Source organism: Kogia breviceps, chromosome 2, assembly GCF_026419965.1.
Source record: "Kogia breviceps isolate mKogBre1 chromosome 2, mKogBre1 haplotype 1, whole genome shotgun sequence".
NCBI lineage: Eukaryota > Metazoa > Chordata > Mammalia > Artiodactyla > Physeteridae > Kogia > Kogia breviceps.
In genome coordinates this window covers 4269812-4391707 of record NC_081311.1, presented here as the reverse complement: position 1 = coordinate 4391707, position 121896 = coordinate 4269812, and the positions used below count along the sequence as shown (strand labels likewise).

The 121896-nt window shown below is 46.5% G+C and overlaps 1 protein-coding gene and 1 long non-coding RNA gene across 2 annotated transcripts; one reads left to right on the top strand and one right to left on the bottom strand.

Moving 5' to 3' along the window:
• Positions 1-1922: 1922 nt before the first annotated feature.
• On the bottom strand, positions 1923-28130 carry MKI67 (marker of proliferation Ki-67). The gene is made up of 14 exons (XM_059052231.2): positions 28039-28130; positions 24960-25038; positions 24753-24868; positions 21828-21894; positions 19874-19919; positions 18355-19425; positions 16896-17071; positions 13652-13973; positions 13444-13562; positions 13165-13336; positions 11166-11321; positions 4633-9989; positions 3289-3732; positions 1923-2018 (listed from the first exon to the last, which is right to left on the bottom strand). The coding sequence occupies exons 1-14, from the start codon at positions 28128-28130 to the stop codon at positions 1953-1955; spliced, it is 8283 nt and encodes a 2760-aa protein (XP_058908214.1). The 3' UTR covers positions 1923-1952.
• A 13219-nt stretch (positions 28131-41349) lies between these two features.
• LOC136793676 (uncharacterized) lies at positions 41350-60418 on the top strand. Its single transcript, XR_010839287.1, has 3 exons — positions 41350-41591; positions 46196-46432; positions 59733-60418. It is a non-coding gene; the product is annotated as an uncharacterized lncRNA (long non-coding RNA).
• Positions 60419-121896: the final 61478 nt, after the last annotated feature.

Sequence of the window (121896 nt, the reverse complement as noted above, 5' to 3'; positions counted from 1 at the left end):
CTTGCTTGAATGACCTTTTCTAATCCAGCACCTACAACCCTAGAAAATAAAACCACTCTTCTGCTCTTGAAATACTGTACTTACGAAGGCGAGAAAATATGCTGATATATTTCAGTGAGATTTTTAGAATTGAACCCTAAGAGCTTTTTAATTAATTTTTATCCCATTCCCCCGGCACACAGCTAATTGAAAATTTTCTATATGTAAGGTTCATAATTACTACTAAATGTGAAGTGCTGGCAGGACAGCGTAACCGTAGAAAATCCGTTTCACCATTTCTTGAGTCCTGCCTAGACCTAAATGGCACACGCAGGACTCGCACCCTCAGAGTGCCTTTTCTAATGCGGGCTGCGCTCCCTCAAACACTCTCCCTTCTGCTCGCCGGAACCCCACCCCTCTTCCTGGCCCAGCTCTCTGAATGTCCCCCTCCCCGCTTCATCCTCAACCCTCCTGCCTCCACGTCACTCACCCTCCCTGAAGATTTCACACAACACTGCCTAAAACTGTATTATAGCCGCCAAAATAGCAAAAGCAAATACCACGGACTCAGCAGACACGCCTGGATTCACGTATTCGTTCAGCAAACATTTATTATTACGTGCACCTGGCTCCACGCCCGACACGGGGGGGGTCACAGGCGCAGACAGACAGGGTCACCAACGTTACAGTTCACACTCTAGGGCACAGCGACCTTTTCTTATCTTCCATCCTTACCTCCACCTGGCCAGGTAGGTGAACGGGGAGGACTCCATACAGGTGACTGGAGGGAAGGTGGGCTCACTTCTGATTTAGGGAACGCAAAGGCACAGGAGGACAAAGCAGAGCAAAGCAGGGCAGCAGTGATGACGGGCGGCTCGGAGACTGAAGGGAGACGGAAGTCCAGGCTTGAAATGAGACGTAGGAGCCACGGGCTCACAGGTAAGTGACTCAGAAATGGGGGGGAAAAGAGCCTCATGCTCGGTGGCTGTCAGAAGTGGCCATGCTCTTGGGGGAAACGTTTGGGTCTGTGTTGCTCTCTGTCCAAGGTGACCTGCTGGGGACTAAGTCAGGCCAACAGGTGTGGCCAGACAAAACACAGGTGAGAGCAGATTTGCAGAAAGCTCAGAATATGTAAATGACGTGAAAGCTCAGAGGGGTGCTACAGTTTGGAATTGAGGGGCGCCCTGGCCAATGGCCCAAAGACTGAGTGGGGGGGCTGCCTTCCCAGATGAAAGCAGTCCTAGCTTAGACAAAGATACTTAACGTGAAAAAGGCAAGCCACCCGTCATTCCTCAAAGAATCATCGTTACCCTGAAAATGGCATCGCAAACTGTCCTCCGAATCACACATTTGTTCCCTTAAGTGGTCGGGACACCAAGGAGAGTTCAGTCCTGTGCAGGTGACCCACAGCCCTAGTGCCTGGGCCCGAGGTCTCCCCAGTGTAAAGGTATCTCTTGTAACTTTCATTTTCCTCTTCCTATACCCACTCTTTCATATTTCCAGAGTGCCTGCCTGGGGTTGGGGATGCAGGATAGAAGCCCCGCCTTTCACATTTGGATGGAGGGTGTATGTACACGAAGGACACAGACACACACAGAAACATTTACAACACAGCATGGCAAGTGCCTGAGCCCACGGCCAATGGGGGTTGACCGTGGAAGTCACAAACTCCAGGGCTTCACCTCGCCGAGTTGAAGGTCACACCTGGCAAACCCTCCCCCTCCCCTGCCCCCCCCCACCCAAGTTTAAAATTTTTTTTTCAGTTTAGGAGACACAGCAGTGTCCTTCATAACCTCCACATGGGGGTTTTGAATAAACTATTCAGAGTCAGAAAATTCCAAGCTTTCTTCCCTTAAACCTGCCCTCCCCTCCAGACAGCACTATTTACAGCATTCACTTTAAAATGTACGGCAAATATTGTACTGCAACTTATCGATAATTTATTACACGTTTTTCCCTTTTAAACTTCTTGGCTATTTATCGTCACCGTCTCGATGACTTCTGGTTCTTATTTTCTTGACATCCACATTGTCATTTTCCTGTTTGGGAACAAAAATATAACTCTTAAGTAATTTAAAAGAACAATTTTTGTAACCGACTCTGCAAAAACCCCGGTCCTTTCTAGGTGTGATGCAGGCCTTTAGTCCTAGAAAATTAATCTTGAGGTTGGAAATAAACTTTAAGATAGAGCCTGTAAAAGTTGCCTTAAGCTGTTTTTACTATTTAATTTTTTAAAGTTAAATATTGTGTCCTTTGATAGAAAGGTTTGTAAGCTATTTTTAAGTTAATACATCATAAAAAGAGAAAGAAAATTTCCACACATTTTCACTCATTTTCATAAATACCACTCAGAAAAAGTGAATTCAAATGTGTTATCAGGCTGAAATCTTTTTTTTCTTTTATACACAAAGACAATTATTTAAGACCTTTATTAACAGGTGCTTGCAGTTGGTTGACTGTTTTGAAACAAATCAAGCTGTAAACTTTTATTACAAATGAAACATGAGGTTCTTTAAAATCTCAACTTGACCAGATGTGAAACAAATTAAAAACCAGAAGACCCAAAAGGTTTCGGCCTGGTTTTTTTCTCAGGCCAAAATCTTTTGGGCCTTCTAAACAACTGAGGTGTTAGAAGGGGACCACCCCTCACTAGGACGTGAGCGTGAGCGGAGAGCACATTTGGGATGCCACATCTGGGACGGGACAAAGGACACCAGACTGCCTCCCGGATGGGAGCTCTTAACGGTACTACCCCCCTAAACACACCTCCACGTGCTCTTCCTCCCAGCCTTCCAAAGGGACGCCTTGGAAATCAGGCGTTACCCCTCTGGAGGTTTCACTCAGTCTCTAACCAGAGACTGAAGACAGCAGCGTGGAATCTTAATACAAGGTAGGCAATGAGCAGTCAGAAAATACTAACTGGATAAATCCCTTTTTCTTCCTTTTTTACAAATTTCTGGCCACGGCAAGCAGGATCTTAGTTCCCCGACCAGCGACTGAACCCGAGCCCCCTGCAGTGGAAGCTGGAGTCTTAACCAATGGACCGCCAGGGACGTCCCATCCCTTGTTTTTCCTGAATGATGACTTTATAATGTGAATTTACTATTCAAAGTGGAATTCCCAAGCCAGATACACCTGAATATAGAGCCACAAAACGTGGCTGAGATTCATGCCTCTTACGTTAGTCTAACGGGGAGCTGGCGGCGTGTTATTACATATCATGTGTTCTTTCTGCTCTAGCAATATGGGGCAAAAATTATACTGAAATATTCTATGCACTTAAAAAAAGAGAAACAGGAAATTACTTGCCTTTTGAAGGCTGTTGGCACATCTCCTGGCACCCCGGGTTACTCTCTGCTCGGATTCACTCTCCGAAGGGTTTCCTCGAGGGCGGAGAGTAATCTTTCTGGATCTCAAACCCTTGAAGTCTGAATATTCCGTTGCTTCTTTCTCTTCCTGCTTCTTCACGGGGATTTCCACCCTTTCCTGCCTTGCTGTCTCCTCTGTTGCATCAGGCAAAGGCTTCTGATTCTGCTTCCCGGATCTCAAGTGCCCCCTTCTCTCTTGACCTTTGCCCCCAGAGGTAGGATTCTCAGCTCCATCTTCTGGGCTTTGTAGCTTCATCTCTTGGGAGGTCTTCATGGACTTCTTTTCACTTCTCTTTATTTTCTTCTTTCCTGCTGATATAAGACCCCCAGGTCTTTGCTCCTCTATATTGGTTTTAGTGGGGCGCCTGGTACGCAGGGACATTCCCTAAAAAAATTCAAAAGACAATTCACAAAACGTCAAGAATGAGGAATACAAACCTTAAAACTCAACACGGAGAAAATCATTTGAAAGTGAGCTCAAAAGGGGAATTAATTGGAAAATTTTCCATTGGTTCATTTTCTAAGATGCCAATAATCGAATCACGTCAAGGAGTGCCTGTCACTTTGTTCCAATGGAGAAGTCACCATTTCTACTGGTAAACTGTAAGTAAGGGATTCGGTATAAATTCCAATCACAATGTCTGAATGTCATATATGTCAGTCTGATTATACCAGGTGTTAAAAGGGTATTGCAGGAGAACGCCCCGTTACTCAGGTAGTAAAGGAATTCCTAACCCTTTAACAATCATCGATAGAGCAGGACAGGAAAATCTCAATTTCTGGAATCGAATTTACAAGCTTCTCTATCTGACAACCCTGACAGTTACGCTCTTCCCAGGACACACGCCCCGTGTAAACAACAAGTGTCTAATTGTTTAAATGCTGACGCAGATACTACTTCTCCCCAACACACTCCAGGTCTGGATGTGTCTGGAACGAGGCGGGGCTGAACTGCCCCCTTTTTCTCCGCACGAAGTTCCGCACTTTGGAAGGTGAACACACAACTCAGTCACTTCCTGAGAAGTTCTTGGCAAAACGTGTAACGATAATTTTGACCAGTTATTTTCCCAAATTAGCCTGTTCTCTCTAGAAATCCCCAAAGGATGCTTTACGAAGGTCCGCAGTTACTCACTGTGTTGAATGTGGACCCCGCGGGGAAAGGGTACCCACACCTACGTTTGGGTTATGTACAACTTATAGCCAACGTTATAGCAGAATGGGGAGCATCCCCCCAAGATGACGCGGTACGATTGCATCACACGATTGCATCACACGATTACATCACCTTCTTTGGAGCGTGCCCGTCTTCTCCTTGTGGATCCGTAGCTTTAGTTTTCATGTCACTGTTGGGCAGGTTTCCCTCAGGTTTAGTCCTTTGTGCCAGAATCCTCACACTTCTCTTCTTCACTCCCAAGGGTTTGGGGGGCTCCTGTCTCTCCCTGGGGGCTGTCCTCTGCTTCTTCTGGAGGGGCTTCTCTTCCTCAGGGTCCCGTGCAGCCATCGTAGGGCATAGCCTCTTCCTTCCCACAACCCTTGCATCTTCTCCCAGTTTCCTCTTGGGGGGCGGGGAGATGCAGCTTTCACCTGGTGATTTTACAGGGTCTCTGCTGCCCACAAGGTCTCCCGTGAACCTTACTTTAGGGGCCCTGAGGACTCTTTGGGATACTTCTACAGGTCTTCTTCTGTCTGCTGCTTGCTTTGGGGCTCTCTTAACTCCAGAAGCATCGTTTCCCAGTTCCCTGGCCTGACCTGGCTTTTGGAAGAGCTCCTTGAAACTGGCCGGATCTTCCAGGGGTGGGGCCTTTGCCTTAAATGTTCTTAGCCGATTCTTGACGCCAATTACATTCTCTGCCGAGTCCAGGTTCTGCCTTGAAGTTTCCTTAAACACTTTGATATTGTTCTCATCACCTACTGGTTCTCTGTGCGTGGTTTCCCCTGCTGTTTGGATGGGCTCTCTGAGTACTGAGGGCTCTTCTAGGTCTACTTTTCCCAGTGGTGACTTGAGTCGCCTCTTTCTACTTGCTGGCCTGGGCACTGGTCCAGCTGGTGGAGACTGGCAGGGCACTGGAGCGATATTAACGTCACTCACCGGTTCCTTGGCCTGACCTGGCTTTTGGAAGAGCTCCTTGAAACTGCCCGAGTCTTCCAGGGGTTGGGTCTTTTCCTTAAATTTTCTTAGCCGACACTTGATGCCCATTACATTTTCTGCAGGGTTGAGTTTCTGCCTTGAAGTTTCCTTAAACGCTTTGCCGTCTTTTTCATCACATACAGGCTCTCTCTGCATATCCCCTGGTGTCTGTGTGGGCTTCCTGGGCGCTGAGGGCTCTTCTGCATCCACTTTCCCCGGTGGTGACTTGAGGCGCCTCTTTCTACTTGCTGGCCTGGGGACTGGTCCGGCTGGTGGAGACTGGCAGGGCACTGGAGCGATATTAATGTCACTCACCGGTTCCTTGGCCTGACCTGGCTTTTGGAAGAGCTCCTTGCAACTGCCCGAGTCTTCCAGGGGTTGAGCCTTTTCCTTAAACTTTCTTAGCCGACTCTTGACGCCAATTACATTTTCTGCTGAGACCAGTTTCTGCCTTAAAGTCTCCTTAAACACTTCGATGTCATTTTCATCACCTACAGGCTCTCCATGTGTGTGCCTGGCTCCCCCTGGTGTCTGTGTGGGCTTCCTGGGCGCTGAGGGCTCTTCTGCATCCACTTTCCCCGGTGGTGACTTGAGCCGTCCCTTTCTACCTGTTCGCCTGGTGACTGGTTCTACTGCTGGAGATTTATAGGGTATCGTGGTGGTTTTCTCATCAGTCATTGGTTGCTTTGCATGATCTGGGGTTTGGAAGAGCTCTTTGAAGCCAGCCAGGTCTTCCAGGGGTGGGGCCTTTTCCTTGGGTGTCCTTGGATGCCACTTGCTTCCAGTTACATTTTCTGCAGGGCCCAGCTTTTCTCCTGGAGTTTCCTGAGACACTGCAATGCCTCTGTCACCACCCTGTGGTTCTCTGTGTGAGTGTGTGGTTTCCCCTGGTGTTTGTTGAGGCTTCCTGAGAGCCGAGACATCTTGCTGCACAGCCACTTTCTGGGAAGGGGTCTTGAGACGTCCCTTTCTACTTGGTGTGTTGACTGGTTCTAGTTGTGGAGACTGGCAGAGCATTTTGAAGATTCTGTCAGCAGTCATTGGTTCCACTGTGTGATCTGGGGTTTGGAAGAGCTCTTTGAAGCCAACCAGGTCTTCCAGCGGTGGGGCCTTTTCCTTGGGTGTTCTTGGATGCCACTTGCTTCCAGTTACATTTTCTGCAGGGCCCAGCTTTTCTCCTGGAGTTTCCTGAGACACTGCAATGCCTCTGTCACCACCCTCTGGTTCTTTGTCTGAGTGCCTGGCTCCCCCTGGTGTCTGTGTGGGCTTCCTGAGAGCCAAGACATCTTCCTGCACAGCCACTTTCTGGGAAGGTGTCTTGAGCCGTCTCTTGCTACTTGTCGGCATGTTGACTGCTTCTGCTGGTGGAGATTTATAGGGTATTGTGGTAGGTTTGTCATCAGTCATTGGTTGCTTTGCATGATCTGGGGTTTGGAAGAGCTCTTTGAAGCCAGCCAGGTCTTCCAGGGGTGGGGCCTTTTTCCTGGGTGTTCTTGGCCGCCACTTGCTTCCAGTTCCATTTTCTGCAGGGTCCAGTTTCTCTCCTGGAGTCTCCTGAGACAATGCAATGCCTCTGTCACCACCCTCTGGTTCTCTGTGTGAGTGTGTGGTTTCCCCTGGTGTTTGTTGAGGCTTCCTGAGAGCCGAGACATCTTGCTGCACAGCCACTTTCTGGGAAGGTGTCTTGAGACGTCCCTTTCTACTTGGTGTGTTGACTGGTTCTATTGCTGGAGATTTATAGGGTATTGTGGTGGTTTTCTCATCAGTCATTGGTTGCTTTGCATGATCTGGGGTTTGGAAGAGCTCTTTGAAGCCAGCCAGGTCTTCCAGGGGTGGGGCCTTTCCCTTGGGTGTCCTTGGCCGCCTCTTACTTCCAGCTACATTTTCTGATGAGTCCAGTTTCTGATTTGGAGTTTCCTGAAACAATTTGATGCTTTTATCATCATCTACTGGTTCTCCCTCTGAGTGCCTAGTTTCCCCTGGTGACTGCGTCGTTCTGCATGCTGAGAGCTCTTTCTCTGTATCCACTTTCCCCAGAGGGGTCTTGAGCCATCTCTTCGTATTGGTTGGTGTGAAAATTAGCTGTGGTTGGGAGGACATGCAGAGCATTTGGGGAGTTTTGACAACAGCCCTCGGTTCCTTGGCATGATCTGGGGTTCGGAAGAGCTCTTTGAAACCTGCCAGGTCTTCTAGAGATTGGACCTTTTCCTTGGGTGTTCTTGGCAGCCTCTTGCTTCCATTTACATTTTCTGCTGAGTCCGGTTTCTGCTTTGGAGTTTCCTTAGATGATTTGATGTTTTTATCACCATCCGCTGGTTCTCTGTCTGAGTGCCTGGCTCCCCCTGGTGTCTGTGTGGACTTCCTGGGCACTGAGGGCTCTTCTGCATCCACTTTCCCCGGTGGTGACTTGAGCCGTCCCTTTCTACCTGTTCGCCTGGTGACTGGTTCTACTGCTGGAGACTTATAGGTTATCGTGGTGGTTTTCTCATCAGTCATTTGTCCCTTTGCATGATCTGGGGTTTGGAAGAGCTCTTTGAAGCCAGCCAGGTCTTCCAGGGGTGGGGCCTTTTCCTTGGGTGTCCTTGGATGCCACTTGCTTCCAGTTACATTTTCTGCAGGGTCCAGTTTCTCTCCTGGAGTTTCCTGAGACACTGCAATGCCTCTGTCACCACCCTGTGGTTCTCTGTGTGAGTGTGTGGTTTCCCCTGGTGTATGTTGAGGCTTCCTGGGAGCCGAGACATCTTGCTGCACAGCCACTTTCTGGGAAGGGGTCTTGAGACGTCCCTTTCTACTTGGTGTGTTGACTGGTTCTAGTTGTGGAGACTGGCAGAGCATTTTGAAGATTCTGTCATCAGTCATTGGTTCCACTGTGTGATCTGGGGTTTGGAAGAGCTCTTTGAAGCCAACCAGGTCTTCCAGCAGTGGGGCCTTTTCCTTGGGTGTTCTTGGATGCCACTTGCTTCCAGTTACATTTTCTGCAGGGCCCAGCTTTTCTCCTGGAGTTTCCTGAGACACTGCAATGCCTCTGTCACCACCCTCTGGTTCTTTGTCTGAGTGCCTGGCTCCCCCTGGTGTCTGTGTGGGCTTTCTGAGAGCCGAGACATCTTCCTGCACAGCCACTTTCTGGGAAGGTGTCTTGAGCCGTCTCTTGCTACTTGTCGGCATGTTGACTGCTTCTGCTGGTGGAGATTTATAGGGTATTGTGGTAGGTTTGTCATCAGTCATTGGTTGCTTTGCATGATCTGGGGTTTGGAAGAGCTCTTTGAAGCCAGCCAGGTCTTCCAGGGGTGGGGCCTTTTTCCTGGGTGTTCTTGGCCGCCACTTGCTTCCAGTTCCATTTTCTGCAGGGTCCAGTTTCTCTCCTGGAGTCTCCTGAGACAATGCAATGCCTCTGTCACCACCCTCTGGTTCTCTGTGTGAGTGTGTGGTTTCCCCTGGTGTTTGTTGAGGCTTCCTGAGAGCCGAGACATCTTGCTGCACAGCCACTTTCTGGGAAGGTGTCTTGAGACGTCCCTTTCTACTTGGTGTGTTGACTGGTTCTATTGCTGGAGATTTATAGGGTATTGTGGTGGTTTTCTCATCAGTCATTGGTTGCTTTGCATGATCTGGGGTTTGGAAGAGCTCTTTGAAGCCAGCCAGGTCTTCCAGAGGCGGGGCCTTTCCCTTGGGTGTCCTTGGCCGCCTCTTACTTCCAGCTACATTTTCTGATGAGTCCAGTTTCTGATTTGGAGTTTCCTTAAACAATTTGATGCTTTTGTCATCACCTGGCTCTCTGTGCATGGGCATGGTTTTCCCTGGTGTCTGTGTGAGTTTTCCGAGGGCTGAGGCATCTTCTACATCCACTTTCCAGGAAGGTGTCTTGAGCTGTGTGTTTGTCCTGGTGGACGTGCCGACTGTTCCTGATCTGGGAGATTTACAGTGCATTTCTGTGGCTTTGTTCTCTGCGTCCACTGCTTCCTTGGGATGAGCTGGGGCCTGCAGGAGACGTGGGATGTCCACCTGGTCTTCCTCAGGCTCTGTCTCCTGCAAGCTCTCAAGGGCGGTCGGGTCTGCTGTTATTTCACACCTCAGCTCTGAAGCAATTCTCGATCTCCTCAGAGCTAACATCTTTTTGGAATTTTCTTTTGAGTCCATGTTTTTTGTACATGTTTCACTTCCCTTCATGTCTCCCTCCAGCTTCTGCTCTGGTTGTGGTGCTTTCCTCAGACATCTTCCCAAGACGTTCTCAAGAGTGTCAGGTTTGGGGCCTTCGTTTTTACACTCTACACCTGGTGTCTGTGAGCTTCTGAGCTCCATGGACCTTCTAAACTCGTTTGCACTTGATGTTGTCTTTGGTGTCGTTGCCTCAGACGCTGGAGTTTTCATCTCAGCACCTGTTGTTTTATACACGTTCTTAGGAGTTTTCATAATACTTTCATTTATTTTAATACACTGGCGTCTTAAGGCAGGGCTTGCAGAACTTTGATCAGACAGCTCTTTTGGTGCATCTTGAGCCCCGGGGGCCACATTCTGTCCTATGAGAGATTAAAACATGCATGATGAGTATATTCTATGCACTGTGCACCAACGTGGTATTTTAGCCTGACGAGGTATTTAAGAGCCAATAAACCAGCCTTCCCGTCCATCTCAGCATGCGAGGCTGCCTACGTGGCCATAAATCTGCCTGACGCGCACCACACACAATTAAGAACAATGTTTCTGGGTGACACAGAGTGGGGTCATGCATAGGCAGTGGTAAGGGTCTGTGGGGGATCAGATAAAAGAAAACCATTCCTTAGGCTGCCAGCCAGGTCTCAGTGAGCTGAGCACACACATTTTTTTCATCAAATGGGAGAAACAGCTGTTTCATCTGCTGGACCACCAATGCAATAATATGGATTATATTTCATATGCTAAGGGTCCATGTTACACAGGAGACATCAGTTCTTTAGCGAGAGGAAGCATCTTGAGTGTAGCATGCTGTCCCCTCTATGACAGAAACTCGGTGACCAGTGTAAATGAGAGAGAGACAGACTCACATCTCACTCTCATCCTGCGGCAGGTGCCCAACCAGAGATTAACAGGAGTACCTGTGCGGTGCACACCTGCTGCCTTTCTCTTTGGTAACTGACAGCACTCTCACATTTGAGTAATTTACATATAAGTATGATGAGAGATCATTACACTTGCCTTCTTGTCAGCCTCTTTACTTATGCTAAATGAAGAAGGCCACGGGGCTTCCCTGGTGGCGCAGTGGTTGACAGTCCGCCTGCCGATGCAGGGGACACGGGTTCGCGCCCCGGTCCGGGAGGATCCCACGTGCCGCGGAGCGGCTGGGCCCGTGAGCCATGGCTGCTGAGCCTGCGCGTCTGGAGACTGTGCTCCGCAACGGGAGAGGCCACACCACTGAGAGGCCCGCATACCACACACACACACACAAAAAGAAGGCCACGTGTACACACGCAGTTTACGGTTAGTTAGTGAAACTATTTAAAAGGCATGCCTTTTCATGCAAGTCTCTGAAAGACAGTGCTAGTTCAGCTGCTGATAGAAACCTCCCCTAAGAACAATGGAACAGGGAAGCGGGACATGGTACTTTATCAGGAATATCTGTCGTAGAGAAATAATACAGTAGCTGTTGTGAAAAAAGAAGACCATCTACAGTTTCCACTGAAAAGATCAAAGTGCCAGGGGAGAAAAAGGAAACCAACCAGAATTTTCTGAAGCGCACAGCAGAGGTTTTTCTCCTGAATGAGGTACTGGAAGCTCTTTTCCAAGCAAATCCTCTGAATTGGAAAAAGTGGAGGGACACAGGTTCATCCTTTGTGGTTTCTCTTTCACTGGAGTCTTGAACATTTCAGGCAGCCCTGTTACATGAAAATAGTGGAAAAACAGTTAACAGACTGCTCATACCCGCAAACAAGCCCACCTGTCCTCACGTACAACAGAGGGAATGTCGGAAGGCAAACAACAGACCACTCCCTAGAGCTTCTGGGAGACAGGGTCTCACAGGAGAGGTTGATGCATCAGCTGTGAACCCATTTTTTGAAGAGGGCAATGGGAAGTTAGACTCATATATGGCCTGTTCTCCGGCCTTCCTCTTGGAAAGAAAACGGAATGAAGGAAGTCGATGTCCACCCTCTTCTAGAGTAAACCCCAGCTGTGAGCACTGGCCAGAGGACAGAGGCTGCCCTTCAGGGCCCCTCTCCATGCACCCCAAAATCTAGGGCCCTCATGCTCCTTCGATAAGTCCTAGGTTATGCACTACAAGGGTTTACGTACCAATAAAATGTCCAAATTTTAAAAGTGAGATAGGACTGCCCATTTTTACTATTGTCAAGTAATAATATCACCATCTTTTCATTTTAACACCAAAAGGTAGTACTAACATAATCTCAGAAAACAAACAAGCAAACCCATCCAGTTCTCTAAAGGGAAGATTTAAGTTTCTCAAACTCTCATTCTCCTCCTGTTCTCCTTACTTTTCTCTCTCATTCTGACATCAGGGGACCAAAACGCTCTCTCAGTCTGGCAGCCGTCTGCAAATTGTGTTTGGGAAGCCTGTTCTGGAGGCACCCAAGCCAGGCAACCCACTTAAAAAGCTCATTCCTCCGCCACAGTTCAGGCCTTACTTAAAATATCCAAGATTTAATATTTCATCACATATTAATGTTTTGTCATAAAAGTACTCACACTGAGGGGTGGCCTTTGTGGAATGCCTAGAAAAATGTTTTGAAGGAAGGCTGAGAAAACTTACCATCCCAGGTACTATTTAAACTTCTATTTCTTATAAATACTTTTGAGAATTTATCTTCAATGCTTTGTAACATATATAGTAGTACACTCACATGTGTGCATAGTTTACAAGGATACACAGATACACGTATATCTGCGTACCGGGGTGTATAAGCTCAAATTGTTTTTTACTCACGGAGCATATGCTATCAGAACTCTGGCTATCACTGTGCTATGTTTTTAAAGTTTGCTTTTAAAAAGCTAAATATGTTGATGCAAATGTGATTCTCGTTGGAGGGTACCTTGCATGGGTTTTATAAGTGGTACAACAATTCTCCCATCTTAAGATCTGCCAGGAGATAAAAACAAGATTCCACCTAATGGATTCAAGTGTCACCTCCCTCCAGAAGTGCTCAGAATGGAAACCACTGGTCAAATGATGTAGCAGAAAATCCGCAACCCAGGGTCCTGCCGTGGTCCTAATCCACTACAAGTGTCAGCAGCTCACATCACACTTTTACTGAAAATAGCAATACTGGCTCAACTATGAATGGCTCAAAGAAGTCTTTGTTTCACGAACCAGCTAAGCTACATGGAAGGAAAGGAAATCTTGAAGAAGCAAAATACCACTCAAACCAATTGCTCCAACTCTGGCAATTATAAGAGCAAGGCTGCTTTCTTCACCATAGAGCTGCTGCCAACGTCGTACACCTGCACTGCTCTCCCAGGTAAAGATGTGCATTTCCTGCCATACCTGCTTCCTACAGGCCACGTGACCCCAAATCGTCAAGGACCTGGCCTTGTTCTCCAATCCAGCACCCTCTTCCTTGAATACCATGACCCTCCGAGTTGACTTGATTGTTTATCCTCCTGTCCCATGCACAGCAGATAAACAAATGTGATACCCACCCATGTGGACCCACACAGGAGGATGAAAGGGTTCCGATTCCTAAGAGCCATGGCTGTGGCTTTTACCTGAAAGATCTTCACTAAAGTCCACTGGTTTGTTGACCATGAAGTTGTTCAGCATCCTGTAGGGCCGAGCTGGCCCGTTCACTTTCTCGACGTGAGCTTTCCCTATTATTATGGTACAGGGAGAGTTTGCGTGGCCTGTGCTAAATTGATTGTGAACGATGCCAGTCAGCTTCTGGAAAACAATCAGGAAATCACCAAAGCGTCAAAGCCTCAATCCACACTTAATGTATCCCTTAATCATATTATGTGTCAAAGAGCAGTTCATATTGGAACACCTACCTTCGGAGTATTGGTTCTTCTTTGCCGTTTGCTCAGGGGTCTTGGAGGGCCACGTTTAACAGCTTTGGTCTGGGTCTGCTTGGTACCGAGTTTTACCACGTCTGCCCACGATTTTGCCACTGTCACAGGGAAAAGATGTTGAGACTTCTCAAAACCGGCACTAATGAGAAAATCAACCTTGAAACTTATCTGCTGATACAACACTAACCAACTAAATTGGCCTCAGATGCGCCACTCCTTCTCTTGGAATAAATCATCTGTAAGAGGCCATGCTGGTTTCGATCTACGGAAGCTCTCTTGGAGGGCAGGCTGCCACTCTTTCTCCCTCCTCTCTTGGGAATATCTGTCTGATGTGGAGATTTGCTCTCGCTGGCGATGGAAGACGCCTTGGATAACCTACGGCACCGGCCGGGTGCGTGTGGAGAAGTGGGAGCGGCGTTAGGAGCTGGAGATCTCACGAGTGCATTCTGTGCAGTCACTTCCAGACAGACGTCTGAAGAGTCTTCCTTCCCTGATGGCTGAGGCTGCTCCTGACAAGATTTAAATGTGCATAAGAAACCTTACCACAAAGATAACTTCTCTGTAGGTTCAAGATGGCGGAGTAGAAGGACGTGCGCTCACTCCCTCTTGCGCGAGCACCGGAATCACAACTAACTGCTGAACAGTCATCGACAGGAAGACACTGGAACTCACCAGAAAAGACACCCCACATCCAAAGGCAAAGGAGAAGCCACAGTGACACGGCAGGAGGGGCGCAATCACAATAAAATCAAATCCCACAACCGCTGGGTGGGTGACTCACAAACTGGAGAACGCTTATACCACAGAAGTCCACCCACTGGAGTGAAGGTTCTGAGCCCCACGCCAGGCTTCCCAACCTGGGGGTCTGGCAACGGGAGGAGGAATTCCTAGAGAATCAGACTTTGAAGACTAGCGGGATTTGATTGCAGGACTTCGACAGGACTGAGGGAAACAGAGACTCCACTCTTGGAGGGCACACACAAAGTAGTGTGCGCATCGGGACCCAGAGGAAGGAGTAGTGACCCCACAGGAGGCTGAACCAGACCTACCTGCTAGTGTTAGAGGGTCTCCTGCAGAGGAGGGGGGCGGGCTGTAGCTCACCATTGGGACGAGGACGCTGGAAGCAGAAGTTCTGGGAAGTACTCCTTGGCATGAGCCCTCCCAGAGTCCTCCATTAGCCCCACCAAAGAGCCAGGTAGGATCCAGTGTTGGGTCGCCTCAGGCCAAACAACCAACAGGGAGGGAAACCAGCCCCACCCATCAGCAGACAAGTGGATTAAAGTTTTACCGAGCTCTGCCCACCAGAGCAACAGTCAGCTCTACCCACCACCCGTCCCTCCCATCAGGAAACTTGCACACGCCTCTCAGATAGCCTCATCCACCAGAGGGCAGACGGCAGAAGCAAGAAGAACTACAGTCCTGCAGCCTGCGGAACAAAAACAACATTCACAGAAAGATAGACAAAATGAAAAGGCAGAGGACTATGTACCAGATGAAGGAATAAGATAAAACCCCAGAAAAACAACTAAATGAAGTGGAGATAGGCAACCTTCCAGAAAAGGAATTCAGAATAATGACAGAGAAGATGATCCAGGACCTCGGAAAAAGAATGAAGGCAAACACCAAGAAGATGCAAGAAATGTTTAACAAAGACCTAGAAGATTTAAAGAACAAACAAACAGAGATGAACAATACAATAACTGAAATGAAAAATACACTAGAAGGAATCAATAGCAGAATAAGTGAGGCAGAAGAACGGATAAGTGACCTGGAAGACAGAATGGTGGAATTCACTGCCGTGGAACAGACTAAAGAAAAAAGAATGAAAAGAAATGAAGACAGCCTAAGAGACCTCTGGGACAACATTAAACACAACAACATTCGCACTATAGGGTCCCAGAAGGAGAAGAGAGAGAGAAAAGATCAGAGAAAATATTTGAAGAGATTATAGTCGAAAACTTCCCTAAACTAACATGGGAAAGGAAATAGCCACCCAAGACCAGGAAGCACAGAGAGTCCCATACAGGATAAACCCAAAAGGAGAAACATGCAGAGACACATAGTAATCAAACTGGCAAAAATTAAAGACAAAGAAAAATTACTGAAAGCAACAAGGGAAAAACGGCAAATAACATACAAGGGAACTCCCTTAAGGTTAACAGCTGATTTCTCAGCAGAAACTCTACAGGCTAGAAGGGAGTGGCATGACATATTTAAAGTGATGAAAGGGAAGAACCTACAACCAAGATTACTCTACTTGGCAAGGATCTCATCCGGATTCGACAGAGAAATCAAAAGCTTTAAAGACAAGCAAAAGCTAAGAGAATTCAGCACCACCAGGCTTTCTATTTATTTTATATTGGAGTATAGGTGATTAACAATGTTGTGTTAGTGTCAGGTGTACAGCAAAGTGATTCAGTGATACATGTACATGCGTCTATTCTTTTTCAAATTCTTTTCCCATTTAGGTTATTACAGAATATTGAGCAGAGTTCCCTGTGCTAGACAGCAGGTCCTTGTGGGTTATCTATTTTAAAAATAGCCATGTGTATGTGTCAATCCCAAACTGTTTAAATCTGGAAGCACCAAACAGTTCAACCAGTGTCGGTCAAGTATATGGTAGAGACGGGAGTCTACCTCTCTTACTTAAAAAAAAAAAAATGGGGGGGGGGGGAAAGCACCAAACAAATCTTAATTGGGATATTTCAGGTGGAAAGATGAAAGGAACTTCCTCATGAATGAGGCTCTTATCTAAGTCCAAGGAAACTCCATCCATGGGAATGTAACCACCTTTGATCTGCATGGAAAGACAGCCAGCCACTCACTTCCGGGGGAGCCCATATAAAAGGGAAGGAAAGGAGACGTACCTCACACGCCTGTTAGTGTGAAAGGAAATTAAAGACTTCCCAGGCCCTCTGATGAAGGCGAGCTGTGGCCCAACACCTGTCTAGAGATCTAAGATCACAGCCTAGGGTAGGTGATGAAAAATTGTAAAGAGCTGTTCATGAAAATCCTGGGTGTGCTGCCATCCAAGATTTTTCTTTTCACCTTGTAATTCTAAAAGGGAAAAACACCAAAACCTTACGGTTCTGTGTCATGATGCCTCCAGATTCTTTCCAAACGTATTTACTATAATCCTAGCATGACCACCCGGCCCTGCAAGTGTGGTCAGCAGGAGGCCTCTGCAGAGAAGGAAAGTCCTGAGGACCCACCTGCGCTCAGTCACCCTCGGGCCGTGGTTAGGAACCCAGGTGCTCATTTCCCAACACCCACATGAATGAGCTCTCATAGAGACTTTTATATTTTTACTTTGTTATCAGAGAGCAAAAGGTGTTCATTGTCATTCTACTAGTGTGAGGGGTTGGAAAGAATGTGGACCAAGGATGGGAGCTGTCATCAGACCCGAAGGGGGCACCAGTGGGTAAACTCACCTTGATGATTTTCTTCAGGACGGTTGGCGTGTGGGTGACCAGAGACCGTCTTTGCTTTGGTGTCTCTCCTCTTTTGAGAGGTGTGTTAGGAGGTAAGTTTTCATCGAATAATTCAGGTCTCAGGCGACCACCAAAGGAGACCCGCCTCCTCTTCAGGGATACCCCATCCATCTTATCTAGAAGAATGGGTACAGACGCAGAGAGGGCAAAGGAGAACCGTACCATAGGTGTGACTTATTTCCATTTACCATTAAAGACAAACTTACTGTAAATTCACTGAAACCTGGCACCTCACACACCTTTACTCTCTTGTGATGCTGACGAAGGTGACGCTGCTTCAAGAGCTCAGGAAGGACCCAGGACAAACCACTAAATGCCAAGTCCCAACCTGACAGCACAAGGACTTTCTTTAAACATTGACAAGTCCTGTGTGGACAGAGCTTAACAAAGGGAGTGGCCTGGAGCAGTGGCTCCCACTTTGGAGCAGGGGGGCGATGGGGCTGAGGCTTCAGCAGGGGCCTGAGAAAGCTTTTCCAAGAGACTCACACTTGGGTCTCACTCAGACCTACCCAGTGTGTAGAATTCGAGCTGGAAACTTCTCCTGGTGATATTTATTGACAGATGGGCAATTCATGCGTCCCAAGCCCCACTATCCATCTTTGCGAGCCACTTGTCAACATAAACCCTGCCTAAGTGAGGCGCCCCGTTTGTAAGACTTGTGGGGACTCCGTGACTGATGTGCGTGGGTCCCCTGCCCCGGGGGCTCCCTGCAGAAGCAGAGCTGACAGCAGGGCACAGCATCAGAACACCTGGGGGCCCCCGAGGAGCGTGGGAGGCCCTGGAGCTACCACGCCTCCTCCACGGGTCACATCCCTGCCACCCACGGGGTGCCATTAGGTTACTGGTTTCCCCACTGGCAAAAGGAAGAGAACAGAACTGTCCCGTGGGCCCTCCTGCTGCCAGAATAGAGGATGGGAAATGAGTGTCTGAAAGGCACGTAAAAGAACACCTGGCACGTAAACCCATGGGGATGGGGCAGGTGTGTTCTAAGCCACCCCACATGTAAAGATTTCCAAGGGATTTCCACTGACTTATTCTAGAGGATCAAACTCATAGGATAAAAGAGCTTATAGTTCAGAATTAAACTCCTGTGAAAAGCAATTATGCTTATGCTTATTCTCCTTTGTTTTGTGATAGAGAGAAGAATCAAATGTTTTTGGACCACCTTTTCTCCTTAGACCCCCCGCTAATTCTTCCCTAATAAGCAGCACTTGTTCTGGTTGGTTGGTTATCTGAGTCTTCACGCAAATCTGCGAGTAGATGATGAAGATGTGCCCTTATGTGCCTCACAGAGCTAATCATTTGTGAATGAAGGAAGGTCCCACTAATTCATACCTAGACATAAGGTAGGTGTAAATCTGGGGTGGGGGGGGATAAATTTACAGTTAAATAAACTTACTCGTGGAATCGCCGAAGCTGCTGCCATCAGCCGAGCTAAGACGGGGTGACCCAGGGCACACCGGATCAGCTGCCACGCCCAGCTTCTCAGGCTTGTTGAGAAAATGGCTTTGAATCTTCCTTTCAGCTTGAGGGACCAACGGAGCTGAAACTGTCTGATGCAGAATCTCTGTTTCTGTTGTCAGATCGTCAACACTTGTAGGAATCCTCTTCCTCTTTCTAGGGCAAAGTTTTTCTGGTGTATTTCCAAAACTCTCAACTCTAATGGGCGTCTGAATTCTAGGTAAGAACTTGTGAGGCGGCAACGTTTTACTCTCTGCCCCGGAGCCTTCACTTTGACCTAGGTTCAGGGATGCACCACCAGCGACGACACTCAGGTCTTCACTCCACGGACTCCGTGAGGGACTTTGTTGTGAAGAGCGTACAGGGGTCGTGGTTTTCAGCGTCTCTCTCTCTGTGCAGAAGACGCTGGGGCTCCTGGTCTCCTTGGGGGTCTGAAATGGCTCATCACTGCTCTTTCCCTCAGTCGGGCTACTTCCTCGTTCTCCGGAAACAGCGTCTGCCTTAATTTGGGGGCTTTGGCCCGATGTTGGTCTGCATTTAAGTGAGACCAGAGTCTCACTCTGTAAACCACCAGTGCTTTCTCTTTCTGTTGTGCAATGACTCTGTGATCCCGATTTTCTGCGATTCTGTAGAACACTGACTTTTCCTGATTTCACGTCTAACTCCACCTTCATTGACTCATAAAGCTTCCGAAAGGGAGACTCATTTGGGTCACTCCACTTAAGACGCTTTATAGAGGAAGACGCCTTCAATTCTGCATTACGGCTCCCGAATGTTACACTGGAATCTTCTAGAGAATCCCCAGCAGTGGGAGTTGTTGCATTTCTGCCGTTATCTCCAAGAAGTTCTGAGGAATGAATGCTGTTAGGTGTTTTCCCAGCAACAGGATCTTCTGAGCCACCCGAGACAATACCATCTCCTGTGACATCCTTCCCACGCACCACAGGCCTTCCTGAAGCAGCTTCCTCCGTGAGTTTTGAACGGGCACTGGCATCTTGAACTTTTCCATCTTGACAGTGAGTTATGAAATAAGAAGCAGAAATTCGAGATTTTCTCAATGATTAATTAACATGGGCAAGATTCACATTTTAAAATTATTTCAAATTATCTTAAAAACCTAGCTTTTCACTTAGCCTACAAACTTCTTAACGTCCAAAATGTATTATAATGGTATTCTGGTACTAGTTCCATGATGAAAATAAATAAATCACTGTAGCCTCCTACACCTCCTATAACCAACAGGAGACGTCCAATGCTATCAGTCTGGTCAGAATTAGGGGGACAACTGAGCATGACAATTCATCTCTACATGGACCCTCCAACAAGCCTATGGCACCCATACATCGCTTGTGAGAAAAGTTAACTCACGTGTCTGCCTACGTCTGTCCCTTCCTTGCCACAAAGCTACATAGAGAACAGATCTTACAGGATCCCAGACAAAACCAAAATCTACTAACCAGGGTTGGAAGGGAAGCTAGATCTTGAGACCCGACGCGAAGGCTCCTGGGAATTGGCAGATAAGAACAGCAATTTAGATGCCTTTTCAAATACCGACAGTCGTATTTACTAAAATGTTCTTCCTGTTCATGACCTTCTCTACCCAACTGTTCTTAGAGAACTTTCAGAGACTTGGAGAAACGAGCCCAAGACATTGGGCTGGTACTCATAACACAAGCATTTCTCAGTTGATTTTTTTAAAAATATAGTAATAGAATAAGAAACAAACTTGAAGATTAAAATTGCTTAAATTGAACCTCAGTGACTTTTTATAACTTCCTTGAACTTCTGTGAAAGAAGAATCAAAGCTAAAAGTAAACGTCATCCACACTCAGTATCTGGGAACCTACCACGGGCACAGAATTATTGACTTTACACTGTTTTATCAAAAGCTGGCTACAGGACCCATGGGTGAAGTGGGGCTCCACTTAGCATGTGTGCTCGTTGCTGGCAGATACTAAGGGTTTATCTGAAAGCCCAGAAGTTAAGGCAAAAGCAAAAACAGTGCACCCAGAGGCCCTGTGCCCTCAGAGCACGGGGCTGGGGTGCAGCCCTCCTGCTGGGCCACCTTCACATTCCTTCCCAGGCAGCTTTTTAGAGGGTGAGGAACAACTGCAGAATAACACAGCTGTAAGATATAAAAGTCCACTATTATTTCAAAGGAGGAAAAATAATATCCTCTGAATTATTGGGGGGGGAAATCACAAAATATATCCAAAGGCAAATACTTTAACTTCTTTCTTTAACGCATTTCCGATATCTTGGTATTGAATACGCTGCTTCTCAAACTTCCCACGTGAGGGCTCGGTTTCTAACTTCCAGTCTGAAGTTGACAAAAGGAATCATATGACTGAACAATAAAAATGAATTAAAATTTAAAAATGTGTGCAAAATACAAGCCCATATTTTTTGTACTATAATATCCAATAGCCATAAAAATCACTGTCAAATAACATGTTCTAAGTATTCAACTTCAATATTAACATTATCACAATGCAGATAACGAACAGCTCATAGACCATTGGGACCTCTTATCTAACCCATAGTGCAGCTTTTTGGTTGGTTTCCTTATGCCTACTAACAAGTTAGAAGCGGCGTTGGCCGGTGGGTGGGATACCTCAAAAGCTAGCTTTCCCCCGAAGCTAATGAGCAGGGTTGACATTAAAGTTAGTCCTCTGGGGAAGCAAGGGCACATGGCAGGAGCAGGGAACTTCAAATGCAGAGCCCACCGCTGATTTCAGGAGTATCTGTGCTAAGACTCTTAAGCCAGGGAATTCCAACCTGGTCAGAAGAGAATAGCTTGAGTAGCTTCATAAAAAGTAAGAAGGATAAGAAGTCTCAGGATTAACCCAGAACCTTCTAAGTCCTACTAAATCTCCCAGGATGGGCCCAGACTGCATTTTAATAAGGTGGGGGCCATTTGGAATATGTTTTCTCCACTGCTAGACACAGGGCAGTAACTCTCCTCCAGTGTCGTGGGTCATCTGTCTGTCAAAACTGGGAAGCATCCTTGGTACCTACAACTCTGATGTGATTATTTTGGATAAATAAAGCCCGATGAGTACAAAGGGACAAAAACTGAGCCGCCAGATCATGTGGTTCTGGAATCTGAGTTCTGCGTCAGGGTTGCCCTAACCAAAGGTTTGCAAAATCATATTGTGAGATACTTTAGGAGACCTTGGGCCCAAAGTGTAACACCTAGTACTCTCATTTTGAATAAAAGAGGAAGGATAGTTTAAATTATCTTAATATATCTAAGTTCAACTTGTTTTACTACCTTAGCGACATTTTCCTACTATAACTGGTAAGTCGTTCTCCCTTGTGAGAAATCAGTGTCCAAGTGCATATAAATGATTTCATATCATCATGCAAAGGAATCAGAGCCCAAAGTTCCATAATATATCCCCCCATCACCTGTTCCCATCTTTGTCCTGGAAATCCAGGTGACTTGCTTCCATTCTGATGACTTTCATTTTCATACCTGAAGTGCACAGAATGACAGGCACATATTCAGATTAAAGATTTGTAACCAATGCAAAAACTTCCACATCTGACTAATGTCCAAGGAGCAAGGAACAAAGATCAGGTTTTATTCAAGATATTACCTTATTCATGGAAAGAAATTAGGAAAGTGTTTTTACGCTAAAAACTTAGGTAAATTGGTTTCTTTTGGAACACCACGGTCAGAGGTTGGGACCAGATTAAATTTCTGAACCCTGACTAGTCTGTAAGATTCAACAACTTCCCCGAGCACCTCCTGTGTTGGAACCAACTGCACAAGAGAGCAAAACCTGGTGTCTGCTAGTTTTAGTTCGTGGAAATCATCTGATGGCTTGGAAGGTCAACCAAGAAGCTGGGTGGCATCTGACACCTTTATCACTCTGTGATGTCATTCACTGCAGGGTAACCACAGAGCTATACTTTAAGATCACTATGATCTTTTCAGCTTCCCACTTACTCCATCTGTATCTGGACAAGGACAGGCATATTTTAGGAAGACGCAGAGATATTTAGCAAGAGACATGGTCGTTCTAACAGACCTCAGGTATCCATTCACAGAAACTTTTATAACACGTACTGAACTCGGGTACCTCGGTGAGACAGCCTGATTCGAATTTAGATGCCACCTAAGTAAGCTCTGAAGCAGCCAAAGCGTCTGGAATTGTTTCTCATGGTACCAGAGTTCTGAATCAAGCCCTTCTTCCCATGACCCATGTCCTAGTCTTTGTTGGAGGTATTTTGTCATCTCAACTAATCTTAATTTGAGCAGCCTCTCATTTGGGGGACATACTTCTGTTCTCCATTCCTCATCAAATATTTCCTACCTAGGAATAATATTTATTTCTCTATCTAATAAAAAATACCCTTTAAAAATGAAGGCAAATTCACAAAAAGCACAGAAGAAGAAACGACCAGGATATTCAAATTAGAAAATATCTATGTAATACAAATGAAGGCAGTTACGAAGATGGAGTTCCATTTGGTAGAATGTGTGCCTACAAGAGACACAATTTAGAGTCAAAGACACAAATAGGATGAAAGGATAATGACGGGAAAAGATATACCATGCAAATAGTAACCAGAAGAGAGGTGGAGAGGCTGTACCAATACCAGACAAAATAGACTGGAAGATAAAAATTACTCACAGAGACACTGCACATTTTATAATGATAAAAGGGTCAATCCATCAAGATCAACCAGTTATAGACAAAAGTGCACCTAACTGCTGGTTCCAAAAGATCCTCTAAAACCTTAAGGATTATGAAAGTTGAAAGCAATGTGATTTAAAAAAAAAAAACCAAACTATAGTATGAAATCTCTCATCAAAAGCATTACTAAAGGTACAGGACATTTCAGAATGATACATGATAGAGCTTCATCCGCCAAGAGGAGACCATTCTTAATTTAAACCCATAGTATGGCCTCAAAATATCGGAAGCAAAAGCTGACAAAGTTAAAAAACAAAAAGAAAAAAAAAAAATCTTCAATGCGTGATTTCAGCTTACCTGTCCAGGTAACTAAGAATCAGGGGAAAAATTTACTAGGATTCTAGAGTCAGGAATTTGAATCTGATGGACCTACACAGATAGAGCACCCCACCCAGCAGCTGTGGAAAACACAGTTTTTCCAAACACCCAGGACAGATTAGTAAAAATTTAACCATATCTGATCATAAAAAGCAAGCTCTGACTCATTTCAGAAACTGGAAATTCCTCAAATGTCCATCCAGAATGAATAAATTGTGTATAAATGTGTATGTAACTGGGGATATTATTTCAGTGAAATCCTTAGGCAGTGAGAAGGAACAAACTGGGATGAATCTATCCATCCCATCCATGCTATGAATCCCACAACCATAAAAGCAGAACTCAGTTACTAATTTATGGGGTTTAATAAAGGCAGACAAAAGCATAGCGGTTAGAGATGCATGCTTAGGTAGTAGAACTCTAAAGAATTCCATGCTATCAGAAAAGCTGCATTAGCGGTTTACTTGGTGCAGGGAAGAAGTAATGATCAGAAGATGCATGAAAGAAACTTCCGGAAATGCTCTGTTTATGACTTGGGTGGTGTATTAGTTCTATAACAAAACGCCACACCCTGGGTGCCTTAAACAAGAGAAATTTATTTTCTCCCAGTTCCAGAGGCTGGAAGTCCAAGATCAAGGTGTCCGCACGGCTGGCTTCCTTGGGGCCTCTCTCCTTGGCTCCGGCCGCCCTCTGCTGCCTCTTCCCATGGTCACCCCTCTGGACACCTGCTCCCCTGGCTTCTGTGTCCTAATCTCCTCTTCTTATAAGGACACCACTCGGATTGAATTAGGACCCAGCCTAATGGCCTCATTTTAACTTTATCATCTCTTTCAAGGTCCTATTTCCAAAGACAGACACGTTCCGGGGAGCTGGGGGGGCCAGGACTTCAACTTGGGAATTTAGGGAGAGCACAATTCGGTCCGTGACAGGTGATAATCACAAAACTGGTCACTTCATGGTAAGTTGGGTCACACGTCTCGTTTTGTAACTTTCTCTATGAGTGTATTTTACTTTACAATGAAAAAAGTAAGATGAATGCAGTTTCACAACACTTGCAACCAAATGACACTTCTTTAGGACCTGGCCACCTTGGCATGGTTACCTGCTCTCAAATCTTTGAGCTGGAGCACACAATAAACCTCCCCTGCCATTCCTTCTAGATCCACGTGAATTTAGATGAAGACTGTATTGGGAATGTCAACCTCAAACATGTCGACATTCACCCGCATTAGAGAAGGATCACTGATGAACTGTGAGGCTAGTTTTTGGTGAATCAGGAGGTCTATTTATTTGTGGCCCATTTCTTACCTACCTGAAAGATCGATCAACGACAGTTATCACATCTCCATGTTTTAGCTGTACCGGTTTATCAAAAGTAGATCCATTTACTTGTGTTGGGTTTGTGGAACTGAAATTAAACAATATTGCCTATAAGTAGAAAAGAGAGGGAAACCTGTAAACTAACAAATGGATAAAAAGTGAAAAGTTTTAAAAAACAGACTTCCAAAAACCCACTCACCTCCTGCTCATTGATTTCAATTTTGCAGTGTTGTTTGGACACTACAGGAAGCTGAATACGAATGTCACACTCGATACCCCTTAATTCAAAAGAATAAAGACTTTTTAGGTTGCTGTAATTTAAGAAACTTACATCAGTGATTCAAAATAAAACAGCATCTGACTCTATTTTTGATCTGTAAATGTAAAGACTTTATAAAGGAAAGACAAACTGGGCAATGTAAATGATCTTTGCATTTTGCCCACAATTTTTATAAGTATTGTTATCAGCAACTATTTTAAATCATTAAAACTTAGAGTACTTAAGATAATTATAATGGAAAATATTCGAATACAAAATTGAATTGCCTTTCACTAAAATATCTATGCTTACAAGATCCAACTAAAGGAGTACTTTACATCAGTTTGGAGAATATTTATTGTTTGTACTCTGTGCTTTTTTTTTTTTTTTCTATATAAAAGGTTTATGTATGTTTATTGGTAATGCTATGCATGTTTAAAGGTTTAATCATCACCAGAAATGCTGTTATTTCATGCTAGGACCTCTCCGTGTCTCAAGTTTCCTCATATACAAAGAGGACTCCATCGGCAAACATATCATGGTGTTCTTCAGAAAATTAAATGTTACTCAGTCTGTCATTTGCTTGGCACACAGTAAATGCTCATAACTTGTGAGCTTTTTATTGTTTTAAAACTATATTGTTGGGACTTCCCTGGTGGTGCAGTGGTTAAGAATCCGCCTGCCGATGCAGGGGACATGGGTTCGATCCCTGGTCCGGGAAGATCCCACATGCCGCGGAGCAACTAAGCCCGTGCACCACAACTACTGAGCCTGCGCTCTAGAGCCCGCGAGTCACAACTACTGAGCCGACGAGCCACAACCACTGAAGCCCGCGCACCTAGAGCCCGTGCTCCGCAACAAGAGAAGCCACCGCAATGAGAAGCCCGAGCACCACAACGAAGAGTAGCCCCCGCTCGCCGCAACTAGCGGAAGCCCGTGCGCAGCAACGAAGACCCAACGCAGCCAAAAATAAATAAATAAATAAATAAACTACACTATTAACTGACAGAGTCACAAGCCTCCTATCATTACAGACATTAATCTACAAGCAACAACACATTATATAGATGCAACCTGTCTCTTTACAGAAAACTAACATCAGCAGGAAGCAGCTGAAGGGAGAATTCCCAAACCCACACAGAAACTAATCAAAGACGTCCTTAACAAGGCTCTTTGGGTCTCTGGTGTTCCTGTTACCATCCTGTGGTTTTACACGTTTGAGCAGACTGTATGCCTCCTCTGTACTCAATACGAAACTCTGGAGTCTAAGAATATCCCTTCCTACCTGTATCATGACCAAACACTTACGAGTGGGTTTCTGGATTATAAAATCTCGTATAAAAATACACTTAATCAGGCTTCCCTGGTGGCACAGTGGTTGAGAGTCCGCCTGCCGATGCAGGGGACACGGGTTCGGGCCCCGGTCCGGGAAGATCCCACATGCCGCGGAGCGGCTGGGCCCGTGAGCCGTGGCCGCTGAGCCTGCGCGTCCGGAGCCTGTGCTCCGCAACGGGAGAGGCCACAGCAGTGAGAGGCCTGCGTACCGCAAAAAAAAAAAAAAAAAAAAACCACTTAATCACTACAGTATAATAACAGAATTACTGCTATTTGGTACCAAAATGTTTTTTGTTTTTCCCTTTTGAAGAGAGTGGAAGCTATGGAAAGTGAACAGCTACTTTAAGCCAAAGAAGAGAATATGATTTTTAGGTATCAGAACATCCCAGCAAGAGAGAGAAAAAGACTATCTCGTTAGAACTGAGAATCTGTTTGGCAGGAGACTGCCATCAGGAATCACTATAGATCAATAGTTCTTAACCTTGGTGCTGCTGACATCGGAGGCCAGCTAGTTCTCTACAGTGGGAGCTGTCCTGTGTATTGTAGGGTGCTTGCCAGCAACCCCGACCTGTTCCCTGACCCCAGGAGTGTGTGCCTCCCACACTGTGACATGAAAAAAATGTCTCCAGACTTTGCCAAATAGCTCCTGGGGGGCAATACGGCTCTCAGTTGATAACCACTGTTGCATGCTGATTCCAAACTCAATTTTCCAGCTGATGTTATGACTGATGTTATTGCCAGAGTGCTAAATAGCGATCACCTCTCATATGCCAGGCCCCATACCAGACACCGAGTAATTATTAACTTGACAGTCCCTGTCCTTGGGGAGCTCAGTAGTGAGACAGACAAACCACAGCCTCATCACCATGTGTGGGGTTAGGAAAGACAAGAGCAGGGCTCAGTAAAGGCTTCTTCTCAGGTAACAGGGATCCTGTCTCTGAAAGTTGGAAAGCAATCAGTCACGTAGGAGGGTAGAGAAATTCCAGAGATGAAAGTTTGAACTGGCTAAAAGCACCAAGGTGAGAAAGAGCTTGAAGTGTGGTGGAACATGGCAGGAGTGGGGCTGGTAGGAGGATGGGGTGTGGGTAGAAGGGGGTCAGGGTTCCACCACACAGGGTTCCACAGCGGGGTAGCTTATCCATCACATGTTAGAAAAGGAGAGGGGGTGTGATTAATGGTGCCTGTTACACGGGGACCTGAGTTACTGCCATCACCAACACCAAAGCAACGAAAGAGAAGTTCTCAAAACACAATCAGAAGGACTTTCCTTCCCATTTCCATTTTTCCAAAAAGACGAACAAGCCATACACAGATTCCTTGCTTCATTTGTTCAATAATATTCCCCAGCAGCCAAGGAATGCCCAGTTTGGAGAGATTTCAGATGAACACAGTGACTGTCTAAAGACAGTCTGAAGTGAAGCAGGATTTGAGAATCCTTTACATTTTTCTCCAGTTATATTTTTATCAAATCAATTTAAAACTTTTTGTTTGACTGACAAAACACAACTATGTAAACACTGTCTTCGAATTCTATTTCATAATAAACAACCAGTAGCATTGACAATACATAGGAAGTCCTGAGCAAACCCTAGAGCTGTGCATCTCGTCTGTTAATCTCTGGTTAGTTAGTATTGAGGGTTTTAAGCTAAATTGTCTAAATTGTCCGCGGGTGGGCAGGGCTCACCTTCCAAACAAGCAGGTGTGAAGGCTCAGTGGAAAGTGGGGGCCGTCGACCCCGCTCCTTTTGATGGTAACAAGGCGTCTTGTAGGACCCATTTTCTAAACAGGAATTTTGACTATAATCCTGAAGGTCAGGCATCAAAAGGTTTGCTGAAGCAGACTTACAAGCAATCCTTTGACTGCACTTTTACACGCCACTGAACAAAATAACAAAAATAAAACACACAGGGGGTGAGGGTTATTCTAAAGCAAAGAGCTAAGAAGTTACTTGTAAGTGACCAACTGGGGTCGCGTGTACTATTCACCGCTGCCCCTGCCGCCCCGACCCACGCCTTACCTGACCCCGGTGGAAGCCCCAGCCAGGCCCGGGGCTGCCTCCACCACCCAGAGCCCCCCCAGAGACCTGCGTGCAGGACGCCGCCCGCCAGGCTCTTGGCTCCCGGGAGTTCCCACCGAGACCCCACGCCAGAGCCCAGGACGAGCCGGGCCAAGGCCGCGCTCCGGCGCTGGTCTCCGCATAGCCCCGAGGGGTCCACGCGGCCTCCGGCCCTGCCGGCCGCCCCCGCCCCCGAAGCTCCCCGGCCGCAGCTCACCCAGGACGAGTCTCCCGGGGCGACACCAGTGGTTCCACCGCTCGTCGGCGAGCAACCCGAGTCCGCACCGGGAGGGGCCGGCGACGCGTCCACCTCCGCTGCAGGGACCGGGCCTCAGTCCTCCGGCCCGCCCCCGACCTTCGCCGTGGCCCCAGTCCCCGCTCCCCCCGCCCTGGCCCTCGCCCTCGCCGGTGGCCCGCTGGCCCTGCCCAGAGACGTCCCGGAGGTGCCCGGCGTTAGCTGCTCTGGCGCGGAAACCCGCTGCCGCGCCCTCCAGATTCAAACGATAACAGCGATTCAAATTTGGCGCTAAGCGCTGCGATTGGGCGCAACGAAGAGGAGGCAGGCCAATGGGAATGGAGGGGGCGGAGCAAGAGGGGACGGGCTCCGCGGGGCGGGGCGGACGGACTCGGCCGGGCTGGCTCAGGTGTATCCGCGGAAGACGCCCACCTGAGGGTCTTCAACTTCCACTGCACCGACGGGACTGAAATGCAACAGGGTCCCCCCGCCGCGAAACCCTTCTTGCCTTCTTTTCTCTAAGGACCAAATACAACTGTACGGTTAAGAGTGGTACATAATATGTTACTAATTGCTGGAAGGTTTACAATTTTTAAAATCTCCTGTATCTCCCTAAAAATAACCAATTGTTGTAAGCAATTTCTTGTGTCTTTTCCCAGTTACACATGCATTATTCTCTTGTAAAAACGCACGAAGACTATCATAATATACACATTGCTCTGTACTTTGTATTCGCTGCTTCACAAACTCCGAGGATATTAATATTGACTACGTCTTCTTTCTTTCTTTCTTTTTGATGACGGCAAAGTATTCGGCTTTAGAAACCATAATTTATTTAATCTCTGCTATTACCATACATATAGGTTTACAAAGTTTTCCTTTTAGAAAAAATTCTTTAATTAATAAACCTGATGCACTGCAAAATGGATGAATTGTAAAATAATTAGCCACAGGATTCCTCCATGTGCGTGATGGGACAGGCGGAGGGGAGAGCTTCTGCAGGCCCTCGTGGTACGAAGTGAATTGGGGATGTCCGCCCTCCAGCTCACTCCACACCTTTGGAGCTTGGCTTTCCTTGGTCGGGAGCTGCTGTTCTGGGGACCCGAGGGTCTCTTTGATCCTCGCAGGAGATCCATGAGCTCAAAGCCACCTTTGTAATAACAGACGGTCCTTGCCCTTTTCACTCATTTCTCGTGCGTGGAGGGTGGCATTTCTCTTGTGCAGAGCAGATGTGAGAATCCAGCTGTCTTTTACTAAATCAGGTATCACAGAGATTTGCTGATACCTGATTTAGTAAAATATATATTTTATATAAAATAATGCTCTTTTCACTAATTTGTTTTGTATAATAGAGGTATTTTTCATTAAAAAAGATGTTTCTATGTGAAACATGAAATGGGTTCAGCATTGCTTTAAAATGAATTGGTAAACGAAATTTTAAAAAATATTCAGTTAATAACCTACATAAACAAAAACTCTTAGTGGTCCTCAGTGATTTTTAACAGCGAAAAGGGACCCTGAGACCAAAAAGTTGGAGCCTTTCTATTCCCGAGATACAGCGCAGAGATAGACTGCCTACAGCAATGTGGGAAAGCACCTAGAAAAACAACGTGAATGTGTCGGATTCCCAACTCCTAATCCTCTGTGACAAAGCTGATGTGGGTTGGGTAGTGTAGATGCCTGGATACTATTAGCCTTCTGGGGGATTCGTTTCATTCCCTCACTTTTACACTATCAAAGAAAGCTCATCCCCGATCAACCCCGTAAAATGCTACTTTGTCACTCTAATTACTGCTTGTTATCAGGGACTGTTCTGTGACTCTGTCGGGGCAGCCTAATTAGAACGAGGAGGTGCTAGATTCCCTGTCAAATAATCTTTCAAGCCCTCCGCCACACATACGTTCGGTTCTCCAGAGAGAGCAGGGAATTAAAGGAAAGACTTCGGGGACTTCCGAAGTGGGGCGCTTTGATCTGTGGGAGGAGCCCTCTTTAAACTGTTGATGACACGCTTGAGCAGCGGTGTTCTCTGCTGAATTGGAGGCTTGGCCCACAGCCTAAGTTTCCATTAAAGCCCAAGTCTCACCGCTGGGAGGAGCATCCGGGTTTGCAGGGCTGGCGTCTATCTGCACCAGGGCGCCTCTCCAGCACAATCAGCTTTGAACAGGAAGCGGAATAAGGACGCTGTAGTTAAAGCACTGCCAACCCCGATGGGCAGGAAAGGGCTTTCCAGGGAGTCTGTAGACCTGAGGCGTTTTCAGGGAATTCACTTTCAGACCCTCACAGTCCACCCCGCACTCGTGCCCCACATCGATCAGCCCGAGAAAGTGTCTGGGGGTAGGGGAGGGGTGGTGTCCCTGCCCCTGGACCGCGTCTCCTGGCCAGCCCCCCTCCCACTCTCACCTGCCAGAAACTCACTACTGGGCATTGCCCTGCACCCAATAAAGGGAAATTTCAGCAATTCCCTTAAAATCCACGCCCATGCGCCCAATTAGAGCGTGCACTTATAATCAATTGAGTATATGTTTAATAAATGTTTATCACATTTGAGACATTTGTGTTGTTTGGTCATCTCTGTTCCAATAAATAGTATCTTTTGTAATCCCGGACACCTGGTCCTCCTGGGGTGTAGAGGAGGGGCGAGGAAGGAGGCACAGGGCCCGGACTTCCAGATGCCCCTCCTGGACTGTCCCACCTCCCCACCTCCCCCCACAAGCTCAGTCTATCCAGGCAGGGTCTCATCCTGGCACCCCCAGAACCGCAAGGGGCAGGTGCTCCGTCCAAGTCCAGGGCACGTCTCGGGGCCCAGCCCCACACCCTGGCCCCGGGACCCTTGGGCGGGCGGCTGCAGGTAGGGGTCTCGGAGTTCATCAGCAGCGTCCGTAGACTCGCAACTTCATTCCCCCTCCCCGTCTCTCGCTCACCCTACTCCTCGACCAGCCCTTAAAGTGTGGGTCTGGGATGAGAAAGGAGGCCCAGGGGTGGGGCTGGGGTCCTTCTGGAATGGATCGGGCGAGCTCCTCCCTCACGTTGGTCACTCGCCCTGCTGAGACCCTGGAGGTCCCTAGACGTCTGGTCAGTGTCAGCTCCAGCCCCCATGCCCAGGCGCTGACCTGGTCCAGGGCACCTGCCTGGCTCCAACCTCCATCTCTGAAGCTGGACTTGCTTCCTGGGGCCCTAAACCGGGGTTCTCCTGGGCTCCCTGCTTAGGATCCCAATGCCCCCTCTCCCCAGTCAGAAGCAGGACTCCCCGGCCATTCCCCTTGACCAGCATTCCACAGGTGCAGTGACCAGGTGGTCTGTGGGGTTGCCCCTCCCTGAATTCCTAGCTTCTGTCCTCACTAGGTCCCCTGGGCCTTCCTTCCCAGCTCCCCTGGAAGGCTAACTCCACGTAGGTCCAAGCACACATGAGACCAACACCTCGCCCTCTAAATTCCCTCATAGCTTTTCTATTCTCTTAGTCCCAACTCTGAAGGTGATGTGATACAATCTTGCTGACCTCTGGGACATCAGCTCAGGACCCACTGTAGAGGACCAGATCACAGTAGACGGAATGAGCTGTTGCAAACACACACTAGATCATGTGACTTCCTGTGTCACATCCTCCAGAGGTGGCTAATTGCCTTCAGAATTGAATACAAACTCCTGCCAGGACCTATGAGGCCACATGTGACCTGGCCCTCTGCCTCCTTGGTCAGTTTGATCCCACCCCACTTCCTGCTCAAGCCACCTGAGTTCTTCCTTCCCCATAGGTGCCCAGATCCTTCTAGCCTCAGGGCTGTTGATTCTGCACGTCCTCCCCAGGAACTCTTCCCTGGGGGAGGAAGGGGAGGTGGGCTTTGCAGACAGGATGAACCACAACTAGAACAGGTAAAGAGCCCACCTGGAGAGGAGTCAACCTGGATGTTCCCTGACCAGTGAAGGCCTTCTCCAGCCAACCCTATGTGCCCTTCACCTACCCTGTGTGCCCACACACGACTTAACAGCCTGGAGAAAGGGGGAACAAGGACATTGATTTCTACTCTCTGAATTTAGAAAAAGAAACTGGGACAGAACGTGGCATCAGAAAACATGGGAAAAAAACAAATACCGTATGCTAACACATACATATGGAATCTAAAAAAAAAAAAATGGTTCTGATGAACCTAGGGGCAGGACAGGAATAAAGACGCAGACGTAGAAAATGGACTTGAGGACACGGGGAGGGGAAAGGGTAAGCTGGGACGAAGTGAGAGAGTGGCATGGACTTATTATATACACTACCAAATGTAAAATAGATAGCTAGTGGGAAGCAGCCGCATAGCACAGGGAGATCAGCTCGGTGCTCTGTGACCATCTAGAGGGATGGGATAGGGAGGGTGGGAGGGAGACACAAGAGGGAGGGGATATGGGGATATATATATAGGTATAGCTGATTCACTTTGTTATACAGCAGAAACTAACACAACATTGTAAAGCACTTATACTTCAATAAGCTAAAAAAAGAAAACATGAAAGAAATTTTGGAAAACATTTTAAAATTTAAGATGCTAATGGTATATGTTGTCATTATAGACCATTTGGAAAGTATACAATGTAGAAGGAAGAAAAAGTTACCCCAAAATGCACGTGCGCACACACACACACACACACACACACACACACACACAGACGCAGTCATATTTTTGTCCATCTACTGTTTATTTTGCATAATAAACATTACATATCTGTGTATACACACACCACTTTATTTCCTATGCTTTCATTTAGCATTATAACATAAGCATTTTCTCATTCACTTTTGGTGAATATCACTTTGTTAACTTTATTTCCCTGTGTTTGAACATTTAAGGTTTTCCCTAGCATTTTTTTATTATAAATAATGTGCTGATGACCATCGTGGCAAAAACCTTGTTTTGGCATAACTGATTATGTTCTTAGTTTAGATCTCCCCAAACCTAGCTTCTGGACTGAATAATATTTGTTCCTTATCATCTAACTGCTTGCTTTTCAAAGGCTTGTAACAATTTTTCTACTCAGTGAAATATTTGAGAATGCTTATTTTACCACCAGTTCTGTGCATTCACATTTTAAATTCTCTGCTAATTTGATTAGCCAAGGATGGAATATTGCTTCAATTTTAATTTATTTTATTTTATTCTTTTAAACTTCTAATTTTTAAATTGTTATTGGCATAGAATTGATTTACGATGTTGTGTTAGTTTCAGGTGTACACATATATATTCTGTTTTAGATTCTTTTCCATCATAGGTTATTATAAGATATTGAGTATAATTCCCTCTGCTATGCAGTAGGTCCTCGTTACTTATCTAGTTTTCAGTTTGAATTTTTAAATTACTGGTAAGGTTAAACACTGTTCTTTACCTTTCTAAAACTTTTCCTCTTTTTTACTTTGGGGCAACAGTCTTTTTGTGCCATTTCCCTAAGTCTCTTTAATGTCTCTGAGTTTTCCTTGTCAACTTATTTAACAAATATATAAATCCTTGTTCAGCAGAGTTAGCAGAATTGTAAAAGTCAGTCATAAAGCCAAAGAATATTTAAAGCCACTTGTCGGATTCCTTGGATAAACGTGTGTAAAGAATAAAACTTGCCAACTCTCTGAGAACATTCTACGTATGGCTGATATACGTGGTGGGGGGTAAGGAACAGATAGGCTCAAAAAAGCTATCTTCAAAGATGACCCAAAAGTCCACAGTGAAACTTCCAGAGTAGGTTAGTTGAGTGTAAAATGGGAAAATAAAACTAAAATAAGATTAGAAAGGACGTGGGGTCCTTGATCCCTGGATTCCTCGAAAGGACATTGTTTTCCATGGTCTCTGTCCAGGAATGGCTTCACTTCAAGTTGGAGCGCTGGCACATCCACAGGGAGATGACGGTGCAGGGCTCTACCAGCATATCGAGATCCCCAAAAGATGCTGAGTGAAATCACTGCTTCAAGGGGGAACTGACATAGAAGGACACAATTTTATTGGAGAAGGTTATGACCTCTAGGTGTATGATATGTGAGTAGTTGAACTAGATAGGTAATTGATAATCTCTTATAAAAGATTATTCCTTCCATTGTCAAAGATTTGAGTCACTAACAATTTGAACCTTTCAATTCTGGGGTCTTCATAATTCTTGGACTCCCAGGCCAGACGGTGCCCCTGGAGAGAATCTCACAGACCCTCTTTCCTGGAGGTGAGGGGTGTGTCTTTATTGAAACTCTCCTGGAACCACTTTTCAGTATGTGGTTCTTGCAAAATGAAAGGAAAGATCTATGAGTTTAAGTTTAGATATTTGAGTTGCTTGAGAACAGAATTTCAGTACTCTAATAATTAGTTCAGACCAATTTCTATCCTATAGTAATTGTGGGTTTTTTTTTACTGTAATAAAATCTTTAGAGATGATCAATGATTATTTATATGTAGTTATTAGAAGATTATAGAATTCTAGGTGTATATCTATCATTGAGAAAGCCCTAAATAAAATTTTGCCTTTGAAACATTGGAAATTTCTGAGTAGGGAAAGGTAATTTTCCTTGAGATCGACTCTTTCTCTTTTGCCAGTTTTAAAAAAATGTCCTTTACATATGTCCACTCATAAAGGAAGTTTTGCTGTGTAATGTATTGAAGAGCGGGTGATTGGTAAGGTTGAAATATTTACTTTACAAAGACAGCACACTGACAAGCAACCAGGTTTCCAGACTCAACGTTTCCCGCTGGGTGATAGACTCCAACTTGAGCAGGACAGGGACGCTAGGTACAAAGGAGAGAGAGGAACCCTATACAAACCAGTGCATCAAGCAACCTGAAGAAAGTACAGGCCAATTTGGAACACTTACTGCTAAGAATAGAATAGGGACCCCTAGAAATTTGAAGCTAAAAAGTTATGAGTCCTAACCTCCTATATTAATACTGTAGGAAAACGCTGTCACCTAAGTAATAAAGAAATGAATCGCAATGGAATGTCCTAGACACTCATCACAACAAAAGGGAGAACAGTGAGGAGAATAATTTCCCTAGAGAACACGGAAAGCATGACGGGAAGAGACAGGTTTACAAAGAGGCCTTCAAGTATAGAGGCTACAGAAAACTTGTCTTAAACATCCTTACTTGGGGTGATCAAGCTTCAGATAACCAAAAACTGAAGATACCTTTACTAAGTTTCAGTGTTGAATATTAAATATAAATGTTCAGTGCAGAACTAAGGCTACGTGATGGTTTTAAGCAAAAGAATATCTTTTGTAGAGGGTATAAGCTCCGATGATGTAGAGCTAACACAACTAATAGCGACTGGGGTGGGGTAGAGGTGAGGGTATATGGAAAAGAAAATAAGGTCTCTGATTGCCTTCTAGGTATGAACTGGGAGTAAAAGAATATTACTTCAAATTAAATATTGTGTCAGAGAAGGTTTTAGCTAATTATCAAGAAGGCTCATATTAAGAAACCAATGGGCTCAAAAAGAAGGGACAAAGATATTATACAAAGCTGTTAGTGTAAGTATAGCCATTAGACCATAGCTACAAATACTCTGAAATATCTAAACATACAGAAAAGAGAGACAGAGAATACAGATAACATAGTGAAAGAGTACACAGCTATATCAATATATATTTTAAGATATAACAAGATTGGTATCAAATACATCAATTGATTCAATAGCTTTCAGTGACCTATCCAAACAAAAAGATTTTAATATTTATGTAAACTGCTATGGAGTAATTGCCTCCAAATATTATCAAGTGCAAAAGGTAAAGTGGGAAAAGTTGCATATAGCATGCTACGTTTATCACAAAAAAATGGGCTTATGAATATATATGCATATTTGCTCTTATTAAAATGAAACAATATACATATAGTTTACATATGTATATATACATATATAATATATATATTATATACATAATATACATATAATGTGAAATACATATAATGTAAAAATGGAGGTGGGAACACAGGGAGAAAAGCTAGATGTCTCTGAACTTTCCTTCTTTGATAGATTTGACTCTTGAATCACATTAATATTTATATAAATATAAAACCAATTGAATCAAAGGTATAGAAAACCCTGAAAGTAGAAATTAAAGTGAAACTAACATTCAGGCAGCAACAGAGCCGCACAAAGAGCAATACTTTGAAGTCATTTAAAACACAATAATTGAATGGTGCATCCCCTGATAGCCATTCCCCGAGGAGATAAATGAACTGAAAAATAATACCAAGCAGTTTTCAATAATTGCATTGGTAGTAATATTGATATCATTATTCTGAACTTATTATAATGGGAGAACGCAAATAGGTAATTACGTATCACTAGAGAGTTTTTCAGCCTCAGAAAAAAGGATATAAATATGAAATCAAACAGTGAAGTGTTCTGTGGATACCCTGCCAAGAAGGCACCCTCCCCTCGAGTTTGATCTGTGTGTAGGGACTGATGGTGTCGCCTCCATCCCCCAGAGGGTATGAAAGTCTCACGACTCAGACAACTAAGGTCTCCGGAGGAGCAGGGCAGGCCTCTCACCAGGTCTGAAATGGCTTGCTAGTGTGAGTAAAAGAACCTGGCTGGGGTTTTACTGTGGTCAGGAGGCGGGGCCGGCATTCCGGTAAGCTGGTGGAGGTGGCGGGGGCTTGCTGGTTTGAAGCAGGGAGCATCTGGACCTTCTTATCGGCTCGCTCAGACGTAGGCTCAGGCAGGGCAGGCGGGGGAGGGGAGGGAGGCGAGGGATGAGGCTTAAAAGCTGTCAGCAGTCCAACATCAAACAGCAGAGTTGGATTCCTTGTTACAGTAAGTAGGTTTTGAATTAGGAATGGCAGTATGAATTCATGGTATATATTTCTTTTAAAATGTGAAAGAGAAGACATATTTCCCGATATAGTCCCAGAAAGACCTAGAACTTACCCAATAGTCATGAGTGTCCTTACTTCCTAGATTGTGGTCTCTCAGTACTGTTTCCTACTAAAAAAAACCAAGTTTCCCTATAGAAATGGTAAATCCTGTATCAGGTGCAAGAACTGAGCAGGATGACCCTAGAATGACTTGTCACACTAAAAAGCAAGGATGGGGATGGGGCTTCACTCGTGGCGCAGTGGTGAAGAATCCGCCTGCCAATGTAGGGGACACGGGTTCGAGCCCTGGTCCGGGAAGATCCCACGTGCCCACAGCAACTAAGCCCATGCGTCACAACTACTGAGCCTGCGCTCTAAAGCCCGCGAGCCACAATTACTGAAGCCTGTGCACTTAGAGCCCGTGCTCCGCAACAAGAGAAGCCACCACAGTGAGAAGCCTGCGCACCGCAACGAAGAGTAGCCCCAGCTCGATGCAACTAGAGAAAGCCCGTGCACAGCAACGAAGACCCAGTACAGCCAAAAATAAATAAATAAAATAAACAAGTAAAAAGCAAGGATGCCTCTCAGAGACTACTGGGGTCACGTCTAAAGGACCCAGGAGCTGCTGTGAAGAGGCCCCCTGTGTCCCAAGTGGGGAAACTTTGATCTTCAGCTAAAAAAATATTGAATAACTGCAGGGACTTGAAATGCACAAAATATATTTAAATTCTTCAAGTTCACAATGATTCCTTCAAAAAAAAAAAAAAAAAAAAAGAAAGAAAAGAAACTCACTGGACACCTTCACCTTCAAAAGATAAAAGGAAACCCGTCCAGTCTGGCAAAGCAAGGGAGAAGGTCAAGCTTTCATCTGCCTTTTTCTTCCAGGAGCTGTGCCTCAGTGCAGTTGATGAGGGAGTTTCTCTTTATAGATGCATTCAGTAAGTGACGGGAGAAGGGAAGTTGTAAAAGAATGTCACCATTCTGCAACTCCTTCATGAAAAAATAAATCCAGGCAATGATCATCAAAGGCTACTCACATCACAAAGGAGACTGAGCAGTGAATGCAAGCAGAGAGCAGTACATACACCTGGACCTCCGAGTGGTCTGCGAAGAAATCAGCTGGAATGGGATTTGGCCTCCATATGGAAATACCAGTGTCTGGGACACGCGAGGGAGAGGAGCAAGTAAGAGGCGGAGGTAGAATCCAGATGTGGGCAAGTCTGTAGGACAAGGAACTGCTTTCTTCAGTATACTGCAAGGAACAACAAAAACAAAACAAAACAACAACAACAAAAAGAGGGCAAAGGAAGCTATTTAAAGGAACAGATGAGAAGGTCTTGGACTACAACCATGAGGAAGTAAACTGGTTTTGGACTCACCCTCGCACTTCAAACAATCGTAAAATGGCACAAGATATGTAAGGCACTGTCTGCGGGAACTGGGCCACAGCCGGCTCCGGCTGCCATCCTTGAGAGAAGAAACCCCGCAATTTGAGCCATGCGTCTCCCGGCCCCGATTTCTGTGCGGGTGCAGGGAGGAGAGACCGAGTGGAGAGGAGGCATCTCCCCTTGCCGTGGGAGCGGAGACTGGAGATTGGGCTGCTGAGAAAGACAGGTTTGGTGGGCGTGATGCTGCAAGAGGAGGGGCTGTGTGCAGAAGGTCAGGCACGCGAACACCTCGGCTGAGGGTCCTTAGCCAGGGGCTGGGCTTCCCAAGTCCCGGGCAAGACTCTGCAAGGCCTGGCAGTCGTTGGAAAAATAAATCTGTCCACCTAGATTTCTATATCCAAGGAAAATACCCTGTTTAAAAAAAGGGTAAAATAAAGACATTTTCAGATAAGTAGGAACCTAGAGAACTAGAACTCATTCCCCAAACACCAGGAAGTGCAATTTAAAGCTACACGGAGATACACCGTTACACACTCACCAGAAGGGTTAAAATTAAAAAGACAGAGAACAGCAAATGCAGGGGAGGCTGCAGAGCACGTGGGGTTCTCAGACATTGCTGTGGGCATGTGAGTGGTGTGACCAGGTTGGAAAGTCTCAGACAGATACTTATGAAGTCAAATATACATCTTTCCCATGATCCAGCAATTCCACTCCAAGGCATTTGCCAAAGAGAAATGAAAGCATATTACCACAAAAGGACTTGTGTGAGCAGCTATATCCAAAACCTGGGAACAATGCAAATATCCATCAACAGGGTATGTCCTAAGAGGCTATGTTACAGTATAAGCTGTGTTATATTTACACGGTGAAATATGGCAAAGGAATAAAACAGAATGAAGTCCTGGTACATAGGACATTGTGACTGAACCTCGAAGAACGTATTACATTGGGTGAAAGAAGTTAGACACAGATGGGTACATGTGGCCTGCCCACTTATTTGATTTTCTAGAACGGCAAAACTCCTCTATGATAACAGAAGTACAATCAGTGGTTTCTGGTGGGCTGCGTGGTAGCAGGCTGGATTGCAAGGGGGCAGGAGGGGACTTTCAGGGGTGATGGAAAGTTTTACATTTGGATTGATATATTGATCACGCAAGTGTTTATATTTGACCAAACTCTGAGAACTATACACTTGAGATCTGTATGGTTTTTGGTATGTGAAAAATTTTACCTGAATTCAAAAAGCATTTTAAAATAGGAACATATGTATATGTATAACTGATTCACTTTGTCGTAAAGCAGAAACTAACACACCATTGTAAAGCAATTATACTCCAATAAAGATGTTAAAAAAATGCTTCTCAAGGAAGTTGAAAAATTCAGAAAGATGTAACAAGATTACCCATCGAGGTGCAGATTACGATAAAGAAAAATTCAAAAAAACCTTAAATATCTGTCATTAGGAACTAACTAAATATATATTTATACAATGGAACCCATAAAGCTATTAACAATGACTACATAAGTCTTTACTTACTGCATAGAAAGATGTCTATGATATTCTAAGTGCAGAGCTTCAAAACAATATACAAAGTATGATTTCATTTTTTCGGACTGTTGTTTCTCTCCATATACGAACATGATTGTGAAGACTGATATGAAGTCAGCCTGTTTTATAAAAGTGTAAGAAACACTGGTAAACATTTAATTAAACATTAATAAAGCTCTCATTATATGCTCTAAAAAAATAAAAAATAAAAAAATAAAATCAAACGAAAGCAATTCATGGGACTTTTTGGAATTGATTTGGAAAAATCCACTGTTAAGGACACATCCATGAGGCAGTGGAGAAACTGGGGCACTGAATGAGTATTTGATGATATTAAGGAAATATTTTTGGTGTGATAATAGTATTATTATTCTGACAAAGGTATTGTTATGTTAGAAGAGTCCTGACTTAAGAGAGATACACACTACCTATTTATGGAGGAAGAAACAGGATATCTGGGATTTACTTCAAAATAAATCAGTGGAGATGAGAGGTGGAAATGTCCTGGGGGTATGGGTGACACCAGATGCCCACGTACAACAATTATTGAAGCTGGGTGATAGGTACAGGGGGTTCGTTATGTTACTCTTACTGCCTCTCTGTATGTGAGGCCGGGGCCTGGACTTGCCTCCTGGGACCTCGCAGCCTCAGGCCAGCTGCGTCCCCAGCCGGCCTCCTGCGCAGCCCCGCCCCGCGCAGCCCCGCCCCGCGCAGCCCCGCCCCGCGCAGCCCCGCCCCGCGCAGCCCCGCCCCGCGCGCAGCCCCGCCCCGCGCGCAGCCCCGCCCCGCGCGCAGCCCCGCCCCGCGCCCATCCCTTCAAGAAGTTTCTGTTAAAATGTTTAAAGTACAGTAATTGCTAGCATTTCAAACAAAAATTCAGCTTTGGGGCTTTTCTTGAAAGCAAAAAAAAGGAAAAAAGCAGTCCACCCGCATCAGGCCCAGTCGCCTTCCGCCATCTGCTGGAGCCGAGTGACCGGAGCGCCACTGGTCCGAGGCGCTTCTGTTTGTCCCACCCGGAAGCGGAGGGGACCCGCCGGCCCAAGCCCACGCGGCCCCCGGAGCGCGAAGGCTGGGGCCGCAGCGCCACCTGGCGACGCAGCGGGACCACTGCGCCCTCCGGGTAGAAACGCAGGCTCCGGTGCGGGAGCGCGGCGAGGGCAGCGCAGGTGCAGAGCCGCGGCGCTGGGACTGGCGCAAAACCACCGGTAAGGCCGCTGTGACGAGACTTTGGAGGGAAGACAGTTCCATGCTTCCGGCTAGCGTTTGTGCTGAGGTCATTGCACTTCTCAGAGTTGTGCTGACCCAGGGGCATGTAGACCCCGCAACCTGTGCCAACGCGTGGGTTGCGCTGTATCGCCCGGCAAGGGTGGGCCCCGGAGACCCAGAGGGTCCAGGCTGCTCGGCTTCCTGGAATCACGGATCCTTCTCAAAACAAACCCAAACTAAGTGCTGCCGGAATAGGACTGATGGGGATGTAAACCGTCATCGACTGAAAAGCTCTGAATTCAGTTAAGTGCAAGTCTGTTCCAAAATACGATGGGAGAAATGGCTTTAACTGTCTCATGAAGCCTTTGGATCAGGATTGCAACACGGAGCTAATTCTTTTGACTCATTTACAACTGCTGTAATAATAACTTACTGTCTGAAAACTTTAACCTTTTTGGATAAATTTACTAACTTGGAAACTTCAGACATGTTGGCACAATTAGCCATTATGTGTTTGAGGCATTTATTGTGTCCACTGAATGTCAGGCAGTGTGTTAAAAGGATGAATATGACATTCCATGTTGTCAATAGGCACCCAGCCTGCGGGGGAAAAATACCCGAGAGACTTACTGATAGGGTATGATGGGTGTGACACTTGCTATAGCGTATCCTGAATATTATTTATAGGAGTAGAATAGTGCGCCATCTAGAGGAAGATCTCAGTAGTCAGTCTTAGCATTAACCACCCCAAAGATGTCAGTCACATTGGGATATGGATAGGAATGAACCCCATTCTGGTTAAGTGCCACTTCTATGCTGTTGGGAATGTTCTTCAGGTAAACTTTGGAGAGAGATTGAAGTGAGAGAGGTGTGCGGGAGGTTAGAATCTATTTTCCTGAGCTTACTGCGTGGAGTGTTGAGTTAGTTAACATGATAATAATTTTTATCGAGGGTCCATCCCATGTCAGGTGCTCTGCTAAGCACTGCAGGTTTCTCCTCTGCCCTAGATACTCTGGTTATTCCCTGCAGCAGCAGGGCAGGACTGTATGAGGTCCTGGGGTGCAAAATTTAAGGAAGTGCTTGTGTTAGCCAACGCAAGTTCCCGTGCCCGATGCCCAGTGAGGTCAAACAAACCGAAGCATCGGGGTTTGGAGCAGAGAAAGGTTTATTGCAGGGCCATGCAAGGACACAGGTGGCTCGTGCCCCCAAAGCCCCAAGATCCTTGAAGGGTTTCAGCAAAGCGCTTTTAAAGGCAAGGTGAGGCAGGGAGGGGGTGTGGTTGGTTGTTGCAGATTTCTTGGTGTCGGAATCCTTTGTTCTTACAGCTGTTCAGGGAGGTCAGGTCACGATGTTCCTGTAAACCTGCAACAAGACAAATGCTATCCTCTGTTCTGCAACTTTTTATCTCTATATGAATGGACTCTTAAAGGTCAGAGCCCTGAGAATAGGTTATCCTGTATATTTCAGGCTATAGACAACATTCTTGTACAATAGGTGCAGAGCCAGCATGGCTAAGCACGGGCAACAGAGCACAAAGTTTAAAGTAAAAGGAACAGATCCAACATGGAGTCAGAGTGGTTCTTCCCTTATTGTACTTTTGCTCTCGGAGGCTGACCCTCCACTTGCGTGACCCTGAGAGCCCCTCCTTAAATTCAGTGCCCCCCCCCACGGCCCACTGCAGCCACGTGTGCCTCTCTCATCTGGCCCTGGTTCCCATTTTCTGAATAAGGAAACAGAGAGGTTGATAATGCTTCTGCGATCACACAGCTTGGATGTTTCTGAGGTGGAACATGAATCCTATGGCTTTGTGTGACTCTGGTGTCCTTACACTTAACACCTAGGTTATGTGGTTTCTTCCTGTGGCTCTAGGAATCCCTGGCCTTTTTTTTTTTTTTTTTTTTTGCGGTACGCGGGCCTCACACGGTTGTGGCCTCTCCCGTTGCGGAGCACAGGCTCCGACGTGCAGGCTCAGCGGCCATGGCTCACGGGCCTAGTCTCTCCGCGGCATGTGGGATCTTCCCGGACCGGGGCACGAACCTGTGTCCCGTGCATCGGCAGGCGGACTCTCAACCACTGCGTCACCAGGGAAGCCCTGGCCATTTTTTAAAAAGGTATCTCCACTGTTAGCAGCTTTACTTGATTACAAAGCAGTGGAGAAGGGCTCTGGCGTTCACCTCAGTGGGGAGCCTTGGGGGCCTGAGCTGTGAGTCCCTGCTTGGATGGGAACGGTGGCTTGGGACTTAGGTGCCATAGGCAAATGGCCACCTTAGGGCTGAGTGTACAACCTGACAGGTGAAGATGTTGCTGAAATTTGGCCTCTGTACTCCAGTGCCGGATTAAATCTCAGACACAGAGTTTTGGGTGAAGTAGAAGGAAGTAGCTTTATTGCTTTGCCGGGCATAGGGGGCCACGGCGGGGCTAATGCCTTTAAGACTGTGTCCCATGCTGGAGGGGGGCAGTGAGGAGTCTTATCGTGTTCAAGGAGCAGGGCGTGGTCAGCTCGGGCACTTTCTTCTGATTGGCTGGTGGTGAGGTCATGGAGAGTCACCATCATCCACCTTCTTGTTCCAACCGGTCTGGGGTCTGCGTGCTTGTGGGTGGCATCCAGTTAACTTCTTCCGCCTGGAGGGGGCTTCAGTATCTGCAAAACAGCTCAAAGGACATGGCTCAGAGTAGTATCTATAGTCCTTGAGGAAGAACTACAGGTCCTTGACTTCGTTTAATGGCTAAAGTATTATTATGTTGTCTTGCTTGACTGTTTTCCTTTCTTTCTGCATTTTTTCACTTCTCTGATTACATTTATTCTTTAAGTAAAGGTTTTTTTTTACAGACAAAAGGCAGGCGGACGACAGGAGTGGGGGTCTGTTCTGGAAAGGCCTCACAGGGTCCTGTGTGGTCACAAAGGCTTCTGCAGCTGCCATGGATGGGCCTGGTTGTGTACAGCAAGCCCGCCCTGTGGGGAACCGGCCCTCACTCTTCTCTCACCACCCCACCGAGACCACACGTGCCACTTGGCACTTGTCACAGACTGAAGCTCTATTTTGCATTGTCACTTAATACAAACACTGATGCTGATCGTGTTGGAAGCCGTAGCAGTGTCTCCCATCTGTTGTGAGCCGGCCAGAACACTCCCCTGTTTCCTGTGCTATCTCGTTATGCTTTGTGACAATCTCGTGGGAGAAGAATCATCCCCATTTGGGATAAAGAAGATGTGGTACATGTATACAATGGAATATTAGTCAGCCAGAAAAAAGAATGAAATAATGCCATTTGCAGCAACATGGATGGAGCCAGAGATTATCATACTGAGTGAAGTAAGTCAGGCAGAGAAAGACACATACCGTATGATATCGCTTATATGTGGAATATAAAATGACACAAATGAACTTATGTACGAAACAGAAATAGACTCACAGACATAGAGAACGGACTTGTGGTTGTTGGGGGTGGGATGGAGGAGGGATGGATTGGGAGTTTGGGATTAGCAGGTGCAAACTATTATATAGAGAATGGATAAACAACTAGGTCCTACTGTAGAGCACAGCAACCTATATTCAATATCCTGTGATAAACCCCAGCGGAGAAGAACTTAAGAAAAGAATCATACCTATTTGACAGATGGGGATCTGAGGCTCAGAGGGTGAAGTGACTTGGTCCGTGGCACACGAGTGGTCTGTGTCAGAGCAGGTGACACTCAGGTCTTTGTGTGACTCCACTGCTCCCGACACCCTCTCTGCAGCCTCTCTGTGTGTAAGGGACTCTCTCTTCACGCACTACTAAGTGAAGCAGGTGGCCGCTGCCTCACTTGCTTTCTGTGCTGAGGATGGTGCTCTTCTAAGGCCTGTTCAAAGAGTGCGGACTAAGTGGTGAGGGGTGTGGAAAGACCCAAAGGAAGTGCTGAGATACCCATGCTGCCGGCGAGTGAGATTAGGACCAAAAGCAGAAGCAGAGCCTCCGGCACCAGGGCTGTGCTGTCTGTCCTGGGGTCCACCTGCCTCCGAGCAGACTCAGGGAAACCTGCTCTTTCATTGACGGGACGTGGGCACCTAGAAACTCAGAACAGCTCACTTGGTACTTGTTTTAAAAATAACCTCATTCTTAAAATTTTGGAAATATTATTTTTTCATTAGCAATGTCTGCTTGTAATTGGATATTTATTCCAATGAGAAATACTGACCAGGTTCACTTCTAAAATGTTACAAAAGTGATACACGTTCAGTTTTTTTCTCACATTCTGCATAATACCCATTAAGTCTTCTCTGGGCATGAAAATGCATCTTCACGGACCAGCAGTGGCTTTGGAGAGATGGGGACCTGGGTGCCATCTTTCCTCACCCCTTGTCGCTGTGGTGACAGCTTTCACAGGAGAGCAATAATAATACTGACTTCGGGGGTTTATTTTGAGAATGACATGAGATAAGATGTGTGAAATGGCTGTTATGGGCTGAATCGTGTCCCCCCAGATTCCTATGTTGATGGAGTTCTAACTCCCGGTACCTCAGAATGTGATTGTATTTGAAGATAAGGTCTTTAAAGAGATAATTTATGTTAAAATGAAGTTACTAGGGTGGGTCCTAATCCAATATGACCGGTGTCCTTATAGGAAGAGGAGATTAGGACATAGACACAGGACACGGGGAGAAGACGGCCGTCTATGAGCCGAGGGGAGAGACCCCAGAGGAAGCCAGCCCCGACGACACCTTGATCTTGGCCTTCCGGCCTCCAGAGCTGTAAGAAAAGCCATTTCTGTTGTTTGCCCAGAGTCTGTGGCGCTTCGCGATGGCAGCCCCAGCAGGCTCCCACACCTGCTCTCCCGGGCCTAGTGTATGCTAGGCCCCCGGTAAGTCCTGATTTCTTTTTCCTCTTTATTGTCTTCTTTGGGGAGGCACCTGATTATTATTATTACTTTTTAATAATGGTCACCGTAATAGCAACAGTTTTTTTTTTCTTTTTTTGTCAATACTTTTAAATTGAAGTATAGTTGATTTACAACGTTGTGTTAATTTCTGCTTACAGCAAAGTGATTCAGTTATGCATATATATACATTCTTTTTTAAAAATATTCTTTTCCTTTATGGTTTATCGTAAGATACTGGATATAGTTCTCTGTGCTATCCAGCAGGACCTTGCTGTTGATCCATTCTCTATATAAAAGCTTACATCTGCTAATCCCAGCTTCCCAATCCCCACCCAGTGCTTGGCAACCACCAGTCAGTTCTCTGTGTTCGCGATTCTGTTTCTCCTTCTGACGTACTTCACTTCGTATGGGAATCAGTAGTTGCATCCGTGTTGCTGCATGGCGTTATTTCATTCTTTTTCATGACTGAATAATATTCCAGTGTGTGTGTCTGTGTGTGTGTGTGTGTGTGTGTGTGTGTGTGTATGTATGTATCACATCTTCTTTATCCATTCATCTGTCAGTGGACATTTAGGTTGCCTCCATGTCTTGGCGATTGTGAATAGTGCTGCTATGAACATAGAAGTGCATGTATCTTTTTGAATTATAGTTTTGTCTGGACATACGCCCAGGAGTGGGATTGCTGGATCATATATATGGTGGTTCTACGTTTAGTTTTCTGAGGAACCTCCATACTGTTCTCCAAAGTGGCTGCACCAATTTACATTCCCACCAACAGTGCAGGTGAGTTCCCTTTTCTCTACATCCTCGCCAGCATTTGTTATGTGTAGACTTTTTAATCATGGCCATTCTGACCCGTGTGAGGTGGTACCTTGTTGTAGTTTTGATTTGCGTTTCTCTAATAATTAGCGATGTGGAACATCTTTTCATGGGGAGGCACCTGGTTTTATTAATTCACTTTCTTGAGGTCAGGAATTGTGTCGTGCTCATTTTGGCTTTGGCAATGTCTAACACACTCAAGGTTTACAGCATGAGTGAATCCGGATGCTGTTTCTCAAAGTGTGTTCTCTGGCACAGAGTCCCGAAAGACTGCATTTGAAAAAGGGTCCCCTGGTCAGATGGCTTTGGGAAACACTGTGAACCGGCTTGGGGAGGGGACATGGGATTCATCAGGGAGGGGGCTACGTCTGTGGTCCCCAGGAGCCCGCCGACAGGAGAGCAGAGGCCTTTCTTGTGGGTCTGTGACTCCCTGTTGCAGGGGCGAGCCTGCGGTGACTGACTCAACCCTCGGCAACCACACGTGTGACTGAGACCCCTTGTGAAATGACGATTGCAGAGTCACCCAGGGAACCTGAAGATCCGCTTCAGTTGATGAAACCTGAGACTTGATGGAAAATTTTCCCAATAGCTTTTTAACCCTGGTTTGCAGGTATTTTCTCAATACCTATTCATGACCTTATTTATAACTTGGGCAATATGTGTTTCTTATAGATGCAAGAACGTAATATTGGCTCCAGATGTTATGAAGCCACCACATACATTTATTTCATAAAATATCACAAGGTTCACAAACGAAGATGATTTGATTTACATAAAGCAGGGTAACCTGTTGTTTGTTTGAGGAGTTTGTTTCCTAGTTGAATTTTGGATCCCCATGACCCGATGATGTCTTGCTGATGACGTCTTCTTGTTTACGGTGGGGAAACCCTACAGGCACAGCTTCACAACTCTACTGCCGTTAGCTTTCTAGGAGTGATTTACTTGCATTGCTCCTGTGTGTTATCTGCTGTGGTCCAACATTGTCTAAGTTGACTTGGAATTCAGCAAGGCTTGATAGCAGTTTCCCTTCTAAATGGGCCGTAGATCTGTCCAGATATCACTGTCAGAAAACTGTGCTCACAGACGTGTGTTGTTTTATGCTAATTATGTTGTGTATGTTTTAATTAATGTACACATTTTTTTTTTAATTAGGGAAAGCCAGTAACTACCTCACACTCTCCAGCTTTACATTCTTTTACTTTAGAGGCAATTCATATCCCTGCTAGCACTCACTGCCCGTATAGCTGTGGCCACATAGGGAGAAGTCTCTGGGTCTTTGGTTGCTGAAACACTGGGGAACCTATGATTGGTGGCCTTGGCTCAACTTAAGGGGGCCAGGGGGTGTTTTTCACGTGCTGAGGCTCCTTCACCCTTTCCCCAGCAGTCCTTGGACTAGCCCTGGAGCTGGTCTGGCTAGCACCCTGTCCTCCCGGAAGTTAAGAAAAAAGAAAGAAAGAAAGAAAAGACTGGCATTTATTGATGGCGAAATCTGTCTCAGGCGCATCTGCTAAGGTCTTAACTGGGATCATCTCATTTTTTTATCTTTACAAAAACTCCATGAGGAAGGTTCTTTTGTAGAGGATCATAATCATAAGTGTACTACGTTGCAGTGGTTACGCAGCTCATGAAACAACAATTTAATTTTTTTTTAAAGAAATCAAAGTTGTACACGCACCTGATTTAAAAAAAACAAAATAGTTTTACAAGGTTTGTTGAAAGGCACGCATCCCCAACTCAGAGCTCCCCTGTCTCTGTCACCTCCCTCCCATGACACCTCCCCCAGAGGTCATCCCTTTTGCATTGTACCGATGGATTCCGTGCTGGCAGGACTCCTCCTGGGCGTCTCCGTTTTAAGCATGGTCTTTTCTCTGTGGAGACAAGAATGCACCCCCGTCCCTACCTCTACGCCTACCATACAACTCACACCCGTCGGCTTCCTATGCTTACCCTGCAATCCTGACTAGAGCCGTGTCCGCCATCACAACTACGTAAATGCTGTTCGAAGCTCAGCCACGTAGTAAATTATGGTCACTGTTTATTGCACATTTTTTGTTTTGTTTTTCCAGGAGTCAGTTTTCTTTCATTTCTCTCGCAATCGCTCAGTGTGGTGCATTCATCACGAGGTCATTTGTGTTAACCCTCAAGACCTCTGGGTGCCTTCCCTACTCTCAAGTTTCCTTCTTGAGGAAAACCTCTCCCAGAGCTCCTGTCCTGGGCCATCCCGTCTGCACTGTTTGCTCCTGACGCCTGTGTTCCAGAAACGCTTTTTGTCTCTTTCTAACTCTCAAGCACACCTCCTGGTCATCTCCTAAGAAAGCCTCATGGGAAGCCTGGGTCTGAAAAACATCATTATTTCACCTTACACTTACTGCATTTCTAGGTAGGAAATAAGTTCCCTTGAGAACTTTGGTGGCTTCTGTCCACCAAAAGTTTGGCTCCTGGTTTGTTACCCAGAATCCTGAGGCCGCCCGGGTTCTGGATCCTCAGAGGGGCCTCTTTTCCCTTTTGCCTCTTCCTCTCTGGAAGTTTGAAGGATCCTTTGTTTGTCCTCAGAGCTCTGAATTTTCACCCTAATGTATGTTCCTATGGGTCCAGCTTCATCAGTTGTATTTGGGCTTCTCGTAAGCCCCTTTCATCCAGAATTTTGTGATCTGGGACATTTTCTAGAGTGATTTGCTAGCTAATTTTTTCCCCTTAGCCTTCACAGTTCTTTCTGTCTGGAAACTCCCATTATCTGGATATTTGACCTCCTGGGATGATTCTTTAATTTTCTTATTCTTTCTCTCCTGTTAACCAATTTTTTTTTTTTTTTTGCTCTGTGAGATTTCTTTGATTTTGCACCCCAGTCTTTTCGTTGACGTTTTTCCATCTTTCTTATAATATTCTGAGTTGCCAATAACTCTCTTCTGTTCTCCAAACATTCCTTTTCATGATCTCTGTCTATGTTATACGGTTGTGAGCTCAGGTCTCCTCTTTCTGGGGATATTGAGGAAAGCTTTTCCCTTCTTCGCACCCGGCGTCAGTCTACCTCAACAGGCTTCTTTCTGTCCATTTGTCTTGGTCACTCTTTCCTGGGTGACCTGCTTTCCTCTACTGGTTCCTGTCTGCTCACCTTTATACACACATGACAAAATGCCTATGGCATCTCCGAGTTCCTGGGGCTGCGGGCTGGGAGCTGGGCAGTGGGCTGGGTCACCCGGGTGGTGGGTTGTAGCTCCCACCCAATGTCAAGGTCTGTAGGTCTTTCCTCACGGGTGGTCGTGAAACAGACCAGGACCCTAGGGTCCTTGCCCGCCATGTCCTCCAGCTGCCTTTTGTCTGTGGAAAAACTTTAGCCAAAGAATAAGTTTAATCAGAGAAGTGAGAAAATGCAGAAGCAAAGAAAAGCAGTCAAACAGGACAGAACAATAACAGTTTAGTCATTAAGCAAAGTCAAGGACCTTTAGTTCCTCCTCAAGGGCTATAGATCATATTCCGAGCCGTATCCCGCGAGCTGTCTTGTAGATACTGAAACCCCCGCCAGGTGGAAGAAGTGAACTCCACGATGACCAGGCTGGAGCCACGACATAAGCTGCCACAGTCCCGAGAACTGGCCTCAAGGAAATGGGAACAAACCAACCCTGGAACTGAAGATTAAGGATATTGATACTTAAAACAATCAAGCTGGTGCTGGTCTGACCACCCAGGACCAGTTTCAACATGACTCTCTGAGCTGGATGTGCTGTTTCTGCACGCAGCCCCCTTCCTCGGGCTCTGAAAGCTCTCGCCCCGATTGCCAGCGGGGCGACTCAGCCCTGCGCCATGGTGGCTGGCCTCCAAAATAAAGCAAACTTTCCTTTCCACCAGCCTGGCCTCTGTATAGGTTTTCGAGCGGCGAGCAGCCAGACGCCACTTTCGGTGACAGTCAGACCCCCCAGAGGCTATTCCCTGTGTCCCCTGCCTGGAGGCGACAGGCCTTGCTGCCCAGTGGGAGGAAGCCTGGCATCTCGGCCTCCGTGGGCTGTGTGTGCACTTAACCCCTCTGTTCGTGCAGGGACTCCCGTCCTCATCTGTGTCCAGTGACCGCTGGCCCAGGGACCTCTGGCCTCCCCTGGAGGGGGAGAGACAGTGTCCTGGTAAGCAGAGCGGGACGGGGACTCTCGCTGCCTTGTGACCTACGTTCAATGCCACTCCCACCCTTGAGAGCCCTCCCTTTGCTCCCAGAGGCCCTTGTGTCACCGGCGCCCCAGCCTCTTGGGTTCTCTGGCTAAACCAGGGTAGCTTTTGGCCTTCTCGGCCCAAGTTCAACTTTCAGGGCCTGCTCAGTCAGTTGTCACGTGTCCACCTGCCTCCAGCTTTTCCAGAATGTTCTTGCAGTCATCTTTCCTTTTCTTCACACCTGTGTGAGAGGCTTTTATTTTGTAACTTTTGTCTTTGTATAAAACGAAACCCCTCTCTCTCCACCTGCAGCTGGAGGTCTGGCATTCTCGTTGCAGAGCCACGTTCCTGTGTGTGATGGGATCGCATTGTCTCTGTCACCCCCCTTGTTGATGACAGCGGGTCCTCTCTGATGGTGGCTACTGCCAGCTTGCTGCAGCCTGCGAGCATCCTCGTGCGTGCCTTTTGGGGCACATGTCCTCATTTCTGCTGGGCATGTATTTAGGAGGGAAGTTGCTAGCAGGCATAAAAGTCTAGGCTTCCTTTAGCAGAAGCTGGCTGACACAACATTTCCAAAGTGTTTGTCCAATTTTCACAGCCACCAGCAGCACCTGGAGGACTCCACGCCCTCGCCTGTATCTGAGCCCTTCTGCTGGGTGTCAACGTGACCTCACTGTGTTTTCGACGTATTTCCCTGTCGAAGGATGACATTCAGCACATGGTCACATTTTTGAATGCCTTTGGCTGTTCTCTTTTGTGAAGTCTCTGTTCAAGCCTTTAGCCCAATTTTCCACTGGATTATCTTTTTCTGATGAATTTGTGTTTAAAAGTATATTCAGAATGTCAGTACTTTGTGATATAGATAAAGGCAGACATACATGTATACATGTGTGTATATACACACGTGTAATCTTCTGCTCTGTGGTTGGCTTTTCATTCTCTTAATGGTGTTTCTTATTTTAATTTTAATTGTAACACAGTCCCAGTTTAATGATTTTTCTTTGTAGTATTTTGGGGGTCTTGTTTAAGAAATCCTTGCCTCCTGTAAGTTTGCAAAAATGTTCTCCTGTTTTCCCCTAAAAGTTTTATTTTACCTTTGTCTGCAGTCCATCTAGCATTGGTTTTTGTGAATGGTTTGAGATAGAAGTATGTGTGTGTACTATATATATATATATATATATATATATATATATATATATATATATAAAACATTTATATAAAGATATATAATATATATATAAATATTATAAAATAGAATATGTATTACATAAAAATATATATATATAAAATATATATAAAAATAAATATATTTTTCCATTTTTCCCCAGTGGACATCCAGTTGACGTAGCACTGTCCTTTCTCCTCTGCATTGATGCATCACTTTGCCCTAAATATATATATATATATTTGTTTGTTTTGTGTTTGTTTTGGATCTCTTTATTTCTGGTAATGTACGTCCTCCAGGTTTATTCTTCTTCAAGGCTGTCTTGGTTATTCTGCATTAAGTTTATAATAATTTCGAGAGGATTGACATCTTAGCAGTCTTCAGTCCAGGATCTTGGAACCTGCCTTCATTTATCGTTCGTCCTCTCGATAGTACGGAGTGAGCTGGAAAGTGTCTCGAAGGTCTGCGCACACACTTCACTCACTGCCCACAGTCACGCCTTTTTTAACCCTTCAGCCCCCATGTCAGCCTTTGACTAACAGAAACCCATTCTCAGAGATGGCTCTCCTTTCTTGTGAACAAACCCAGTAAACTTTTCTAATTTTGCGTCCCTGTAGACCTCTCTGAATTTTTAACACCAGTACCTCCTGGTGGATTTTGACTTTCCTTAGTACCATTTGCCCCTTCCATTATGACAAGCTTATAGTGAGACAAAAATTCAAGTTCACATCTCCATACTTTGAATTCCCATTTTGTTCTCACACTTAGCCTCTTTAAAATATTAATAGACTTTATATTTTATGAATATTTTGGGGTCTACAGAAAAAATTGAGTGGAAAGTAGAGTTTCCCATATACCCCCTCAACACCCCTCCCCCCAGCCCAGTATCCCCTATTATTAATGTCTTGCATTGATGCAATATCTTTGATACAACTGATAGCAAATCTTGATACATTATTATTAACTAAAGTTTATAGTTTACATTAAGTTTCACTCTTCGTTTTGTACATTTTATGTGTTTTGACAAAGGTGTAGCCATCAGTATCGTATAGAATAGTTTCAGTGCCCTAAAATTCCCATGCGCTCCATCCATTCATCCTTCCTCAAACCCCTGAATCACTGGAAACCACTGTCTTTTTACTGTCTTCCTAGTTTTTCCTTTTTCCAGAATGTCATGTAGTTGGATTCATACAGATTCTTTTCTCTTAGCAGCATGCATTTTAAGTTTCCTCCATGTCTTTTCATGGCTTGATGGCTTGTGTCTTTTTGTCACCAATATTCCATTGTGTGGATGTCACAGTTTATTTATCCATTCACCTATGGAAGGACATCTTGGTTGATTCCACGTACTGGCAATTATAAACAAAGCTGCTATAAACTTTCATGTGCAGGTTTTTGTGTGGACGTAAGTTTTCAACTCATTTGAGGAAATACCAAGGAGCGTGGTTGCTGGATCAGATGATAAGAGTATGTTTAGTTTTGTAAGATGCTGCTAAACTGTCTTCTAAAAGTAGCTCAACCGCTTTGCATTCCCACCGGCAATGAATGAGAGTTTGTTCCTGAAGTTTCATATTCTTGTCAGTACTTGGAGTTGTCAGTGTTTGGGATTTTAGCCATCCATTAGGTATTTATGGCATCTCATTTTTTTTTTTTAAAGATTTTTATTTTATTTATTTATTTTTTGGCTGTGTTGGGTCTTCGTTGCTGCTGTGAGCGGGGGCTACTCTTCATTGCGGTGCGCGGGCTTCTCATTGCGGTGGCTTCTCTTGTTGTGGAGCACGGGCTCTAGGTTCATGGGCTTCAGTAGTAGTGGCACGTGTTCTCAGTAGTTGTGGCTCACAGGCTCTAGAGTGCTGGCTCAGTAGCTGTGGTGTACGGGCTTAGCTGCTCCACGGCACGTGGGATCTTCCCGGACCAGGGCTCGAACCCATGTCCCCTGCATTGGCAGGCAGATTCTTAATCACTGCGCCACCAGGGAAGCCCACATCTTGTTGTTTTAATTTGCAGTTCCCAAGTGACATATGATGTTGAACATCTTTTCATATGCTTCTTTACCATTTGAGTATCTTCTTTCTGTTCATGTTTTTTGCCTATTTTATTTTATTTTTGTGGTACGCGGGTCTCTCACTGCTGTGGCCGCTCCTGCTGCGGAACACAGGCTCCGGACGCACAGGCTCAGTGGCCACGGCTCGCGGGCCCAGCTGCTCCGCGGCATGTGGGATCCTCCCGGACCGGGGCACCAACCCGTGTCCCCTGCATCGGCAGGCGGACTCTCAACCACTGCGCCACCAGGGAAGTCCTTTTGCCTATTTAAAAATAAAGTTGTTCATTTTCTTATTGTTGAGATTTAAGAGGTTTTTTTGCATGCTTGGATACCAGTCCTTTATCAGATATGTTTTTGCAAGTATTTTCTCCCTGTCTGTGTTTCATCTTCTGGTTCCCTTGACAGTGTCTTTTGCAGAGCAGAAGATTTTAATTTTAATGAAGTCCAACTTATCAGTTTTTTCAAGGATCTTATTTTAACATCTAAAATTTTTGTTCTGTTTTTGAGCCTTAAAATATGAAAAAGCTTGACTCTGAACCTCCTCCAGACCAGACTTTGTGTCGTTTTCTTTATTCCACACGCGTCTCTTGTCTTGCTATCCCATCATGGCCTTTCCCTTTTCTTCAAAACCAGATGAGGGCAGGTAACCCTGGGGTGCTGCTGTCAGCTGTCTCTCTGCCAGACTCTGGCCCATTCAAGGCCCCATTTTGGCCTGACTCTGGATTTCACAGGTCAGAAGTTGATCCTACAGATCACCCCTGGGCCCAGAGGCAGGCAGAATCATCATTTGTTATGGAAATGACCTTCCATTTCAGAAGCCAGGCGGCCTCCTGCTTGTTCATAAAAGTTTACATTTCTTGCTCTTGCTCCGTGATTGGCTCTGACTTGCTCCTAATTGCTTGCGTGATGGGTGTAATACCAAAGCAGGATATGATGAAGGACAAGGCCATTACCTGAATGGTTGCCTGTCTGGGTGCGGGCTGTGTAACGGAGGGAGCGGTATCTCCCCCTCCAGAGTAGAAACCCCTTTGTTTTGCAACAGGAAACCTCTGGTAAGCTGAAGGCAGCATTCATTTTAGACTGGGCGCTCTCAGGTGAGGTGCAGCTGGGGTTGAATGAGCTCAGCAGTTATCTCTCCATCATTATGGCACTTCTACCGAGGCCATCTCCGCTGTAAACACAGACAGTGACTTTTAAAAATAATTAATTAATTTTATTTTTGGCTGCGTTGGGTCTTCATAGCTGTGCACAGGCTTTCTCTAGTTGCGGCGAGCGGGGGCTACTCTTTGTTGCAGTGCGTGGGCTTCTCATTGCGGTGGCTTCTCTTATTGCGGAGCATGGGCTTTAGGCGCTCGGGCTTCAGTAGTTGTGGCACGTGGACTCAGTAGTTGTGGCTCGTGGGCTCTAGAGCACGGGCTCAGTAGTTGTGGTGCACGGGCTTAGTTGGCCCGCGGCATGTGGGATTTTCCTGGACCAGGGCTCGAACGCGCGTCCCCTGCACTGGCAGGTGGATTCTTAACCACTGTGCCACCAGGGAAGTCCTAAGACAGTGATTTTATAATTTGCTCTCAGGCAACTGAGAGTTTGGGGGCTCTTTACCTTCTGCCTTTTTACAGCAGCTAAATCACAGCTGGGGTTTTCCAGAGCTCGGCAAATGTCATTATTAAAAACAAAAGTTATTAGTTTCAACGCCGAACAGTAAATCAGTGTGAGCCCCTTGCTGGCTCCCTGAAGGAAGGTCTCTGTCTCCTGGGTCCAGGAGAAACACAGCTGACCTTACAGTGGGGACCACTGGGGTGGGCCTGCCGCGTGAGCACCCCCTGCCGTGTGTGCGGCTGTTGCATCTCCAGGTAAAGTAGGAGGACCACCGAGGGGGCTTCCTTGACTGGAGCCATCAGCCTTATGGACACTGTTCTCCCTTCAGGTCCTGCAAATTCACAGGTAGAAAAATAGAAAATAGAAGAAACGTAGAAAAGTGAAATGAGGCTAGAACAAGTTAGTTAGAACCATTCTCAACCCCCGCTTTCTCCTTTATCCTCTTGCAGAACCTACTAATTCTCAGGTTCCTTTTCTCCTTCGTGATCTTCCTTACCTTCTGCAGTTCTTGGTCTGTACTGATGATTGTCGTTTTAGGGTTGGCACAGCGTACCTCCTTCCTGGTAGCCCTGAGCACAGATGGGCGCCTGGTAGGTCCACAAACCGTGATGGTTTAAGAAATGAGCAAGAACATTGGTGTCTGAATCTCTGGATGACCTTGGCCTCTCCTGCCTGGCTGTTCTAGAACTTTTCCACACCAGCTGTCTTAGAGGGGATGGCAGGTTTTGTTCTCTCTGGACCCCCAGTTTCCCATCTTCAAACCTTGATGTGGTTAAAAATTTTTTGCTTTATCTATAAAGCCCTTTATTCAAACCAATAAAAGCAGGGGTGTGTTTTGAGCGGGGTGAGGTGAGTGAGGGGACAGGAAGCAGACCCCGGCCTTGGAGCCCTGTTCCACCTTGGAGACCCTGGGGGTCCTAGAAGCATGTGCACAAGCCGCTGGTCTAGGTGGCTCCTAGATCCTTGGCAGTTCTGCACTCACTGGCCTCCTATGGCCTTATGTCCACAAGCTGGCTCATCAGTTCAACCTCGGGCCAGCTGCTTCCTCGGACTCCCTGCGGGCCTCTGAGGGGCCAGCACTCACCCGGGTGCCCTCTCTTCAGGCCCAGCCTTCTGTGATCCACAGAGGGGCCCTTGGGAGGGGCCTCTCTGCATTTCCAGTCTCTCCCTCTCATCCCGCTGTCACCCAGCAGCTGTCACCTGCCCTCACAGCTGCGGGTCTGGACGGTGCCAAAGTCCTCCTTGCAACCCCCCTCTTTTCTCTCCTTCCAACCGCTTTTCTTTCTTCCATTGCTTGAGGCATGAACAGAGCTGCCAGGCTAAGCCTTTTAAAGCGCAACTTTTGCGCGTCACTTTCCTCCTCAGAAAGTCGAAATGCCGCACTGCGCCCCGGTAACCGGGAGATAAAGCCTCTCTCCTCGGCACAGCGTTTTCGGGCTGAGCCAACTCTGGTTACCAGCGATGTTCCCAGTTTTGTCTCTTACGGTGCTCCGCCGCCACCCTCACCTGCGTCGGGCTGGCTTGCGGGCTCCCTTGCAAACAGTGAGGAGAAAGGAAACAGAGGAAGAAAGAAAGATACACGTGTAAAAACAGGAAGGAGACGAGATGGAATTTCGGCTCCTCCCTTGTCTCTGGCCGGCTCTCCCAGCCACATCCTCCCTGCTGGAGGACAGAGACGAGACGGCCCACCCCGCCACTCACTCCTTCTACCAGAGGTAGAGAGAAGGAAGGAAGGAAGGAAGGATGGAAGGAAGGAAGGAAGGAAGGAAAAGAGGGAGGGAGGGAGGGAGAAGGAAGGAAAGAAAGAAAGAAAGGAAGGAAGGATGGAAGGGAGAAAGAAAAAAAGAGAGAGAGGGAGGGAGGGAGGGAGGAAGGAAGAAGGAAGGAAGGAAAGAAAGAAAGGAAAGAAAAAATCCCTTAGAATAATGGCAGAATTGTGATGATTAAATGAGCTGACAGGTATTTAATCATAATTCATTAAAAATCTCAAAGTATATCTCAGTGATTCTTGGTCTGTTCTATATAGATTAGAATATGATGTAAGGGGTGTGGCTAAATACACCTGCTCATTGGAAAGGAACGGGCTTTGGAATGAGGCTGACCAGGTTGCAGTTCTGGCTCTGCTGTGAGCTGTGTGGCCTCTTGTGAATTGCTGAACCTCTCTGAACCTCATTTTCCTCAGCTGTGAAAGGGTAAACAAAGCCTGCTTCTCAGGGAAGCTGTGAGAATGAAATTAGTCAGCATAGGTGGCCCTTACAGTCCATGATGGTTTCACTTTCTGCCCCCCCCCCCTTAAAGCAAAGCTCCCTCTGGGTCTCTGCCTGGAATCCCCCCCGTACTGTTCTTTGGGACCCACAAATTCCCAGGCTCTGAGCCTGGACGCGGAGGGCCGGCCTCAGGGAGGGAGAAGGTAGAGCCAGAAAGTCCAAGGGAAGAGCAGGAATGAAAGCTAATGAGGGTCTCCCTGTGCGGCGGGGGCTGTAGGGAATCCCACGTGGCGGGTGTGGTCATGGGCCATGGCTCCGTGATTCAGGGAACTGGCTGCCAACAGGTAAGGCAGGATCTGGATTTTATGTGAGGGGAAACATGAATCTTAGATCACTGTTTGCTTATAATTTGTAAGATAACATTATGCACACTCAAAAGGCATGATCACGTGTATTAATTTAAAAGCTGGCATGTGGAATAAATAAATTAGGGGATTTTTCTTTAAAATATGTACAACATTTTGAGTCTGGCACAGAAATTCTACCCCAAGCTCCCGATTATTTTGAGAAGCTGATCTAGTAAAATGAAGAATTAGCAAGACCACCCATAACAGCTTAAGGAGAGTTCAGGGATTTGACAAGCAATGTACATGGTATTTTGTTAAGTGAAGAAAACCCACTTTCTAAAACAAGAATGGGTAGGATGATCCCATTTTATGGAAAACAATACAAGAAAAATATAACATATATAGACAGCAAACTATCTGGAAAGACATATCCTACTGCGTTTTTTCTTCTTTTGAATTCTTTTTAGTGCTTAGGTTGAGTATTCCTTTGGTGATAAGAAACAAACAAAAAAAGTCCTACTTTTTTGTAACTCTTGGGAGAAATACATGCTCTACCTATGAAGTAGTCTTGCAAAAATAATCAAACTCCATAGATGCTGCAGAGTAGATTCAAGTACCAACTCCCAAGAAATACAGGGGATGGAGGACTGCGTGGAGGGGGGTCCACAGGAAAGCAATCAGCCCAGTACAAACTGCGCGGAACGCTGTGGGTTAAGCGACTGGCTTCTGTAATAGGTAAAGAAATTGATGAGAGATAAAGATAGAGACAGGAGGAGGGGAGGGGAGAGAATTTAGAAATTATAAGAGGCTTAAGAAATGCACCAGCCAGTTAACAGCATGTGAAACTTGTTTGCATTTTGACTCAAACTGTAAAAAAACTTATCATCCAGGAAATTTATGGGAAATCGGAAGGTGGAGCCCTGACTGGCTATGTAATGCTATTAAGGAATTCTTGTTAATGTTACAGGTACGAAAAGACCGACGCTTTCAAGGTGGATCCCAAAATATCTCCAGTTGGGTGGCCAGGCTGTCCAGGATCTGCTCCCCAGTAATACGGGGAGGAGGGGGGCAGGTGGGGGTCCCCCAGGCAACAGGACCGGCCATGAGTTGCTGAATATTGAAGCTGGATGGTGGGACCCGGGGTTCACATCACTGCCCTCTTTACTTTTGTGCCTGTTGACGTTTTCCTTAATAAAGAAGTCTGAAGAAGTTGCTCCCGGTTTTCTCGAGTGACTCAGACCGGCTCCCTGGACTAGAGGTTTCTGCCCACCTTTCTCTGGAGGGCCCTCCTGTGCCCCTCCTTTGCTGCTTCCTCGCCTTTTCCACTTGCTCTTAATTATCTGGAGAATTCTGGGCCTGGACTCGCTGGAACCTTGGCAAGGTGCTTCGAGTCTTTCCATTCTGAAAAGATTTCTCTGTTGAGTACCTGAGGGCCACAGCTTTCCGAACGGGAGGCCTCCCCGTCCCCCACGGCTGAGCCACGCTAGCCGCTACCACTCAACGGTGGGCAACAGGGCACCACCTTTGCCGTTCAGGAACGTTACCAGCTAAACCAAAATTATTAGGCTTAGTACGATTTTAAAACAATTATTGAGCTAACTGGATGCAAATTAAACAAAATGAACCTATAAATATATGTGTTTTTCAAATTAGTAATTGGATTTTTTCATGATCTTTGGCGTGACATTGATAAGCTGCTGCTCATAACGGTCTAATTAGGCAATATGTAAACTTTGGCACTTGGTTCTGTCCTAGTGGCTTTTTCAAATGATGTTTGTAAAATTTGCAATTTCATATTACAGATTAAAAATTAAAAACTGCAGGAGGCTAACATTAAAATGAGAATTCATTTCAGGGAAAGCCCTGTAGACAAAATTCACCCTAATAGAATTGTGCATTAGGGGCCGCAAATCACGATGTATAGTTACACAAGGGAAGCCTTGTCAAAACCAGTATTGTTGGTCTGTAGTTCTATTCACAGTATTAAACCCATCAGCAAAGCCACTTTGGGGAAAATGTGAACATTATCAAAGAACAGTAAATTAGCAAGAAATTAAAGCATATACCCTTGCATTTCCAAAACAAAAGATCCCTTCATTAAAAACCTTTCATCAGTGGTTTAATATTCATAGCAGTAATTTGCATAACTAAATCAGTTTTCACTGATGAGAGACGACCAAAGTTTTTTCACTAATTTCTTTTTTGAATGAGCTCTCTAGTTTTTTGATTAAAATTTCACACCAGTAGTTGAACAGAATTGAATCCGTGGCTTAGCCATATTTGCAAGTATCATCTTTTAAAACACCAGATTAAATGTTACTTCTTAGGAAGGCAGGTATCGTTCAAATAGCTTTGTTTACTTTAACTGCATATATTTTTTCTCTCCTTGAAATTTGGGCCTTGAGCAGAAAAGGTTGATGGGGACAGAATCAAGCTGATGGCGTTCGGACTTGTTTCTTCTTTTTCTTCTGAACCTGGGGGTGGGCACCGTGTGAAGGGACCTCTGCGGCCGGCTAGTTCTGGCAGAGTCATCTGCCTGCGCACGTTAGGGGTTCCAGCATCTTTGTGAAAGGGCCGTCATTTTCTAGCGCTGCTTCTCCTTAGAAGAGGTGGCAACCTGGTGAGGAGAAGAGGTGAGGAGGCCAGCTGCTTAGACCCTGGGGATGAAACAGAGGGCCTGTGATTTGCAGGGTTTGGTCCTTTGACTGTGACACATCCATCCACTGGTCTAGCAGTTTAGTCCAAGTTCAAGTCACAGCCTGTGTTCAGAGCGAGATAGTGCATGATAGTGTATTTCTTGATACCCAAACCAGGAAACTCAACCGTTGACATAAAAATGAGGACCTTAGGAGAACATTTTTTAAAAAATGTTCTTTAAAAAATGTTAAATTTTTAAAAAATTAGTTAATTAATTAATTAATTTTTGACTGCGTTGGGTCTTTGTTGCTGCACGCGGGCTTTCTCCAGTTCCGGTGAGCGGGGGCTACTCATCATTGTGTGGGCTTCTCATCGCGGTGGCTTCTCTTGTTGCGGAGCACGGGCTCTAGGCACGCGGGCTTCAGTAGCTGTGGCGCGTGGGCTCTAGAGCACAGGCTCAGTAGTTGTGGCGCACGGGCTTAGTTGCTCCGCGGCACGTGGGAATCTTCCCGGACCAGGGCTCAAAGCTGTGTCCCCTGCATTGGCAGGCAGATTCTTATCCACTGCGCCACCAGGGAAGTCCCAGGAGAACATTTTTATGAAGTATTTATGATGGATCGTCTTATATTCCTTTCATCCAGTCAGTGTACCTATGTAGAACCTATGGGACACCCAGCGCTGTGCTTCTATGTCACGGAGATCCTGAAACTCTCTGTGCTGTGGATTCAATAAGTGGCTACACAACGAAACTCTTGTCTGGTAGCTCGATGAAGCCCAGGATGGCAAGTTCCACTCTTCAGTACATGAGATTATTTAGGGCAGGACAAAGTCAAGTAAAATTTTTTTCTCTTTAGATTATCAAGTCAGCTTACCCACCTGTTAGCTTTATACAACAGGTTTATGTCACTAGCAGATCAATCTGAATATCTTTGAAACTAGGGGGAAACACCCCGTTTCAAGAGAACTTAAGAAAAAGCCTTTTTCCCTTTGACAGGGCCGTATGTCTCGTTTCATTGTCCACTGCTCTTACACAGGCCTTTTTATGGACTGGACCCTATGGCTGCCCTTAGCATCCTCCTCATCCCTGGAAAGCGAGGTCAGAGAGAGTGGACGTCTCCACCGCTCCTGGAGGGAGATCAACGGAACAGTGGGAGCAAAGGAGGAGAAGGTTGAAGGCACGTATGTGTCTTGGACAGAGTAATTTGGCTGGTGGCAGAAAAGACTGACGGAGGAAGCGCTGACCGAAGGCTTCGTGTGGGGGGGATGGAGTTTGCATCCTGGGAGGGAGAGAAGGCAGCAGTGTGTGGGGGTGACCCTGGCCCCGCCTCCGTAACATCCGGTCTTGGACAGACCTGTGTGCCCTCAGAGCGTCCTCCCTTCCCTTCTCCGCAGAGCGGTTATGTCCAGCCTGAGGATGTAGAGGAGATCGCTTAGAAAACCACACCGGCCGAAGCCCAGGTGGCCTGAGATAAAGCTAAGTCCAGGCGCGTTGTCCTGGAAACACGGGGGTCCGGGAGACGGGGCTGTGTGTGCAGATGGCCGTCCTGCTTTTCTTTCCACTGGGCTCCTAATTTCCTGGCCGTCTTTGACGTTTCAACCTGTGCCCGCGTCTTCTGTAGAAGTATATGAACTAGAGACCAACCAGAACTTTTTGATACATGCAAGGGTTCTTATGAAACGGAAGTTTTAAATAAAATGCAGGACAGGGCTTCCCTGGTGGCGCAGTGGTTGAGAATCCGCCTGCCGATGCAGGGGACACGGGTTCGTGCCCCGGTCCGGGAAGATCCCACATGCTGCAGAGCGGCTGGGCCCGTGAGCCATGGCCGCTGAGCCTGCGCGTCCGGAGCCTGCACTCTGCAATGGGAGAGGCCACAACAGTGAGAGGCCCGCGTACCACAAAAAAAAAAAAAAAAAAAAAAAAAAAAAAAAATGCAGGACAAAGAGGGCTGTGATGGGAAGAAGCAGCAGGACTAAGGGAGGAACACGTTTGAAGTGTGACCTCAACGGCGGGATCGGGCTCTGCATGGTAACCTTGACCAGGCAGCCAGAAGGGAGTCTCTGCCCATGTCCGGCCCTGCTGGAGGGGAGCTTGAAGGCACTGGCTCGCTCGGCCGCCTCAAAGTCCCAAGGCCAGTGCACGCTGACAGAGGCCACGTTAGCTTTTGGATGAAAGTTCTAGAGCAAGGCTGGCCCCCGAGCACTAGGTCCTCTACTGAGCTCTCTCCACTTTCAGGGCTGATGTCCAGTCCCGTTTTAGAGGGACGTATTGGCACAGCCCGCGGCCCACATTCAGGCCCACGTCGGTTTCCCAGGATTGAAGGAACCCTCAGATCCCAGCACTCCCGATGCCTGATGCGTCTAATCTCTGACACCCCGCCAGCTCAGGAAAGATTTCATAATTAAAAATGTAAAAATGTTAATTACCTGAAGATACTTCCTGATGGGTAGCACTGATCAGGAGGGAAATTGATGGTATTGAGACAGGGAAAATTATTAGATTAAGCAATATTCTTGGGAAATGTATCTCATAAGAACTCTGTGTGTGGTCCTGCCTGTTTGGTGGTATTTCTACGTTATGTTTTCTGGTAGGAGGAAATGCACTAAACTAAAAGAGAATTTGTTGAACTGCGTTGGTCAGAAAGCAAGGTATGTCTTCCTGGTCAGAGAAGTATTCAGAGACTCAGGAACGATGCAGGGAGGAGTAGGAGGAAAGGACCGTACAGCTTTGATACTCTTGTGGCCTCATGAGAGAGGGGTCTTGTGCTGGAATTTGGTGGGCGGCGGGGGGGGGTTCTGCTGAAGATCTTGGCTGGGCTAATTGGTGAGTGGGTTGGAATTTGCCCAAGAAGGGTCTGTGGGCGCCTGTGCTCACATTAGGGGGGTGTTTCTCCAGCTGGTGTGTACCCAGCACCTCAGAGGTGCATCGTCTGTCCCATTGGGTGCCCTGGCTGCCTGGCAAACTTCTGTAAAGGTCCAGAGAGCAAATAGTTTCAGTTTTTCCAGGACTATAACTTCTGTCCCAACTGCTCAGCTCTGCTGAGGTAGCTGCAAAGCAGCCACACACAATCCATGCACAAACCGCATGGCTGTGTTCCAATCAAACTGCATTCACAGGCACTAAAGTTTGAATTGCATACAATTTTTACGTGTGATGGAACAGCTTCTTCTTCTTCTTTTTCCATCATTTTAAAATGTAAAATCTATCCTTAGCTCATGGCCCGGATCAGGCCTGCAGACTGTAGTTTGCCAGCACGGGCTGTGTGAGACTATCTTAGAATCTTCATTGGCAAATCTCCTCCTTGATCAGTTTCATGTATTTTAAACTCTAGAAATGGAACTTTCTGTGTTAGTTGAACAAAACCACAGCATTAATGAGAAGGCAAGAGCTGAGAAGTCTTGGTGGGTCCCAGGTGATAATTTAAGTTGAATAATAGTGCAAGTCTCTTTTGAATTCTGGCATTTAAACATTTTTTTATTGCAATGTAGCTGATTTACAATGCTGTGTTAGTCTCAGGTGTACAGCACAGGGATTCAGATATATCTATAGATGATATATATACAGATACATATACTCTTCTTTAGATTTTTCCCATTATAGATTATTACAAGATATTGAGTATAGTTTCCTGTGCTATATAGGGGGTCCTTGTCGGCCATCTAGTTTATATTGGTAGTGAATTCTGGCATTTTGTCGGCTTGGTACGACGCACTGTTTAGACAAGAGCTTAGGTGGATATTCATTCATTCAGTGATTTACGTACTCATTCATTGACAAAAGAGTCCAGTGTCTCCTTGTGTTTCAGACACAGTGTGAGGCCCTTGGAGATGCAGCTGTAAGGAAGTTAGGCGACGCCCCTCTGTCCTGGAGTTTACAGCCTAGGGAGGCCGACTGACATTTAGCAATACCTGCACAGATACCCATGTCATGCTGAGTGTGTCTCTGTTGTTGTAGCAGTGCCTCACCTGTATCCCTTGCACCTTCCAGCTACCAGTGTCAGCCTGTCTGTCTGCTGGCTCTTGCCTCCATGCCTCCTCCCCCACCTGTGGGAAGCCCTGTGGGCTGCAGCAGGTGTGTACACCTGAAGTGCTGCGGAATCGATACCTCATTCGATCTCACCCAGGGACTTTAGGAGCAGGTGTGTCGATACCCCAGCTCCCTTGCCCCCTGAGTGGGGAAATGCTTCTGTTTTACGCCATTTCTTAGAGTTTCCTCCGTGGGATTAATCTCTCATCCCCTACACTGGCCACTGGCTTGGAAACAGACAGACATGTGACAGCTTGTGATCAGCCCGTCGGATCGGGGAAGCAACATTTAAACTGAGTGCCTGCAGAAGAAGTGGGGTCTAGCCCAGGAGGGAGCCAGGGGTGTGCATGTGAGTGTGGAGGACCCTGAGTAGGTGGAAAGAAGCCGGGGGGTCTGACCACCCACCTGGCTTGACACTGTGCCAGGTGAGGGGTACTGAGACCCCTGCTCTCGTGAAGCCGGAGGTCAACTGTGGTCAGATTCCTAGAGGAAGAATCTCTGGGATGTGATGTGTCTTGATCTTTTAATTTTCATATTATCTTCTGATTGGCTCATTTTGCCCAAGGACAAGCCCATGAGTGTTGGGAGGGAAAATATTCTATGTGTGTAGAGAATGAGCTGCAGAAAAGTTGAAGGAGCACAAAGCCCTGGGGCTCTGGGCTCTTAGACCCCTGGCGTCTCTCCCTCTGTGATACCACCGATGGCGCCCAAGGAGGGGAAACCATCTTCTGCAAAACCGGGGATACCTGTGTACTGGGCACAACCATTCAGAGCGCTCAGAAGTAGAGACCGGAGTCAAACCCATCGGGAAGCCTACCACCTACTGGCGATGCTCTGTGCGCAGAGTCTTCTGCACGTTTTCTACAGACACACGTGGTAACACGTATATGTGGTTTATAAAAATAGAATCCAAGGAGATGGCTATTCTTTTGAAACCTATCTTTTCATTAGTATACATGAACAATGTCTATGGCAACAATTAGACATCTAATAATAAATCGTAATAATTTCGGATGGGTGTACTGTATTCAAGGACATGGATATCCTGGGATGCATTTATACATAATGTTTGCTATTATAAGCAAGGTTGCGACGAATAGCCATATATGTTAAGGTGGGCTGATGTGTCCAGCAATTCCTGTAGGCTTCAGTGCATATGGACTCAGAACCTGCTCAGAGCTGTGTGCACATTGATTGATCCTCTAGTTTATCCTCCTCCTCCAGCTGGGTGTAAGGGTGCTCTGTCCCCATCCTTATCAGTTCCAGATATCACACATTCTTTGACTATTAATAACTTGTAATAGTTCGGCTTTTGAATGCGCTCAGTGTTGTTTGTCGAGCCCTGAGTTTGATGCTTTTCGTGCACGTGGACTGTTTGGTTCCCTCTGGGTGGCAGAATAATACCCTCCCACAATGTCCGTATCCTAACCCTCGAGACCTGTGAATATGTTACCTTTCATCATAAAAGTTTGCAGGGACTTCCCTGGAGGTCCAGTGGTTAAGACTTCACCTGCCAGTGCAGGGGCTGCGGGTTAGATCCCTGGTCGGGGAGCTAAGATCCCACATGTACCTCGCAGCCAAAAAACCAAAAACCATGAAACACAAGCAATATTGTAACAAATTCATAAAGACTTTAAAAATGGTCCACATAAAAAAAAAAAAAAATCTTAAAAAAACCAAACAAACGGGACTTTGCGGATGTCCTTATGTTCCTGATTCTGAGACAGAAAGATTATCCTGAGCCCAGTGTAATCACAAGGGCCTTTAGAAGGTGGAAGAGGGAAAAGCAGAAAGTCAGAGTTGGAGAGAGATTGGAAGATACTCCGCTGCTGGCTTTGAAGACGGAGGGGGTGCCAAGGCGTGCAGGGCCCTCTGGAGGCAGGAAAAGACAAGGAAACAGACCCTCCCCTAGAGGCTCTGGGAGGAACGCAGCCCTGCTGACGCCTTGGTTTGAACCCAGCGAGACTCTCCGGGACGTCGGACCTCCAGCACTGCAAGATAACAAGTCGCTGTTGCTCTAAGCCACTAAGTTTGTGGTAACTTGTTACAGCAGCAGTAGGAACCTGATACTGTCCCATGTGATGCCCTGGTGAAAATTCTGCTCTGATCCCCGTTTTATAGAGCAGACTGAGGTTTGCTTACTGCAGTTAAGTAATGGGCCTAAATGAAAACAATAAGATTCTCTGTAATTTGCAGCACATCTAACAAGAGGCAAAGCTGCACCTGGGGCCCAGGTGTGTTTTTCTGAAAACGATTATCAGATAGACTTTAGACTATTTCTTGCTACCAGTCTGAGCGGCTAAAAATGTCATCTCATCATTCAAATTTGCATTTCTTCAATGTTATCTTTTCATGTTTATTGGCCATTTGGTTAATTTTCTACTCATACCCATTCCTGTTGATTTGTAGGAGCTTTTCATATTTTCAGCATAAAACCATTGTCTGTCAGGCAAATTATGAGTATATATTTCTATAGACTCATAATATATTTATATACTCAATATATTTTTTATATTTTTGTTGTTTATCTTTGTTTAAAGTGTATTTTCTTATATCAAAGTTTTTTAAACATTTCTTAATTTTTTATGGTAAAATCTGTCCATCTTTTTTTAATGGTTTATATTTTGGCATTATAATTTAAAAAGACATTTTCCACTCCAAGATTGCATAAATATCCGTGTTTTCTTTTAATAAGTGAAGGATTTATTTTTTATATTTAAATCTTTGACTCCTGTGGAATTTATTTTGGTGCAAAGGGCCTAAATTAATTATTCCTTTCCCTTTTCTGAATTTCCATAAGTTCCTGGATCTGTGTCTCTAGTGTCTGTACTGTGATCCATTGCTCTGTCTTTCCTGCACCAGGACACATAGCCTTAACCCGGTCACTTGATGAGATCCTCCAATATATGAAAGACCAGGGTCAAGGTTGGGGCCATCAGATGTGCTGTTCCTATTGTCTTATTTTACATTTCCAATTTATGAATAGCGTACACCTATGTCTCTTTGTATTGTGCTTTGTTGTTTCATTTTAATATATATTTTGTCTTATTTTTTCTCTTCCTGTTTTTGTTTTTTGCCATAACAATCAAAAATTTTTTTTGTTAATTTTAAAAAAAGAACTCTTCTGGTAATTTAGAAGCTGGACATATTCATTTTCTAGGCAGATAGCAGCTATGCTCACTCTATTTTTTTTTTTTTTTTTTTGTGGTATGGGGGCCTCTCACTGTTGTGGCCTCTCCCATTGCGGAGCGCAGGCTCCGGACGCGCAGGCCCAGCGGCCATGGCTCACGGGCCCAGCCGCTCTGCGGCATGTGGGATCTTCCCGGACCGGGGCACGAACCCGTGTCCCCTGCATCGGCAGGCGGATTCTCAACCACTGCGCCACCAGGGAAACCCTGCTCACTCTATTTTTAAAAAATTTAAAATAGCGTCACTGGTTTGATTATTTGGTGGTTATGAAAATGATACATGACTATTAAAATTATCAGAAACTGTCTGAAAATGTAAAGAAGTGAAAGTCACCCATCATCATATCACTTGGAGAGGACTACCATTAGCAGTTTGTGGTATAATTTATAGACAGGATGTCTAAGTAATTCTCCATTCACATTGTTCGGTAGTTTCTGTAATAAATATCCAGGATGTCTTTCCATGCACATAAGTTAAACTACATCTCCATCCTTAAGAATGACATAATATTCTATTGTATTAATTTATCTATACTCCTATTGTTGAATATTAAGTTTGTTTCCACCTTTTACTATTATAAACAATACTGCAATGGACATCCTGGTTCCATTATTTCTTTACTGTGTGTTTTCAATTGTTTGGTCAAAGATGTTGATATTGGAATGGCTTCTGTCCTATGTTGCCAAATTACCATCTCAAGAGACTGTGCTACTTTGTATTTCCACCAGCAATATAAAAGCGTCTCATTTGCCCTACACCCTAATCAACATGAGCTTTATTGGTCTTTTTGATCTTTGTCAGGTTGGTGGTTAAAAATGGTATCTCATTATTTTATCTTTAGTTATTTATTAGGTTGAACATCTTTTTGTATCATCCATGAATATTTCTTTACCTTTTGAAATTGTATTTTTCTTTTTTTTAAAAAAATTATTTATTTATCTGGCTGTGCCAGCTCTTAGTCACAGCACGTGGGATCTTCATTGCCGCGTGAGGGATCTTCTTTGCGGCATGCGGGATCTTTAGTTGCGGCATGCGGGATCTTTAGTTGCGGCATGCGGGATCTAGTTCCCTGACCAGGGACCCCTGCATTGGGAGTGCTGAGCCTTAACCTCTGGACCGCCAGGGAAGTCCCTGAATTTGTTTTTGTTTGTTTTTTTTTTAAATTTATCTATTTTTGGCTGCATTGGGTCTTCATAGCTGCGTGGGCTTTCTCTAGGTGTGAGGAGCAGGGCCAACTCTTCGCTGCGGTGCGTGGGCTTCTCATCACGGTGGCTTCTCTTGTTGCGGAGCATGGGCTCTAGGCGCACGGGCTTCAGTACTTGTGGCACGCAAGCTCAGTAGTTGTGGCTCACGGGCTCTAGAGCACAGGCTCAGTAGTTGCAGCGCATGGGCTTAGTTGCTCCGTGACACGTGGGATCTTCCCGGACCAGGGCACAAACCCGTGTCCCCTGCATTGGCAGGCGGGCTCCCAACCACCGCACCAACAGGGAAGCCCCCTGAATTTGTATTTTTCAACCAGATGAAGAGTGAAATGGTGTCAGTGGATGTCCCTTCTGAATGACACTTTTACATCCGAGAGCCCACTACTGTGGGCAGGGGTGCGGAAGGCAAGGTGAGGAACCCGCTCTGGAGCTTGTCAGGAGCTTAGCTGAGCTCTGCCTCTGATCAGCCAGGCCTTCTTCCAAACGACGATTTGACCCTGGATTGTCTTCTTGGCTCTGATTTGGTACTTTCTGGAGATGCCATTTTTAGTAACATTTGCTTAGCTCCAGCTGGCCATCTGAGAGCAGATTCATAGGACTGCTCGGCCAAAACCTAGGACGCCAGGTTCCCGCGAAGATTGCCCAAAGCACAGCTCCAATTGCTGCAAGAAAAGAGAACTGGGCAACAGTGACTTGTCTAAGATCATGTGTCTGGTGTGACAAAACCCATGACTAGAACCCAGGTTTTCATTCTCTTTCTCTTAGGTTATGGTATCGCACCTTGGAACTGCCAGCTTTCACTGCCTAATCGTTATCTCAAAGTCTGTGTTCTTAACCTCAGTCTTTTCCCATGTTGCACTCATTCACTCGCTCACTCAACAAATACTTACTGCATCTCTGCCAGGCCATGTTCTAGCACTGGGCTTGAATCCAAGCTTCTTACTTCCTGATCCTGTTCAAGATACTTACCCTTAGACCTCAGTCTCCTCATCTTTAGAGTGGGAGTGAATTTGAGAGCACCGTGTGCACCTCATAGAGTTTTGTGAAAATCAAATGCCATGAGGAGGGGAGGCGCCGGGCACATGCAGGATGAAAGCCAGCTTTTGTTTCTGGGGAGAATGACCTTGGCTACCTCATGGGGGAATACAGGGACCTCTCTGCAAGTCCCCTTGAGGGCAGGCTGCCTCCATCCGCCTTCTCCTGCAGGAATGAACCCCTTCCCGTGGGGTCCTGATGAAGGGGCAACACACAGTGGTCTCCGAGACCCTCCAGCTATAGCATTCTTCAGTCCTATGAAATCTGGTCTCTGGTCTAAGTTGGGGTGATAGGGACTTCCAAGTTCAAGTTCTGGTTCAAGAGACTCAGAAAATCTCTTCTGGAGAAATCGGGACTATGGCTTGCTGTTTTCTTCCGGGCTACACACTAAAATTCGAGAGTAGCTGAGCAGCCGAGTTTGACTTTTTTTTTTTTTTTGCGGTACGCGGGCCTCTCACCGCTGTGGCCTCTCCCGTTGAGGAGCACAGGCTCCGGACGCGCAGGCTCAGCGGCCACGGCTCACGGGCCCAGCTGCCCCGCGGCATGTGGGATCCTCCTGGACCAGGGCACGAACTCGTGTCCCCCGCATCGGCAAGCGGACCCTCAACCACTGCGCCACCAGGGAAGCCCAACGTGGATTTATTTTATTTTATTTATTTATTTTTTTGTGCTAGGCGGGCCTCTCACTGTCGTGGCCTCTCCCGTTGCGGAGCACAGGCTCCGGACGTGCAGGCTCAGCGGCCACGGCTCACGGGCCCAGCCGCTCTGCGGCACGTGGGATCCTCCCGGACCGGGGCACGAACCCGCGTCCCCCGCATCGGCAGGCGGACCCTCAACCGCTGCGCCACCAGGGAAGCCCCTGGTGTTTGTTTAAAAGCCCCGAGTTTGGCTTGTAAATAAGTTATGCTGCTTCTCTTTCTTCCTCTTCCATCCCCAGGCTCAGTTCTCCCTCTTGTCCCAGGAACCCACCCACCTGAAAATCAAAAGATGAGCTCCCTGCAATTCTGGGAGATCTGCTCTGATTGAAGACTTGCAGAAGAGCCGGGGTATCTGGGGTTTTGGAATAAAATTTCTTCTTCTGCCGACAACAGATCCGCGTCTAATCAAAACCCTTAATTAAAAAAAAAAAATCTCAGGTACTTAATTTGCTTTGCTTATTTGCATAATATTGGAGGACAAAAGAAATCTGCTCCACGGCCTGCATTTCTGCTGCAGGCCAAGGGCTGCCCCCTTGTGATCTGCCCCATAATCGGGGCTGGCCTTGGGGGAGACAGAGGGCTCCGTCCTGTCAGTGCAGTTCAGCTTCCGCGGGTAGGGTCGGGGGGAGGGCTGCTCCATAAGTGAGAAGTTTCCGGAAATGTCTTTGTAGGAAAAAAATCTGTTGTCCCACATTTCAATTGCTGGTTTAAAATGCCAGACTCTCTGAAAGTGGACCCCTTTCACCTATGTTGTGCCTGCAGTATAAATGGAATGCAATGTCAGGGGCTTTAGGGAAGGAGCTTGAGGGGGAGAGGCAGCCGGGATGCAGAGGGGGCACTGGAGGCAAGTTGCCTCCTTTCACATCCTCACAAGCCATGGGTGACATTTGCTGCTTCTGTTGGTCTATCTAGCTGTCCTCCTTGGAGTGCCGTATAAGCTTCTAAGGGTAAATGTTCACAGCAGATTAATCTTAAGGACCAAATTTCAGAACCAAAAGGAATGGAAAGTTCCACTTGAACAGTATTGACTTCAAGCATCTGATTTAAGTCCCGCAGGGACCTACCTGCCTGGGACTCACCACCGGGTCTCAGGTCAGATGGCCAGGCAATGTACTCGCGGGCCAGCAGGGGGAGCCCCAGAGTCAGGAGGAGAGCCAGATAGGCAGGCAGCTTTCAGCACAGAACAGAAACCAGGAACTCAGGAAAAATGTATCTGCTGAAAAAAAGGCAGCTTTAGGAATCTGCACAGCTATTTACATTACATATTCAACGCTGTTCAGAAATGAGGTAAAATCAGGCTATCAGAACTTTGAGCAAATGTTTGTGTCCATTTTATTGTTAAAAATTGTATTTGATAAGACTATTTTTTCCCTCAAATGGTCTAAGTGATTGCTTAGAAGAAATCCATTTCACGTCTTTAAATTTTGAATTATGCTCTTATCTGTAATAAAGCACCAGTCAAGCCCAAAATTAGTATTCTGGAAGAAAAGGCTTAATGAGCTAAAACATTTCTATCTGGGATAGGGAGAGCATCTTATCTTGCTTAAGTGTTTTAGAAGGAATTTGCAAGGCAAGAGGCAGAATATTGGGTACGACTAAGTGGAAAAGAAAAAAAAAAACAAACGTTGGCCTCTTCTCTTTTCCCGTATGCATAATAAGCGAGTTCACATGGCAATGCCTTTCTGTACAGTAAAGTGCAACGTGAAGCCCTTGATACAGAACTTGGGCTTTTCATTTCAAGTGCGCTGGGATCTTTTATTAACAAGAGTTAAGGAAGAATATAGCTTTCTTTTTCCAGTTACATTTCTGGCAGCGGATGCTCTATAATAGATCATCGTCTGCAGCAGGCGACTTTGGAAATAGCTGACTATTAGCAACTTAATTGCCCTTGAATATACAATGCACCCTTGTGCGGAGTGTTCATGGAGAAGGCTGCCAACAGATAGCGAAATTAGAAAAAATGGCCTCCTGGGTAACATCTGTACTGAAGTTTTACAGAAGGAATAAAAGAAGATGTGGCTGTTATGGAAGTTTTAGCAGGAGTTTCACAACTGTCACTCCATTTCAGGCACCTACTAGGGTTCTCCCTCTTTGTTAAAGGCTAGTCAGTATCTAGTGTATGGATAAACAGGTACTCTGAGTATCATTATCCGAGTATCTGTTAGTCCACTGACTTTTTGAATTATGGATGTAAGAAAGGTCTTTAAAATATACTGTTGGATAGTAATGGTTTCATAAGAAAGAATATTTATTACACATGTTTTATAATGTTCTGAGAATTATGTCTGGGCTTAAAAGTCACTACATGCAGCAAGGCCTCAATTATATAACACGTTAGATTTTGAAACCAAGTATCCAGAACAATGCAAGTTGGGAATTTGAACAGCCAGATATGTGAGGTCCATTTATACCCTCAGCGGCCCCAAGTAGATATCCTGTCTATAGTGGGATAAGTAAATGCGAACATTTTCATTTGGGTAAACTATAAAAAAAAGTTAATTTAGAAGGCTGGTCAGTGTGCAGATTTTGACAGAAGATATTAAGTGAGATTACTGTTCTACCTAGGCTATTAAATGGTAATGGTGTTGGCCATGGATAGTTATGGGAACTAACATAAAGTAATATTAGAATTCTAATAAATATCCAAGGATGTGGAAAATGAGAGTGAAAAGGAAGAATGGCTGGAGCCAAGAGGCAGTTGAACTAGAGATGGTTTCAACAGCTGAGTCGATCATTCATTTTGTAGAAAGAAATCTTTGTTATGCTTCAATTAAAAAAACTTTTTTTCCAAGTAAAATCGCTTTTTTGAGTGCATATGTCTATGAATTTTAACACATTGTATAGATTCCTGTAACCACCACCACGATCAGGGTTCAGAACAGTTCCGTTACCCCCCAAAGCTGCTTCCTGCTCTTCCAGAAAAGTCTCACCCTCTTCCTCTCTTAACCCTGGAAAGCCACGGATCTGTTCTCCATCCATACAGTTTTGTCTTTCTCTAAAAGGCAAATGAATGGAGTCAAGCAATATGTAACTTTCCGAGATCGACTTCTTTCACTCAGCAAAGTGCCTTTAAGAGTCATCCAGGATGTTGTGTACACTAGTAATTTTTTCTTTTTTATGTTTGGTTAGTAATTGATTGTGAATATTGCATGGTTTGTTATTCATTCATTAGTTGAAGGACTTTGGTGTTGTTTCTTGTTTTTGGTGGTTATGAATAGAACTGCTATAGACATTCACATACAGATTTTTAAAATTAATTAATTACTTTTGTCTGTGTTGGGTCTTCATTGCTGTGCACGGGCTTCTCTAGTTGCGGAGAGCGGGGCCTGCTCTTTGTTGCAGTGCGCGGGCTTCTCACCGCGGTGGCTTCTCTTGTTGTGGAACACGGGACTCTAGGTGCGGGCTCAGTAGTTGTGGCACGTGGGCTCAGTAGTTGTGGCTCGTGGGCTCTAGAGCGCTGGCTCAGTAGTTGTGGCGCATGGGCCTAGTTGCTCTGCGGCATGTGGGATCTTCCCAGACCAGGGCTCGAACCCGTGTCCCCTGCATTGGCAGGCGGATTCTTAATCACTGCGCCACCAGGGAAGTCCCCACATACAGATTTTTGTGTGAATATAAATTTTCATTTCTCAGGAGAAAATATTTAGGAGTGGATATTAAGTGTATGTGTGAGTTTATAAGAAACTTTCAAACTGTTTTCCAGCATGGTTGTACCATTTCGCATTCCCAGCAGCAATATAGGCGATGTCCAGCTGATCAGTAGTATTAGGAATGTTTACTTTATTTAAATGTTATTTTTGCCATTCGAATAGGGGTATAGTGTTTATTGTCATTTACATATGGTCTTTAGTAAACTATCTGTTCAAGCCTTTGCCCATTTTCTAACTGGATTGTATTTTTTTACTCTCAAGTCTTGGGAATTTGTATGCATCCCAGATCCAAGTCATTGTTGGATATGTGATTTATAAATATTTTCTCCCAGTCAGTATTTTTTTTCATTCCCTTAAAAGTGTCATGCACAGAGCAAACATTTTAAATTTTGATGAAGTCCAATTTGTCATTTCATTTATGGATTGAGCTATTGGTGTCATGTCTTAAGAAGTCTTTGCCTAACCCCCAAATTTTCTCTTATGTTTTTTTCAACAAGTTTCAGTTTTATGTTTTACTTTTAGATCTGTGTTCCATTTTGAATGATTGATGGTATAAGTTGTGAGATTTAGGTCAATGTTCTTTTTTGTTTTGTTTTGTTTTGCCTATTAATGTGTCCAATATAATTTGTCTTTCTACCTTTGTCAAAAATAATTTGGCCATATTTGTGTGGGTCTATTTTGGGTTTATTATTGTTCCATTGATCTATTTGTCTTATCTCTTACCAATACCACATTGTCTTGATTACTATAGTTTTATACTAAATCTTAAAATGGGTCGTGTGTTTCCTCTGATTTTTTTCTTTTTCAAAATTATTTTTTCTATTGCAGTTTCTTTGCCTTTCCACAGATATTTTAGAATTAGCTTGTTTATGTCTTAAAAAAAGATTCAGTCAAGATTTTGTTTGGAATTATATTAAATTTAGAGATCATTTTGGAGAGAATTGGCATCTTCTCTATGATGACTCTTCCAATTCATTACATGTTATGTCTATTTAGGTATTCTTTGCATTATTCCATCAGCATTTTGTAATTTTTAGATTCTGTACAGATTCATGTGTAGATTCAGTATATGTTTTGTTAGATTTATACATAAGTGTTTTATTTTGAAAGGAGCTATTGTAAATGTTTTTCATATTTAATTTTGATCTCCAATTTTTCATGATTTGATTTCCAATTGTATTTCATGTAGAAATACAATTGATTTTTTTTGTGTGTGTATGTGCATTGACCTTGTATTTTGAGAATTTTCTAACTTCACTTACTTGTTTTAGGAGTTTGGGGGTGTGTGTGTGTGTGTGTATGTATGCATGTGTATGCATGTGTATGCGTGTGTATGTGTGTATATGTGTGTGTGCGTGTACGTGTGTGTGTGTGTGCGTGTACGTGTGTGTGTGTGTGTGTGTGTGTGTGTGTGTAATCCTTTGGGTAGTCTAGGTAGAAAATCATATTGCCTGTGAGTAGGTACAGTTTTATTTCTTCCTTTCCGATCTGTGTAACTTCTGTGTTAGTCTACTCAGGCTGCTATAACAAAACACCACAGACTGGGTGACTTAACAAAAAGTTATTTCTCACAGTTCTGGGGGCTGGAAGTCTAAGAGCAAGGTGTCAGCAGTGTGGGTGTCTAGTGAGAGATTTTCCCTTGGGTTGTAGAGGGCCTCCTTACGTGTGCTCACAGGGCGCTTCTTCAATGTCCGAGAGAGAGAGAGAGAGAGAGAGAGAGAGAGAGGTCTTTGGTGTCTCTTTTCATGAGGATATTAATCCTGTCGGGTTGGGGCCTCACCCTTATGACCACATTTAACTTATTTACTTCATTAGAGGCCCTATCTCCAAATACAGCTACACTGGGAGTTAAGGCTTCAACATACGAATTTTAGGGGAACACGAGCCTTCAGTCTACAACATCTCTTTCTTCCTTTCTTTCCCTTCCTTCCTTCCTTCCTTCTTTCCTTCCTTCCTTCCTTCCTTCCTCCCAATTTTATTGATCTTTTAAAAAAACTCATCTTTTTCTTCATTGATTTTTTTTCCTATTATTTTCTTCTTTACAACTTCACTTATTTCTATCCTTATTTTTATTATTTCCTTCCTCTGCTTGCTTTGGATTTATTTTACTCTTCCTTTTTTCTAGATTTTTAAAGTCAAAGCACAGGTTATTGATCTGAGGCCTTTTACATTTTCTAATATAAGCATTTAATGCTATAAATTTCCCTCTGATTCACTCCTTTAGTGCTATAAAAAGAGGGTAAATGCTAAGATGTCAAGTCATTTCCAAGAAATCAAATTTCAAGCTGTTTTTTTTCCTAGCCAATACAATTTTTAAAAAACCCCCTCACATTGTGTACCTACAGGATTAGGCTGGAGAAGGGTCCAGAGTCTGTCAGATGTCCTGTACTATGTATCTGTGTTTCTATGGCACAGTGGTAACCTTGAGTTTTGAAGAAAAGGTTAAATAATAACCTACAGTTTCTGTTTGCTATGTCACGGAATAAATGCTTAATACATTTTAGAATGAGCTCCAACCGGTCCGTAGAGCGTCATCAATTTGACTGACTGAGCTCATTATTCAACACCCCTCATTGCTAGGTGACTGGTGTGTTACCGTGCTTCAGTCAGAAGACATTTCAGACCCATTAGAGCTCCCAAGAGGACTCATGTTTGTGAGAATTGTTCTGAAGGACATCCAAACTATACCTAAAATTCTATTTCAGTAATGCATTTAAGAAGAAATGGTGCAGGAATTAGTCACCGGGGCTCTTACCTTACACTCTCCCTGATGATTTTCTTTTTGGGTCCTCCTTGGATGAGCCCAGGCTTCTCTTGAGCTCCACATGGATTCTTCTGAGCTCTGTCCAACCTTGGTGCTTCAAACACTGAGCTTCTTTGTTCCCCAGAGATTTGGCAGTAGCCAGTAATTGTTTTGGGTGGGTGAATTTTTTCATTACGGTAAAGTAGACATAACATAAGCGTTACCATTTTAACCACTTTAAAGTGGCATCAAGCACGTTCACATTGTTGTGCAACCATCCCCACCCCTTCGTCTCCAGAGCTTTGTCATCTTCCCAGCTGAGGCCCTCCACCCATTACACACGAATCCCCCGTTCCCCTCCCCCAGCCCATGGCACCCATCCTGCTGCTTTCTGTCTCTATGAACCTGACTCCTCTAAGTACTTCATATGAGTGGAATCAGACAGTATTTGTTCTTTGGAGTTAGCTTATTTCACTTAGCGTAATGTTTTCAAGGTTCATCCATGCTGTAGCCTGTGTCAGAAGTTCTTTCCTTTTTTATGACCTACTAGTGTTCCATTGTTTGCATAGGCTGCATTGTGTTTGTTCTTTCATCTGCTAGTGGACATTTGGGCTGTTTCCCTTCTAGCTCATTTGGTAGCAAACCATTCTGAGCTTCCTTTTGGCTGATGAGTACTTAGCAGTATAAAGCGCCTCTGTAGCCCTTACGCTATTAGAAGATCTTGGCTCCAATTGACTGGATTACTAATCTTGCTTTTACACCTCCTTATACCTATGATACAGAGTTGTAGTTCTCTATATGGGGTGGCAGGGGTCATACTGGAAAATCCTGGGAAGTTTTTCAAGTGTTACTTCTTCCTCTTTCTTCCAAGCTGCTTTCCTGTGGGAAAATAAGGAGAGTAAATGGGTCATGAGTCTTAGTTATGTTGGGTGAAACTTTTTTTTGTAGACTCAGAGACGTTTCTGCAAGTGGTTCCTCGCATTAACCCTTGGAGTTATGATAAAAGAGTTTTTATCTTGGCTGGAAGTATTCAAGCTTGTTATTCTTTAAATTTCTACATTCACTCTCTGGCGCTTCACTGGTTTTCTTAACATGTTATTTTTAGTGCACTCTACAAACTTTCCCTCGTGTGGTTCTGTTTGGATTGGCCTGTTTCTTCAGAGTGGAAGTTATGTGAGTTATTTTGAATCGTGATTGGGTGCTACAGGAGAAAGGTCAGAGATATCTCATCTTGTTGCAGGGGTGGGAGAAGCAGAGTTTTGACAACTATAGATAGGGGTGGTGGCCATTTCCATTTGGGGGGACAGAATTAGCAAAGGCTCAGAAGTATGGAGGTATGGGACTGTTCAGTGTTGCCAGAAAGAGGGAGAAGTAGCAGAGGAGAGAAAAAATACTCTATCCTCTAGAATTTCTTATTTTTTTCTGGCTTGAATGTCTACCTCCACCTACCTACACTCAGCTGAAGGTCAAAAAGTCCTCCCCAAAAACCCCAAGCAAAGTTTTTCTCCAATACTTTGTCATACCTCTGGGCTATCGCACACGACTTTGCACAGGATTGGATCCTTTTCTCTCTTTCCCGTCAGCCGGGATGGGTGATTCCCGTCCTTCCTGAAAAGTTTGTGAGGTCCTCGGGCTGTTTTCTCCTGGATTCTCCAGATCCTATCAAAACATCCGACGCCATTGTAGTTTGAAAAGAAACAATTCTTAACTGACTGATGGACAAAAGCACTGGAGAACTAGTTCAGACGTACAGCCATTGAAAAGGCTCTTGCAGATGAATGTTTGATGAAACGAAACACACAGTATCCATGGAAAAACAGACTAGCATATGATGCAGAATATTTAATTTTGTAACTATCCATTTACCTTCTGTATTCATGTACAGAAAATGTTGGAGGGCATCTTTACCAAATTGTTAATAGTTGCTACCTCTGACGGAAGTTCTGGATAATTTTACTGTGTATTTTGGGGTTTTGCTAAATGATTTGTGCCCTCCTCCCTGCCCCACGATAGACTGTGTTTCATGACTATGTCTTTCTCTGTTGTGGAACAGAGGTCTGGCTCTGAGTTGGTGTTTGTTGAATGCATAGTCAGTGAATGGTGAAAAGAGACTAGTCAAGGTTTAAAAATCTCTAAGGGGCTTTACAATTATTAAGACCATGTGAAAGACCTTTATAGCTTGTAAGGTTGTATACAAAACCAAACATGTTACAATTATTGTAATTGTGAAAAGATCTCCAGGTTCATTCTAGTGCTTAGGGTACCCCTCTGGCTGGCTAGAGGAGCCCCTTTCAGACCTCCCCTTGGAAACGCCCCTTCCTGGAAGTCTGGGGCAGGTAACCCGAGCTCGTGTTTAACTCAGATTTATTTTACTTCAAGTTGTCCACTTTTAGAGCTAATTTAGCAACACGCATGCCCTTTCTCAAGATTTTTATCAGGTGGTGGTGAACTTTTAATGAACATAATAGAAAACATTTTCCCATCCTTGGAAAACAGAGGGAGTTTGAAATGCATTTTGACCTCATCAACTTCTTTCATCTGGTCTCTGTAATCAGTTTTATAAAAAGCATATGGCTGCCCGGATATATCTTGATAAAGAACAGTTTTTGTGTTCCATTAAAACAATCAGAGAACTGTTTTCAATCTTGAGAGATGATGGGGGTGTAGTGGAGGGCGATGGATGATCTGTCTACACCGCGCCCCGGTGTCAGGGCTGGTGAGCGGAGCCGAGTCCGGTTCTCAGCCCTGCTCCCTCCTTACAGAGGCGGCACGGCGGTGCTGTTGGGAGGAGCCTCCACCTCGTCCCCACGAGGGCTTCACAGGCTTGACACCTCGAAGCCCCGTGTCTCCGGTGACAGAAGTGAGGCAGGAGAAGCACGATGGAGAGGACGACAGACATTTGGTCTCATCGGTGTCTGCTAAGGGGGTAGAAGCTGTTCTCGTGGCTTTTTCGGAGACTGTTTCTAAATGGGAAGTTTAGAGGGAATGAGCCCTCTTCCCAATCAGCTTAGAGTCCCGACTCTGTGCCCTTTAGTCATAACGTAATGATTTTGGCAACAGATATCTATTATGTATCCACTAGGTCCCAGCCTTGTGCTAAGTGCTGAGGATATGGCTGTGAACAAAATGGTCAGAGGACCCTCTCCTCCTGTAGCCAGCACGGTGCTCAGAAGATAAACGAGGACCATCGTAAGTCAACTGGAGGGCACATTAGAAGATGACGGTGTTAAAGAAAGAAGGAAAATGTTGAATCCAGCAAGGTCAAGAGCGCCAGGATGGAGGGGGCAGGGCTTGTGTATTTAGAAGGGCAGTTGGGATACACCTTATTGGACGGGGAGATTAAGCAAGAAAATCGAACAGAACAATTGAAAATCCCCCCTATGTGACAGGCAAAATGCTGAGATTGGTATATACTTATCCCCAGTCAGTGAGGATTGTCAAGCTGAGAAGTGTGAGGTCTGATGGCTGGTACCCAACGATAGCGTGTGCACATCCCTGAACGGTGCCCTGCCGGCTCCCAAGCCCTGGTGCTCCACCCAGCACCCTTTGCTCCTGGAATCTCCCCTTGGCCTTGCCTTCCAAAACACTACCCTCTTGCCTTTTCCCCTCTCTGTCCATTTCCTCTGAACTCTTTCTGCAGTTCCTCTCTGTCACCTGAGTCTTTGAATGTTGCAGTTCTCCCTGCCCTCTGATTCCCCTGGATAATCTCACCTGCCCCATGGCCTCTACAAGCACTGAGAGTTGGGGATACTCAATGGTCTCTGAGCTGTATGTCCTCAGCTCCAGTCCCATCCACCCAGCTGCCTTGGCAGGTCCCAAACTGAACGCCTCAAGCCTGTTTCCCCTTGGGAATTTTGTCTTTTGGTCAATGATATATATGTCTTTAGCCTAAAAAATAACAACGATGTCTAGGTCATTTTATGTTTGTGTTGAGTGCTATTTTAATGGCTGCGTAAAAGGCCCCTCCCGCCCCATCTGTCTATCTAACGGTCCTGTAATTAATTTTACTAATTCCCTGTTGCTGAAAATTTACATTGTTTCTGAATCTTTGCTCCCATAAACAGTCGTGCAATAACCGTCCTCATTCAGTATTTAAATCTTTGTTTTCTTGACTCAGGATGGGCTTATAAGTAGAACCAATGTTGAGCTGATTGGTTGTTTCCTTAGGATAAATTCCCAGAAGGCGATTTGGTGGGTCAAAGGGTATGAAGAATTTGAAGATGTTGGTGGTTGTTCATTGCCCTTTAGAAAGGCATAGTCGATTGTATTTCCACCACAAATGGATGATGTCTTTCCAGTTATTACAAGTTTCCAAATCTGCCACATTTCCTGGAGTGAGGACAGACGTGGTTTCATGTGATCGTTGGCTGCTTGTATTCTTTTGTGAATTGCTTGTTCGTGTCTTCTGTCCACTTTTCTATTGTGGTGTTTTCCATTTTTGACTTTTTTAAAGGATTTGTTCTGATGAAGGCTTCTGGGCTGCAAGCGACAGAAACAGCCTTGAATTAGGACAGGTGAGCATGGAGTTTTCTCAGAGGAAGAGGCAATGCTACCGAGAAGAGGAAGGGGTACACTCGGGCTTCATCTGACCTGGAGCTGGGAGTTGAGGGTCTGAAACCCAGTGGCTTGTTTCTCTTCTCAGTCTTAAAGGCCCCGGGCCTCCCCTCCATGCTGCTCTCTTGATGCTGCCCCATCCTCCTGCCCCAAGTGGCTTTCTCTGCCCTCCCATCTTGCTAGTGACCCAACATGGCGACCAGCCCAGCATGTCCCCACTCTATGACCTTTCAGCTACAGTGCCCTCAAAAGTCTCTGTGTCTTTAAAGACAGGATTGGACGAGCCCAGCTCTTCCTTGAGCCAGGCCACAAAAGGAGCCAGCCAACGGCTGGACTTTTTCCATGTCACACACCTGTTCTTGGCTCCATCAGTCCCTTCTGGGTCTGCAGGTGGGGCAGGTTCTCCGGATGGGACCAGGGGCAGGGCAGGCAGTGGAGCATAAATAATAAAAATGTCAGACTTTTGTTTGTTAGACAAGTTGTACACAGTTTCCACTTAGGATATATGTATTTTTTCCAGCAGTTAGTTTCTCAACTATTATTTCTTGAATGTGGTCTTTTCCTCTCCACTGATGAAATAGCCATAATTCAGTGTTTTTTCATTTCTTCTCACCTGAGTTACTGCTTCTTACTGGTCTCCTTGCCTCTGGTTACACCCCCTCCCATCCTATTCTCTCTACCCTGTCAGCAGAAGTGTCTACCCAAGATGCAAAGCTGGCTAAGACCCATCCCTTTTTTTTTTTTTTTTAAGTCTTCCGGTGGCTTCTGACAACCTTCTGGAGAAAATCCAAACTCCTGACGTGTCCAGATAGGGTTTTCAACATGGCCCCATCCCTGCCTTCTTGTCCACATCTCTGGTGCTGCTGCAGATACCCTGTGTTCCAGCCACACTCTGGGGTTTCTGAGTGGCTCACTCCTCCCAGGTGTCCACGCTTTTCACAGGTGCCCCCTCTGCCTCAGCGTTTTCTAGCAAATTATTACATATTCTTCAATAATCACTGGAGTATGACTTCTGTTTTGCTTTCCTTGACACTTACTTGGGTTGCATTTATTTTTCTCTCCTTATACCGTTTCTTTCTTTACACCCACGGAAAACATACTCTGTTAGAATTGTTTTCCTGTCTTCTTCTCGTCTAGGTGAGGTGTCTTAGAGGATCAACTTTCTCTTTTCCAACCACTGGAAATGGGTTTGAATCAACGTTGCCCCATGAATGGGCAGGGTTTTGCGACATGGGCAGCTGTGGCCAACGGAATACCGTGGTTAATTGAGAGTCACCGTACATAATGACTACCATTTTCTAGATATTAAAAGGAAAGGAAAAGTCTCTAATGTCAACAATATCCTAAATGAGACTCAATCTCTGACACACCAGATGGATGTCAGGAGTGCTGCGGTTGGCTGGGCAGGGCCCGGATGAAGGGGCTCTGAGGCTGGCAGCCTGCACGTGAATTCTGGCTCCCCCTCTACCTGTGTGATCTCCAGCAAGTTAGTTGAGGCTCTTTGTCTGTAAAATGGGCTTACACAGCATCAGTGTCCTAGGGCCGTGAGGACTGAGAGGGAGAATGCAGGGCAAGTATTTTGCACTGCAGGGCCAGGGAAGGCCTACAGCACGTTAGAGTTTATTAGTATGGATTATTATTACTAATGTTACTAATATATCAGCATCATTAGCGTGCTTGTGGAAACACCTTACACGGCACCACAGATACAGAAGGGAAACCTGATTATTTCCATTTTCTTGTTGTCTCCATTCTGGACAAAGGCAAGTTGAATTGGTTTTTGAAATTCCCTGTTGTGTAAATTTTTTTTAAATAAGTGAAGTGGATTTAGAACTTAATGGTGACATTTAGTCATTATAAAGCAGACAGTTTCATGAAGAGTAATTTGATATTTATAACAGCATCATTGTCAATTAAATTTGTAAAGAGTAAAAGTGAATCAGAAGTCCTTGATGGGCAAAGAAAGATAAAATGGAAACTGTAACGGTGTGGTTAGCAGTTGTTAAGAGCGAAGAAAAACAAAGGAAGGTTGTAATTTTTGTAGTTGTTCATTTTCAATTCCACTGATCTTTCGGTGTGTACGTCATACTAGAATCAAAGACCCTTAGTATTAAGTAAATGTATGTGGATTCATATTTCTTGACGGCCAAATATTCTTTTGGATTTACTGCATTGTCAAGAAGATCTGGGCATCATGAAATCCACAATGAAACACTGTTGTATAACTTTCAACCTCGCTTTTCAAGGTAGCTTTGTTGCCACAACAGGACTGAATTTTACTTTCCCCCTTTTCCTTCTGGGCACTTTTGGAATATTCTGACCACTGCTCCTTTAAGTGAGAAGTGGTACTCTGCATGGAATGCCGGGTGAAGTGCAGAGTGGCATCCGGTATGGTTTCTGGTACCTTCGTTCTCTTGCTGTGTGTGTTGTCTACCCCTGGATGGCAGGGGCTGGATGTGAGATCCTCCTACGCAATCCAGCCCAGCACTCATATGGAAAGATGCTCACACGTGCTTTCACTGGTAGAGCCATTTCGTGTGATCAGAGAGCAGCCCTCGAGATGACCGCACTTAGAAATAAGCAGTGTGGCTTGCTCGAATCACCCCGAGCTTAGAGGAAAGGCATTTGTGTGAACAGCAGTTACAGGGCTCTCAAGAGGCACGATGGCCTCCAGTGCTTCTCATTTTCACCTTCCAAACACAGGAAGCCTGTGATGTGATGGGAAGAGACACATCTGCTTCTTTCTTTCTTGGGTCCAAATTCTGCCTCCTCATCCTTAACTTGACATGATACCCAAGATCCTTCCAGCTCTGTCAGGATTAAGACGTTCCTTTCCTTAAGCCAGGGTTCTACAAACTATGGCCTGAGGACCAGATCCAGCCCATTTCCTGTTGTTATACAGATTGCGAGGTAAGAAGAGTTTAAATTATTGGGAAAAAAAAGTCAGAAGAATAGTACTTTTTGACACGTGACACTCCTTTGTGTGACAGTTGCCCATGTCCACACCATCTGTGACTGCTTTCACGTACGAAGGCAGCAGAGTTGAGTTGTGGGAGTGGAGATTCTGTGGCTCGCAAGGCCGAAAATATTTGCTATTGAGCCGTTGACAGAGAAAGTTTGCCGACCTCTGCTTTTTTTGTTTTTTGTTTTTGGTTTTTTTGCGGTACGCGGGCCTCTCACCATCGTGGCCTCTCCCGTTACGGAGCACAGGCTCTGGACGCGCAGGCCCAGCGGCCTTGGCTCATGGGCCCAGCCGCTCCGCGGCACGTGGGATCCTCCCGGACCGGGGCACGAACCCGCGTCCCCTGCATCGGCAGGCGGGCTCTCAACCACTGCGCCACCAGGGAAGCCCCCCGACCTCTGCTTTTACCCAACAAGGATCCTTTGCAAATATAGTTTCATCTTTCCAAATGACAGTCACCACCTACCTCTCTGTCCTTTTTGTCTTCAGAAGGTAGTTTAAAAAAAGGTGCCTGACCCTGTTGGGGTCACAGTGGATCAACTCACCAACGACTGTGCTTACTGCCAGGAACAGCTTGTCACGTGTCTGTAATTGTTCTGTTTCACGTGCACACACGCATCTTGGGCATTTGGTGGCCTTCTCGGTTGATTTCATCTGGGAGCGTGTTCTCAGCCTCCCCACCTTGGGCTTCACAACCTCGGGCCTCTCAGGGCCGGTCCTGCTTCCGGGACTGTGGCAAGGGCTGCTCCCTCGTAGGTTGTGCAGGTAGAATAACGAGTTGTGTACGTTACTGGTAACCTGGGGTTTGATTGTTCTCTTGCAAGGCTGAGAACACATGCTGATCATCTCCATGAAGAGCAGGCTCATATGCAATGGAATATTACTCAGCCATAAAAAAGAAGCAAATAATGCCATTTGCAGCAACATGGACGGACCTGGAGGTTATTATACTAAGTGAAGTAAGTCAGACAGAGAAAGACAAATACTGTATGATATCACTTATATGTAGAACCAAAAAAATGATATAAATGAACTTATTTACAAAACAGAAATAGACTCACAGACATAGAAAACAAACGTATGGTTACCAAAGGGGGAAAGGTGGGAGAGGGATAAATTAGGAGTTTGGGATTAGCAGATACACACGACTATATGTAAAATAGCTGATCAACAAGGACCTGCTGTAGAGCACAGGGAACTCTACTCAATACTCCGTAAGAACCTATATGGGAAAAGAATATATATGTATGTATATATACATACATATATGTTTGTATGTATAACTGAATCACTTTGCCGTGCACCTGAAACGTGCCGAGAGCAGGCCACGCTCCTCTAAAGCCGGCCTGAGGCAACAGGTTGCCTCACGGAAGCAAGGGTGGTGCCCGCGGGGTTTGGGAACTCCACGGCCCGGCCCACCAAGCTGTCTGTCTCACCTCCAGGGTCACAATTCGGGCCGGTGGCGGGGATTAGAGCTGCGGGAACTCACAGCCTGACTCATCTCCAGGGAAGGGGATCTCTGGGCTGGGAAGCCAGCCCGGGAGCTGCCAAGAGTTAAACCTGAGACGGGAGGGAGAGACGAGGCTGGCCTGTGTCCCACTGCATGAACCCCTGGCAGCAGGCACACTGCTCCCCCCGAGCCCAGGCCTCAAACGCTGCCTCAAGACCCTGCTGTGGGGACAGGGCTGCGGATCCCCTCCCTAGATGACCGCCGGGCCCTCCTCGCCCACCGGCAAGGCCAGTGGTTGCAGGACTGGGCTTGTCTCCGTGAGATTCCCTCTCTGTCCTAAATGACCCCACCCTTTAAAAATGTGGTATAGATAATATACGACAGAGTACTACTCAGCCACAAAAGAGAAGGAAGTTTTGCCATTTGCAGCAACACAGATGGACTTGGAGGCCATTATGCTCAGTGAAATAAGACAGAGAAAGACAAATGCTGTGTGATATTACTTACATATGAAATCTAAAAAATACAACAAACTAGTGAATATAGCAAAAAAGCAGCAGACTCACAGATCTAGAGAACAAACTCGTGGTTACCAGTGGGGAGAGGGACGGGGGGAAGCAAGATAGGGGTAGGAGAGTAAGAGGTACAAACTATTAGGTATTAAACAAGCTACAAGGATATATTGTGCAACAGGGAAAATACAAGCCAATATTTTGTAATAACTAAGTGGAGTATAACCTTTAAACATTGTGAAGCGCTACATTGTACACCTATAACTCATACATATAATGTATGTCAACTATGCTTCAATTAAACAAAAACAGTGACAAAGACGGCGATGCTCGCTTGTCACCCCCCGTCTCCACCCCCCCCCCCCGCCGTGTACCACCCGTCTTGGCTCCCATCCCTGGCTGTGTTGATGAGGTGGGTTTGTCATTCACTGGGTCACGGGAAAGTGCAGTGACCAGCCCTCCTGGTTCGCCTGGAACCAAGGACTTTCAGGGCTCAAATCGGAACAAGTAGGTCATCTTATGGGGGCGTAACCTAGCGAGAATGTGAACTGGTATTCTGAGTCATTCAAGGATGACTGTACCCTGTGACAGTTGGCTAAAAATAACTTCATTCCATTATTTATTGAACAAATGCAAGGCCACATACTCAGGAGTAGGGAGCACAGCGGATCGCTGACACTCAGTGTTGCCTTGAAGCCTCCCTGAGCTGCTGTGTGGACTGGGCTGTTATACAGTATTTACCTCCTGGACTTGGGTGGAGGGTTCATTTATACTGGCATACACGGCGTGGATTGTCACTGACGATACTTAGAGCATCAGATGAAATTTGTGTACTTAGGAAACATTTTCAAAGGGAAAATGCACTTGGATTTTACTATAAAATTGCTGAATTGATGGCTGTACAGCAGCCATTCTCATCCAGGGCAGATTTTGCCCCTCGGGGGTCACTCGGCAACATCTAGAGGCATTCTAGGTGGTCCTGACGCGGGGGGCTGGTCACGAGTTACTGGTGCCCAGTGGGTAGAGGCAGGGGTGCCGCTCAACACCCTATAGTGCACAGGACGGCCCCACTGCAAAGAATCATCTTACCCAAACGTCAGCAGTGCTGAGGGTGAGAAACTGATGCGGGGGGAGAGGAGGCAAGGAAAGGTTCTGCACTAGAAATGCTAGGATGGTATCATCCCTCTTCAGTAGGTAGACAGCTTGACTTGTACAGGGCCGTCTTCCTCTTTCGACACTGATGCAGGAAGCTCGCTGGGTGACTAAGGTCCAATTAGCGTCATCATGAGCAGGGTCTGGGGAGGTTACAGAATAGGAAAGCTGGGCCTTCTTTGGATGTTCTAGAAGATTCTACCGAGGAACTGCGGCAAAAGGACTTTCCAGTGAGCTGAGGCTCTTACAACTTCTGTACCGGAGACATCGCCACTCAGAAGGACCAGCTTATTTTCAGGGGGTTGGCCTGGCACCCTACATGGTATGGGTTCCAAGGGAGCTGTTATTGCCATTTTCAGAGATACTTGCATTTTAAGAAGCTTTCTTTTTGGAGTAAAAAAGAAATATTTTACACTCATAGAAAAGTTGCAAAAAGAATACAAAGACTCCCTGTACCCAGAATCCCCAAATGTTAACATTTTACCACATTTCCTTATTGTTCTCTCCACTTTATAGACATGTTATGATTTTTACCACCTAAGAGGACATGGCAGACCTGACGCCCCTTTATCTCTAAATATGTCAGTGTGTGCTTTATAAATATAAACAAAAACATCTTTTATGAAACTACAGCACAATGATCAACATGAGGAAATCAGCACCCGTGCAGTATTAGCTAGCCCACAGGTCTCAAAGGTTGTCCTGCTAACGTCCTTTCTAGCAAATTCTCCCTCCGGTTTCCCCTGCGGTTCAGTCGAGGGTCATACATCTCTGAGTTGTCCTGTCTCCTTACACTATTTAACCTGCAGCAGCATCTTGGTTTTCTCTGTCCTTTATGACCTTGACAGTTTTGAACAGTACAGGTCAGTTGTTTTATTGAATGTCCCTCTTTCTGGGTTGTCTGATGTTTCCTTGTGACTAAATCCAGGTTGTACATTTTTAACGAGGATACTAGAGATGTGAAGTGATGCAGCCCCTCAGGGCATCAGTCAGACCATGAGGAAGCCGATGTCTCTGTGCCTGTTTCTGGCCACATGAACTCTCCCCTGGTTGGGTTTCTCTCCCGTGAAGTTACTACTTCCCCTCTGTAATTATTAGGTATCTTGGGGGTGGTTCTTTGAAGCTCCATAATGATCTTGTTCTCATAATATGTTCACTAGGTTTAGAACCCACTGATGCTTCTTGCTTGAAACAACTATTATGATGATGGTTGCCCAGTGGTGATTGTTTAGAAACTCCATCCTTCCTTCTGCATTTAGTTAGAATTCTACTGTTAGGAAGACCTTTCCCTTCTCCCTCTTTACTGTTTTTAAATTTATCTATATCCGCGGACTCATGGATTCTTGTTTGTTCCATGGCCTAGAGCCCATCACTGTCATTATTTATTCTGATGCTCAAATTGTCATAGATCTGTGGCCGCTGGGAGTTGTGGCTCCTAAGTCCTCTGGACACGCCCCCATTTGTCCTTAATTTTGGCAAAACATGGTATATAGCCCAGGATCCTCTTGTCTTTTCCTTGCAGCAGCCTGGAAACCAGTCATTTCTCCAAGTGGCCCTGCTTCCTTTTATTGGAGAATGGTATTCAGAAGCCAAGATCTGGGCTCTGGGTGTGCCCATGGCAACTATTTTCTTTGAGACCCTCTCATGAGCAGACAGAGGTAGAAAATGTGTGTATGTGTGTGCATATCTATCTATCTATCTAACATCTATCTATCTATCTATCTATCTATCTATCTATCTATCTATCTATCTATCTATCTATCTATCGTCAGCTACCCATCCATCCATCCTGACACCTCCAATTCCAATCCAACACCACGGGGTTCATTCTAACCTCCCTCCCTTGCACTTTTATAAATCTCTTTTCCAACAGTGAAAAACCTGGCTTTCATTATTCACAATATGTTTACTTTTTACTCAATCCTACAATATCCATAAAATAGTTTTAGAATTGCTAACCCACGCCACTGTGAAAAACAAATCAGATAATTGGCATTTAATCCTTGTTGTTGTTTTGTTTTAACAGCTTTTTGTTTCGTTTGTAGCCTGAAGTGCTAGGTGTGCACGCAGTGCCGTGTTCAAAAGTTCCTCAAGTTGGTTCTTCTCTCTTCAGTGTGCTTGTGTCCAAAATACATTTAGGTTCATCTGTTTCTGTTTCCATTCCATTTGGGTTTTCTTCTTCTTTCTTAATTAAAATTTTTGAGTATCTGGATTAGCATGGCTCTAAAAGCCAGAACCGTACAAATATTATCCTCAGAGGAGTGTCCCTTGTCCCTTCCCTCCCCCCTGTTCCCACCCCATGACTTTTTCTACCTTTTCCCTTTGGGTACCTCTATTGTTGGGTTTTGACTTAGCCTGCCTGTGTTTCTGTTTGCACAAATGAGGAATATACAAGTATATTTTATTTCCCTCCTTTTCCTACAACGGTATATATACCTTTTTTTACACTTTCCTCTTTTCACTTGACTAAATATCCTGAATATCACTAATGGTTCATGAAGATCTTCCTCCTTATTTTTACATCTTCCGAGTGGACCTGCCGTATTTTACTCAGCCTCTCTCTTGTGTGTGGCCATTAAGTTGTTTCCAATATTTAGCAATGTAATGCTGCCATCAATAGCCTTGTGTCTCTCTATTTCATATTTTTGGAGGTGTATCTTTAGGTTAGATTCCAGAAACTGGATTCCTGAAGCAAAAAGTAAACACATAGGAAGCTGTTTTAGCTATTGCCATATTCTCCCTCCAAAGGGGTTTTACCAGTTGGCATTCCTACCATCAATGTACAAGGATGCCTGCTTTCACCAACAGAATGTGTTGTCATATTTATTAATCTTTACCTGATGGATGAGAATTTCTCCAGTTGCATCATCTACTGAGGGTGTGGATGGGCTAAGAAACAGGTCCCTGGATTTCATGTACCATGCTCCCCAGGAAAGGGAAGAAAGCACCCCAAACCCTGTGCTGTCAGCACCTAACTTCAGGGTGCAGAGCCTTTGCTGATGCCCGAAGCGCAGGAGCCTCCCCAGGAATTCCCCAGAGTTTCTCATTTGGAAGCTTCTCTCTGGCTGCAGGGTCCCTCCTTCCAACAAAGGGCTCCTCCAGGCACAGGCGTGTGTGGGGGGATCCATTGCACCCTGGGTGGCGCCGTCACCCAAGGAGAAGCTTTGTCTGCTGCGGCAGAGATGGGCAGAGAGCCGGAAGCATCCACTGGCAGGCGGTGGGGGGGCTTCTCCCAGGTTCTGTTGTCGGGGGAGGAAGGCAGGTTGCTCCCACCAAGGGCCTGCTGGGGAGTCCCTCAGACAGTGTGCAGCTCTCCCAGCGGGAGCTCAGCGCAGGGGACCAGGCTTGGCTGCCCAGCGGGGCTGGAGGGCTGCTTTGTGCTCAACTACCTGCCCTTCCTAGTAGACACGGGCCCACAGAGCTGCAGCCAGAGGGACAGATGGTAAGATGGGGCAGCTGGGGTGGGCTTGTGAGCCGGGGATGGACATTCCTCCCCCCCAGGAAGAAGGAAACAAAAGCAAAAGTGCTGGGCTTCCCTGGTGGCGCAGTGGTTGAGGATCTGCCTGCTAATGCAGGGGACGCGGGTTCGAGCCCTGGTCTGGGAGGATCCCACATACCGCGGAGCAGCTAGGCCCATGAGCCACAACTACTGAGCCTGCGCATCTGGAGCCTGTGCTCCGCAAAAAGAGAGGCCGCAATAGAGAGAGGCCCACGCACCGCGATGAAGAGTGGCCCCCGCTCGCCGCAACTGGAGAAAGCCCTCGCACAGAGACGAAGACCCAACACAGCAAAAATAAATAAATTAATTAATAAGTAACACCCAACATCTTCTTTAAAAGAAAAAGAAAAGCAAAAGTGCTTAGGCCATTTGGACATGGCTGCAGCACAAGGGCCTGGAAATCTTAAAGGAAGAGCCTTCCACTTACAAGTATTTCAAGTAAGAAGCCGGTGAAAGTTGTAAATCCAATTCTTATCGTCCTCAGGAAGCTGGAAAGACTACAGTCTCCATGAAGCAGGTTTGGGGTGTTCCAAGTGAGGACAGTAGGACGTGAGAAGTCAACAGAACCCTACATTCATGGGAGAATTTAACCTTCCTTTCTGGTCTCTAGTAGAACAAGTAGGCAAGAGACAAATTAAGATGTAGAGGATTCAAATAATGTAACTCATAAGGACGCAACGATAAAGGTGTTGATGAAACCTATAGAGATAAGTTGTTTTCAAGTACTCATTAAAAAAAAACCCACAGTCATTGTGTATAGTGTGTACTCAGAGAAAACCTCAGAAAGGTCTCAGAGTAGAAAAGGACCAGGCCACATTCTCTAGTTAGGATTCAATAAAGCTAGAAATTATGGATATGTGTTTGACCATATATCCTTGGTTTTTAATGCCCTTTTCCAATGAGAGGAACCAGGGCTCCTTGGAGCAACAGATGATTCTCGGACTGAAGCAGAAACGCACAAGATGAGCCTGGAGCACCTGGAAAGGTCAGAAAGTAAGGAACTGCTCAAAAAGCATAAAGATCGGGGTATGTTAAAGGGACACAGGAGCCAGCTGAAAGAGCCCCCGTGGTCAAAGCTGGAACAATTTGAGCAAAAGAATAATGTACTGGATTATAGATCAACATATAAAATAAATATCCGTGAGTCTATACTGATATAAATAAGTGATCAAGTAAATACACAAATGGAGAAGAGGCAAATGTCCCGTGCAGAATTCCAAACAATTTATGTAGATGCTCTGCCTTCAAGGAGGTGGGGCAGAACAGCCCCCTTCTTAAGTGTGGGCTTCCTTCGAACCATGCAGTCTGGAGAGGGGGCGGGGGGAGTAGCTTTTCCGTGGAGAAACCTGAGAAACACAGCCTCAGCCAGGTGGTCACGGGCAACCTCAGCAGTCGCAAATCATGTGAACAGTATGAACCCTTGAGGTAGTGTGATGGGAATGGTAGTTTACCTCTGGGGTTTTCTCTAAAACTCAAAACCCCAATCTAATAATCAGAAAACCATCCAACTCGCATTGAGAGGCATTCCACAAGGTACGTGCCCAGTATTTCTCCAAACTGTCACCCAAACAAGGACGGTCTGAGAGGCTGTCACAGTCTAGAGAAGCCAAGGAGACGGGGTGAATGAGTGCAATGTGGTGTCCTGGGTGGGGTCCTGGGACAGACAGAGGACATTAGGGGAAAACCAAGCAAAGCCTGAAGAGAGTATGGATTTCAGTTGCCATCATTGTATCAATACTGGTTCATTATTTGGGCCACCGTATCATATGGGTGTTAGATGTTAACCATGGGGGAAATGGAGTGACGGGTATCCTGTTCTATCTGTGTGACCTTCCCATAAAACTAAAACTGCGCCAAATAAAAATTCGCAAATTCTCAAATATCTAAAAATATTTTTAAAAGTTCCTTTCACCTACTGTCTCACTTCACTATCCCGGTAGTCCTGTGGCATGTCACTCCTCTGCAGTTGGGAGTTTTTTTATTTTTTTTTATTTTTTACTTTTTTTGCGGTACGCGGGCCTCTCACCGTCGTGGCCTCCCCCGTTGCGGAGCACAGGCTCCGGACGCGCAGGCTCAGCGGCCACGGCTCACGGGCCCAGCCGCTCCGCGGCACGCGGGATCCTCCCGGACCGGGGCACGAACCCGCGTCCCCTGCATCGGCAGGCGGATTCTCAACCACTGCGCCACCAGGGAAGCCCCCAGTTGGGAGTTTTGATCAGAGAGGGCTGATGTGTTTTGCCCGAGGCTCCAAGGCGACTGGATGACCAAGCAGGACTGAAGCAGGGTAGCCAGGTTCCAGAACCTTCCCTCAGACGTAATTGCTCCACAAATACTTGGGGGAGCGAGCAGTGAGGACGCACGCTCGTTTCTTCAGGACAGTTTATGGCATCCAAAGCTGCCTGGAACTGGCTGGTCTCCGTGCTCCCACAGAAACCTCCTGGGACTTCGGTTGGAGAAAACGTCAACTGCTTCTTGAAACACTGAAAGTACACGTACCAGGAAGCTGGAGTGAGAAAAAGCAGAAACGAAGTTGTTTTCCTTCCTGAGTTAATGTGCAACGATGAGAAGCTTGAGCGCACTTTAACCATTTCTCCAGTTGCCATAGAGGCATTTACACGTCAATTCCGCCTGCCCTTCTTCCCTTTGACTGACGGATGTAAAGTCTGGTCCGGGCGACGCGGCCCATGCGGCTCCAGAGCTGGCCACCAGAGGGCGCGCTGCAGCCTCCCTTGCAGCCAGGCTGGGGCAGCGGCCAGCAGGTGCTTTCCACTGGACTTGGGGTCTGCGGGGCATGGACCCACAAGACCCAGATGAGTCTGTGTTCTTCTTCTTCTGGAGAAAAATCGCTTTTTCCGAGTTCCGTTTCTCAGGCACACAGTGAGAATGCCCAGCACGAGCTGGGGCTGGGCCGCCAGCTGGCCAGCTGGTTCAGAGGATGGCAGGGCACCTCCCGTGCCCTTGTGTCCCTTCCAGACGTCTTAGCGCCTCGTGGAGTGAAGGTGGGACCGCAGCTGGAGCTCTGGGAGTGAGCCCCAGTCCTGCCGCTTCTGGGGGGGGGGTGCGGGCCTTCAGTGCCTGTTTCCTCCCTGGTAAGGGGGCAGCACGGTGCTATTTTTCTGTTGGCTGAATGTCCGAGAAGAGAAGGTGTGTTCCTCTGGCCTCCCCCCTGTCTCCCACCGGGCTCTTCTGGGAGCCCCCTGGGGTGGCCGTAGGTGACCCCTGGCCGGCCTCGCCTCCTGAGGCCTCCCTGCCGGGGATGGGCGCCTTCTGTCTCCCCGACCCTCACCGAGGGGCCGAGGGGCCTCTGGCCTGCCCTTCCACAAGGCACTTTCACAGGTGATTTCTACACGTTTGCCAAAGGAGCAGTATCGGGCACATTGACAGTGACCTTGTCGCTTGAGACTTCCTAAAGCGAAACATTTTGCCCCGTGGCCTCCTGTGCGGGTACCCACTCTGTTCCATGACAGTCGGGGGACCGCCCCGCTATTTACAACTGTGGTGAATTAAGCCTCCTTCACCCCCACCCCCCAGCCTGTGTCACCCAGAGGCCTTCTCCTTGGCTCACCCTTTGGGTCCGATGGGGAGCCCTTCAGTGACCCCGCGACTCCCTGGACCGCAGCTCGTGAGGCGCCGCTCCTCCTGAGAAGTCCCCGCTGCTCGGCTGGGCCACACGCAGCCTTGCCATTGGCCTTGGAGCCCAGAGCCCCGGGGCCGGAGGAACCAGCTTCCCCGCCTGGACTGGAGCTCGGCGGCACGGGACCTCAGGACAACAGCGAATTCCTGCCGCCTTCCTTCTCCCAGATCCGCTCACCCCAGACGACCCCGGCTGGCTTGGTGTGGCCAGGACGGGCTTGGGGAGGAGGCGTGGGTGTGGCCCAGGCTCTGCTGCGCTTGCGGGACGGGGACGTGGGAATCTGCCCCCCTCCACCCGCCTCTGCCTCGCTGAGGCCCTGGGGCCCCTCCAGGTGCGCGTGGCTCCTTCGCCCTGTTCCCAGGCATCCCTCACGGTCAGGGAGGCAGGTGACACCTGGCCGGGACAGGAGGGGTGACAAGAGACAAGTATCCCATCTGCAAAACGGCCCTGAGAAATGTTTCTGCCCCGGGACCGAAGCTGGCATGACTAGGTCTCCCAGGAAGGTGCATATTTCTGTGCTTAATATAATTATTTACACATCAGTATCAACATCCGGTGTCAATACATATGTGGTGCGTATGGGTGATAAAAAGCCTCAGACAGGTGACATATTTATGTGTGATAAATATTTAAAGACTCGCATGTGTTCTGATTAGAAAATGTGTATCACTGGACAGTTTAGTTTCAAAGGTTTCTCTCTAAGGTGAGATTTATTAAGGTTTATGAGGTAGCTCCAGAGGTGGGATTGAGTCTATGTGAAAGTCCTGAGGGGTAAAACTGGGGCTCTGCCAGTGACTTTTGCTTTCAGAATCGCACTGATGAGTCAGGACTCTTCTCTGTCTGTTACTAAGACGCGGTGATTGGCTCTGCATGAGTTAACACCTGCGTAGTATTGCCTGAGAGGAACAGGGAAAAGTTTCCTCTTTTCCTCTGATACTTTGAAATGTCAGCTCGAAGGTTCTGTTTTTTCATCGCAAGAGGTGGCCCGTGTTTCTCCTGGGCGGGGACCAGTGGGAGTGAATACAGACACTTCAGCAAGGAACGAGGTGCGGTTCCGGAACAGACCACTAGATGGTGCACTAGAGGCCGCCGGGAGGGCGGGTGAACCCCCACCCAGGGAAGGGGAGGGCTTCATCCCACGGGTGTCGGAGGCCTGGTTTGGTCTGGAAGAAATTTCAAACAGGGTAACGAGGCTGCCCCCCGAAGACCCATATCTTGGCCGCGTTGTTTCGTATCCCCGCATCTAGTACTTCTGCCCCAGCCTCCCCCATTCCAGCGGGGCTCTGTCGAGCCTCGGAGGGCATTCTTTGGGGGCCGTCTTTTGCAGGCAGAGATGCAGCACGTAATTAGAGGGGGTGCCGGATAGTAACCAGGTAAGGAATGAAGGAGGGTGCCTTCAAGCTGGAGCTCTACTGTGGGTTAGACTGTGTCTCTTATCCCCCTAAAGATATATGGCAGTACTAACCACCAGTAACCTCAGAACGTGGCCTTGTTTGGAAATAGGGTCATTGCCAGTTCAGTGAGTTATGATGAGGTCACGCTGGAGTAGGGCGGGCCCCTAATCCAATGACTGGTGTCCTTACGGGAAGACACAGAGATGCAGGGAGATGGCAGAGATTGCGGGATGTAGCCACAAGCCTGGAGCCTCAGAAGTTGGAAGAGGCAGGAAGGGCCCTCCCCTAGAGCCTTCAGACAGAGCATGGCCGTGTGGACACCTTGACTTCTGCCTTCTGGCCTCCAGAACTGTGAGACCTCAAGAGTCTGTTTTTTGTTTTTTGGGTTTTTTTCAGCGGTACACGGGCCTCTCACCGTCGTGGCCTCTCCCGGTGCGGGGCACAGGCTCCGGACGCGCAGGCGCAGCGGCCACGGCTCACGGGCCCAGCCGCTCCGCGGCACGTGGGATCCTCCCGGACCCGGGCACGAACCCGCATCCCCTGCATCGGCAGGCGGACTCTCAACTACTGCGCCACCAGGGAAGCCCAAGAGTCTGTTGTTTTAAGCCACCTACAGCATGGTCTTTGTTACGGCAGCCCCGGGAAACTAACACAAGTGCTGAAAACGTAAAGGCAAGAGGCGCCCACTGCCAAGAAACATTCTGTGTTTTGCGGCTGAGACAGGAGATTTCTCAGTAATGGGTCAAGTCCTGGCCAGCGTGCTGCGCCAGTTGTGGAAATAGGAGGAAATCCTGGATTCCTGAGCCGGAAGCGATGGGGCTGTGATTGGCTCAGCCTGGCAGGTGCAGGGGGTGGACAGGAGCTGTTTCCTTCGAGGGCTGGAGACGAAGCTCGCTGCAGCGACCCTTCTCTCTGCCGGGGCCTGCTCTCTTTTCTGGTTTTCAGAGTTACTTCCTCCGAGGAGGGATATAGTTGAACGGTGGGAGAGCAGGAAGACTTATGTTAGTCTTTAAAATTCAGCCCAGGACTCGGGCACAGGGAAACTTCTGCATTAACGCAGCACATTGTGAGCACTGCCGGAGCGTACAGATGCACAGCTGATTTCTACAACTTATCTTGGCAAATAATGCCTCCAAGGGGCTCCGGGATTCTGTCCTCACATCCTGCTGTATCAGAGCAACAGGGGGAAGGAAAAGGATGCCGCGTCCAGAGCACTCAGCGTTGCCCGGCGGGAGGTGGTCCCGCCCGGCCCCACAGGACCCCGGGGTGGCCCCGGGACTCCTCCCGCCGAGGTGATCACTGAACGGGGATGGCAGGGCCTCGCTGTCCCCCCCGGGGGAGGCCGTCTTTTTTTTTTTTTTTTGCGGTATGCGGGCCTCTCACTGCTGTGGCCTCTCCCGTTGCGGAGCACAGGCTCCGGACGCGCAGGCCTAGCGGCCATGGCTCACGGGCTTAGTTGCTCCGCGGCACGTGGGATCCTCCCGGACCAGGGCACGAACCCGTGTCTCCTGCATCGGCAGGCGGATTCTCAACCACTGCGCCACCAGGGAAGCCCGGGAGGCCGTCTTTGAAACGTGCTCATTCCTCTGAAAACACAGGAGAGGCGTGGGAGCCCCTGGCTTCTCCCTGGACCTTGTTCTCCTCCGGAAGAAGCCAGGCCAGCGGCCATTCCAGGGAGGCCAGGGCTGGGACCGCACCAGGCCTGAGCTGGGAGAATCTGGTTGTCGGGGATGAAGGGAAGGTGACCACGTCCCTGGTCTCCTCTCTCTGGATCAGAAAGCACGTTCTTGGGGGACTTTAGCCCCCTTGCGAACACCCCTGCCTCTCGTGGGAGCCCAGGCTGGGTCCCACCGCTCCTTTCCGATGCGCTAACCATCCACCCGGCGGGGTGGGCCATCGACATTCTCTTGGAAGACAAAGCCAGGTGGGTAGTCAGGTGTGAGCCTCCAGACCGCAGGGGAGCAGGCGTTGCCTCACTTCCTGCAGGGAGGGAGCAGTGGTGGACGTCATCACGGTGGCCGTGAAGAGTGTCCATCTGCGGCCCAGGCCCCTCCTGAAACCTCAGTGTAATTATGGACCTGCCGGTGTTTGTAGAGTTCTTGGCTTCCGGTAAATATTAATGGCTCGCTTTTTATTCATTTAGCTTATGTGTTTGAAAGATGGCCTCAAACAAAAAGATCATATCTGTATGTTGTGCTTTAATTTATTTTCACCTTTTCTTCTCCTTCGGAGACCCCTAGTGTATCATCACTTTGTTTACCACAAATTAAACCGGGGCTGATTGTTTACCAGGCTGTAGGCCCCTGTGCATTGCTCTGCACTCTCCTTTTTTTTTTTAATAATCACAACCTGGGATTCGTTTGCAAGAGGCCCTAATCTGCATGAGAATTATACAATTAACTTTTGATTAACCACCTAGTTCTTTCTGAAACCACAGTGTCTAGGCTACTCTGCATTTAAATAATTTTCCTTAAATTGGGAGCAGGTCCTTCATTAAGCTGGTGAGTTTGACTAAACAACATTGGGGGTAATCAGGGTCAAAACAATAGGCAAAGCCGGCAGGGCCAGAATGTCATCTTTAAATATAACAGTGGAGATAAAGGCCCCCAGATTGGGCCTTATCGAAACACAAAAATATCAAAGTGCTCTCTTGTCTGTGGCACAATGCGGAGGCCCCAGCGATGTCGGGCGACCATTGTCTGGTGAGGCTGCTGCAGGATTTTCATTCAGGCGCCCGGCAAACACACGTTGCATCACGCAGAGGACTTATCTCCAAGTCTGACAATAATTATCAGGAAGAATGTACTCAGGATGACTTTTTTGTGATTTTTATGCCTCCCCAACACAAGGAAGGGGAGATAACAGCATTAGGAGAAAGGGGAGCGTCTCCAAAGATTCTCCCTGGAGCTGGTTCTTGGATTAAATTTGCTCCGCTACTCCGATGCCGCTGAACAAGGGGGAAGAAAGCCTGCGAGCCTTCTATATCGGGTAATAATAGACCTGAACACAGCCCTCACCCAAGATAAGATCCATTGTCGGGAACAAACAAAGGAGCCCTATTAAACACCGCTGCAGGAATATCTATGAGCAAAGTTTGAAACCCTCCTTTTCTGTCCTCCTCTCCTTGCTCCGTTCCTTCACCTGGTTCTGCAGGACATGGTCTGGGACTCCCCAAGAGAACGTGACCGGAGCCTGAGGTCTAAGGGAGCAGTGAGTACTGGACAGTGAGGTCATGGTCTTGGGAGTTATCAAGGCCAAGGTTGCCTTAAGATTTCCAAGGTCAGGGTCATGCCCTTTGTGCTGTGGGTCCCCCCCTTCTCATTTTTGCTTCTTCCCCCAAGTCCAGCCAAAGAGACCTTGATCTCAGATATTGAGAATCCTAGGAGACTTGACTGTGGGTTGAAAAGACACAGTCATTCTGCGTTCCATCCACCTTGGTCCAGCCAGCCTTCCCCAGCCTTTGGAGTCCTCAGGTAGCTATTTGCCCTTCGAAAGAGCTGGTCTGCTTCCTTCTCCTAGCGGGGATTGGTAAGCAGCCAGTGTTACACCGATGCAACATCCCTGGCAAAACAAAGTCCTGTGCTTCCAATTAGCTGCTTTTGCGAAGCCATTGCCCCGAGCTGGTGAGCGCACTGCATTCCTCCAGCCGTAGAGTGAGGAAGAATCTGCAGTACGTGTTTTCTGGTTAAATTGAGATCATATGACCAGTTTTTGTTTTTGCTTTTTTCCTTCAACCAGGAAGAATTGCCAGCGGTCGAGATTTGCTCAATATGAGTTTTGTTCAGCCCCCTCAGCTCTTCCTCGCCATCTACCCTCACGAGACTTTCCTGACCTTGTCTTCCTGCGTGGGTCTGGGTCGGGGTACAGGGTATCGCAAGACGTCCTCCCGGCATGCAGGACGGAGGCAACAGGCTGGGGGATGGGACCTGTGGCCGCTGCAGCCCCAGGAGCACGGGAGCCCCTGGGTCTGAGTAGCCAGTGGAGGGGTGGGTGCGGGGAGGTGACGGGCACGACGGGAGCCTGGGGTGCAGCTTCCCTGCGTGGGAACCTTGTCCAAACCTGTTGGCAAGTGCGGTGAGCGAGCCGGGGAAGCCAGAGTGGGGGGCTGTTCAACCACAACCCGGGGCAGGCAGCATCGGTGCCCCGCTCGGGCTCTCCAAGCCCGGGGCTGCTGTCTTGACCCTCGGAGCCACCCACCTCCGCCAGTACGGAGGACCCAGGCCTGGTGCCGGAAGCCTCCGACCTAAGGGCAGCCCAGCACCCCACCCCTGAGAGCATTTCCGCCGGAGCCGGAGGAGGAGGGGGCAGAGCGGGCAGAGGACCAGCCGGCTCGCCCGTTCCATTCCCTCCACCCCAGAAGCCTGGCTTTCTGACTTTCACAAACCGACAGCCCGGGCTCCCTGAGGCCAGCAGCAGCCGTGCCCTCCTCCCCGCCCCCAGGGTTGGTTCTGTGGCTGGGACCTTTCTTCTCCAAGGGGGGCCAGACTCCAGGACATTCAGGCCCCCGTGGGCGGGAGGTGCTAGGCTGCCTCTACCTGCGCAGAGCTCCATCCCTGCGATGCGCAGAGACAGGGCATGGCGGGCAGAAGTCACCTCTAGCTGCACTTTTAAGAAAATCAGGAAAGCCATGAAGTTTCATCTCCAAAACATTCTTCCTGTGAGTGGCTGAAATTATTTTGAGATTCAGAGGAATGTAATGCTCAGAACAAGCTGGGTGTGTAACTGGATTCTCGGGAAGTTGCGCACCAGGTGGATTATCCTTCAGGGATGAAGGCAGAAGCCTTATATGCCCAAGATCCAGTTTATCACGTGGTCCGCTTTTGTGGGGCTGAGCACGTGTTCACTGGTTGGGGTTCTTTCACCTTGGGGTTGTTGTTTGGGATTTTTTAGAGTATCTGCTTCCCCCCCCCTTAATTAATTAGTTTTATTTTTGGCTGCGTTGGGTCTTCGTTGCTGCACGCGGGCTTTCTCTAGTTGCGGCGAGTGGGGGTTACTCTTCATTGTGGTGCGCGGGGCTTCTCGTTGTGGTGGCTTCTCTTGTTGCGGAGCACAGGCTCTAGGCACACGGGCCTCCGTAGTTGTGGTGCATTGGTTCAGGAGTTGTGGCGCACAGGCTTAGTTGCTCCGAGCCATGTGGGATCTGCCCAGACCTGGGATTGAAACTGTGTCCCCTGCATTGGCAGGTGGATTCTTAACCCCACTGCACCATCAGGGAAGTCCCTTGGGGTTGCTTTGAGCAAGAAAATGCAAGGGCAGCTGGGGAAGTGCATGCTACCCTACCGGTTTGCTAGTGAGCACGATTCACCAGGTGCAGCTGGGAAATGCCAGCTAGAGCTGGCCTTGACCTACACAACCAGGGGGACGGTTCCCAGGCACCTAGTGGGTGGAAACACTCACGGCTGAGGATGAGGTGGTTGGACATTGAGACGAGTTCAGAAAGGGCTTTGCAGATGCATCCTTTCAACCCGTCTCCATCTTATGTTATAAAAAGCAAAAAAATATAGGAAGGGCAAATTGGGGCTAGGAAAATTACAGTAATATAGCTTCTCAGCTAATTGATTAGCAATTATGGCTAGTAATATTGTTCATTTTAATTGTGTTTCATCTCTATTTTGGTAATAAAGATTATTGTTTTGGATTATGACTTTATCCTCCTATACTAATTACCAACTTGTGAAATTAAAGTATATATTTTCACATCCTGAAAAAATTCACACCCTGTCCTTATATAATAGCTTCCTTTTCTGAACAGCCCAGCTGTTTGGCGGTTTCATCTTTAATATCCGGGAAGGGCTCAGTTTTGGCAAAAGCAAGCTAAATGATATTTGGTTTACTTAGCACGAAATACAGGCTTACAAAATGATGTGTTAAAGGGAGTGAAAGAGACAGGAGACATTGCCAGAAATCTGAGATAGGACAGAACACAAGTGGATTTATGTGGAAAACTGGTTTTTAATTTTAAAGGGAATTTCACCCCTTACGAGCATTTCTGCAGGTTTCCCGGTGGAGGCACGTGGCGTGAACCACCGCAGAGCTCTTAAGTCCTTCCACCAGCGCCTGGCTTCCCCTCTCCTGAGACAAACATCAGTTTGACACATCTACTTCTTGGGATTACAGTTTTAATTTTTCACAGACAAATTGCGTGGATCCAGTGACCCATATTTATGGCTCCCATTTCCTCCCCACTTTCTCATCCTGACAAGAGATGGGCAGCACAGGGTAGGCTAGAAGAAACCCCCAAACCTGTGCCAAGCACCTCCCGCCCAACCTTTCCACTTGGCCTTCTCATGCCTGCCCCTCATGGCGCCCAGATCGCCCCTGGCCCCCGAGATGCCTCCCCCGCTCCGGCCCCTGCCCACTGCCCTTAACCTAGAGCTTTTGTCTTTTAAAATCTCCCTTCTGAAGGACAAAATCTGCTTTACTGCCTGTACACTGGCCACAGCCCATCCTGCAGACATTCATGGAAATCTCCAATGACCAAAGCCCAGCAAAGGCCTTTTCTCAGACCTCATGCAGGATCTCCACTCAGAACTTGACCTCATAGACGGCCCCCTCTCCTTCCTGGCTTCAAATATTTGAATTTCCTGTGTACCGTACAAGTACCTGTACACACACGCCCACCTCACATAATTAAAAACCTGTGTGTGTTATCAGGGTACTACATACCGAAGCCATAGTCAACAACCTGGAATATTTCCCTGTCTTTTTTCTTTGTATTTATGTAGATTAGTTGTCTGTAAACTTTTTTTTTTTTTTTTTTTGATAGTGGACCAGATATCGCATATTTTAGGCTTCTCAGATCTCTGACACAACTACTCAGCTCTGCTGTCGCAGCACGAAAGCAGCCACAGACAACAGCTGGGTGAGTGACCCTGGCTGTGTCAGGTAAAACTTTACGAAAACAGGCAGCAGGACGGACTGGGCTGCAGGCTGCCCAGCGCCAACCCTTGATGTAGATGTTTACGTGTATAAGATATCATGTATGTTTGATTCATTTAATGTTATGTTGGGAACATTGCCTTTGGTTAATCAGATTTGTTTTGGAATATGATGTTAACAGTTGTACAGTATCCCAGTCCAAACATTTGTCGTTATTTTAGTTTCAGAATGATAGTGCCAATTTATAATTTCACTGGTGGTGCATGAGAGTGATAACCTCCCACAGGCCTGAACGGAATCATTAAAGACATAAAGAAAGGCTGTCTAGTTAGCCAGGAATATGAGATCTTAAGGAACCGGGGCTGGCGTGTTGTATAGTCTGGGTCTCTTACATCGATGACCTTGATGACACCACCTTAGAGTGAACCGATGTTTTCTGAGACCTGGCCCTGCAGATTAGAAAGCCACTCCCTCTGCATTGCTCACCCGTTTCCCTCCCGGTGATGCTGTGAACCACCTCCTCTTCATTTTCCAACGGCATCACAGCTGGGAAGGGGTCCATGTCAAAGGCTGGGACGCGGGGGTGAGAGGTGGGGTGAGGTGGGCCTTGAACCTTGAACCCTGCGCCCCGAGCCTCACCTAAACAGCAAACCTTCAGTCGGTGGCTCATTATTTCCCACGAAGGTGACTGTCTTTACAGGCAGACTCAGGCAACCTGCCCGTTGTACTGTGTGGCTGGGATGTGTCCCCAAGACGTCGCCGGACATCTCCACACCCCACATGAGGGCCCTCGCTTCTTTGTGGTCCTGTTTCTTGCCACGTGCATCCTCAGGGCTTACCCTAGAGACAGGATCACTCCAAAATGTCCCCAGTGCTGATTTCCTCATAACCCCGGTTACCTTCAAATCCAGCCTCTGGCTCCTGGTCCCCTGGTCCCTCCTTTTCCTTGTATTTCTTAGAAATGCATGTGAAGCAGGTATCACACAGCTACAGAAGCAGAGAAAATGTAGCTAGACTAACACCCCTTGAAAATAGGCTAAGTAGGTTTGGGGTTTCTCTGGTGGCGCAGTAGTTAAGAATCTGCCTGCCAATGCAGGGGCCACAGGTTCAAGCCCTGGTCCGGGAAGATCCCACATGCTGCGGAGCAACTCAGCCCGTGAGCCACAACTACTGAGCCTGAGCTCTAGAGCCTGCAAGCCAAAACTACTGAGCCCATGTGCCACAACTACTGAAGCCTGCACGCCACAACTACTGAAGCCTGCGCGCCTAGAGCCTGTGCTCCGCAGCAAGAGAAGCCACGACAATGAGAAGCCTGCTCACTGCAACTAGAGAAAAGCCTGCGCACAGCAAGGAAGACCCAACACGGCCCTAAATAAATAAATAAATAAATTTATTTAAAAAATAAAATAAGATAGGCTAAGTAGGTTTAAACAGGCTTCCTATTTTTTTTTTTTTTTCCCCAGCGGAAGCAATGGAATTTTTGCGTAGTTACCTCTACCCTGGAGCATCTTACATCTCGTCCTCTTTGCGATGAACCACTTGAATGAAAGGCTTTAGGATGGTGCCCAGAGGTTAAGCTGGCACTGATATCAACCATCCGAGCTACAGGCAAGAAAGCAGCACGCTCTGCCCCAGCCTCCGTCTGACTGCTGAATTAAAAATGAATCCCATTCCTAATAAATGTAATCGCGCAAATTATCTGAGTGAACAGCACCGAGAGCAGGAGCTGGCGTGAGCGAGAGCTTCGGAGAGAGCTCTGCCCATGGCTTCTGCAGGCAAGCCTCGCCTTCCTTCCTGGAATATTGGAGGCACAGTGGCAAGTATTTGTTCTGATGATGTCCTTGGAAAGCTGGGCACCTCCCTTTTGTCTGGGCACTTTGCATTTGTTAGACAGTGTCTAAATGCATTGAATCAGAACCTAAACCCATTTTGGAGACTTCATTCCAGGGAATGGCATTGCCATGGGCTTTTGTGCTGAGGGCCCCACAGGCTAGGGGCAGTGGTTCCTGTGGCCTCTCCAAATATCATGGCCAGGGACTCACTCCTATTGGAGACCATCCTTTGATTTATTTTTCTCAGCACTTGTGCCAGAACCAACTGTATTACAGGCTGTCTAATTGAGACTTGGCAGCAGACAGGCCAGATCAAAGGCAGCCCAAGTGCAGATCTTGGATCCCAGGCCAGTGGGCACTTAGCGAGCCTCGGAAGCAAGCGTGCCGCCTGTTTGCAGCAGCTCGTGCCAACGCTGCTGCCTCAGCATCCCACTGGCTGACACATGGGCTGTTCTGCCCTCGCTTCCAGAAGGAGCCACTTGTGAGCTATTAAAGACAGCAATGAAGTGCCCTGGTGACAGTGGTGATTCAGGGAAAGATGCAGGAACCTTCGGGGAAGGCGGTCTCCTTGTTTCCTCTGTGTTCTGTCTGGGAGCAGTAGGGAAACTCCCAGCCAACCAGGGGCAGGCGGGGAGGGGACCAGGAGTGTTGGGGGGATGGAGAGCTCCTGCAGGGAAAGAACATGTGCTAAGTTCGCAGGCAGTAGACAACAACTACGTTCTCAGGTGTTTACTAATCCAAGAATCCTAGTTCTTGGAGTGACAAAAACGGAGGGTCAGTTACCAGTTGAGTAATAAGAACAAATAAGCTATTTGATATAAGTGCAGTTACTCTCAATACTGATCTATAGATTTAACACAAAATGTACCAAAATCCTGGCTGCTTTTTTTTTTTTTTAAGACGATGACAAGCTGTTTCTAAAATTCATACGTTTATGTGAAGGGTTGAGAAAGCCAAAACAATCCTGAAAAAGAAGAACAAAGTTGAGGACTCACACTTCTCGACGTCGAAACTTAGGACAAGTTGCAGTATCCAAGGCTTAACAATATTGTCTTCCAACCAAGCAATGTGGATATTTCTCTCAATTTATTTATATCTTGTAAAATTTCTTTCAGATATGTTTTGCAGATTTTTAAAATTAATAGACTATTTTTAAAGAGAACTTCTGGTTTACAGAAAAATTGTGCGGAAATTTGGAGGTCCCATGTACCATCCCCTACCCCCGCCATAGTTTCCCCCATTTTTAACATCTTGCATGAGTGTGATACACTGATGAACCAAAACTGATACATTTTTATTAACTGAAGTCTACTGTTTACATTAAGATTCACTTTTTGTGTTTCATGGTTCTATGGGTTTTGACAAATGTATGACATCATGTGTCCACCATTATAGTATCATAGAGAGCAATTTCATCACCCTAAAAATCCCCTGTACTCCATCTGTTCATTCATCCCTCCCTCCCCCAGGCCCTGGAAACCACTGATCTTTTTACTGTCTCTAGAGATTTGCCTTTTCCGGAACGTCAGATAGTTGTAATCAAACAGTATACAGCGTTTTCAAACTAGGTTTTTTTCACTTAGTATTATGCTTTTATTTATTTATTTATTTATTTATTTATTTATTTATTTATTTATTTATTTATTTATTTTTTGCGGTACGCGGGCCTCTCACTGCTGTGGCCTCTCCCGTTGCGGAGCACAGGCTCCGGACGCGCAGGCTCAGCGGCCACGGCTCACGGGCCCAGCCGCTCCGCGGCATGTGGGATCTTCCCGGACCGGGGCACGAACCCGCGTCCCCTGCATCGGCAGGCGGACTCTCCACCACTGCGCCACCAGGGAAGCCCAGTATATTATGCTTTTATGGTTCCACTGTGTCTTCTCCTGGCTTGATAACTCATTTCTTCATGTTATTGAATAAGATTCATGGTCTGGATGCACCACAGTTTATCCACATTCACCTGTGGAAGGACAATGGTTGCTTCCAATTTTCGGTAATTTTGAATAAAGCTTCTCTAAACATTCATGGGTGGGTTTTTGTGTGGACCTAAGTTTTCAACTTTTTTGGGTCAATACCAAGGAGCACAATTGCTGGATTCTGTGGTGAGCCTGTGTTTAGCTTTGTAATAAATTGCCCGTCTTTCAAAGTAGCTGTACCATGTTGCATTCTCACCAGCCAAGAATGAGAGCTCCTGTGGCTCCACATTTTCACCAGCACTTGGGGTTGTCAGTGTTTTGGGTCTTAGCCATTCTCACAGGTGCTTAGTGATATCTCATTTTTGTTTTAATTTGCACCTCCCCAATGATATATGATATTGAGCATTTTTAAGTATACTTATTTGCCATCTGTATATCTTCTTTGGGAGGTGTCTGGTCAGACCTTTGGTTCTTTTTTAATTGGGTTGTTTGTTTTGTAATTGTTGAGTTTTAAGAGTTGTTTGTACAGGACACAAATATGTGTTATAATATAATATATGTTATATGTGTTTTGCAAATATTTTCTCTGTCATGTCTTTACATTCTCTCAACCATATCTTTTGCTGAGTCGAAATGTTAATTTTAATGGAATCAAACTTATAATTTTTCTTTCATAGGTTGTGCTTTTTGTGTTTTATTTTAAAGTCATTACAAACCCACAGTGACCCAGATTGTCTCCTGTTTTATTTTCTAGAAGTCTTATAGTTTTGTGTTTGACATTTAGGTATATGATCCCTTTTGAGTTAATTTTTGTGAAGGGTAAAAAGTCTGTGTCTAGATTAATTTTTTTTTAATTGTATGTGGCTGTCCAGTTTTTTCAGCAGTGTTTGTTGAAAAGATTATCCCTTTCCATTGAATTTCCTTTGCTCCTTTGTGGAAGATCAATTGAGTACATCTGCATGGGTACGTTTCTGGGCTCTGTATTGTTATATTGATCTTTTTTTGTATTCTTTCATCAATGTCACACTGTTTTGATTACTGTATCTTTATTCTAAGTCTTGAATTGAGTAACATCAGTCCTCCGACTTTGTTCTTCTTCAGTATTGTGTTGCTATTCTATCTTCCCGTACAAACTTTACAATTAGTTTGTCAATATTCACAAGATAACTTGCTGGGGTTTTGATAGGGATTGCACTGAATCTGTAGATCAAATTGGGATGAATGGACTTCTTAAGAACATTGATTCTACACATGAACATGGAATATATCTTCATTTATTTAGCTCTTTGATTTCTTTCATTAGAGTTTTCTAGTTTTCCTCATATAAATGTTATTCATAGTTTGGTAGATTTATAGCTAAGTATTTAACTTTGTTTTGATGCTTATGTAAATGGTGTTGTATTTTAAATGTCAAATTCCTGTTGTTCATTGGAGGTATATAGGAAAGCAACTGATTTTCATATATTAGTCTTGTATCATACAACTTTACTATAATCATGTCTTAATTCCAGGAGGGTGTTTTGTTGTTGTTGTTATTTTTTGTTTGTTTTGCTTTGTCAAGTTTTTGGGATTTTCTACATAGACAATCAGGTCATCTGTGGACAGATGACCTGTTTACAGATGAACAGTTTAATTTCTTCTTTCCCAATCTATATATATTTATTTCCCTTTCTTGTTTCATTTCATTAGCTGAGGAAAGGAATGGTGAGAGGGGCCATCCTTGCCTTGTTCCTGGTCTTGGGGAAAGCATCTAGTTTTGCAATAAATCTGTAGATAAATTGGGGAAATACTGCCATCTTAACAATATTGAGTCTAACAATCAATGAGCAATGGAATTTCACTCCCTTTATTTAGACCTTCTTTCATTTCTTTCAGCAATGTTTTGAAGTTTTCAGTGTACAAGTCTGGCACCATTCTGTTAAATTTACTGCTAGGTATTTTATTTTTTTGATGCTTTTGTGAATAGAGTCACTTTATTAATTTTATTTTGGATATTTCATTGTTGGTATAAATAAGTTAATTTTTGTATTTGCTTGTTAGTTTTGTAGTTTTTCCCATGGATTCCGTAGTGTTTTCTATCTACAAATTATGGTGTCTGTGAATGAAGACAGTTTTACTTCTTCCTTTCCAATCTGGATGCCTTCTATTTCTTTTTCTTGCCTGATTGCACTGGCTAGAACTCTAGGACAATGTTAAATAGAAGTGGTGAGGGGAGATAGCTTTGTCTTTTCCCCAGATTTAAGGGGAAAGCCTCCCATCTTTTATCATTAGGTGTCATGATTGCTGTAGGTTTTTCATAAATGTACTTTATCAGGTTGAGGAAGTTTTCTCTATTCTCAGTTTGTTAAAAGAGTTTTCATCATGAATAGATGTGCTTTCTTTGGCTTTTGTACAAGGGTTTGAGCCACTTTACCACCAAAAGATAAGGAGGGCAGACGCTAGGATGGAAGGAAGTATGTTGGAGGCCCTGGATCACATCAGCCCTGGGACCCACCCTACCTCTCGGCATCTAGTTGTGTGAGCCAGCAGGTGTCTTTATCGCTGAGGGCTCATTAACTTAGTTTTCTGTTACATTTAACAAGAACCCTCGTCACTGACACACTGCCTCCTCCAAGCAGTCTTCCTGACCCATCTTCCAAGTGTGCTGTGTCCTCTCTGACTCCATAGCTCTCTGTAGCTAAGTTATTGCGCATTGCCTTGGCTGCCCCGTCTGACCGTTTGTCTGTGTCTTACTTCCTCTGCTGGTCCCTTTGGGCAGAGGCTTTGCCGCCTACATGTCTGCCTGTCTTGCAGCATTGGCATATTGTCCTTGCAAAGAGTAGACACCCAGCTCTGTAATGAACTAATACAAAGATACTTAAGTGATTACTACTGAAACCAGATTACATACTCTAATTCTTCCTCTGGGAGGATTCAGAGGAACGATTGTGAGACAACACCAGTTTGTTTTTTCGATTTTTGTCAATTGAAAAAAAAAAAAAAAGCCTTAGAGCTAGCTATTCACTCAGTGAAACCATAAGGACATTCATTGGTCGGAGCGAGGTGGAGGCCCAGAAGCTTCCTTCATTGGGGAGGCTCCTCCCTCCCATCTTCCAGCTCTGTGCTCGGTGGAACTGCTTTGGCAAACGTGCACTCTGTTTTATAGATAGGCCTATCAAGACCAACAGACTTGTCAGGTTTCACACAGCTAGTTGGAGCAGGGCCAGGGCTAGAACCCGTGTGTCCTGAATCCCAGGCCAGAGCTCATTGTGCCTGGAAATGAACCCCTGGTTGTTGTAACTCCACTCATAATCCCATGCTACCACTATAGTATGAATCCTCTTCATTTATAGCATCCAGTGATGAGAGTCATGAAAGCCCCAGAGACAATCTTCCATGATTCTTTAATTTTATAATCAAGCACATGGAGGCCTAGAAGGGTGAAGTGGTTTGGGAGGTTTGAGCTCGTGGTGTAGAGTGGGAGCCTTAGTCTCGGTCAGAGTAGTTATATTCATTGGCTTAGGGAAAACAGATTCTCCCCAGCAGCAGAGGTGAACTTGGGAAAGGGCCTGTCATTTTTGCAGACATAAGGGAACCACTTAGCTGTGTCCTTAGACACTGAAGGGATTTCTGGAAAGCATGAGTCTGTGGCTAGCGCCGCACCCTGCTAGCGAAGCCCGTCGCCACTTAGCCTCTGCGGTGGGATTGTCTTCCCGGGCTCCACCTCTCAGTCACCTGAAAGAATGGATGGCTCTCTGAATATGAAGCAGGAAGGCTTCCCTTTCTGACCTATAAGATTTGGGGGAGATTTGTCTCTACCGCCAGCGGCAGACGGAGCCACTTCTCCTAAGTGAGTTGACGCTCCCTAAGCTCCCACCATCTTCCCTGAGGGTTTCCAGCTCTGGGTTTTGGGGGAGCATTTGGGATGCACGCATTCTGAGAGCAGCGGCTGATTCCAGCCCTGGAGGTTAAGTGTGAATGGCAAACAGCTAGTCAAGTGGAAGCCAAGGTGAACGTAGGCAAGAGACCTTCGCAGACATGCATAACAGGTGCCCCAAATAATGTTAGAAGGCTGTGTGAGTGAGAGGGTCCAGCTAGTCTGCAATCTCCTTGAAGGAAAGGTCTGTGCCCTCTTTTGCCGAATCCTTTATCACGCCAGGAAGCATAGAATACACACATTAAGGTTTCAAGTGCTCCTTGACTTGTGAACTGAATTGAGTGATAATGGCCTATTTTAGTTACCTATTGTTGTGTAACACACGGCTCCAGAACTCAGTGGCTTACAATTCTTTCATTACCCTTCACCTTCTCCTGGTTGACTGAGTTCTGCTGGCTGGTTCTTCAGCTGGTCTCACTTTGGGTCTCTCATGCAGATGCAGTCAGATCATAGCAGGAGATGGGATCATCTGGAGGCCTCACCGGAACACTGGTGTGGCTGTGGACCCCCCCCCACCTTGATCTTCGTGTAAGGTTGAGCATCTTCTCTCCATGTGGCTCTTCACGTGGTCTTTCTCTGCAGTCTCGCCAGCAGAGAAGCTGGACCTCTCTGCACGCAGCTCAGGGCTCCAAGAAAGGTTGCAGGAAGGTTCCCTTGTGCAGGTGCTTAGCAAGCCTCTGCTTCCGTTGCTGTCGCTAACGTCCCATCAGCGGAAGCAACTCGCATGACGAACCTCAGAGTCCATGTGGGAGGAGACTCCAAAACAGCAGGAATATCGGAGGCATAGTTCACTGGGGGCCGCCAAGGGAACAGTCCACCAGAGTCAGGGAAGGTAAGGCCTTCCGCGCAGCGAGGGGAGAGAGCATCCCACAATTGCTCTGCGTGGTTCTAGTTTATGGTCATGGGGAGTGGCTAAAGATGAGGCTGGAAAGGTGGTCCCAACCAGACAGAGAAGGCCTTTCAACACCCTGCAGAGGAATTTGGATGTTAGCCTATAGACTGATGGCGGGAAAGCACTGGAGGTCTCCAGCCTGGGGCATGTAGCCCAGGTGTGTGGTTTAGGTTAGCTCAGGTGGGCGTGGGTGGTGGGAGGTTTCTGGAGACCAGTGAGATGATCTGGTAAAGATGGCAGTGATCGAGGAGGGACGTGACAAGTGGCTGGGGTGAGGCAGTTATGGGGAGGGGGCAGAGCGGGTAGTGCAGGGACAACTGATGGGCTGGAGGGGTTCGGGAAAGGAGGCGGCCCCTGCAGGAGTGCATGGCTGTGCTCGCTGCGCGGGCACTGCACGTTGACGAGGCCAAGTGTTTTTCTTATCAGACACAGATACTTTAGGCACAAGTTATGCAGATTTTGAAAAGGAGGAAACATTCCCGGATCCTGAAAATAGGAAAGCTTAGTAAAGATGTACTCAGAGCTCTGAAATTCTAGACGTAGGAAGAGACAAAACGGAACCTTGTCATACTGAGTGAAGTCAGTCAGACAGAGAAGGACAAATGTCACATGATATCGCTTATAGGTGGAATCTAAAGAAAAGGGTACAAATGAACTTACCTACAAAACAGAAATAGAGTCACAGATGTAGAAAACGAACTTATGGTTACCAGGGGTTAAGGAGGAGAGAGATAAATTGGGAGATTGGGACTGACATATACACATGACTATATATAAAATAGGTAACAGTACGGACCTACTCTGCAGCACAGGGAACTCTACTCAGTACTCTGTAATGACCTGTATGGGAAAAGAATCTAAAAAAGAGTGGAGATTATATGTATAACTGAGTCACTTTGCTGTACACCTGAAACTAACACAACATTGTAAATCAACTAGACTCCAGGAAAAATTAAACAAAAAGAAAACCACACCCAGTATAAGAATTGTCAGATCCTGGGGGCCATCAGGTGTTTCAGGGGTGACGGAGAGCAGCCTTGTTCCTGCTTCTTCCTGGTAGAGGAGCCACAGAAACAAAGCGCTGCAGCACTTACGGAGCACACGTAAGGGGTCTGCCTGGGACGGTCCCGGGGGCCGAGGGTGGCCAGGGAATGTGAGGCTCGGCCCCGGGAGCTGCCAGGGAGGACAGGGCTGGACAGGAAGAGGCTATGGGGGCGTTTGGAGGCGTCTTTTAATTCCTCACCATGCTCACTGCTGAGGCTGCAGGGAGTTTCTGATTTCAAACCCAATGCCCTGGGGAGCCTCTGATTTCGCCCTTTGTTCTCCTGTCTCCTAAGAAGACAGGGCTGCCAAGATCAGCAGGGGTCAGGGGGCCGGGGCTCTAATTACTTTCATTCCTTGAGTTGCTTGGAAGGGTCTTGGGAAAGCGATGGAAGGCCTGCTTGTCACTCCTGTCAGCCAGACGGGGCTCGCACATTCTCTGTAAAGTCGTGTTATTTTTGGTGAGGCCATTGCTTGTTTCAAACAGGAGCGCCGAGGTCCAGGGCCCGGGAGTGGTTTATGGGTGAGATGTGACCCGGGCCTTCTCGCATACGATGGAGGTCGATTTACAGGCTTGGAAAATAAATTTGGGGGCAGAGGCATTTGCGACAACCTTTAAATTGATCTGAGGGTGGAACTAGACACACACACGAGTGAACATTAAAAGAAGAAAAGCTTTTGGCAGTGAGGTAACGAATGGGCTTGCCTACCCCCGCCGCCCTAGGGATGGGGCCACCCTCCTCCATCCCTGGTGGGGCTCTCAGGAGTGACCCTGCACCCTCTTGCCCAGGAAATCCTGCACTCAGCACAGTCCTGATCAACTGATTTGCTAGAAACACCAACTTGTCGTTTGATCACGTGTTTCCAGGATTAAGTTACTCCTAGTGCTATGATTAGAGCCATGTTTTCTGTGCTTGGGAAACTCTCACGTATGATCCAAAAAATTAAGAGTTAAATCTGTTAACCCTAAAATTAGGCAACACGAGATAAAATTTTACCTTCAATAATTAAGAGTTCTTAAAAGCCTCCATGCCAGGTTTTGTTCTAAGGACCTTACCTGAGAAAGCTCATTGGTCCGTCCCACACCCCTGCGGGGAGGTGACATCCTTGACCTCGTTTTTACAGATGAGGAAAGGTTGCACCGAGAGGTCAGGTGAGTACCCAAGGTGATACAGCAAGGAGGGAGCGAGCACCCACACAGGAGATCTGAATACAAAGCTCGGGTTACGTCCCAGAGGTCCTCTCCCCTCCCCTGCTCTCTTCCCTCCCCACCTAAAACCACGGCTGGTTTGGTTTCTGCTACGAAAATAATTAAAGTGGAAAAATGGCCTCCTTTGAGGAAGTAAAATAACAAAGTGCTCCCTGGAACCCCACCCTGCTGGTCGCACACCTGAGGATAAGGCAGCCGGGGTAGCCTTCCAGCCACAGCAGGTAGCCATGGCCTCCACCTGCCCGGGTGAGGTGCAGGGCCCTAGGAGGTGCTTGAGGGAAAATCATTCTCCAAAATTCTCTTGTTTTCTGGGTTAGGAGAACTTTGCCTTATTCATTGATTCATTCATTCATGCATGTACTTATTCAAATCCAGGGTATCGTTTTCCCTGGAGACCTAAATTGTCTGGCCACAGTTTGGACCCCACAGTTGTATGGGACTTTCAGGTGCTACCTCTTTCTCCTCTGTGTCTCTGCCTGACCCTGAGCAGCAGACAGGTGGCCCCCGGAGAGCAGGCAGAGGGGCCCCTGAGCACCCCGAGACCGGGAAGTCAAGTTCTGCTTTACAAGGAGAGTTCAGTGCCCTGGACTGTTCTGGCCACCCCGAGCATCCCTAGCTGTGGTCCAGCAGGTGAGACAGCAGCTGTCAGGGTGGGCACATGTGCCCTCAGGTGGGGAGAGGGAGGTGGGAGTTCCGAGTCAGGGTTTAACAGCTGAGTCCTTTGTAGTGAGGGGACCCTGGAAGGAGGAGGAGGACGGTGACACGGAGGAGAGGCACACGGAGACACGTGTGTGCACACACGCAGGGGCCGCACGCACACGCACGTGCACGGGGCAGGGGAGTTGGAGACGGGGCCTTAGGTGAAGAGAAGTGAAGAGGGCATCCGAAAGGGGCCTGAGATGGTCAGGCAGGACTTGAGGAGGGTGGCGAGGCTTGAATGAGCCTTTTTAAAATAGATTTTAGGGCTTCCCTGGTGGCGCAGTGGTTGAGAGTCCGCCTGCCGATGCAGGGGACGCGGGTTCGTGCCCTGGTCCGGGAAGATCCCACATGCCGCGGAGCCGCTAGGCCCGTGAGCCATGGCCGCTGAGCCTGCGCGTCCGGAGCCTGTGCTCCGCAACGGGAGAGGCCACAACAGTGAGAGGCCCGCATACCGCCAAAAAAAAAAAAAAAAAAAAATAGATTTTAGTTTTAGGTTTTAGGTTCATAGCAAATTTGAGTGGCAAATACAGAGTTCCCACGCACCCCTGCCCCTGAGCGGAGCGCTTCCTTCCTGTGAATTTTAAGCTGTAATCTGTGTTGTGACTGTTCATGTGAATGGCTGCAGCCGGTGCTGACCAGAGACGACAGACCGGTCAGACTGTGTCTCTGGGAAACGGTTCGGACCCCAAAACAGCACTCACTCCCGCCCCTGGCATCCTTCGCGTCCCTGTAGGGCGGCACAAGGCGATTTCGTATTTCCCTGGCCTGAGGATGGGGGTGCTGTCTCGGTGGCCAGTCGTGTCTTCTACAGACACCAGGCTCAGCCGGCTCTGCCTCTCTGGCTGGGATTCGGCTCCAAACTTCGCCAGCGACGGGCGGACGGGCTGGACCTGGATCCAGGAAAGGCATCCCCACGGGCCGGAACGCACACGTAGCTCTGCTCCAGGGCTCAAACTGACTGCAAAACAATGACCGACGATTTGAGAAGTTCTGGAATCGTAGCCACCCATCACTCCCAGGCATTTCTGGGCAGTCTCTTGGCCCCAGTCTTTGCTGACTTGGGTCCCCCTGGATTTCCAGCATCAGGGGTGTGTGTTGTGATCTCTGTGTCCTCCTTGGCCCCCTCCTTGGGCATCACCTCCATCGTTGCCGGGTGCAGTGGTGCCCTCAGGGGGTCCACACACCCCTCCCCAAACAGTGCCTTCCCAGCAGCTCACCTTGATCCCAGGCTGGTCTCTCTACCCCCCCGACCCGCAGCTGAGAGGAACGTCCCCCGGCTCCAGGGAGGCTGGCAGGACCGGAAGCCTCGAAGATGGTTCTTCTTGGAGGGTCAGGAGGGTCCTGGTCTCCACAACCTGTTCGATGCACCAAGGGGTCCCCCTGGCTGCGAGGAAGAGGGGCAGTGTATAGAGCACGTGGCCTCTGGGTGGGGAGGGACGAGGGTCACTTCCAGTCCACGTGGGAGGAGGCGACCTTGGAGCAGGTCCTGTCCCTGCCGATCCTCATTTCCCACCTGAGGGTTTCAGCTCTGGGCTCAGGCCCTCCCACCTGGAATGTCTCTAGATTTTAGGAAATACCTCTGACTGTATAAGTCCTCCACATTGTTTTTTAAACGATGGGAGAAATAATACATGTTCATTGTAGAAAAGTAAGACAATATAGATTATGCAAAAGAGAAAGAAAGAAAACCAACCCTAATTTGATCTCTGTGACTATTTTTTGGCATATATTTATATACAATATATATCATTCTGGACTTTTCTCCTGGGTATGTGTATTTAGTTTGTGTGTGTGTGTGTGTGTGTGTGTGTGTATGTAAGCAAAATAAAATGAGACTATCCTATTATATACAGTATCTTGTAACCTGAGTTTTTGCTTTAACAATATACCTTGAACATCTTCCGGTGTTGATTTTTTTTTTTTTTTTTAATGAACATAGGTCATTTAGGAAGACTAGAGATTAAGGGAACATTGTCAGATACATGAAGATTGACTTAATTAAAGCAGTCGGAACATGATTTGATTGTTAGACACTAGATGTAAGGGATGGTGAGACATATTTCCTGCCCCCAGGCAGTTAGGGGAGATAATGGACACACACACAACTACTTGGCCCAGCACCACATGGTCAGCAATCTACTGCGGCTACAAACCAGTTCTGTTTTGGAGGTACCTGGAGGGCTTCTTGGAAGAGGTGACATTTGTGGAGTGGAGCAGATTTTTTTTCCCTTACTTGGTAACCGTTTGCATTTTCTCTTGTGGGAGATGTGCTGGCAGAGAAGTCCAGAGCCCTGGCTTTGGAGTAGATGCATCTGGATGCCAGGCTACTCTGTCACTTTCTAGCTGTGTGACATTGGGCAAATTCACAAGCCCTCTGAGCCCTGGGTTTCCTCTCTGCCAGTTGTGGATAATTGTCCCTACTTTATCAGTTCGTTGTGAGATTTCAGTAAAATAACACGGGGCAGGTATCAAAAGCCCACACCTGATGTGTTGTAAATGCTCAAGAAAGGGTCATTATTGCTACTATTAGAATTTGGCAAAAATAACTATTCATATGTAAATCTGTAGTAAAATGGGCAGGAAATATGTGAGCTTTTAAGTAATTAGGAATAAAAAAAGTCTTAAGTGTTTTTATACTGTCTTCCAGAGTATGTTTTCAGTAAGTCCAAGTAACTCTTCAGAATTTTTTTCTGGGATGCAGAGAAAAGATACTGGGTGTTCACAAGTCGCTCTGATTGTACATTTTGGGAAATGTGGGAGTCTGTTGTGACGGACTCTTGTAGACAGTGGACTATTCCTCTAATAATATCAGGAAAATTCCCATAGTACTCTGGCGTAATGCTGTACTGATATAACTCAGAAAGCATTATGTATTCTGCTATTTCTCTGAAATAATATTGCACTTAATTAATAGAATATCCCAGTTGAAAAATCTTATTTAACTTAGATGTATCACCGTGTTAAATTCCAGACTCAACAGATGATCTCCTTTCTTAGTACTTTTATGAAAGGAACACTCAGATTTGATCAGATTTGATCTGTTTATAGTATTGAGAACTATACTGAAAAGAAACCTTCATTTGGCTTTCTAATTAGGCCAATTTTCAGTGAACGTTAAAAATATTACAGTATGGCATGTGTATACATATTTAATAGATAAAACCTTCTGCTTTTAAGTTGTTAAGATGATGACTTTTCTTAACGTCTGTCCAAACGAAATGCTCTTTTAAAACATATACACGCCACACACACCCTCTCGGAGGCTGTGATCCTAATTTCTCTTGCCGCCCGAAAGTCATGGCTAAATTAAGTGAATACATAAGAGACTTGTTGTGTTCAGCTCCTGCAGTAACTACTTCTGTTTCTTGAAAGGCCTTTCTTTGCGCCGACTTCCTTGTCTGAAAAGGTTTACCCTGTCTTCGCTTTAGAAAAATCACAAGCAGCAAAAAGCCAGAATTGTCAGTTCAGAAGACGCTGCTTGTTCCACTGGGTACAACCAAGCAAGCGGTGCTGGCAAACGATCTTTAGAAAAAAACCAGGGGATGGGAACAGCAGTAGAATGAAGATAAAAGGAGTTGCCGGCTTTATCCCCGCTGAAGGCCGCGGCAGCGGGGGTCTGCAGGAGGCGACGCCTATCACACAGGTCATCTGTTGGGTAATGAAGAAAAGAAGACGGGAGACAGGCGGGGAGCAGGTGAGGCTCCCTCTTGGAGGGCAGGAGCGCCTGCAGCGGTGGGAAGGCCCAGCTTTAGGAGCTGATCACCTTTCATTTAGAGGCTTGTGGGGCAGAGCTGCCAGGGGAGGGGCGCCCACTGCTGAGGTTACAGGTAAACATGAAAATCCTGCTCATTTCTCCCGGCCTCACTCATTATGGACTCATTTCTATCTGTACGGGGCGTCCTATTAAAAATTACTAATAGGTCAAAAATGTCCTAGTGCTGTGATATTTATACTACTGTCCTACCATCTTATTTTGTGTTAGTGAGGAGGTCGTGTGGTTTTAGGAAGAAGCAGCAAAATGGTGGTAATCGGTAGTAACAAGTTCGGATGCACGTCTTTGTCCGGGAACTTCTGCCCTGTGGGGCTCCGCCCATAAAATGCCCTGTGTTTTGCTTTAAAAAAAAAAAAAAAAAAAAGTACTCAAAAGATATACCCTCCATGAAAGTTGGTTTATAGATCTCTAGTTTCAAGTCACGATGGCCTCCTTGGACTAGTACGGCTTTGGGTTTCTACAAGAAGATTCAGTTTGGCATCGTTATCTGCTGACTTGAGGACTCCTGGCTGGGCGGCTGGGGGTCCCTGCAGGCTGGGTAGAGCCTGGGGCGGCCTGAACACTTGATTGAACCTAGGGATGCAGGAATGTAAAATGGGTTTGGCCTTTACTTCCAGAGGACCCAGAATCCTGCTCTTCTACTCTGGAGGATACAGGAGACGGAGGAGGGGCCTTTAAGCCAAATACGCTTTGGCAAATGCCTCCCTGCAAGAATGGTTAAGTCAGGTCTTTAAGAAACGTGCTAGGATTGAATGGGCGGGGGGGGGGGGACACCCAGGAGAGACTACATCCTCTGGCCAGCCTGCCGGAATCAATCATGGCCATTTGGGTTCGGTGAGAGAAAGTAGGAGGCATCATCTCTGCATCGCCGTCTAGCGTACAGGCCGCCCTGCCAGGCGTTAGGTGCGACCACAGCCGTCTGCGGGAGAACCGCAGGGATGGGGCCCTGGACGCTGGGTTTGCCATTCATCAGTGGCCTCGGGCTGGGCCGGGCCGGTGCCTTGCGCACACGCACACGTCACGCATCAAGTCCGCCCTCCTTCACAAACAATCTAAGCGAGTAGGATTCTTTGCTTTCTGCCTCCTGACCTGTGGGCCTGGCCGCGGGACCCGGCAGTAAATCTCTCTCTCTTAAACAAATTGCTGTCACTGCCAAGGCACCAGGGGTGTTGAAGAGGGAATTCGGAATTAAGAATCTGTGGCGATGGGTAATAAAAGATGGATTGGCTTATTTGCATGGCTCTGCAAATGTGAGCGTTAAAATAAGTGGAAAAGGCTAAAATAAGACAGCAGTTATGCTTCTGAACGGGTCATATTCAATCATTTGGAAATTACTTTGCCAGTTCTTTGTTAAAGTTGTGTGGAAGTCTATGTCTTAGCTATACCTATATCTAGTGAGTATCTTGTGCCTATATTACTGTGTGTGGTGTATTTACATGTATAAATATGTGTATTGTGTATGATGTACACACACATATCGTGTACACATGAGAATGGGAAACTTAAAACAGAGACTCTGCCTGTCTGTCTCCGCGCCAGTAGTTTGGTTACCTGATGGTTGTGCTATGCGAAAGTGGCACATTAAATGTCTGCTTTTTATGTACAGGGTGGTAGCTTTTGCTTGAATAATTTAAAATTCAGGTGGGAAAAGTCTGTGTGCCCACACTTCAGGATTTCATATTTCTGGCAATCTAAAAGAAAAAAAAAAAAGTTAGCTGTGGCCAATAGCTTGGTTATCTGGCTGTATGTATTTTATATGCTGTCAACACCCCGACACAAGAAGATTATGATGTTGAAATCAGGCTTACAGATGTAGTTTCTACTCTCTAAGCCAGAAAGTCCTCCAAATTGTTACCCCTAAATTTTTTAATCTCCCCGTTTAGGCCAAAAGGTTAGCTCGGGAACAAAAAAAAGTCGACCATTTTCGACCATAAAGAGATGCTGAGGGACATTTCAGGAAGCGATTGCTTGGCTGTGCTGTGCACGTGAGAGAAACAGCACTCAGGGTGGATGGTGTCTGTTGGGGCTGGGGGCAGCCGGCCCGAGAGTGCCTTTCTCTAACGGGCTGTGTCCTGTGCAGCCGCGGATGAGCCTCGTTCACCTCCCAGGGAGGGAGTCGTAAGCCATCAGGACTGAGTGCCCGCTTCTGTCTGTGGGAGAGCCGGACGGGGTAAAATTGGGGAGCAAAGATGTGGCGTTGGCCTCCCCGCTTTAGGCAGCCACACTGGCTTGTCCCCAGTTTGGAGGGGTACCGGGATACCCCAAGCTGCTCCCAGGCCTCTCCTTGGCCCTCGTCCATCCCTTCTGTCTCTGCCTGGTACCAAGTGCTGATAAACTTATTCAAGCTATTCGTGACAGCCCCCTTTCTCTGTTGCTTTATTTGTGGTTTGTTGCGGCTAAACAGAAAGCCTCTGATGTTCTGACCGGACGGGTTAAGGAAATGAGGGAGTTTCAATCCCTGAGAAATGGCTGATTAGAAAGGTACTGTTAGGGCTGCAGAGAGCCCCTGGTACTCTGAGCTTTGCATAAGCCCGCCTGGGGGAAGAAAGCCCAGGTGCTGGTACCTGGACCAGGCCGGTGACAGGGCAAGTCGGGCTTTGTGGATCCTTGCAGGACCCCGGGGAGGTGAGGCTGCTGTAACC

Coding starts and splice junctions, on each gene's coding strand:
- MKI67 (XM_059052231.2), bottom strand. CDS start 28,130: ATGGGTCCTACAAGACGCCTTGTTACCATCAAAAGGAGCGGGGTCGAC. Junction 19,920..21,827: donor CAGGACAAAGATGGGAACAG/GTGATGGGGGGA, acceptor GCCAATTCCCAG/GAGCCTTCGCGTCGGGTCTC. Junction 13,974..16,895: donor TCCTGAAGAAAATCATCAAG/GTGAGTTTACCC, acceptor AAATCTTGTCAG/GAGCAGCCTCAGCCATCAGG.